The following is a 144,179-nucleotide window of genomic DNA, read 5'->3' on the forward strand; positions in this document are numbered from 1 at the left end:
AGCTAATATATTTGCATCCCCTCCTTGCAGCAGTATAAGTTGTTTTTCGTGTTCACACATTCATTTTCATAGACACTTCAATGATAAACTGGTAAAAATAACCAAAAACAAAATCTTTTAGATCTTTTTAAAGTGTATTTTTTATCCTTTAGAAATTGAATGTGAACAAAAGCCTACAGTTGATAAGTTATATGGATTAGTGTTCTTTAAATAACAAAATAAGAAAAAAGATCTGGTATAATTGGGCTTGCTTAATTCCTCATACATTGAATTCATGGTTTTATCAGGTTATTAGGTGCAAATTCTTACAGTTACATTCTTAATTACATATTCATGACAAATCTCAAAGTGCATATAGCTAAAAAGGAGGCGTTCCCTTTAAAAACAAATACAAAAATACATATAGGATGTAAGAGAAGAACCACATTAGTTCAAGGTCATAATAATCAAACTAGTAACTCCAAAAACTTTCATAGTAGGCATGTATAGTTAATGTCAATTATATGGTCATGCTAAATATTTCATATTAGGGCTGTTGCTACTTATCCATCTCTTCAGAAGCATTAGTTCACTCTTGAGCCCAATATATTTGCAGACTGATTATATTCCTAACAGGATTGTAACTGCCTGTGTGGCCAGAAAATGTCTGCTCACCAACCGGCTATCCCAGTTTCTCATGCTCAGCCTTAACTCCATTTACAGCACCATAACTTACATAAGCACTGCTATTTAAGACTTTGCTGAGATGTTAGAAGGAACTTAAACATGAAAGTATGGCGTGTAAGTGGTCATGAGGATTAAGCACTGGTTGAAACTTCTGCACAAAATGTATGTGCAAAATTGTCTCTCAATCCCAATGTATTTGCACACTGATTACATTCCTAACAACTAAACAATTTTAGACAATTTTGCAAGGAAGTAAACATTAACTGTGGGCATTGTGTAGGAGCACAATAAATGGAGACCAACTTATTATTTATTACATTCATATGGAAACAGTCTCTATTTGGACTTTATTAAGATTTTAATTGTGAGAGTTACTGTAATTACTGACTAATGTCAGCTGGTTTTACCTGCAGATACTAATCTGATTATTATGAAAATGCACTTATGTGGTTCTTCCTATACAGTCTGTATGTATTTTTGTTTTTTAGGGGGATGCCCATTTTTATAGTTATATGCATACATGCATTATGAAGTTCGTTATACATATGTAGGGGAGAGTGTTATTGTAATAAATTTGCACCTAATAAATATCCATTTTTCAGGGTATTAAGTGTAATCAATTATGACCCCCTTTTTTTTATTTTGTTAACTTGATTTTGGGTTGAAGCACCTCCCTGATATTAAAGGGTTCCAGGAATAGCCTGTTTCAAAGCAAACTCCCTCTAGAAAATATAGTTTTCTGTAGATGTAAATCAGAATGTCTAGGCTATTCTAATGATGATCCCCAATGAGTTACATGTACCACATGCACCTAAAGTGTAAAGGTGATATCATAAAAATACTTTCCTTGCATGCAGTGACATATTATCAAGCATGTTGGGAGTTGTAATCCTCAGACATCTTGGGACTCGATATTAAAAATATAAATGTAATATAAAATGGGAGCAAGTAATTATTCACGGTTTAACTCAATCTACATTTTTCTCAGGATAGTAAAACATTTTAAAGATGTACATTTTTTTCTTTGCATTGCAGTTGAAAAAATAAAAAGGTCTCCTGGAAGTATATTTTATGAAGTTGACAGTGAATGAGAGTAAATATTTATGGCTAAACTGTAGAGTTAAAAGCAGTGCGTTTCGCAAATTTTGCTTCAGGTTTGTATTTATACTTGAAATGTCTGCATGTGCTTTGGGTTGAAACACTTCTCGTACAGTTGATTTCCACTTAAAAGCCCTTAAGGTGTGCCAAGCATTTCAAAACACTTTGTATCAGTGAAAACATAGGTGAAAGGACTCAAGTATTTTGTCTGTTTGTTAAATATCAATATCAGTAGTATGATATATCAGATTAATTTTTAAGCCTACATGTTTTGTTCTGAAAAAAAAAATCTAAAAACAACTGGTTCAGAGGAAATGTTAAAGTAAGTTACCAATCAAATTAAAGTGGATTTAGCAACACTGTTCTGTACTATAGAATAGGGCATGGAAATAAATAGAACTATATATATTTTCAAATTAAAACAATAGGCTATAACTGTCTTCAACACAAACCTTATTCATCTTATTCAGTGGCAGCATGAAGTTGAAGTGGCAAGGATGCCAGAATATATATATTATATATATATATATATGTGTGTGTGTTTTACACATATGTGTGTGTGTTTTACTAGCACATTGACATTAATGGCAAAGCCTATAGTTTCCATTTTTAGTTAGTCACAGTATTTGTAGTGTGGCACTTTAGCGTTTCATATTGATTTTTTGTATAGGCTTGCCTGCAGGCTTTAGTCTTGTCTCTCCAATATTTGTGTCCCAATTGTCAGTGCATGATTAATTCTGACTCCATACTCTTCTCATTTGGAGTGAATTCTACATTTCATTTCATGACATTGCCTTATGTTTACATTTATAGTATTGTGCAAGGGTGAGCAGGCATGGGCAACACAGAAAGTGGATCAAATCAGAAAGGTTTGTCAAGAATTCTTCCTGAAGAAAAAGCAGAGATTGAGCGGCATTTTGAGAACATGTGTCGAATGCAAAATGGACCTAAGAAATCAGTGGGTTTAAAAACCTTCCAGGTAGATAATACAAGATTATATATATATATACCAGTTTCTTGGGCATGATGGTAATGTGTGTAATTTGCTCTAGCAGTTAAACACATCACAAGCATTTCTTTTAGTATTTGCACCACAACGTAGTAAGTTAGGTTAAATGATATGTCTATGACATTGGATCTTTTATGCCTATGTAAAACCTGCTTAACTGCTAATTAGTCCCATCTCAAAAGAAGATTTCCACCTGAATGCTTATGACCTGCCATTTCCTTGCAGGTAATTTGTTTAATTTTATGCATAAATACCTTACAACTGTCCCACATTTTGCAGTACCAATCTGCAGTCCTGCAACAGCAGAAAATGTCCCAGTACTGCTGGCTAACTTCCCCAAGACTTGCCACAGTCTCACCTTACGATACTGTGACATCACTCTTAAAAAAAAATTAGAAAAAATTAGAAGTATTCTTTCAGAAAAGCTGTCTGCTCAGAGCTTTTGGGGTGGGTGGTGTGCCGTATAGGCCTGGGCCAGGCTGTGACCCGACAGGCCTAGTGCCAGACATGGGAAGCCCTCTGACTACAAAGTGGGAGTTGTCAACTTTTTGGCTCATGTTTTTTAGGCCCAGCTCCCTTACTTGTCATGTGGCAAACAGTCTGCAGAGTTGTAGTACACTGCTCCAAGCTTCATGTTGCACATGTTCAGTGCACTAGGGGGCCTATTTATTATACTGTGTAAAAAGACGACAAAATTGACTAAGCATCGGCAGGTTTTGCCATGTAAAAAATGGCGAATTTTTTTTTCATTCACCGGAACTTACTTAAAATAACTGTAAAATCTGACATTCAGACAGCGAAATTCGCCATTTATTTTACACAGCTTTTTGCACCATTTTTTCTGCAAATTTCATTTTACACAACATAATAAATAGGCCCCTAGGTTTATAATGTTTTTTGTTTAAGTGGAAGGAGATCATGAGGCATAGCTTAAGCTTTATATGACTACTATACTAGTATGCAGCATCTATATCCACTGAGTTGCTCTTTAACTTCCTTGACAAAATTTCTAGTGATGTAAATATTACTGCGCAACTGTTAGATACAATAATATTTTATATTTTAGCCCTAAAATATCTTATAATTATTGAAAAAGGTGTTTTTCTCATTAAGGATGCCCTCGAGAATTCCTTGCCGTGTACCATCTGCCAGCGAATATTTGATGGAATTCACAGTGTTCGTACAAATAGCAAATCATCTGCAATCAGTGCAGAGATAAGTAAGGAACAATTTGTGGTGTTTTTTGTGGATCTTCTCAGGGGAACAGCTGAAGAAAAAAGCCAGGTCATATGTCACATGATCTCTTGCAACAGTGAACATTTGAAAGGGCATCAGGTCCAGAAGGTATGTTTCCTGGGTTATATCAGCCTTGGACATTTTGAAAGGGAGACTTGACTCTTTATGGAATGCTTTGTTTTGACAAGGGGGCCACAAATCCATGTATATATATATATATAGTAGAAAGAGTGCCGCACACACAGGGACTTGATACAAAAGAAAAAGTGGTTTTATTGAAAAAATTCCAACGTTTCGAGCACAATCTGTGCTCTTCCTCAGGGACAGGGTTTGTCCCTGAGGAAGAGCACAGATTGTGCTCGAAACGTTGGAATTTTTTCAATAAAACCACTTTTTCTTTTGTATCAAGTCCCTGTGTGTGCGGCACTCTTTCTACTATATTTTTGTTTTTTGACCTGCACCAAAGGCATTTGGACTTGTATAGGGTGTGCTCCTCCCTGTATACTATATATATATATATATATATATATATATATATATATATATATATAATATATAAACTTTGTGTTATATTTATATTTGTAGATTGTAAGCTCTTTTGGGCAGGGCCCTCTTCACCTCTTGTATCCATTATTGATTGCTTTATATGTTACTCTGTATGTCCAATGTACGAAACCCACTTATTGTACAGCGCTGCGGAATATGTTGGCGCTTTATAAATAAATGTTAATAATAATATATGGCAGCCCAGAGCGTGTGCTGTGAATTAGCAAAAAAGAAGACTATGAACTACAGGGAAACATCATTGGAAGCATGAGGAAAAGGAAACCAGGATTCACTGTGGTGCCAGTGTGTTAGGCACCCACCAATGAATCCAATCAGCAACTTTTTTGGTGCTCCATTTAAGAAATGAATGCACCAGACCCTGGAAAAAACTAGTGCTGTGCCGTCATTTTACGTTTCTTTCCCAGATATTCTGAATTTTTATACTATAGCCTTTGATATTTAAAACAGAAGTGTTTTTTTTATGCCTGGAAACAAAATATTGATTCTGTTAAGTGTATGATTTATTTCCTTTCTAACTTAGCATTTCTTGTTTACAGTTTTTAGAGGATCTGATTGCTGCTATGATACATGTGCTGAAGCAACACAGCCTTCTGAAGGGATGGAACTTGGAGAGAATGCGGGACTGTACTTTAGGTTCACATGGTCTGGCAATGCAGCTGTTGTCACAATTACAATCTACAGGTAACACTTTACACTTAAACTTGCTTTTTTCCTGTTTACATTCTTTGCACTCCATGCCACAATTTCATTAATTCAGCTAATTTGGCCCCCTAGAATGTCGCATAAAACTGTATGTTCTCGGAGAGACAAAGGGGGCTTGGGGGTGCCAGATGTGGTGAAATATTATCAAGCTATAAAGTTAACTCCATTTACTATATTTCTATATTTATGTTATCAACTGCCTTTCAGTGTGTTTCTCTTGACAGTTTGGCTAATATTGATAGTTTATAATCATTCACTGAATATATAAGACAACTACAAATCTAAATTGATTTCTCTACATTTCCAAGCAGCTCCATTATTGGTTAATTCAGTGTTTACTCTGACTTGCAAAAAAACAGTGTTCTCCCTTTGGAGTAATAGGGGATATTCTAACTAATATAACTATTTTTTATGGTCTCCATAGTACATATACCTGGTCCTTTCTATCTCAAACCTATATATAACTACCATCAATTAATCCATTTTGTAAAATCTATTTACATGTCTTCTGGTACTCCCACTCATTCAATGTGTCTGCATTGCTGCAGTAACCTGCATATGGACAGTAACCCATAGGAACCAGTCAGGGATTAGAATTTTTTTGGCCAGCTGCAGGTAGAGGAGTGAAAGCAAAAATATTATTGGTTGCCCAAGTGCCACTTTTTTCAGTGATTGTAAATGGGCCTCCTTTAGTCTAGCAGGAATAGTAAATTTTTTAGCTATTGTGGATATGGATACATAATTGAGAGATAATTGAATCTCTAAATGTTGTCTATAATGTCTGTGAACAGGAAAAGAGGTTGAGAATCACACTACACTGATGAACCCCAGTATGGGCAAAACCTGTCTTTAGCAAAATCTGATCAGCATACTTTTCTGGCTGTGCTTTAACACCCAATGGGTAAGCATTAGCCTTGAGAGTATTCTATGTAAATTAACCTAGGCCTTTTTTCTACAATTACTTGTTATTTACATAGGAATGAAGAGGGTGTCGCTTCAACCTAAATGTTTTTCTTTTTCTTTTTTGCCAGTCGTAGCATATTTTATCCACATTGTCACAATTGGAGTCATGAACTTTATCTTTGACAAAAACTATAAGTGTTTTATTTATACAGCTACAAGTGTTTTCTCAGTTAAATTGTTTTTGTTTATGTTTTGGTTTTGCAGATGGGCAGAAGTTTGAAAGGCAGGAATTGCTGGATTCTACCTGTTCACGGGGCTCCATTGAGGACTGGTTGTATAAAATCCCAATGATATCTTTGTTTGTTAGGGTTGTGCTAACTTTGGGGTTTTCCATCCTGAAACATCATACAGAACACCAAAAAGACATAAGAACTGTGGTACCAAAATGCACTGGTATGAAGAATGCATCCTTTGTAAGCCTTCTGGATCTTCCAGCTGTTATGCACCTCAACTCTTATCTCCCCTCTGATGTACAACACAAGTGGCGCCTTCTGTTTTCCTCACAAATTCACGGGGAAAGTTTTTCACAGCTCTGTGGGCACATCCTTGATCAAGGGCCTTGCTTATTAATTGTAAAGGACTCAGATGGGTTTGTTTTTGGGGGATTTGCATCACAAAGTTGGAAAGTGAAACCTCAGTTTCAAGGTAAGGGATATTCATCATGCTTCTCATATATAGTTCTGATGGTAAAGGGAAGACATTCACATTTTTGTTTGATGCCAAATTCAACATAGTTTAAAGTTGTTTTTTATATCTTGTTTAATACGTTAATTATTGTAATATCAGTTATCTGTTGGTTATGTAGCCATTTTAAAGTTATTAAGGTAATAAAACAGTACCTTGTACTTGATTCCAACTAAGATATAATTAATCGTTATTGGAGGCAAAACAATCTTATTGAGTTTATTTAACACTGAAATTATTTTTTAGTAGGCCTAGGGTATGGAGATCCAAATTACGGAAAGACCCCCTTATCCAGAAAACTCCAGGTCCCGAGCATTCTGGATAATGGGTGCTATACCTGTGTTAGTAGCTTGGAGTTACATTATAAATGAAAGGCCCATGATTTGGTCTTTGTTGGCCACTATTTTTGAAGAATTGTCTTCTTAACCAAAAATGGTTAAGTTGACACCTTCACAACAGCCATCATGTGTAATTCATTCACTTTTTTCAGGGTGTGAGACTTAATATGTTTACTTTGTGGCCTGTTAAAGGGACACTCTACCCAAACACAATTTATGCTTTTTGAGAAGTAAACATAGTTTCGAGAAACTTTGCAATATACATCAGTTAAAAAATATGCAGCCCTTTCATTATTTTTGGAACAGTTACCTAAGCCTGCTGATCTGGCTGACTACTTTGAGACTCGAAAAAAATGTAGTTGACTGTCCTCATCCTGCCTTCAGCCTGCATCCTCCCAATTCCACAATTCTCTGCACATGTGATGTCAATAAGGAAAGGAACATTGCAGCGCAATGCATTGTGGGTTATGTAGTTTTTGAATGCTGTTTGTAAGCTGTGGAGAAGTTGTTACAATTTGTAACATTAGTGATTTAGTCCCTCCTCCCCTGCCAGGGTTTTTCAAATGATGCTGAAAAAGAAGAGTTGTTTGGCAGTTGGATTTCACCATATTTAAAAGGTTTTTATTTATACTTTTTGAAGGAACAGATTACAGTAATAGGTATATTAGGGGTTTCTGATGTGTGGGGCTCTTAAAAGAATTTTGGTTTGGAAGCTGGAGTTCCCTTTTAATCACTGAATCTAGGTGTTTTTTATTTGAAAAAATAAACATAATTTAAAGGAGAAGGAAAGGTAAAAACTAGGTTAAAAACTAGCTTTATCAGAAAGGTCTATGTAAATAGAGCCATAAGCACAGAAACGCTGCACTGACTTCTCTGAAAAAAGATTTCTGTAATTCCTGTGCCAGAGACACACAGCTTTCTGCTTCCTGCCCTCTCCTGCTCCCCCCTCCCTCAAGAATGCTAAGAACTCACTCCCCCCCTTAGGAATGTGGATCTGAGCCAATCAGCAGGAAGCTGACTCATAGGGGGAGATTTACTAATCCACGAATCCGAATCCCGAAAGGTAAAAATCGGATTGGAAATGTAAATTTTGCGACTTTTTCGTTGACGTCGCGTTTTTTTCTATTTGCCGCGACTTTATCTTATTTTGCGCGACTATTTCGTCGCCGCCGCCGCAATTTTTTCTTATTGTCTTATTGAGCGATTGTAAATGGTGGAAAAACCAATCCGATTTTTTCGCGGCGGCGACGAAAAAGTTGCGGAAAATATACGAAAAAGTTGTGGAACATATGAAAAAGTTGCAACGGCGACGAAAAAGTCGCAAAAATACCGATCTTTACGAAAAAATGCATTCGGACGCCTTCGGACCGTACGTGGATTAGTAAATCTCCCCCATAGTCTTACTAACTGAGCATGTTCACTTGGTCTGGGTGTCGGTGCAGGAGCGAGGCATTATTGGAACTTTCTTTACATAGCTCAGCGTTTTTTTTTCCTTTGAGGCTTCTGATCTTCTGAACGGGAGAAATATGGGGAGACTTAAGGGCACTATTGAGAGAGCTGAAGGTATGCCTGCAGCTTGAGATTAATTCTTTATTAGCCTTTCCTTCTCCTTTAATATATATATTTCATAGTTTTATGTGAAGTAACAATTAGTGATGAGCGAATCTTCAAAAAGCATTTGACAGTTTTTGATGTGCCTGTCATTGTCATGGCATTGGGGTGTCTCTAGTAATCACTTTCCATTTTCTTCTCTTAGTTATAATTTCTTTTATTGTGCTTTTTCTTAACAGGGGATAGCAGTTGCTTCTTGTTCTCCATCTTTCCACGGTTTGATGTCTACACATACACTGGCTACAATGATCACTACATGTACTTAAACCGTGCGCAGCAGTCTCTGCCAAATGGACTGGTGAGTGAATATTTCTATGGCTGCTTGCCAAGAAGATAAGTTGCCCCACATTTGCCCCACTTGTATTTTTGCAATTATATCAAGACATGGGGTTCATTTAGTTGATTAATTAAAAATACATATCTTCTCTTTAATCTTCATGCTTTTTTCCCACAGTTGGGGATGTTTCTTCTTATGCCTTGTCTTTGCACTGAAATGCAAGTGCTACAAGTTGCATGCTAAATTTTAAAATACATATTTGTGGTTGGTGAGGCCTGACATTAATTAGTTTGCACAGGTATGGGACCTGTTATCCAGAATGCTTGGGACCTGGGGTTTTCTGGATAATGGATCTTTTCCTAATGTGGTTTTCCATACCTTAAGTCAGTGATCCCCAACCAGTGGCTCGTGAGCAACATGTTGCTTCCCATCCCCTTGGGTGTTGCTCTCAGTGCCCCCAAACCAGGTAGTTATTTTTGAATTCCTGACTTGGTGGCAAGTTTTGGTTGAATAAAAACAAGATTTACTACAAAATAAAGCCTCCTGTAAGGTGATTAGTGTGAATAGAGGTTACCTAATAGCCAATGTTCGCCCTTATTTGGCACCTCCATGATCTTTTATGATGCTTGTGTTGCTCTCCAAGTCTTTTCACATTTGACTGTGGCTCACGAGTAAGAAAGGTTGGGGACCCCTGGCTTAAGTCTACCAAAAAAATAATTTAAACATTAAACTCAATAGGATTGTTTTGCCACCAATATGGATGTGTGCATCTTAGTTAGAATCAAGTACAAGGTACTGTTTTATTATTAAAGAAAAAAAGGAAAGCATTAAAAAAATTTGAATAATTTGCTTAAAATAGACTGTATGGAAAATGGGCTTTCTGGATAACGGGTTTTCAAATAAGCATCCTATATACCTGTAAAACAGATAATGCCGTAAGGAGCAAAATATTTATTGCATCTAAAAAGCAGTAGCAATATTCTTCTGTTTGAATTGCCTATACCTCTGAGAAGGTATCACTGAAAATATTAATAAAGATATTTATTACAGTTCTTACACAGAGGTATCTCATGCTCACTAAAAATATGTGTAACATTACACAAGTGTGTAACCTGAATGGACAGAAAAGCTATTCTGGGATGAAAGAGCTAGTATTTATATGTATAACAATGGCTCATGGTTGGAAAAACACATAAAACAAAATGAAAGATTGTTTTCATTTTTAAACATAGCAGGTTATGTCCTTTGGAATAGCTGACAGCTTCATGCGGTTATAGTCAATAGGAAGCATAGGTCTAGTGTGTGGGGTGTATTATTTGTGTGAAAATATGGTTTTATTTGATCACCTCAGTCATATCAGGCAAACAGTCCCAAGCGCTGCAACTCTAAAAGCAGTAAAACTACCCTTTGGTAATCTGTTCAGCGAAAGAAAACTGAAGAAGAATGTAGCCTGGGATATTTAATAGGAATTGTAATGATTGTACTTTCACTGTACATCTGTGTTTCAATTGAAGAAGCAATTGATTTACCCAGTGTCAACATATTAATGTTCCTTGGCTTGTGATGGCACAGGGCAATCTCTGCTCTTGTTTGTTTAAAGGCATGGAAAAGCTGCAGCTCATTCACAGTAGGAAATGTCTCTGGCTAATAGCATCCTGATGTATCACTTCAGCACTATCACTTAGCAGGCTTTTAATGGACCTGCACAGTATGTTTATCTGAACATGTCAAGTACCTGTCTAAATGTATTATGTAGTCATTTCAGTATGATTAAATGGAATACTAGACTATATTATAATTGAAATATACCTTGCGGGGCTATAAATAGAGATTAATATGAATTTTTTTAATTATTGTGTATTTATTACATATTGCTATATTAGGTAGAACTTCACTGATACACAGGAGCTTGGGTTTGTAAAGATAATAGAATGGGGGTACAGACTCCTACTTATGATACATCATCTAGAAACCCTTTATCTAGAGAGCTCCGAATTGCAGGAAGGCCATCTCCCATAGAATCTACTATAGTCAAATAATTTTAAAAAATGATTTTCTTTTTTCTGTAATAATACAATAGTACCTTGTACTTGATCCCAACTAAGATGTGATTAATGCTTATTGGTGGCAAAACAATCCTATTGGGTTTATTTAATGTTTAAATGAGTTTTTAGCAGACTTTAGCATGGAGATTAGAGAAAGGCCCCATAGCCATAAAACCCCAGGTACCAAACATTCTGGATAACAGGTCCCATACCTGCACAATGGTTGACTACTTCAGCAGGGGATGAGAGTATTTCATATATAATTTGTTTGAGGTGCAGTATGGTAAACTTTTATTCAGAGTCTTACATAGAAGCCACTTTTAAGATAAGGCCTCCATTTATGGGTCTTGAGTAGGCATATTTTTTCTTGATGTAGAAAATTATATATATAAACATTTAAGCAAAATCTTTTTTATGTTTGTATTAAATTCTAATGTTGTTCCCTTGCAGGGTATGGGAGGACAGCATGAATATTTTGGTCTTTGGATCGATAGTAACTTTGGCACGGGACACAGCAAAGCAAAACCAAGGTGCACAACATACAACAGTCCCCAGCTGTCAGCCAAAGAGGAATTCTCTATAGTTGCCATGGAGGTTTGGGCAGTTGGAGATATACCAGAACATGTATTGGTGAGTCATAGCAATATTAAAATTATACAAATAATTTCTTCCCTATGAGCTGCTATGCTTGGACAGTTATTATCTGCATCTTAGGGACATTCAGGGGTTGGAGGCTGCCAACTGATATCAAATGGAACTGAAGAAATAAAAGTAATTGCAGAATATTCATTCTAATATAGCAGCCAGACAGACCACCAAACTCACAATATCATGCCCAAGCTTGTAACACATATATTCTTGAATGTCTAGAAATATCTAGTGCAATGTCATTTCTAGACACATGCTTGTTTCAAAATAATGATTTCCCTTTGTTGGGTTCACTTCAGAGCTGCAGTAACTGGAAAGCACTATTACATAAAAATACTTCTATATATCTTCAATACAGTATCTAATTTCCCTGCTGTTGTCTGACGTAATGATGTTTTTTTTACTTAAGGCAAAAAATCCAAAGAGCATTTTGGATTCAGATGCTGAGGCCCGGGCTTTGCTAGAAATGACCGGCCGGACCAGACAGAGCGATGGCCTGAGAGAAGTACCAGAAGACGATGAAAGTTAATTCTGCGTGAGACAGCAGTTGTCACACAAGAATCAGTGACCATTTCAGTGCTGGACAACTTCAATTTTCAACATTAAAGTCAGGAACACCCTTATTTAAAAGCTTTATATTTATCTTTATTGGCTCTGGAGAATCATATGTCAAATGTCTGTTTTTAAACTGTTTGGTAACCAACCAACTGGCCCCAGTGATTTTACGTTTGTTTTTCTTTAAGTTAGAACTTGTGGCTAAGGATTGGCATTCGACCATTTCTCTTCTATGGCAATGTGAGGCAGGTGCATTCTCTCTTTCCAGTAGTGTTCATATTTATACACCAATCATGGTGCTTTTTTTGCTTTGGAATGTTTCTCTCTCTCTCTCTCTCTCTCTCTCTCTCTCCTATTGAACTAAAATTAAGAACATGGCTAGAAATGCCATGTCTTATACACTGAACTTTAGCCTAGAGTTTCAGCATCCCTATAATAGTATCAATTAATATCTTCAGATTTCTGCACATGAGTTCACCATCTTGGATTCTGTAAAGCCATCTTTTGAGTGTCAGTGACACAAACACTTAGGGGCATATTCATTATAGCGTGTAAGCCAACATCACCAGTGATGTTACCCATAGCAACCAATCAGCAATTAAATTTAAATGGTCACCTACCATTTCGTTAGAAAACAAAAGCAAAGATCTCTTTGCATCACCTGTCATGTTGCTATGGGCTATGATGTTGGCTTACATACTATAATAAATATGCCCCTTAGTGTGGAAAGCTGTTAAAAAGCTAAGCTTAGTGGAAGTCCCTAATCATCAGCCAGAAAATAATGGTTTGTTCTTTAAAAAAGCTAATTATGATGCAGACTGCACTGGTTTCTGAGCTTCCATGTTCAGAATCTATATTAATTTCAAATTAGCCTTATATAGTAATGGCAGCACAGAGCATATGCAGTGAATCAGCAGAAAAGAAGATGGGGAGCTACTGGGGGAAACTTTGGAGGCACAGACCTTCCCTGCTAAAGGGCTGTGGTTGCCTTGGGCTGGTACAGAAGCTCAAAACATAATGCACAACATTTTTTCCTTTCTTTGTTAAGCTTTAAATGCTGTTGAGCACTATTAAGTAACTCAGGCTTAATGGCTATAAGCACAAACTTTACTCTATGGCCATTATAAATGCTGCATCTTGGGTGTTGTCACATAATATGCAAATGTTTTATAACTGGTGCCAGTCACCACGTCTTATAAAGGGGTTTGATATATAGTTTATATTAAAATGATTTGTTTTAGAGACATTTTTGTTGATAAGCTTAACATGTCTGCCATATCGAGGAGATTCCAGAGTTAATGAATTTCAGTTGATTCAGCAAGTAAACCGTGCAGTGTGTTTTATAAGCTCATGTAACATGTGAATGAGGAATCCCCACAAAAGTGGCTGAGACCATTCCCTGAGTTTCCTTGTTGACTAAGGAAACATTAAATTTCACTAATTATTATTTTATTTTTATTGATTGACAGTATTTTCTTACATTGCCAGAAGAAGTGTTAACACTGAGGTCCTGCTGGCCGCAGGGCCCAATTCAGAGGCATTGTGGGCTGGGTGGCTGCCCTGTTTGACCACATCAATCCTGTCAGATTACACTGTCACGATAGCCAACCAGGAGAATGCACACTGTAAGCTGACCTGGCTCCGGGCCATGCACACGATCCAGCTTGGCAGTGATAGCATTGTCGGTTCTGAAAGGATGTGGCAAGGCCCAATGCTGGCATTTGCACACCCCACTCTTCAGCTCTGCTTTGGTCCTAATCTACAGGGAATATTGATGTGTGGGTCAGGAAAAACTGAACCCACACCCAACCCTAAACCGCAAAATGTTGCTATTGTAGGATCCGCATTGCAACTTTTTTATGCAGCAACGCAGTAAAGTTTAATTGGGCGGCCAATGTAGGACTGGTTTGGGAACTCCTGAAATGATGGAACATAATGTAATTTCAATATACAACATTATAAAAAATTTTTTACAGTTATTTGTAAATGTAGTTGCTGTTGAAAACAGTATTTGGCACTATGAGATTTGAAGTCTTGGCTGGTTTCTGCTACTTTGTTAAGTCAGAACTAGCAGTGCAGAAAAGTATGTTTTCCTATGATGAGTTGTAACAAAATAAACTTTTAAAAACTTTTATTGTGGTGTTTTTTCAGTCACCTGCAATTCTCCCATAAGCCCAGTGGAAAATTCTATGTAGCACTAAAGTCTTATTTACGTGTATATAAATATATAGTGTATTATTATTATTATTGCTAATATAGCTATAATAGGAAATATGTTTGAGAGGTAAATGCACAGTGACATTTTATTGGAGAGTTCCAGACTGCAGAACCAAGGCAATTTGTTCTTCTTGTGGATTTCACATGCCCACCAATAGGTGTAGCTGTTGGCTAGTGACATTTCTTGTATCAGAATTCTATTTTCTGAATTCTGTTATAAGTAGATAATTTTATGGAATTCCCAGACAGCAATGGTTTTAGTTATGTATTATAAGGCTCCTCTGTGAAATAAGGAAAGTACTGTCTCAGGCAGCATTAAAAGCTTTAGTTGAACTTTTCAACCACCTTTGTTGTTTTGGGCCAGTTCTCCTTATTCCTTAGCAGTGGGGCTTGTGTAGTGCTTACAGGATATAAGCTTATAATCAGTACCTGCTCATTACAGTACTTAAGGATCAGGATCAGACTTTTAGGATCTGATGTCCTGCTTACTGTAACCTAATAAAGGAATAGATATGAATGTGCCCCAGCAAGGAAAAACAAAATACAATTTCTGCTTTATATCTGTGCTGGTTATATATATATATCTGGTGCTCGTTTCTCAACAAATTAAAACCATCTTTTTTTCCTGATTGAAACAATAGACAAAAGGCTGCACTTTTTTAGCTACGTGATATTGTAAATAGCAGATGTTTACTGTGGTCTGTAATTCCTCAGGAAATGTATGGAAGCCCTCAATATTCATGGCAATGCAGTTTTTGCTGTTAAAAGGCCTTCCTTGCATTTATTTGTGTAGCATTAGGTGTGAGTAGCCTTTCAAATACAGCATCTCTTTGTGTTTCCAAACTTGCTGAAAGAGTAGCAATGGCTCGTATCTTTTTATGGGCAAGAATTAAGGTGAGAATGTTGTGACTTTGTATATTTGGAAGTTCAGTGGACAATGAGCAGAGACAATGGGGCTCATTTATCAATGCACACAAACCGACGCAATTATGATTATGCGCCATTTTGTGCGCACACGCAAATGCATATGCGTTACACTGTGTTGGTTCATTTATTTTTCCGTAAGTTCTTTTTATGCGCATGTCGCAAATACTGGGCAATAATGTCGCAAGCAACAACGTGTTTTTTGGGGGTTTGGCTAGGGGCGTGTTTTAAGTGCCCGATTTTTGCGAGAGTGCACCCGTTGCACCTATATATGTGCTATTTGCGTGTATATATGGGCAGATTTGCGCAGGCACGGCTGCATTGAAATCTTTACGTCTGTTCATTTGTGGTGTATTTCTGACTGCACGTTCTTCACCATTTGCGCTAGTATATTCGCAGATTTGCGCTACAATAGACTAATTTAGGTATGTCATTAATAAAACCATGTTAATGTTTCTCAGATTTATCATATGTTGATTAGCATTATTATAAAAATATAATTGTTGATTTGTTTACAATGTTTTAATAACATTTACGCTTTTTTAACTTTTTTCTTATCTATAAAGGCAGTTTCCCTTGTTAATGTGATGGAGTCTTTAATATCTTTTTTCCATTTAAACACCAACTGACTAGCTTGTTAAGTTTGCCTCTGCGACTATTACAGAGCTGCGATGCATTGGTAAATGAGCCCCAGTAAGTGCTGGTGGATAAGCCCTTTCCCTAATTACACAGCCATGGAGCATGTTAGATTCATGAATCAGGATTTGTTGCATCTCTCTCAGTGGTTGTACAGTGGATATAAAAAGTCTACACACTCCTGATAAAATGTCAGGTTCCTGTGCTGTACAAAAGTGAGACAAAGATAAATAATTTCAGAACTTTTTTCACCTTTAATGTGACCTATAAACTATTATTTTAGTTTTTTTGGTTTTCTTCCCTCCACCTAAAAAGATTTCAGTTTGTTTTTCAATTGAGTGGTACAGTTTATAGGTCACATTAAAGGTGGAAAAAGTTCTGAAATGATTTATCTTTGTCTCATTTTTGTACAGCACAGGAACCTGACATTTTACCAGGGGCGTGTAGACTTTTTATATCCACTGTATTTGTATATTTGCCCATTAAAGGAGAAGGACTTTTTGGCATTTTAAGGCCAATAGATTTGCCACATTAGTGCCACCTAGAATGTTTATTCTGCAGAAAGCTTTACCATACCTGAGTCAAGAGCCCTAGAATCTCCCTCTGTTTGTTTAAGATAGCAGCTGCCATTTTAGCTTGGTCTCAGTAGCTTCTGTAGCTCTAGCTGTTGGAAGCTCAGGTCACACATTCTGATGGGAGGGGAAGTTTTGATGGAAGGGTGAGTTTTATGAATTCTTATAGGAGGGGGAGCAGGAGAAAGGAGAGCGGAGAGAGCTGCCCAGACTCCAGCCCCGGGAATAAAGGATTTTTCTGAGTGTGGAAGATAGATACCAAAGTACATGTTTACACAAAAGAAGACAAGAAATCCTGTGTTTCTTTCGATAGAGGACTCAGCTTTTCTGTGAGTGCTTATGGCTATATATACATAGACCTTTCTGATAAAGCTTACTTAGTTTTTACCTTTCCTTCTTCTTTAATGATGTAATTCAAATATCTGTTGTTTTTTGATTGATAGAAGATTGTTTTCTGGAACACTTAGGGGTGTATTTATTAACACTGGAAACAAACATCACCGGTGATGATGCCCATAGCAACCAATCAGCAAATAGATTTAAGCGGTCACCTACAACCTCAAAAACAAATGCGAAGATCTGATTGCTATGGGCAATATCACCGGTGATGTTTGTCTCCACTGCTAAGAATTTTTTTTAAAAAAAGTGTATGCATTTCTCACACTTTTTTTTTTTTGTTTGAGCTCAAGGCATTGTAGTACTGGACCTCCAGTTACCCTGTTGGTAGGAGAGCTGGTCTGGGCTACTTCCCCATGATCTGTATGTGAGCAGCTAGTCTGGACACAATCTGTGTTATATATAAAGGCAGTAATACACCACAAAGCAATATGTTGTGCTACTTGCAAGTCTTTCTGCTGAGTTGGAAGAAACGTTAGGGGTTATTTGTCTGCTGTTCAAAGGTGCAAGAGTGCCAATGGGATGAAGAGTGCCTTACTGCTTATCCATGGAGCAGGGAGAATGGCTGTGCTGTGTACCTATTGCTGGATAGTAAAATATCAGGCATCAGAGGGCAGACAATAAGAACAGTTGTTTGCACTTTACACACTGCCTTTGTAATAGTAAATGAGCCGTATTATGTTTGCCCCTCTGGTTGGGATATTGTTGGAGAAAAGGGTTAGGTCGAGTAGGCTTGCGCAGAGGGAGGATGGAAGGTAGTGTACTGGAGACCAGAAATGTACATAATGTAGGCTTGGATCCACAGCACCCTGTTGGAACGTAGTGTTGCTCTAAAGCAGGGCTTTCTTAAAATGGATCTAAATTTAAAAATGTATGTGACTACAAAAATTCTCTGTTCTGCAAAATTAGTTGTGTGCTGGTGTCATCATTTATGTACCTGTGTATAAGCACATTGATTAATGGCAATACTGCCTATTATATAGCATTTGTAAGAATGCAGGGTTTGTAATGGCTAAGTCCTTATGACTTTAACTGTAAGTTTGTTCTACTTGGAGGGGATTGGACACTGATCTCAGAGATTAGGAACAATATCTTTTGTTTCCAGTGGAGCATTACAAAAGCACACATGCATTACATCCTGAGTTCTAGAAACAAATAAACTTCATGCCCTGTACCCTTTCATCTGTGCGTTTCCTTGTGGGCCACGTACATTGTCAAAAGCAAACAGTTTCTGAACCTCCCACCCCCGAGCCCATATAATGGTATAAGTCTCCAAACAATGCTTTTTTTTTTATTTAAAAAATAAATGATTAGTCTTTATTTTCAAATGAATTATAAAGTACAAAAAAAAATGATGAAGATGTGGTAGGTTTGTGTGATGAGTTCTTGCAAGTCTTTCTGTTGCTAATCATGCCAGATAATGGAGGTTTTCTCTTATAAACAGCAGACTGGACTGTACATAAATACTCAGGAAATATCATACGGCGCTGCCAAGTGACATAAAAGGAAATCACATCATGGGTCACAGTGTCATCAATAACTTGTTATACAGGGAAACACCAGTAGCAGAAAGGACTCAAATCTCCTCCTCGAGGACTTTTACTGTTCTTTTCCTGCAGCAGTGCTGTTCGCAGAATTTGATTAGTTCCGATGCTACGAAAACGGAAGAGGCCAAACCGGCTAAAAACAGCAGATCTATCGGAGAGGAGAAACAAAACAAAAACAAATACATTTGCTTTCTGTGAATTAAAGAACCATACTTAGTGATTCAAGGATATATTTATGATGATGGTGCCAAAATCTGCTCATTGATAATAAAATCTGGCCCATGTTTATAAAGGGAAACTGTTCCCTAAAAATGTATTGCTACAGGGGTGCTATTGGTTTACAGTGTCTCTAGCACCTATGTGAAAGATAGGGAACTGTTTCAGCAGTTCTTAAGGTGGCCGATTACACAAGCTTTAAGCTGCCAATGGTCTGAGTCAGCAGCTTATATTGCCAATGTATAGGACCCTCAGGCAGGCCTGTCCAACCGATATCTAGCCAAAAATCAGCCAGATGTTGAACAAGTTGATGCAGTCCTTGACCTGACAGCCTGCATCCCATCAGTGTGATCAAGGTGGGCATAGTGGGAAAAGATTTGCCAGGAAAGGTTGGTCAATGAGTAGATTTTTAAGTGTATGGCCTGCTAAAGTCAGTGCCCTGACTGGGGATTTACAAATGGCCGTGCCGAGTGGCCAAAGACCTGAAGTAGCTAACAAGGAATGGCTTAGGAAGAGTCAATGGCAGTTTACTACAAGTTAGAAGACTCTTTTTATAATCAAGAGACATTCTACATTCACATTAGAAAAATACAAAGGGAAAATAAAAATAATGATTTTTGTACAAAACACTATTCACAAACAATAAATGCAAAAGAGAACCTAGTGCTTCAGTAGCTGTTGCACCCAAGTGAACACTGCAGTCTAAGCCTGACCCACACTGTTTACACAAGGAGGGTGCTACCTAATGAGCTCATGTACTCAATTCCAGCAGCACAACCAAACCTCTCTCATCTACTCTCACACGTCACACAAACTGATCAGTAAGGGCAATGATTCTTTACCACATAAGATAATGACCTCAGGCTCAGGCCTTGTCCCATGACAGTGATTTGAATGTGTGCTAGAAATGTAGATGCTTGAATATAAATACAGGAGAACATGGCGTCGCCTTCATGAATCCATGAATAATGACTACAATATATGCAGAGAGTTACTATTAATCATAGTCTTTGTGTATTCTAGTGTTATCCATTAGGTGTGTTACGCAAAGTGAATGCTGTTGATGGCAGATCTGCTGGGAAAATCTACAGATTTATGAAGAAAGTCTTTACACAGTAGCTGTCACTAAACAAATATTAAGAACTACATTGAGTTGTTAAGCCAAAGGTTAGTAAGTTCTATAACCCTTGCTACCTCTCGGAGTGTTGTGCTCACAATCGGCAGGCAAGGGGCTTCTCTAAGCAGCTGAGTGAGGACCTAAAAATAAAGAGACTTTACTTTTGACATAAAAGGAGGCTATAAAGAGATATCTAAATTTGTTCCGCTTGTAGCTTCCAAAGAAACAGAAATGGATTTGAATTGAGCTAAGAACTGAGAGGCCAGAAAAAATCTCTAATGAAACTACTTGTATACTGTATCAGTGCAAAGTTTGAATGGCATGGGAGTAAGGGTGCACTTGTGGCCCTGTAGTGCTTCTTACACTATATCTGCAAGGAAGAGTCAGCACAAGGAAAGCTCACCTGCAATCTCACTACAAAAGCCAAAGTCTAAAAGATGCAACACATAACCCCCTTTAATGTTGCTCCCAGTGGCCTCAAAGTAGGTGTCCATTTTTAACCTTTTTACTGCCAACGACATACCATGTACGTCGTTGCAGTAAAAGGCTTTATCTGCCAATAACATGTGCCCTACGTTGTTTGGCAGATAAAGGTACTCTCTGCTGAAGCGGCATGTGCTTCTGCAGAGAGTTTTTAGCGATGACAGCCCCCTGGGCAACGAGCCAGGGGGCTGTCATGTCGGCCCTGTGACGCGATCGTCGCAGGGCCGACCCCCAAGCAATAGACACGAAGTTATACATCCTATAACTTTAGGAAAGCATTGCGACTTGATAGTTTGGAGTAGACAGATAATTGTGCCTACTCTGTATTCCCCAGAATCTGTTTTTTCCAGAAATGTGTAATTTTCTGGGATAAAACTTCTTTTAGTGAAATTTTTGGCCTTGAAATCTAAAGTATGCAACTTTCTGAAGCAGTGCTTTGGAAATTTGGTAGTGTACTGCTGGGAGTTATTGACCTATACAAGTGAGAAATCTCCATAAAACTATATATATTTGGTATTGGCACGTTCAGGAGACATGGGACTTTCCAAATCAGTTGTATTTTTGTGCATAAAATAATTTTTGTTTCTGGTATGTGTGTTTATATTATAGAAAATATTTTAGACATTTAGAAGCCTATATCTTGTTACAGAATTGGAATAACACAAAAATTCTTCCATATTTTGAAAGCTGAGATTGTCCTGAAAAAAAACGATATATTGTTTTCCTGGGTAAACTAAAAGTACCCCCCGAGGAAAGGCCCCTAAAGTGAAACAGTGCAAAATATTCAAAAACTGTCTGGCAGTACAAGGTCCACTTTGACCAAAACGGCTGGCAGTGAAAGGGTTAAATTTCTGGCTTGGAGGCAAGTTTTGGAGGTACAGAGTTTTACTCTAAGTAAAGCTTCCTGCAGGGTAGCAAACCACATGGGGCTACCAAATAGCCAATCACAGTCCTTATTTGGCATCCCCAAATAACTTTCTTCTTGCTTGTGTGGCTCACCAACACTTTTTACATCTGAATGTGGCTCACATGTAAAAAAGGGTTAGGGGGATCCCTGACTTAAGGCATTGTAAAGTAACTGCAAACCATGAGCACTTTGTACTCTACCTTTTAAGCGTAAATGATTTGCAGCAGGTGTCTGCACTCTGTTTCATTCAGGAGCATTGTATTCATTGGAGAGAGGAGGCACATAGGCGTTACCTTCATGCCCTCTACCCAACTTGTGCATCATTCAGGCATGCAGGGAGGGTGGACACAGGCTGCAATGGGACCCTGTACTTACCAGTTGCCTATTGCAGATGGTTAGTAAGTACAAAGAGGCAAAAAGTATCCTCACACTCAGAAGTAAATAAATAAAAGAATTATGTATTAAATACAAAAGCACATTACAAACTTATGGTTAGCAAGTACAGGACTGGCCTGCGCCCCACTGACAATGTGCTCTGCACCTCACGCTGGACTATTTTTTTTTCTTTTAGACTTTTTACTAAATGGCTCTTTTAGATAACCCAGATGCCTTTTGAAACCGAATTCTGTAGTCTGATGAAACAAAAATGTTAGTATTTAGTTTGATGTAAAGAGTGATAATCTGAGACAATTTGCAGTCAGTCTTTATTTTTTATTACTTGTATTTTTTTTTAACTGAATTGAATCAGCTTTCCAGTATGGAATGTCAGCAGCTATCCAGTTGCTAGGGTTTAAATTACCATAGCAACCAGGCTGTATTTTGAATGAGTGACAGGCATATGAATAGAAGAGGCCTGACTAAAAACATACATAATACAAAATAGGGATGCACCAAATCCGCTGTTTTAGGATCCAGACGAATCCTGAATCCTTTTCAAAAGATTCGGCTGAACACCGAACTGAACCCAAATCCTAATTTGCATATGCAAGGAAGGGTTAAAGAGAACCGTGCACTTCATGTGTGGAGAAAAATGTTCAGCTTCCTTGTTTGTGTGACACTTTTAAGGATTCTGTTCGGCCAGGCCAGAGGCATGGAGTTGGCCAAATTCGAATCCTGCTGAAAAAGGCAGAATCTTGGCCAAATCCTGAACCAAATCCCTAATATAAAGTAACAATAACAATAAAATTGTAGCTTTGGTGAGCAGATGGGGTCAGTGACCCTCATTAGAGTACTGGAAAGAAGCAAAAGATGAAGGCAAATCATTTAAAAACAATAAATAAAAAAATGAAAACCAGTTGAAAAGTTGCTTAGACTAGGCCATTCTATAATACACTAACATTTTACATAGAGGTGGTCTGCCCCCTGTCAATAATTCCCATAAGAACCTTAGCAACTGGTAAGCTTGGATGGGGATACAACATGCCTCAGGGTTGTACAAATAAAGGGAATAATTCATTCTGATAAGCATCAACAGGAAGATAATGTCTCACTACCATTAAAGAAAGTGACACTGACACTGCCTCAATTGTACAAGGCAATGATCCAAAAACACCTCACAATCAACATTAAACAACTCAAGGAGAGAAAGAATTAGGGTTTTAAATGTCCTTATCTGCCTCCAGACTGGAATATGGTTGAATGTATGTGATTAGATCTCAGACATGCACTCATCCCAATGAATTCCTTGTGTTTCTGTCACTTACCTAGTGCATGTAAATTCTGTGTTAGGAAAACTTTCTGTAAGGGAGGGATATAGATCACAGCCATTTGCCCAAGGATTGATCCCAGTACTGAATACCAGAACATACGGTTCTTGAAAAGGCCAATCTCAAATATGGTTTTGTTCTGGAAGATAACAAGCAAGGTGAGACAAGCTGGGGTGCTGTGGCAATGGTTCTATTTGCCCGTGTGTAAGAGGAGATGTACTCACCAGAGAACGACATGCCAGTGCATTGAACATATCAAAAAAAACAAAACAGGTGAAAGTCATTGTTGTGGTCCTTGGTGTAACCTTTCCATCAGGAATCTGCATGTGAGAAAATGACAATGTAAACACTGAAACTTCACCCAAGCTGTATGGCACCCTCCTAGTGTTATTCTTCTCAGACAATGATGCATGGGGAGTTGACAAGAAATCACTAGTGCTGGCTACAAATCTTCCCAAAAATGCCTTGCCATAGCCTAACATTGGGATTGCCACGAGCAAACCATATTACTCACAGTGATCTGTCTTAATCACGGGAAATTGCCTCCTTTCAAAATTTGCTAGGATCTACCCAGATGGTTTTATGGTGGGAAATAACAAGTCTATGGCAAGGCATTTTTGGGCAGATTTGTAGCCAGCAGGAGTATTTTTCTCTGGCTACAAATCTCCCTGTGTGTCATTGCCCTTAACCTTAAATGCAACATTTTGAAAAAGAAAATGTATTTGTTAACAACTGAAAACTTATTGTGTTGTATATTGATGTTAAGGTTGCTTGTAAACAGGATTGCTACTGGGTCACTTGCTATTCTCTGCACTGCTGGTGCTGACTACATGAAATGTTGGACCACTATCCCTATGTTTAAGGCAGCCTAGGTGTAAGTACTACTCTCCTGTGTTTCCCATACACCCTTCCTGTTGGATCCCTACCCTTTCTTTCCCAATTACTTCAATTAAATAATCAATGTTAAAGGGCATGTCACCACAAAAATAAAATAATTAATAAAACATAATTTGAAGCAACTTTGCAATGTGCATTCATTACATATTTGTAATGGTTTTTAAAGGGCATGTAAACAACCACAAAAACATTTAATCAGTGAACTGCCTCTTTTAAATCTTTAAATAACTTCCACTCTGGTTGTTCAAAGGTTAATAGTAAGGTTGCAGCATCCCCTTAATCACTTAGGATTCCTACTCCTCTTCTAACCCACTTGCCCTCTCTTAGGAATGTGCTTTGGCTGTTGGCTACTGAGCATGTTCAGTTCTCCTCAACTCAGGCTTCTAAACACACTCTCCAGTCTAGCAGCAAGTAAAGAGCTGGCACTCGCTGAGTCCATAGATACTCCGCTCTAGCTTTGCACTCTGCTGGAGAAACATGTTTTTTTCTCCTAACCTCCTGTCCTGGGCTCAGCTTAACCATTACAGTGCTGACTCCAAGCATGACTTTTTATCAAAGTAATTTCTGCCTGTGTAAGACTGCATTCTTCATTGCATGAACTTTACAGTGCACATGTGCTGTTTGCAGATGTCAGGGTTGGACTGGGGGGTGAAGGGCCCACTGGGGCTGCTGCCCCAGAGGCCCTGCACCCCCCAAGGTGCCCCCACCGCACCCCCTAACTCCCCCAATAGGGGCCACTGCCTGACGTCCTCACCTGATCGCGCGTAAGTGAAACACATCAGGGGAGGGACACCTGTGGGTGGGCCCCGGCAGCCCAGACCCGACCCCTGGCAGTGCTCCCCCACCACCAGGGGTCGGGTCTGGGCTGGCAGGGTTTTTTCCCGGTGTCCCGGCGGCCCAGTCTGACCCTGGCAGATGTAAATGTAATGGATCATGTGTCAGAGGCAAAATGGCCACCAGGTGAAAGCTGCTATTTGTTTTAGGAATTTGTGATGGTGCTGGCAAACAAAAGGAATATATGCAGTTCAAATGATGTGTTGTGAGTGTGGGGGGGGGGGGGTGATGGTAGCAAAATGTAGAATTTACATGTTTTTAAGTTATTTGTATATGTAATGTGTAATGTGTATTAAAATCAGTGTTTTTCTGTCTTTTTCTATTTTCTGCCCTGGTGTCTCTGACTTTTGAAACAATGTAACAACACAAGCCAGCATATTGAAAGACCTGTCTTGCTGGAGGAGATTGGCTTTTGTTGTTTAAAAAAGTGAGAACCACAAGTTAAGCAAATGCTGCTTTCAATAGCAATTACGTTTACAAATAACTTTCAAAGCATTAAATTCATATTGGAAAGTTGCTTAGAATTATAGTTTCTTTTATTAGGCAAACATTTTTTGGGGGGTTGACATGTCCTTTAATGTCATTATATGAAAATAAATTTAGTGTATAATGACACAGATATTTTGTATTACTTCATTTCTACCTTGAAAAAGCCAAGACTGCAATTCCCACAATCCTTAGCATGCTTTGTGATTACAAGGCCTGAGAAGATGGATAGTAACAGAAGTATGCAAGGCATTATGGGAACTGGAGTCTTGGTTGGAGGAGAGTCCTGATTACAGTTCATTAAGTGACAGCAATTGTTGCCCTGAGTTTTGCCTGTGCCTGGCATTACAAGAATCAGTTTTTAGTGGCACACCATAGTACCCCAAGTTTTTGTCTAGAAAAAAACAAAATCCAACCTCTTTCCAGAAGACAAACAGGGTGCCACTTATGATGATGGTAGCAGAGAGTAAAATCTTCAGTATCAAAGCTCTGCTGAGGATGGCTTCCTTGGCATTACGGGGTGGCTGTTTGATGGCATCTTTATCTACAGGTTCAACGCCCAAACTGTTCAAATTAGAATTGCAGACATTAATCTAACTCCTCGAAACTTAGCCAGATTGACCCCTAAACTTGAATGACAAGTCACACTGATAATGCCTTATAGTAAAAAACTGAATCTCCACCAGTACAGCTTGTCACGAGCAGCTGAAGGGTTAATTTAACAATTAGATCTTTGCTTTTGTTTTTAAACTTGTAGGTGACTGAAATCTAATTGCTATGGGCAAGATCAAATATATATATATATATATATATATATATATATATATATATATATATAATAAATATGCCCCATACATATACAGGGAAATATTTCTTAACATTGGAGACAAACAGAACCTGAGATGTTGCCCATGGCAACCAGTCGGCATTTTGATTTGAACTGTCACCTACAAGTTAGAAAATAAAAGCAAAGACCTAATTGGTTGCTATGGGTAACATCACCGGTGATGTTTGTCTCCAGTGTTAAAAAATACACCCCCCTGCTGTGCTGGCTTTCCTGTACAATCCAGCTCTCTGGGAAATACAGTGCTTCCTTATACTAATACTCCCCTTTTAGTGCCTCCCCTGCCTGCTGTCATTAAAATTTTCTTGTAAAGTATGAATTAAATTATATAAATCTGTTGCCTTCTTTATGAGGGAGTGATCCACTTGAGTTTTACATTACACCTGTTCTATTTCTACATATAGTAAGCATTCATTGAGCTTATGTGTTGTTTCTCCATTTAGATGGTCATGAAAAGAAAACTGTTGTGTAGTGTGTTTACATTTCTATTCAGTCATATCAGTACCTAGCAGGATGGTTACAATGCAGTCAGAGGTGACTTTCTCCAGTCCAAGTCCACCAGCTTGAAACAAAGCCTATAGCTGGCATTATAAATAGGGTGACATACAAATTAAATGTATGTATGTCAAGAAAATGTACAGCTGACAAGATGGCGGCTATATGGGGGGACTATGGCTGGTGGTTTGGTGAGGGGATCACAGTATTAAAGGACAATGTAATGTAAAACCAGTGAGTGCCTCATTAAATACTCACTGGCCTTTATCTACTTCCGGAGTATCCCTTGTGCAATTAAAGCTGGGTGTGTGCACAGTACAGTAGGCTTGCCAAAACCCCTATACTATGCATAGTGTGCCCAGGGCAGCACATAGAACAACTGGGATAGCGTCAGCGTGGTGCTCTAGAACAATGTACCCTGGACTAGTAAAATGTGATGGAAATCATTCTTGTGGTGTCTAATGTATTCTAATGTAATAATTCCCTTCCAGCAACTAAACTATCTATATGTCCTAAGTTTTACCACTGGCAGAGCAACAAGGCAACACTATTCCCAATACCTACTACAACCAGCATTTCCTTCCCCATTTTGTTAACACCAATGGAAATGGTATATCCCCCATAGAGATTTCTCATTATGCATATTCCCAAAACAAACTGCACTGAACTACAAATGACACAAAGCAAAGTCGAAGATATACTGGTGACTAGCTGCACAAGAGGCTGATGTACATATTCTGAGGGGATACAGTTCCCAGTGAAACAACTGCTTGGAGACAGTTCCAGGTACTTAGATATGATTGTGTAGCCAAATCTCAAATTGACACCAAGGCCTAGCCCACTGCAGTTTAGAGGCTGCTAGACATTATTGCTGCTGTCTTATTACCTCTGTGCTGGGGGCCCATCCATTATTATGTTTATCCAAAGAATCTGCATGGCATTCAGAGGGTTTGGTAAATTCATGACTGTTGATAAAGTGATTAAACTCAAGGCTGAAATGCTCCTGCAATGGAAACAGAATGTTTTAGTTACTTCTGGCAATGATGACTATCTTTCGAAAGGAATTTGGTCTGGTCTTTTGCCCAGTTCTCTACAATATGGGACTTGCAGAACAGATAAGCCTGAGATATCAGGGTGGCAGCATGACCTTGCAGTTATTATAATAAAATCAGCCCTGACCAGCTCTAGTGCCAACACAAACACACAACTCCTGCCCACAAATGGCACTGCCATCACATCATTTCCTATCTGGATATAATACCATTGTTTAACACCAGCTTTAGTTCTGTTATTTTCTGCTAAATTGCAGGGTCAAAGTTCACATTTTTATGTATTTTTAAAGTTTGGTGGATTTGTTGTTTCCTTGCTTTACTTTTCAGACCCAGATCTCTGCAAGCAGTAGTGCAATAACGATTACTGATCTTTTTAGATGAAGGGTAATGACCTTGCTAGGGCCTTATGAGACACATGAGGGGTCATCTACTATAATGCCCAGACAGAAGGGCAAAGAGTATTAAGGGGCACAAAAGAATAAGAAATAACATTATACCTGTTGGCTATTGGCACACATAGTAATTGAATAACTGCAAACATGGTAGCACCTCATATACAAGAATGTAGGTTCCCAAGGTTGAAGTATTTATTTATAACCTTAAGCCATAACCAACCGCAATTATCATCCAAATAATAATCGGTGTCCCTCTAATGGATTACAGCCAAAAAACAAATGTTATGAACTATTTTGACCAACTGTACTAAATGGGTTGGACAGAAGATTTTGGACATTAATTAACACAATTCTAGTACACTAGGAGGACAGATGATGCACAATATGAAAGGTTATGATTGACCCATGTGTAGGCTATTAATATATATTTATTTCTATAAGTGCTTGATAGTGGCAAAGTTGCACAGTTTATATAATTTTGTATAGCTATTTTGTGTTATATGTGGGGAAAGGGAATGGGACTGTCATCTCAATCACAATTAATTTTGATGGGACATTATACTTTGATAAATAGGCTACTTTAAAATAGTTTTTTCTTAAATTTGCTAGGTTATCCTTTATTCAACATCTTTAGAAACTGAAAGGTAGAATAAATGTAATATTAAAATCCTCCTAAGTACCTGTGTGCTAGGAGCCGGGTCGGACTGGGGCTTCTGCCACGGGGGCCCCTGCACCCCCAATCGCCCCCTCCGCACAGTTTCAACCACCCCCCACAGGCCCCCACCCGTCCAACCCCCTCTTAAAGTCAGCGCGTCAGGGGAGGTGTTTTCCTGGTGTCCCGGCAGCCCAGTTTGACCCTGGCTAGGAGGCACCCCATCATCTAAAATGACTACTGCAGGCAAATTAGCTGTGTGACATGAATAACATATTACAAAAAGCATTCTCCAGAATTGCTAGAGCGTTTGTCTATGGCATCTTAAAGCAGCCCCTCTGGCATTTGCCAGAATCCACAAAGTGTTAGTCTGGGCCTGATGCAGAACAGAGTAGAAACAATTTCATCCCCACTTACGTGCTTAGCTGGAATCTGACGAAATTCTTAATATTGTAGAATATACCTTTTCCTTCCTCAATGGCATTCCTATAAAAAAAAGATAGGAAACACAGGCTTATTAGCTTTTGTATAGCTAATTGACATTCTTATTAAGTATGAATACAGGATCAAAAGTAGATATTACAGGGGTAAGTTATGACTGCAAGTGCAGTGGGATAGGTGCAATTTCAAAATCAATTATCATTTTCTACCCACAATAGCTTCAAGCTTTCCCTGCTTCAATTGGAATGGGAGGCAGACAAACAGCGTAACTATATGGGGAAAAAGTGAAATCTTGGTAACTTTAAGAGCTCAGTTTGAGTGTTTTTAACCAGAACATCTTCTCTTTCAGACTACAGAGTGGAGCTGAGCATTGTGCAATAACAATGCAGAGAGTGGGAGTGGGGATAGGGTGGCTGTGCATCAGGTCAGTGATGAGGGAATCGCAAAATACATGGTAAATGGGCATTTTTTGCAAAATGCATTGGGAGGGGGGGGTCAATATTTTTTTCTGTTCAAATTTTTCCTTGGTTTTGCAAAAATGCAAAAGCAGCCCTAAAAGTAACAGTTGCTCATTGCATGTATAAATTCCAGGGCTCTATTTTATCTTTGCACACTTTTTTTTGCACCTTTTTGTATACATGTTTTTCGGGTTATGTTTACAAATATGCTTTTTTTACTCTGATATGCCTGTAATATAGGTAAGCTCATGCTAGAGTTTAGTCTATTTGCCAAACTTGGCAGATGTTTTGGTCACAGAGCATAAAGGAAATCAATTATTTCAGTGTAGAGAATAAGAGAGTATTACATCAGACATTTCACATTTACTTAATGTATGTGGCAAGACATATGGTAGCCCAAACTGTAAAGGATGTGCATGCAAACACTGAAACAGAAACAAACAGAGAGAGTGACATATAATTATCCATGGAGTTATATTTCTAGCCCAGATTATACTCACATAATAGTAGAAAAGTCGTCATCTACCAAAATCATATCAGCGGCTTCTTTACTGACGTCTGTTCCTGTTTTACCCATTGCCACACCAATGTCAGCTGATTTCAGTGCCACTGCATCATTTACTCCATCTCCTGTCATTCCCACAATTGCTCCTGTCTTTTGCAAAGCCTGCATTATGTGGGTTTAATGGACACGTAAAGGGAATATGCGATGAGATAAGGTTTATATATATTAGGGTTTTCAAATCCTCAACTGCACTGGAGAGTTGTTTCTAGTGTTTTTTGAGTATACATAGATATATACAGTGGTGTGAAAAACTATTTGCCCCCTTCCTGATTTCTTATTCTTTTGCATGTTTGTCACACAAAATGTTTCTGATCATCAAACACATTTAACTATTAGTCAAAGATAACACAAGTAAACACAAAATGCAGTTTTTAAATGAGGGTTTTTATTATTTAGGGAGAAAAAAAATCCAAACCTACATGGCCCTATGTGAAAAAGTAATTGCCCCCTGAACCTAATAACTGGTTGGGCCACCCTTAGCAGCAATAACTGCAATCAAGCGTTTGCGATAACTTGCTACGAGTCTTTTACAGCACTCTGGAGGAATTTTGGCCCGCTCATCTTTGCAGAATTGTTGTAATTCAGCTTTATTTGAGGGTTTTCTAGCATGAACTGCCTTTTTAAGGTCATGCCACAACATCTCAATAGGATTCAGGTCAGGACTTTGACTAGGCCACTCCAAAGTCTTCATTTTGTTTTTCTTCAGCCATTCAGAGGTGGATTTGCTGGTGTGTTTTGGGTCATTGTCCTGCTGCAGCACCCAAGATCGCTTCAGCTTGAGTTGACGAACAGATGGCCGGACATTCTCCTTCAGGATTTTTTGGTAGACGGTAGAATTCATGGTTCCATCTATCACAGCAAGCCTTCCAGGTCCTGAAGCAGCAAAACAACCCCAGACCATCACACTACCACCACCATATTTTACTGTTGGTATGATGTTCTTTTTCTGAAATGCTGTGTTACTTTTACGCCAGATGTAACGGGACATGCACCTTCCAAAAAGTTCAACTTTTGTCTCGTCGGTCCACAAGGTATTTTCCCAAAAGTCTTGGCAATCATTGAGATGTTTTTTAGCAAAATTGAGACGAGCCTTAATGTTCTTTTTGCTTAAAAGTGGTTTGCTGCCATGCAGGCCGTTTTTGCCCAGTCTCTTTCTTATGGTGGAGTCGTGAACACTGACCTTAATTGAGGCAAGTGAGGCCTGCAGTTCTTTAGATGTTGTCCTGGGGTCTTTTGTGGCCTCTCGGATGAGTTGTCTCTGCGCTCTTGGGGTAATTTTGGTCGGCCGGCCACTCCTGGGAAGGTTCACCACTGTTCCATGTTTTTGCCATTTGTGGATAATGGCTCTCACTGTGGTTCGCTGGAGTCCCAAAGCTTTAGAAATGGCTTTATAACCTTTACCAGACTAATATATCTCAATTACTTTTGTTCTCATTTGTTCCTCAATTTCTTTGGATCTTGGCATGATGTCTAGCTTTTGAGGTGCTTTTGGTCTACTTCTCTGTGTCAGGTAGCTCCTATTTAAGTGATTTCTTGATTGAAACAGGTGTGGCAGTAATCAGGCCTGGGGGTGACTACAGAAATTGAACTCAGGTGTGATAAACCACAGTTAAGTTATTTTTTAACAAGGGGGGCAATCACTTTTTCACACAGGGCCATGTTGATTTGGAGTTTTTTTTCTCCCTTAATAATGTAAACCTTCATTTAAAAACTGCATTTTGTGTTCAATTATGTTATCTTTGACTAATAGTTAACGGTTTTTGATGAGCAGAAACATTTAAGTGTGACAAACATGCAAAAGAATAAGAAATCAGGAAGGGGGCAAATAGTTTTTCACACCACTGTATGTGCTTGTTATTATGTAGTGCAGAGAATTTTCTCTAGTTCTCAGAGTTAATCTTCTGGAAATTTCAGAGAGCCTTGACTCTCTAAGAACATGGCCACTACTCTGTTAAACAGCTTAAGTTGTAGACCTGTGCCCCAGGTCTTTAAGAAGCTTGCAACACAAAGCAAGGTGCAAAAAACTGGCTCAACTTGCCAACTTTTTTTCCCCACGATGTACCTTGTTCCCATTCCTTGCTCCTAGCTCTAGCATGGTCCTGACAGCAAATTACAGGCTAAAAAAATGTTGTGCCCCATAGTGATTAGGATTTGAATATAGCATAACGTGTTTTATTGCTGTAATTTGACTTGAATGCTGGAAAAATCCTGGTCATCGTTGGATGATTAATGGGAAACTCACCAGCACTACCTGGCCCTTCCAACTATATTCCGCCTGGTTGGATAAGATTGTGTGCCTTTTTCTTCCACACAGTTACACAAATATTGCTAGGCATTTGCTATATACTGCTATAATTATATGTATTTAAATATGTATGGATTTAATAACCCAGTCCATCAGCTTATGGTGACAAAGCTTATTACAGCACTATTAAAAGTGTAACAGTAATACAGGTACCTTGATGATCTTCAGTTTATGCTTTGGGCTTGTCCTATAAAACACAGACACCTGCCGAGCACAACAAAAAGCAACAATTGGTTGGCTGATGATTTGTTCAACACACAAATCTCATATAATAAGTTACTACCTTGGTGACAATGGATGACAGTGTAGACTCATCAATCTGGTCCAGCTCTTCTCCAGAAATGGCTTTGAGATGTCCATTAGATAACCCAATGTTCCTGCCTGTAAAGAATGTGATTCAGTGGGTTGTGGGTCTAACAGTCATCCAGCACTTGTTACTCTTCCTTGTTTAATTGCAAAAATATAATTGCATAGAGAAGCAGCAGTCCCTTGAGGTAAACCTGGTAAAGCATATGCTGTTATGCTTCCCATCAATAGCATTTTTAATGGAACTCAGCATTCTGTATTTCAACTGAGGACATATGATTTTATGCACTACACACTCCAACAGTCCCTTTCTGTGACCCAACCACTTTGCAACTAAACTGTTATTGATCATAGGCATTTTCATGTAACAATCCCCTCACCTATAGAAGAGAAATGTTACAAACTTAATTGCTGGAAAGGTGCCATCTTTATGGTGCTAGTCAATATATTACAAGTAACACAATTTGGATGGCACACCTAATATAAAAAACAACTTTTAATTATACCCTTTAAAATCACTATGTTAAAATCAGGGGTAAGAAAAAAGGTAAAAATATATGACCCAGGTACCTGTCATAAATCTCTTACTGGACTAGAGAATAACAAATAACCAATGGTCATAACTGTTGCTCGTATTGCGATGTTAGTGAATTTTTACTTCCTAGTGGGTTGAGTTAAATTCTGAAACCGAGTTTAAATCATTTGTAACACACACTGCATTGGAGCCTTCTTTACTACTATTAATTGCAGAAGGCTCCAATGCAGTGTGTGTTACAAATTTCCCACATTTCCCAATAATATCTTTATGGTGCTATGCTGAAAGTCCATAAACTCTTACTATTACTCATAATACTGCCAATGTTTTCTGCTGGAGATTCCATGTTTGTTAGCAATAAGTTTGGCTTAAACAGAGAATTCCACTAATTAAAAGTCATGCCTTGATACTTGCCCATATATTACATGTTTCCTATCAAAAAAATCCATTCCTCACCAATTGCTTGGGCTGTCTCCAGGGCATCCCCTGTGATCATCTTGACAGAGACCCCAGATTCCAGGAGTATCTGAACTGCTTCACTGACACCAGCTCTTGGAGGGTCAATTATGCCCACAAGTCCCAAAAAGGTAAGTTTTCCAAGTTCACTCCCAGAGGCCAGTGCAAGAACTACAATTAAAAGATGGAAAAAGGCAAAAGTAACTTCTTTTAGTATTATTCAACTGCAGGAGTCACTTGCTTATCACAAGTTCAGTGTGGAAATTGCAATTTTGGATGCAACCGCCATGTGTTTTACTGTCAATGCTGTAAATTTTCCCATAATTGTACATAATTGCATTCACAAGAGAAATGCTCCTGACTGTGTCTACTGATGAAAACTCAGTCAGTGGTAGCTCTAGGGTTCCCCTGCGCCAATACACTTGTGCAAAATACGGAACATGAGGCAGGATGAAGGCAGCCTTTGGCCCAAGTACCTGTTGCACAACCTCAGCTGTGTATTTTACTTTACATGAACCCTTATATGTTTCAGGTAAAGCCCTTTCTGACACTTGAGAAATTACTTCATCCAAAACACAGCACTGCACAATAAAAAAGCCGTTGAATAATACTGCGAGGAGCTGTTTGATTTATTACCTTTTCATTCAGTTTGCAATCTGGGGGCACCACACGGGCCCCAAGAGGACATAATAGCTTAAAAGACCTAACTGGTAAAATCTCTAGATATATAAATCAAAAGAACATATAACCATATAATCTTAGGGGCTGATTCATCAAAGTACAAGTTCATATCCCAAAATTCGGATTAGATACGATAATTTCTGATGAAATCACGAAAATGCTTACGAAAAAATCGTATTAGTTACGATAATGTCATATTGGCGATCTGAAAGTCACGAAATTTCGTATCTGAACGATCGTAAATGTCGGGAAAACCTTTCCATCCTTCTGTGCATGTTTTTGGAAGCCTTCCATAGGACTCAATGTAACTCTGCAGCTCCAACCTGGCCAAAGGAAAGTCATGATACCAAAGCTTGGATGAATCCGAAACCTTCGTACTCAGCGCAACAAATACGATTTTGTCGCACAAATTTTTGCACTTTTTGACACAAAGTACAAAAAAGTTGTGCAAATTAATGAAAAAGTCACAAAAAATACGCACAGTACGAAAACCTAAAAAAGAATACTATTATTTTTGTATTCGGAAGTGGTTGTACTTTGATAAATGAGCCCCTTAGTGTCAAAAAACTAAAACTGTTTTCACTTTTGGAATGCTCTGTTTGAGCAATGTCAGGGCAATAAGCTGATTGGAAGGAACTTTGCACATATACCTCTTAGTCCTTGCATTCCCATGTTTTTTTCTTCCTGGAGATATAAAGATTTCTGTTGTGGTGTGACTGGTAGTGACCTTCCGCTGCTGTTGTACATGGTACAATGCTGGATGACTTCTTCAAAAGCTCCTTTCATAAAGTATATCTCTTCCTGTTTTTTCAGACACAACAAAAGACATTAATAGAAGGTAAACAAAGAAAGATGGTCCTTGGCACAGCAACCAATTCACTTTTTGGTGAAAAAGTCATGATGGGTAAATGTGGGATACAAAATAGGACATAATAATAACTGCTTTAAAAAAAAAAAAAAAAAACTCCTGTCTGCATTTCCGGGTGATATCCATGCACATTTGCAGATAGCGCAACACCTTGAATCTACTGTATATACCCGAGTATAATCCTAAATTTTCAGCACCCAAAATGTGCTGAAAAAGTCACCCTCAGCTTATACTCGAGTTGAGTGCATGGGTCCCTCCAGACTAGCATCCTCTGTCTTTTGTGTGCAAATTAGGCCAACTGCAACCAGACCCTCAAGTGCCCTGGCCTGCTCCAACTAGCAATACTTATTTCCCCTTACGTGTTCTCTGGGACCGGGTCTGCTGCCAGTTTGCTAATGCGCAATGAGCGTGGGGTAGTACTCATATTGTTTTTACAGAGCTAGTTTACTGTTTTTCTTTGAAATAAATATTGAAAAACTGAGGCCTTAATTAATGTAAATTTATTGGTATTTAGATTATTAAAACTTAGCAGTAGCTGCTGCATTTCTCACCCTAGGCTTATACTCGAATCAATACGTTTTTCCAGTTTTCTTAGGTAAATTAGGTACCTCGGCTTATATTCGGATCAGCTTATACTCGAGTATATATGGTATTTTAGAATAGTGCAGGTTCCCCAATGGCCACTTCCCATCTGTATAGAACAGTCTGGAACAGCACCACTTGTATTCTTGTTTAAAATGCCTTTATTGCACACATCTTAGGGCCTTACAGCAATGTTTCAGGCCATGTGTGGCCTTTTATCAAGCTGGGAAAGGGACTTTTTTATGTTGCATCTTTTACTACATTAAAAATAGTGACAGCCCTCATTTTCGATTTATGTATCAAGTGGGGAATTAAGAAAACATGCCACTCTGTCTACTCTTATAGCGCTATGTTGTTTTAAGTCAATGTTTTACCTTTTCTGTCAATAACCATTAGTCATAATAAACCACCCCTCTTCATAGGAAATTTAAAAAGAATAAGACCATTTTCTGTGAAGAGAATGCTACACTAGATGATACAGCAGATAATAATATTTTTTTGATGAGCATAAATTTTTATGGCTCCCACTCCCTAATAAATTACATATTGACCACCATGAGGGTAGTGAACCATGTAAAGGGGACATGAGAAGTAAATTTTATTATATAGCAATCTATGGAATTTAATAAATAATTCAACATTTTTAAACATATTCCTCTTTTCTCTGTAATAATAAAACAATTTCTTTTACATTATCCCAACCAAGATATAATGAATCCTTATTGGAGGCAAAATCATCCTATTGGGTTTATTTCATGTTTAAATGATTTTAATAGAGTTAAAGTATGGAGACCCAATTTATGAAAAGACCCCTTATTTGGAAAACCCCATGTCCTGAGCATTCTGGATAACAGCTCCAATACCTGTATTTCCATTTTATCTCTAACACAGTAGCCTACAGGCTTTTTGACAGCAGACACTGGGGCTGGCTGTTTATTTATAGTAAGCACTAAGCAAAAGACCCTGGGCGTCACACCACAGACATTGAACCTCACCCAGAAACCTGTTTTATGATATAAAGACATTTTTCTCCCACTATCTGAGTTTGCTCTAGATTATCATACAGGAATATGGGAGTGGAGTTTGTTCTGATAGGTCCCCATGTTACAGGCGGAGTAAGCTTGCTGAAGTTGTGAAGTTTGATTGGTTCAGAGTACCCAAGAAATGAGATTGCATAGGATTTTTCAGTGAAATATCACCTAGGACTTTGAGAGTGCCTAGACATGTAATCTTCCATTGAAGTTGGCTATTTTGATCAAAGGCCCAAGGGATTCTAACTACATGTAAAGACTGCAGCTCTTCAGGAAATCTCTGTTGAACTTCACCACTTCTAAACAAAACTAAGTTTTAAGTGTTATATGTACTAAAGTACATTTAGCATTGCTTTGCATTGCTTAGGATTGTTTGTTGGTAGCTATTTTGATTAGTAAAGTAGTACGTGTTATAAGCCATAGTGTGTGGGTTTTTATTTCCATATTATTGACATATTACTGCAATTTCTGAACCTATTAGTGCCTTAGCACTGCAAATCGCATCAATGAAAAACACATAACATATATACTTCCAACTTATTTGCTTCCAGGTAGAACATAAGAAAACAAAGTATGGTGAGAAATGGTGATCGACAATGATACCTATACTAACATATCATGTCAATACATTCTCTGTAAGCTGAGAAAGGATCAGGTCACTCTGTAGCTTGTATACTATAGCATGATACATGAAAGAAGAGTTGGGAAATGTAACCCACTACTTTGTGTTAACCTCATATTACTTTTTTAGTGTCTGCTAATTTTTTCCCCGTAGCTTATCTACATCATGTGGTTTCTCATAAAAAAGTACTTTAAGAGATCCATATCATGGGCATATTCATGCTTCTAAAAAACAGACTGTTTTCGTTCCAGTCCAGTAAATGCAGAACAAACAGACTGTGTGTACTGTTTAACTTTTGGCTTCCAAGAGTACAGAATGGAAAGTTTACCTTGTTATGCCTTTCGATGCATTTTACTGCCATCCATCTTTGTTCTGAGCTAAAAGGAATTTCTTTTTTTCGAATGTAGTTGTCACTTACATTGCTCAAGCCCATCTGAAATATAGATATAATAGTATATTATAGTGCATAGTAGTGCATGAAAAGGTGACTGAAAATAATGGAATCACTGAGGGGTGCCAAGTTGCCATCTATCCCAGTGGTTTTAGCTGCTTACATGTCTTAGTGCCGTACTGCCATATTTTCCTGTGTCCCAGACATCTCCTGTGCTTGTGTAGTACAGAAATTAACAAAGTATTTATGTACTTCACATGTGCTTGCCCAGTTAGGCACAGGGGACGATGTGGAACTAGAACAATATCACCATGCTTGCACTTTAAGGAAATGTACCTTGGGCCAGTGCATTTTCTACAGGAGTGCCAGCCCAAGGTTGGAATGAAATAATTAAATTACTGCAGGGTGCACACTGTACATCTTTCCTTTCTATGGTCTACAAGGCTTGGCTAGACTATATCTATCATATCTTCACTTACAGCATAGTCTGTCTGTTTATTGTGTCATACAGGGTTATAAAGCTTGCATCACAGATGTGATACCAGTCTATAAAACTTTCCTTTCTCAAAGTCATAAACCCATAAAAAACAGCAGCTATATGAGAGACAATGGTTCTAGTGACAGTATCAACCAAGTCCTACACTAGACCCACGTCAGACATCCCAGGGGCCATATGACTGATATGCATCTGAAATACAGTATATGTACATAAAGCATGTTCCCTTCCTGAGGATTAGGCAACTAAGGATATGTTAAGATACAACACAGAATGTTTATTTTGTGCCTTTGCTGAAATATCAATATATACAGTTTTTACATAAACTGTAAAATACACTGTATTAAAATAGAAACTATATTTGAAGCCTCACCTTCATTCCAAGGACTACCAATGCCCCTTCTGTCGGTTGGCCCATAAGAGTGTTGTTCTGAATAACTGCATTGTTGGCTATACACCCAGCCTAAAATGAATGAAGACAGTATTTACTAATTTACTAAATGATTATTTGTAGGTTACTGTAGAACTTAAAAGATAAGACATAACCACATTATGAACTACAGCTCTTAAACTACAGCAAGAGATGGAAAACTGTTATTAGTGGACTTATGTAAGAACAAAAATAACACATTTTATATACTCTAAACATTTCTTCATCAACGTATCTTTTGTATATCTTAGCAGGCATAATCTGCTAAATGTGATCATGGAAAAAATGAAACAAATGCACATTTTCCTAAGGTAACAATAAGAATTACAGCCAGCAATACAGATTTTCAGCTGGCCTGCTTAAATTTATTTTAATTCTGATTAGAATTGGATTGGGAATCCCATAATATTTTGACCTAACACAATAAGTAATGGTCAGTCACTTGAAAAATAACAACCAAACAGGCCGAATGTATTTATTTTGTACATACAAGGCATTAAGTTGCCCAGGAGCAGCAACCCATAGCAACCAGTCAGTAGGAAGCATTTATTGGTCACCTGTTTTAAAGCAAACATCTTATTATTTGATATGTGTTACTGCTCCTGGGTTCAGGTTGGGAGCAGGTGGGTATACGGTCGGGTGCGGGTCGAGGTTTTCTCAAACCGCACACTACTATTTAAGATGTTTAAAAAAGGGAGTGCCTGAAACTCATTGATAGTTGAAACTATTGCAACATATGCAGTATATGCAGTGTCTCATATTTTATTTTTGCTTACCTCCACAAGTTTTCCTATAGATACACTGGAAAATTCATGAACTTCTTCATTGGATGGTAACAGACTGACATATCCCTTTCCTTCATAGCCAACTCCTGTAACCTAAGGAGCAGTTATGTTTAATTGTTTGAGAGTGATGTTTCATACAAGAGCATATCAGTAGTAATTATGCAGCACAGATATTAATAGAGACATGTTAAAGGAGAAGGAAAGGTAAAAACTAAATAAGCTGTAAGCACTCACAGAAAAGCTGAACTGAGTCTTCTATCAAAAGAAACAGGATTTTTTGTTCTTCTGTGTCAGAAAAATCTTTTATGGCAGGGGTCCCCCAGCTTGCACCACGGACCGGGGGGGGGGGGGTTGTTGCGCGCGCATGGCGTTCATTCGCACGTTCATGCACTCCTTTTATCTGTGTCTCTATGCGCATCTTTATATGCGCAACGCATAATTTTTAACACATGGCGCTTTATTTTGTGCCTTTATATGTGCGCCGATTTGTGTTGCCTGCATTTTTACTGCAAGCAGGAACAGAGTCGGCCCACTTGAAAGCCGCCCACGGCCTGGTACTGGTCCCTGTTTTAGGGCACGGCACAAGTCTCCTCAGTGTGCTCCTCTCTCCCTCTCCTCCTCCCTTTTCCTCCCCCCTCCCATCATCTCACTCCCCCTCCCAACTGTGTTGTGTAATCTGAGCTACCAGCAGCTAGAGCTGCAGCACAGAAGCTACTGAGACCAAGCTAAAATGGTTGCTATCTTAAACAAACAGAGGGAGCTTCTCAGGTATGGTAAAGCTTTCTGCAGAATAAATATAGCGTTCTAGCTTGCTCTATTGTGGCTAATCTATTGGTAGTAAAATGCCAAAATGTCTTTCCTTCTTTAATTTGCCAACAAGTCAAGGTTTTTATTACTATCAACAGACATTATCAGCATTTAGAAGAAAACATATATTGATAATCCACATATTTCTCCAGTAATGTGTCCTTTACCATAAAATTATGTATTAAGTGAACAAATAATTCCACAGTCAATGTCAAGATTTCAGCTCCAGCTCCATATATATATATCAAATAGATGAGAGAGGGTTTTTTCTTTGAACAAATAAATACAGCTGAATCAAACGCCATAGTTCTATCAAGTTTGGAGCAACCAGAAATTAACCATTTTCATATTTGCTTTTAGGAAATTTGCTTTTGAAGGATGTCAGAATGTTACTACCTTTGGAAATAGTGGGAAGAGATTGGGAAGTTAGTCTGTGCGAAAAATAAAGATGGTAAACTGTTAGCAGCCTGTCTGTATTACTGTGATATAACACAGTGTGCAAAGTGCAACTTTTGGCACAATTTGCCATGTTTTTAACTCACAATACAAATAAAGCACAAATGCACTGACAATTTTCAGTGTGGAGAGTAAGGCATTTCCAGCACTTGAGTTGAGCCAAAGTTGAAATTCCAAGCCCAAGATTTTTAGAACTAAGTATGTAAATATTTAAGAAAAAAAATATCATCACATCAAAATTTTATGTGAATTGTCCCTTATAGGACAGAAAGAATGAGGTAGTAGAATAATCGAAAAGGGGAATTTTTTAAAGGCTCCTTTCTGTGTATGACATGCAAAAAATAGAACATTCCACCGAACTGAGAGTAAAAATATGATTTTGCACCTTTGCAAAAAACATAGTCCAAAAGTAATGCAATGTATTGCTCTCTCTCACATTTAGTTTAATGGCTCTATTTTTTAATATTGATATGTACATGAGTGCAAATATGCATTGTAAACCATCCAAATCAAAGTAACACAAGAAAAAAATAAATTTTAGCAAAAAGTAATTACTATGCTCTGATAATACTGAATATAATCTGAAAAAAGGGCTCAAGAAAAAACTAACCAATGGCAGCACTTACCTCGGCATGCAATCCATCTGAAGTTACTAATTTGGTTGCAGTCATCTCATTGGCAGTCAAAGTCCCAGTCTTGTCTGAACAAATGACATTGCAGCAACCTGTCTCCAGAAATGAATACAAGATAAGCTGGGATTAAAGTGACAGTAAACTGATACACATATATGTGAAATGCTTTATGACAGTATTGGAAAAGGTCTCATTGGAGACTAAAAACATGACAAATAATTTACATGAATATTTAAAAAGGCTCGCAGTGCATTCCCTCCTGCTATTATTATACACCTGTTTTCTGTTATATATATATTGTAGCTAGAGAGTACAGCAAAGCATTCCACAGGAAAAACAAACAAAAAAATATAAAGGTAAGCAAACTTATTCTGCTCTCTGTGTTTGGCTGGTCTTGCTAGTGATGTTCATTTTGTCCTTTGGGCTGTTAAATATAAGATGTTTTTTGTTCACTATATTGCTCTTAACAGATCCAGTTTATATCAGTTTGACATTATTAGGCATAAGCTGCAGTTATAAATATGCGTTAGGATAGTTTTGTCCACTTTCTTACTATTAACAGATTTGCCATTTCCTTCTGAGGAAATATTAAGTACATCATTGGCTCTAATATCTGGTATTGACCCTTTTGGAAGACACAACATCAGTGTTTCTTTTAACTGTTTCCTAGTCTCTGTCATTGGCTGGAAGGAATTGTTTTCCACGCCCCCATGCAGAATATTTTAAACTATGTGGTGTTTTGATTTTGTTTGCGCACAGCCTGTTTCAAATTCCCCCCACAGCATCCTCATGGGCTTTCGATCCAGGCCTTGACTTCCATTGCAGAACCCTCTATTTCTATTTATGCAGCCATTCCTTAGTAAATTTACTGGAATGTTTAGGATAAATCACTTTTGGTTGGGCTTCAAACTTTTGACAGATGGTCTTCCTTCAGGTTCTTCTGGTGAAATTCTGTCTTTTTTTGCAAAATGTGTCTTCTGGTTTTATGGCCAAATAACTCTGATGTTGCCTTGTCTGTCTAGAGCACATTGTTCCAGGACTCCTGGTGCTTTTCTAGGTGTTTATGGTAAAGCTTTAGTCTTGTTCTTTCAGGATAGCAAAGGTTTCATCCTGGCACACCTCCCATGTAGATCTAATTTGTGAAGCCTTCTAATGTAAGACTCATGCAGTTTTAAATCAATAAAGACCCCTGTAGGTCTGTGATAAAATTCTGAGGTTCTTACAAATTGCTTTCAGCATCTGGGATTCTGCTTTCAGGCTCAATTTGGTGGAGTGGTCTGGCCAAGTTTGTGTTTGTTTGACATCTTCTCTAATGGCAGATGATCTTCCAGACAGTGATTGATGTTCAGTTGTTTGGCAACCTTTTAAATTCCATTTCCAGACTCATAGGCATCTATAAGCTTCTTTCTAATGGCATCAGAGAGCTCTCCCAATCTATGACATGATGACACTTAAACAACAAAGAGAAACCTAAAATGTCTGAGGGTTAAAAATTCTTCGAGAAAAATGCTCTCTTCATTTGCACCTGATTCTAAGTTTAGGTATTTGAGTCACAAATGTAGTGGTAGGTGTGAGATCTGCATTTATTTAAATTACACAGTGAACTACAGAATGTTAATGGTTCATGGCTTCAGTACTGTTGAAATGAAGATCAAATATGTGTATGCTCAAAAAGTCATTATTTCCCTGGGCACCACAATCACTAAATTTGAAGGTTAAAAAAATGCTTAAGAGTAATGATTGTGCTGACAATATTATTGGTCTGATGTTTGAAACATTTCATTTACATGCAACACTCATACAATCATAATGTTATTAATACTGTATTTAAATGAAATCATTCAAATGAGATAATCTATATTTATTAACTATGATATAAACCCAGTAAATGGTAATAAAACCTTCCTAAGTATTCACACATTCTTTAATGTAAGAGTCTCAATATTGCCCAGTGTCTTCTTGCTCCTAGGTCTTACCTAAGGTCTCCACAATTGGCAGTTTCTTAACAATGACTCTTTTGTTCGCCATTCTCATCACACCCAGAGCCAAGGTGACAGTAACAACAATAGGAAGACCTTCTGGAATAGCAGCAACTGCTAAACTGAGAGGAGAAGGAGAAACAGAAGGCTGGCATGGTTACTAAGTGCAAAGAAATCTTTTTTTAAACCAAAAAGCACATAAATTCAATTCAAGGCTATACAAAATGTACAAGAATGAATTCAGGAACTAAAGTGTATCCTGTATTTCACTAGTTAGAATGACTTCAGCGGGCCTGTAGGATCTAACAAAGCTGTATTTTTTGTACAGATCACTGCATACGATTCTCTTAGAGGGTATATAGGAAATGGTAGACTTTCTATTAAGGCACATACTGTTTTATGTGGATTGAATGTGATATTTTACAGGTTAGTCATGTCTTTTGTACTGTATATTATAGAGAACAGGTGAAAGATATATATCTTTCTGTACTCAATTTTATGAATAAAATATATCTTTCTGTACTCAATTTTATGAATCCTATGAAGTCCTTGAATTATTTTAGACAAAATATACCTTTAATATATATATATATATATATATATATATATACTATACACATTACCCCAGCACTCCATTATAAAGCTTCAAGAAAAAATTAAAAAACAATTTTGCACACACTGAAGGAAAAATGTCTGCATTTTAGTGAAAAGAGACACATTTAGTTACACGGTTTGTACAAAGTATGCATGAGCTGACGCACCCCGTCAAGGCAGTGTCCTTGCGTCAGTCTTAACCTAGCGAAAAAGAGAGTATATTTTCTTTGGTGGGAGAAAGACCATACCTGCTTTTCTCTTTATATGGCATGACCTATTCCAAAGAAACCATTCAGTGATTAAGCTTATAAATACCTTCTTAACTGCAAGACTATCCTTAAAGGGGCGGGGGTTTTTTTGGATAGATTTATATATATATATTTATATATATAGTAAATATTTCTGAGGAAAATGAAGGACTTGTAACCTATATTTCCTATGTTACAGTTAGAAAAATTACTAGCTACATACAATCTTATTAAATATCCTATAGCTACAATAATAAAAAGTTATCCAATTTACACAATGAAAAAGAAAGTATTTTCTTGCATACCTAGCATGATGTCCTGTATAATCTTAGTGATACAAATTTGACGAAAGTTATAAAAAATGTCTAATCTGTCTAATCTAAAAATGAGCAAAATCCAGGATTTGTTTTGGGATTCAGCACAACCAAAGCACTTTTTTCAGGATTCGGATTCAACCTAACCTTTCTGCTTATCCGATCTTGGAGGCCTATTTATCAAAATTTGTGATGTTTTAGAAGTTTTTTTTATACTTCGCATGAACTTGCAATTTTAAAAAACTGAAATGTGTGCTTATTTATTAAAAAATCTGGATATAAAAAACTCAATTGAATAAAATTGTGAGAAAAAACTAGAATACCTTAAATTTTCCAGTTTAAAGCTCAAAAAAACCTTGAAAAACTCAAATTGAAAATATAGTTTCACTTTTGCCTGGAATAGCTTCCACTGAGTTCTACATTGCCTCGATAGATTTTAGTTTTTTAGCTTAATAGATACTAGATTGGAAGTTATAGTTTGAGTTCATGATTTTTAGTACAAAAAACTCAAATTGCAAATCTGCCCCTAGAATTCATGTGACTTTAGAGCACTGGGTGATTACAGCTGGCACTTTTTCTTTTAGATCAGTGCTGTCCAACTGGCAGCCCACGACCCCCCTCTGTGTGGCCCCCCCACCTGTCTGGCTGCTTTGATGGCTTAACTTTGTGTTATCCTTAAATGGTATCAGTAATGAGATTAACTGGCCCCCTGCATGGTTCACACCTCAGACTCAGGCTGTAATCCCTTTGTATTGTTTAAACATATAATCCCCTGTACTGTTCACACCTTTTAATCTCTGCATTGTTCACCCAGGTTGTAATCACCCACATTGTTCACCTGTTGACACCTCAGATTCTGTTTGTACTGCCTGGCCTATGCTGCCTGTGTGTTGCAGCATAGGGTAGGCAGAGTATGGCACACACAGGCAGCATAGGGCAGGGAGGGTATGGCACACATAGGCAGGGTAGGGCAGGCAGAGTATGGCACACACAGGCAGCATAGGGCAGACAGAGTATGGTACACACAGGCAGCATAGGACAGGCAGAGTATGGCACACACAGGCAGCATAGGACAGGCAGAGTATGGCACACACAGGCAGTATAGGGCAGGGAGGGTATGGCACACACAGGCAGGGTAGGGCAGGCAGTATATGGAACACACAGGCAGCATAGGGCAGGCAGAGTAAAAAAGGAACAAAAGAATAAAAAGAACAAACCCAACAACATAAATAAGAAAAAATACTGCTTAATTCCATTCCAGTGAACATGGCCAATTCCTCAATTCTGTTCAATTTTGATTTATGAATTACTGTCCAGCTACTGTGTGTAGCAGAAACCAGATACTAAAATTATTCAACTTATGCACAATATAAATCAGTCATCTGTATATTGTTAACTCCCTGGCAGTAGATTATGGGGTTAATTTGCCATGCTCCTGGGGCAGAAGTAATAAGGGGCAAATGAACTAAAATTGGCAAGTCTGGATTACATAATGAACAGGAACTAGACAAGCAGTAAAACAAAAAAAAAAAGCTGTTCCTTAAATTAAAAATAAACTTTATTGCAGTCTTTTAAAAACATATACAAATACATAATGGTTTAAGGAGAGTGCAAGATGTTTTGTAGCTACACAAAGCCACATTACCAGAAGACACAAAAGCGCATCCCTTTGTACTCATGCTTAGAGCACTTAGTCTTTATAAAGATTGCTGAATGTAGAGAGAGGAAGGCAGTGTGCAGATTGAAAAAAAATTGCCAATGGCCACTGTTTTTTTGCAGTTTGCACAGAGCCTTCCCATAAATAAATGATCACTTAAGTTGTTACTTGGTCATAACCTTTTAACAAAAACTGTACAGAGTATCCCTGGTGCTGAGAAAGATATGATCCTCATCAGTATTACTAATCTTATGAACACAGTGGACACTTGCCTCATACAACTTACCAATGTTGATGATGATTTGCACAAGGTCTAATGGACCTTATCATAGTAATATACACATCATTACTGTAAAACAACTTTAAAAAATTGAATTGCCAACACTGATTTTCTGCAGGCTGTAAACAAACTCCCCTCTGCATTCCTTATCCATCTAACCAGGAGAGTCCAGCTTAATGTGGATAGTACATTCTGAAACAATTTGTTCAGGCAGGATTATATTGTGGCACTCAAGCAACCAAATAATATTTTACATGCAAACAGGAATGCTGCAGAACCAAATTGTAAATTATTTAAAAACATTAAACAATAGAAAAAATAAAGTCTAAGGATCATACTAAAAGCCCTTTTCAAGGTGAACTGACTAACCATGTCACCTTTTTCCTTTAGGGAATGAAAGAAACATTTTAAACTGGTGCTAACAATAGAAAATAGCATACATTTTCCATTGTTCCTTAATAAAATGTTTGGTGACAGAAAAGGCAAGGCAGGTGTAAGTAGAGATGGCAGATGCCTAGGGCACTGAGCTGTGGAAGTATAAGAAGTATCTCTCTTTCAGGTCCATATTCCAACCTTCCACGTCTTAATGTATTTGTAGGCAGAAAGCTGGCGCTCCCCTATGCCTGCAGGTAAGTATAGTTGTCATGGAAACCAGAACACCCAGTCCAGCCTCTTATTAGTTCTGAAATCACTCAATAAGCTGCTTTGGATTTGATGCCCCATTATACTGGTAAAAAATAGCCTTTTGCTTTAATCTTTAAATTGCTTTACGTTAAAATAGGCATACTGAAAATACATGTAGAAAAGTGTTGGCTCACTGAATAAACAAAAAGTTATGAGAGTGCCAGGGGTGTATGATAAATAAAAGGGGACACCACACAAATAATTAAAGAAAAATGAATTCTGAAAAATGGAAGGAAATATATTTCTAAGCAACTTTCCAAAGTACATTAAAAAAAAACTTAACATTTGAAAGTTATTTGTGAATGTTAATGGTTTGGAAACAGTATTTGTCTAGCCATTTTTATTCTCTGCAATAGTCAGTACAGCTGACAGACAGACTGTGGCTTTTTAACATTGCTTATCCTAACTGCTAAAAACAATTTTCTTATTTAGGCCATAAGAAATTATGTGCTCACCAAAAAATTATTGCCTGCTACAGATATCAGCTACTAAACTTTCTGTCTGACACTGGCACTGTATAAGCATAATGCAACTTCATGTGGCACTGCAGTCAGCCTACATCGGAACACATAATAGGGTTCATTTACAATGTCCCAAACATTGTGCAAACTGCAAAAAAAAAAGATGCAGTCAGGAAATTCTTTGCACTTTGCCCACTGTGTGGGGAACTGTGCAAATAGCCACAGGCCTCTGCACTCCATTTCAGAGAGCAGAGATCTGTGGACTGCTCCTAGAATCGAATGCAACTGACTGCAACTGCACTTGCACGTGAAAAGTAAGCCCTACTCTGTAAACAGCCATATGATAAACAAAGACTGGGCCAGAACGGGATCATTTTTCTTAGACTAGTAAATACAACTGAAAGACAGACTGTGGCTTTTTAAAGCTGTAGTTTCTTTGACACCAATGAAGGCTATGGTTGAGATCTTTTGAGGTATGATTGGTTCGTGTTATAAACTGCTCACATTGTTAATGTTATGTAAGGGAGAGAATCTTACCTTACACCAATGGTAAACATGCTTAGAAGGGGTTTTCCCTGGAGCCAGCCAATTAGCATTATTAAACCTACGAAGAAAGACAGACAGTTACGTACTGGTAAAAGAACATCATTTTTGCTGTGGACTGCAAGAGGCTGCTGGTGTTACATTTTACATTTTTTAATGTTTTAATTGTAAACTAATATCTACAGTATATAGCTTGGCTGAGAACCTAGCATTTATAATATCTAACTTTGAGATATATATATATATATATAGTCACACTAGGATAACTAGTGTGACTATATGGCATACAGTGTTACTGTAAAAAAGTCAGTGAGACATAAGTTGGCCATACTCGGTTTGATAAAAAATGACAAACGAGAGGATCTTTAAATGTATGGACAGCTTTACAATATAAATTGTTATGGGATGCTGGAGGTTTCCAATTAGTTATAGCTGGAAATGATGGTGAATATTCCATATGTAGACTGTTGACTGGCATGAACATTTAATTCACTGGTCACTTTAACTCAAAAATAATGACATTTATACTGTAGATCACTCAAGTCTTTGTTGGTGCCAAGTTGGATGTAATGGAAAATACTGGAACTAGTAGTTCAAAAAAAATTTGAGAGAGGCAAGTTTTAAACCACTGGTCTACAAGAATCTTACCTATTATTCCGAATGAGAACAGGGAGAGCTGCTTTCCAAGTCTGTCCATACTTTTCTGCAGTGGGGTTTTTGGAGTCTAAAACACAACAATAGTTTTGCACATGGAGCAAAATAGAGAAAGTGTCAAAGGAATCATTAAGGAAACTAAAGACTATAAAAGACTATAAAAGAATAAGGAAAGACAAACCAGTGAAATTTTGTGGAAAATGAAACAAGAGCATCAGGCTAATGGCTTATTTGGCCTTTCCTCTGCCTTGCAAAATCTACGGCATCAAAACGCAGTGAATAACTGCTGATTAATTCCCACTGTATAAAATATAAATGGAGTTGCCTATATCATTCACTGAATTATCACACAAAAACCTGTATTGTTTCTTTTTATGTAGCTATATGCAAGCTCTCAACAAAACAGACTAAGATTGACCCTGTGTACCATAAGGCTGATGCCACACGTGGCGTTTTTACGCTGCGTATTTTCTCAGCCTAAAAACGCTGCACAAGCCACACAGCCCCTGACTATGGTGTTTTTCAGCCTAGTACTGGTGAAGAAGCAAATCCAGTTTCCATGGTGCTAATAGTGCGAAATAGTAAAAAACGCTGTGTATTTCCGCTAGGTCTGGCAGCTGCCTTTGTGTATACATAGGAATAGCTTGCTGTGCAAATACTGGCGTATTTTGGCAAACGCTTGAAAAATCCGTGGTAAGGCGTTTTCTAGTGTATTTACGCATTGTGTGGTTTGCTTCGAGTCTTTTCAAGTTATTTCTATGGATGATGATATTGTGCGTTTTTCAGCCGCCGAGAGAATTAGAAAATACGCAGCGTAAAAACGACACATGTGGCATCAGCCTAAGGTTTTGCTGGTGTTAGATTTTTCACAAAGGAAAGTAATATTTTTATTTGAAACTAATACCTAAATAGTTTAGTTAAGAACCGCAGAGCAAGGGTAAAAATGTAAATATTTATTACATATATATATTACAGTGACTACTTAAACCATAAAGTAGGTCATCTTCTACAAAAAATTCCTGCCTGCCCTGCTGAAGATGAGCCATATTTAAGCACTTCTGAACAGAGAACAGAATTGAGGACATTTAATGGGAGGCACAATACAAACCTCTTCTGCTTGCATCATCTTGAACACTTCTCCAAACTGAGACTTTTCACCAACTCCAATAACCAGTCCCTGCATTACAAGGAGACAGATATCAATGTATTGAATATTTAAGTACAAAGCACCAAGTATTTCCCATAGGGTTATATTATAGGCATGCATGCAAAATAGAACAAACGGAATCCATTTTTAAGGAGCATAGCACTATTTTTTTTTGTAACTTATAATTTTTATTGAGTTTTGTAAAGAGGGGTGGGGAGAAAAAATAAAAGAGGAAAGCACTATTTTATCCCAACTCGCCAGGTTGCAACAATGGCATGCACATGCTACTGTGAGCGTTTCATGTGCGACAAGGCCAGAATACTGTTAGCCACTTCAAGCAAAGAAAGCCCTGTAAAGAAAACTTGAACTTTTCCGTCATCAAGAAAGAAAGTAGGCAGCATTCGGATCACTGTGCATTCCAGGAGGGCAGATCTGCATAACTGTTGGTACTTTATCAAAATGGTTAATTCATTAAAAAGTTATTACCTTCCCTCTTCCATAACGGACAAGGGTCCCCATGAACACAATGTTGCTGAGTGTTGCAATTCCACTGGCTTCATCTACAGAGCCATGAGTCTTGCTGCACGGCTCAGTCTCCCCAGTAAAGCTTGATTCGTCCACCAATAGATCAGTTGTCTGCCACAAAATATATAATAATTATGATTTGGAGCAATAGGACTGCCTGCCAAGTGATAATTGCAAAACATTAATCATCAAACATTAATGGACTGTTTTTCCCAAAATGTCAATACAATATGTTTCATGAAATAGACCTAACAGGCTGACTCAAAGAGTTGATGACGGAACTGGTATTGTAAGAGTTACATTCAGCTAATGTTATTTAATCATTTCAAACAGCAGTAGGATATGAGAGATCCTGAAAATCATATTCTGCATGAAAGACAGGAGCACATACTTATCTAATATAAGGCAAAAGAAGGATTAGCAAATACCAGTGCTTAACATCTAAGCAAGCATGCATGCAGGAAATAATAAAGGTCTCTTTGATTTTCCTGTAGATAAAATATTAGATAGGCCTCCTCAATGTTTGTGGATATTTAAGTAGGATTTTCTGATCACATCAGATTACAGTGTCACATCATATCAGTACATTTTAATCTAGAGCAATTTATATCACATTTGGCAGCAGTTATTGAGGCATATTTTAGTGTTTATGTGCATGTTATAGTTTTTGCATTGGAACTAGTACCACTACCCTTCATTACCTGATCATGTAGATATCTGTTGCAACCTATTGCAACTTCTACATAGGTCATTTGCAATCATACCAGTAATATATCTTGTTATTCTATATTACTCTGTATTCTATATACTGTAAGTATAAGTGCTAATATATAGAAGCTGAAATGAAGAAACAGAAATTAGTTACTATATTCTGCAACATTAGGAAAGACCTACATGCCAGCAAAAAATATATTGTAGATGTGTTTTGACTTTCCTTTTCCTTTTTCTAGGAGCTCAAAAAGCATGCTGCCCATAGCACACAGTAGGGAGTGAGCATCAGAAGTATGCTGATGTTCAAATTATGAATGTATTTTGAATCTTTCCAAATACAGTATTCCAGTTCAGCTACCTCATTCAGGCAGGCTATCACTCCTTTGCTCCTGTTGTAGCACTAATTACATGTAGACATCATATAGGATAATGGAGGACACCTGACAAGACAGGGCTTTGCTGCAAATTAGTGTTTATTAGTGTGTTCCACTACATGTTTTGGGCAAAGCCCAAGTGAACCAAGCTCTGGCTTTACAGTAGGCAGTATGATTCCAAGATACAGCAAGGGTAGGTGATAGCTAAGACAGAAAAATAGGAATATATTGTGGATTGTTGTTGGCAAAGTTGCTTCAGGGCAGTATTCCATGCCAAACAATCAGAGATTTCTATTCAGTATTATATCTCCAGCAGACTGATCAAAGTGGATTAAGGATTAGTTGTTATGGTAACATCACTAGAGAAATCTGCCCAGTGTTTGTAAAATGGGCCATTTTATTCTTAACCAATAATACATAAAGTACTTTTTACAAAAACGTTTTATTTTATTCTAGAATCAAAAGTCAATTCAACAGTCAATTCCATACATAAGTCAACATTCACTCTTTGACAATTAAACAAAAAAATTTACTGGAGGAAACTGATTAGGAATTTCAAACATGGTAAATTTAAATAAGCCCATAAGACAGTACAGATTTAGTGTTTGTTTTACAGTCTGTACTGTCAATTGTGCCATGACATTAACCAAGACAGAAGTGATGAATTGCTTGACACCATGAGTGCAAAGGCACACAATATGCCATAAATAGCTCCCTAGGTAGCACAGTATATAAATCTCTGACTCTGAGCTGAGATACTTGTTTGGGCACCTAAATTAATGTATCTTTTTTTCTCTCATCAGGCAAGGTATTCAACAAGAACGTGTTGGCTCTTGCCCTTCCTCAACGTTGTTCCTGAACAGATTAAGAAATGAATGCATTAGCTAGGGTGGCACTAACCTAAATGGGTCTGGTTTACACACATCCTTTAGTCCAAAGAAGAACAAAGCAAATATATTATGAACTGTAATTACATAAATTTATTTGGACCGAAAAATAATAATTATTCTTAGATTGCTTAACAATGCCTTGGGCCTAGGAAATACCTGGGCCCAGGAAATATATCAAATTTTTGAAAGTGCTAGCAAGAAAATCTGCAGGTAGCCTATGGACAAACTGTGGCCATACAGGAAGAGATACATGGGGCTAGATGGCCAGTCTTTATGAGAACAAAAGCTTTGTGTTTTAACTGTACTTGATGTATCAAAAGATCAAAAGATCTGTACAGAATGTGCATGCCGAAACAAAGGGAGACGTGTGGCACAAATCAACAATGTTCTAATCACTGTTATAAAATTGGCATCCTTTCATGTTTGTAGTTCTTCCTGTTGGATCAGTTAGAAGCTCCAGTAAAGACAAACTGCACAAAACATGCCTTTATAATGGAGTACACACATTTTCTTCCCATATGTAATCGTTAAGTTTATTTTCTGACTTAACAATAAATAGTTTTATGGCATTTTTCATGTTATCCATATTGCAGTTTGCCACCAGAGCCAAGGTGGAGAGCAGGGCCGCTGCTGGCCAAATGGGTGCCCTAAGAAATTTACTTTTGTGCCCCCTTTCCCAAATATTATGGAAGTGCCTCCAATAGAAAGTGCCCCCATACACATGCCCTAATTGCCCCCATAAACAGTGCCCCCCAAAGACAGTAGCCCCCACACACAGTGCCCCCAATAGAAAGTGCCCCCATACACAGTGCCCCAATTGCCCCCATAAGTGCCCCCAATTGCCCCATAGACAGTACCCCCCATAGACAGTAGCCCCCACACACAGTGCCCCAATTGCCCCCATAAACACTGCCCCCAAGTGCCCCCAATAGAAAGTTCCCCCATACACAGTGCCCCAATTTCCCCCATAAACAGTGCCCCCAATAGAAAATGCCCCCAATAGAAGTGCCCCCATACGCAGTGCCCCAATTGCCCCCATAAACAGTGCCCCCAATAGAAAGTGCCCCAATTGCCCCCATAAACAGTGCCCCCAATAGAAAGTGCCCCAATTGCCCCCATAAACAGTGCCCCCAATAGAAAGTGCCCCCATACACAGTGCCCCAATTGCCCCATAAACAGTGCCCCCAATAGAAAGTGCCCCCATACACAGTGCCCCAATTGCCCCCATAAACAGTGCCCCCAATAGAAAGCGTCCCCATACACAGTGCCCCAATTGTACCCATAAACAGTGCCCCCAATAGAAAGTGCCCCCATACACAGTGCCCCAATTGCCCCCATAAACAGTGCCACCAATAGAAAGTGCCCCCATACACAGTGCCCCAATTGCCCCCATAAACAGTGCCCCCGAGTGCCCCAAATAGAAAGTGCCCCCATACACAGTGCCCCAATTTCCCCCATAAACAGTGCCCCCAATAGAAAGTTCCCCCATACACAGTGCCCCAATTGCCCCCATAAACAGTGCCCCCAATAGAAAGAATTTAGGGTTTTTATTAAATTGGCAATGAAGGGGATTTTTGGATGATGGCAGACTTTATATAATTTTGCATTTTTCAAAACAGAAAAGGCATGCCTACATGGATTGTAAGCTCTATGGGGCAAGGATTTCTTTCCTACTGTGTCTCTTACCATATGTAATTTAATCTCTGTATGCCTATTCTTATTTTAAGATTGTCTTTCCTCTTGTAAAAATTGCACAGCGCTATGTATCCCAGTACTGAATATGGCCTAAAAGAAAATCTTTAGAAAAACAAAGGGAACATTAATGGAAGAATAGGAAACAACAAAGCAAAATAAATAGATAAATAAAAATGGAGTGTTATGACAAGGTGAATATGAAAGTGAAGCTATTGATACAGATGCAACAGAAAGCCCATGCTGGTGGCATTATACAAATGGAGCACATGCAGTTGCACCTGTTTCAGTACGCAGAGCTCCATGATGGAATGCGTATGGCACATGGGCATCTCCTACCAAGTCCTTTCTCGCATTCCCTCTAATTTCATATTTACTTTGGTCACTCCACAGTTAACTATGTGAGCTGTACACAAAATTTGTATGCCTTTGCACAAGTGCACAGCTTAGATTTAGCATTACTTCCTTGCACATTATATAGAAGGTACAAGAAAAATGTAATGTAAATAAATATGTTCTGTTGTTTGGTTTTGAATGTTAAATCACTCCTAACTAAAAAATGGATCAAAGAGACACATAAGCTATGGTTTACAGTGCATGGCAATACTCTAATATTTCTGTGCCACACCAAGTGATGATGTGGACCTACATAGGGGCACATGCTAGTAAATGCTGAAATAAAGCTTTTTCTCTCTCTGACCTTCAACATCTATTTGTGCTTTCTACCTCAGACACTCACCAATGGAGATAAAACCAACTAATTTATCAGCTTCAACTCAAACACTAACACTTTATGAGGCAGGCTGGGCAGCTCATGTGGAGGCCTGTCAAAGTCTGATTCATTGCTACAAATAAATAATCCAAGCTTTGGCACCTACTAAAAAAGATGATTCAGATCAACCTTCTTGGATTGGAAGGGATGCTTTACCAGCTGCAGATTTGTGTTTATGGCAGATGTCTGAGGAGGTGTAATAGAGTTCAAGGGGCATAATACTAGTCACAGATATTACTTCTAAACCCCCAAAGGAATTATTTGTAGTTATTGTCATACTGAGTAAAACAACGTTATTCCCATACCTGACAGTAGTTCAAAGGTTACTATATGTTAAAGAGAAGCAAGTATATAATTTTTTGGCATATTTCACCACTGGAAGCACCGTATAACTGAAGTCTATGGATGATATTCCCCCCACAAGAAAAAAAATGCAGTTGGCAAACATGCTGTAAAATAAGGCTGTATCTACAGTATAATCTCTATACATAAATGTTTATCAAAACTTATTGGTGGGGTTCAGTTTGAGAAGAAAAAACTTTTCTTCTAAGGGCCGCGACAGACGGGGAGATTAGTCACCCGCGACAAATCTCCCTTGCCGTGGGCGACTTATCTCCCCGATATGCCATCCCACTGGCTAAAATGTAAATCACCGGTGGGATGGCATACGCGGTGCGGCGATATGTGGAAAACGCCACGTATGCCATCCCACTGGCGATTTACATTTTAACCGGCGGCCCGCGGCGACTAATCTCCCCCGACTGCCACAGCCCTAAGTCAGGTCCAGTTTTTTCCCACAGCTTTCCTTTCCTCTCCAGTTGCAACTTGCTCCCTTGATCCTATGCCCTCATAATTAATTAAAGGAAGTGTGCTCCTGTCCTTACTTTATCTCTAATTTGCACATTTAATTCCTTCCTAGCATCTAGTACTTTCCCCCCTTTATTCAAAAAGACCTGTGTCAAGCCCCCTGCTAACAACTATTTAATGGTCTCCTGGACTTGCTAGAATCCTCCTGCTCTCCTCCTCCTATTCTTTCTTAAGAGAGGACCCGTTCACCCCTGCTGATTTATATTTAGTAATTTGCTAAATATTTATATGTTTCAGTATTTTAAAAAATGTGCTTTTTCTTTGTTTTTTAATAAAGATATTATTTGGTAAAAAAAAAAAATTGCAGTGCTTTACAAACTAGTAGACCTAATAATCGAAGTTATACTCATTAGTATGTATTATCATCTATTATTTATACAGCACCAACACATTTATGTAGCACTTTGCACACACATCCACGCAGTCAGGTCAACTTTCATCAGGAGCCTTATTGTGAGACGAAACTGGAGTACCCAGAGAAAAAACATAAAATCAAAATTGTCTGGTACAATTTTCTGTGGTTGGCTGTATTTTTGTTGGTGATATGAATACTAATTTCTAGAGAGAAACACTCCTTGCATCCTTTGCTTTGGGGTGCTGATTCTGTAAAAGCACAGTGCCCATACTCTCACTGAGGAACACGTAGTTTCATGAAAAATGAAAGCAGAATTCACAATATCTGAATCTTAAAAACTGCTTTTATCTAAGTACAGGTATGGGATCCCTTATCCGGAGACCCGATATCCAGAAAGCTCCGAATTACGGAAAGCCTGTCTCCCATAGACTCCATTATAAGCAAATAATTCAGATTTTAAAAATTGATTTCCTTTTTCTCTGTAAAAATAAAACAGTTCTTTGTATTTGATCCAAACAAAGATATAATTAATCCTTACTGGATGCAAAATAATCTTATTGAGTTTAATTAATGTTTTATTGATTTTTTAATAGACTTAAGGTATAAAGATCCAAATTACGGAAAAACCCCTTATCCGGAATACCCTTGGTCCCGGGCATTCTGGATAATGGGTCCTATACCTGTATATATATATATATATATATATATATAAATACTATTGTAAAATATAAGGAATGTATGCATGGACAAGGATACAGGCTGAGTACTACATACTGTGCATGATACTATGAGGGACTGTGGTGTTTCAAATGACTTGTGACTCAAGTTATTATAACTCATTCCATCGCTAAGCACTGTTTGTAAGGACATATTTTACAGGTTAATTCTGATAATATATTTTTCTGGTTTCATGCATTGTATGAAGGTGTAATGTCATGTTTAACATACAGTATCTGCCATGCTTAAGTAGCCCAATGACCCGTAGGGAAACGTAGGGAAGCAGGGGCATGACGTAGCAGTAGGACAGACATAGCTACTCCCAGTTTTTTATCTGATAGGTTGTTTCGTATTGGGATATAAATAGCTGGAAAACGTTCCCACTCCTCATCCATTTTAGGCAGCATAGGAAAACGCCCACCGTTGGAGGCAACGAGTGGTGTTGGCGGGGTGATTCAGTTGGGGGAAAACAATGGTTGGGTTAGGAAGGGAGTTTGTTAATTGTTTGGGGATGGCATGCCTGGAACCTCAGGGGTAAGTAAGTGGATTAGGAGGTGAGTTTTGTTGGGTAGGGGGTTCCGGGCTGGAAGGGCAGCTGGCAGCGCCAGTTGCGCTGCGCAGTTATTGGCTTGTTATGGTGTATGTTATGGTTTATGTTTATTCAAAGTTGGTTGTTTGTTATACAAACATTTGTATGGTGTTCATGAGTTGTTTTCTATCTTATTTGTTCTTATGATATATTTTAAATTAAAACTCTAATTGTTATTAATAAATGTTCTGCGGCCATTTTATCCCAAGAATTGGTGTCCGTGTGTTTATTGGGGTTGGTAAGTAAAAACAGGCAAAGGGGTTAAGGTTGGGAGAATGGCGGGTCAAGATCCGACATTGCTCACGTCATGAGCAATTCAAACAATGGGCTAGAATTACACTTGCAGCTCCAGGGTGCCCTCAAACCCAAGCTATCTAAGATTCAAAGGTGCATTTTCTGTACACTGCAGACAAATGTTTAGATCCCAACAGTAACTAGTAAGTCCCCTGTGGTTTGGATAGCCTCTCTGCCTAACAACATGACTGAGGGGTTTCCAATTTCACTTCAAGTTTAAAAAGCAGAAAACAGAATGTTTAGCTGAGCGTATATACCAATAAACCAATTTATGGTCTCAAAAACTAACCTAAACCTTTTATGTAAAACACCTTTATTAAATCACAGGACACACTCCAAAATTGTGAAATGTCAAAAGCATACCTGTTACAACTTTTTAGAACTTTGTCTCACCTTTTCACCTGTTTTTTTAGTCCGGGCATGCTGCATGCTATATCACCAGGTACTAGGTGTCTTGTGAAACACAAAAGATGAAGTGCTCCCAATGAACCAGACATTGCACAGGCATCCCAGTAGCACATAACACAGGTGCACTTTCAGAACTGCATTACAGTGATTTACAAGTTATACAAATTACCTCTATCAGTCTGATGTCAGCAGGAACCCTGTCACCCACAGACAAACACACCACATCTCCTGGAACCAGCTCACGAGCCAGAAGGTGCTGTTGTTTTCCATCACGAATGCTGAAGACAAACAGTCAATATTGAAAAAACATGAACTAGACCTTTATGAGTGACAAAATAGAATCAGTAAGCAAGATCAAGTACCAGAGCATAAAAATAAACAGGAATTTTCCAGCACAGCTTCATTCCTCTAACGGTAAAGATCTGTACTTTTAATCAGTCCTATGCAAATTAGAATTTTACACTATCCGGCATCAGACTGGGGACTCAGAAGCCCACCGGAGGACCTGACCTCAATGGCCCCCTTACTCTACCACTGTTACAACGATGGCACCTGCCTGACGCACACATGCCGACCTCTGTGACTTCTGGTTACAGAGGCAGGGAGCTTGTTTCTGCATTTGCTTGTACTTTTTTTTTTGGTTCTTTGACACCACCTTTGTGACTGTGTGTACATTATTCCCATTCTGTGTGTTTCTGCTAATCCCTGATCCTGCTCTTAATTCATGGTTCCTGCTCACAGTTCTGTACTACAGCTCCTAGTTCTTTGCTTCAGTTCCTTGTCCACTAATGTGGCTATCTGGTTTTTCACCTTAGCCTTTTCATGATTTATCTTTTACTGTTCTTTGCCTTTACTGCACTTTTAATCTTTAAAAACTCCAGCCTCTCTCTCTCGCCCTCATGGGCACTATGGGAACCAGGTGCTATAAAACCATTGTAGACTTTGCACAAAATTGGACCTGAATACTATTCAAATGGCACAAAATGCACAATAGTTGTAACTACACAGTTGCCTGGTAACCAGCCTCCTGTCTTAACCCATCATATGGCAAATCAAATATCCTGCGAGTGCTTCAAACAAAAGAGAGGGTAAATGGAAATTCACAATGTAAAGTGTAATCATATATTAATTTTCACAGAGAAAACAATCATCACATACAAATAAAAAAAAATGATATATAATATACAAAATCCATTATGTGTATGTGTGTGACGCAGCATTGGGAGCTCCGCATGTAGCCCAGCACTGGCAGGGGGAGTTTTCCTTTTTAAAAAAACCTATTGTTTCTCCCAACCTGACTGCAGGCTCAACATAGGGGTGATAGGTGCCCTTTAAGACATAAAAAGGTCTCTCTTCAGAAGTCATTAGAAGACACTGGCGGTCATTTATAAAATTTATGCAGTGCAGAATTATTCACTCGTGTTTATATTTATAAAGCTGGTCAAGCCTGCTGCATTTAATGAGCAAACATAATTGCAAATTTTTTTATTTGCAGTATAAATGTCCTTAAAGCTTTTCAAACATGGCATATTCCCAAATTGCAAATATTAATGTGCACACTCAAAAATATTTACTAAACTGATTTCGCAAAATGCAAATTTATATTCACAAGGAGAAAATTGGCGCTGTATTTGCACATAATAAATGCACACATTTGCAAATTTTTATGCATAATTCACCCTTTACTGCGTTTTGCAAAAAAAAAAAAAAAAAAACACGTGCACAGCAGTACAAAATTTAAGTGTTTAGGGAAAAACATCTGCAAATATTTTTATTAATTTTATAAATGACCCCCGCTATTGGTAATAAGACTTTAAAATTGATCACAGATGCCAAACCTCCTGCCCTGATGCTTTTGCAGAAATATATGGCCAAACACACTCCTGACTTTTGGTTGATGGAGTTAAATATTGTTAACACTTACCAATTGCACTCAGGGGGAACAAGCTTATTTAACTCCTCAAGTGACTTCTCAGAGCGATATTCCTGGAGGTCAAAATAAATTGACTTAGTAAGAAGCACTGTGCAAATCCTGTTTATACCACATACAATGCACAACTAATGTTTACATTTGCTTTACAAACACATTAAAGAGATTCTATCATTTTTGTACTAATGGTGTACTTTTTATTTCTATCAAATAATTCACTCTACAATTTCATACAATAAATGTATTTTTTTAGGTGTGATGTTGGTGTGTAGGCAGCCATCTTAGCGCATTGTGCCAGAGTCTGAGCTTTCCAAAGGAGCCAGTGCTACACATTAGAACTGCTTTCAGATAACCTACCTTCATGCTATGCTATGGATCTGGGAAAACATAGGCCCATCATAATGGAAGGTGTTATCATAGTTACATGACAAAAAAACCAATGCAACACAGAAACCATTATTGTATTCTGTTGGTGGTTCTGTGTGTTGCAAAACAAAACTTGTACCCAATAAAGCCCAAAGTATGTAAAAGGTATTCCACCAGGCTTGGCTGTCAGTAAAAAACCCTTTCCAAATACTTAGATGAAACCTTATTTCTTCTAATCTGAAGGGATGCCATTGTGTTTGCTGGAAACAGTTTTTATAAAGCATTTTCAGTGGAATTGTTCCTTGAAAAGTGATTTATAGTTACACTTGATTATAAGATTCACTAGAAGGTCACTAGACAGCATGCAGCAGTTTATTCATATAATGCATGCACTGTTTCATACACAGACAGGAAAGAAAAAGTGCAGGCAGGTACAAGGTCTTACAGCTCAGATCATCATTTCAAATTCTCATTGACTTTTTGAGCCATTTTTAAAACACAGCATGTCAAAAAACACATATTTAACTATTTTTTTAAAAAAAAATCACCCCTACCCAGCCCTCTCTCCCCCTGCCAGTCCTCCACTCCCTGGCCACTCGTGCCGGGGACATAAGAGAGTGGCTGGGGAGGGGGGATTTCTTAGAGCTATAGAGGGAGACTCCCCTGCAGTATAACCCCCCTCAGGGTCGGACTGGGCCACAGGGACAAAAATACCTGGTGGGGGCCAGTGGACCAGACCCGACCCAATTGCTGCTTCCTCTGGCCTCCCTTGTCCTCCCCTGATGTGTTTCACATACGGGTTCAGGGGAGGACATCGGACAGGGGCCCCTGCGGGGGGGGGTTTAGGGGTGCGCGGCTGGAGGAGGCACCTTGGGGGGTGCGGGGTCCCTGGGGCGGAAGCCCCGGAGGGCCCTGCACCCCCTCCCCCATGTCAGGCCCCCCACTGGATCTACTTCCTTTATAGTTATGCCACTGCTTTAACCAGTGCAGGGTAACAGTAAATGATATTTTAATTAGTTTGATACACTTTTATTTTTTGGTGTAACTGTTCCTTTAAAGTATATGAGGCAGGGAGGGTAAGGGAATAAAAAATAACACAGGTTGTGACTGCAACCTTTTTGACACAACTGCAACTTTATTTGGCAAGATTGCTAATTTTTCCTCACATTTCTATGAGAAAATATGAAAAATAAAATAATCTAGTAAAAATGCCCAGTATTCCAGTGCTTGTACCTGAGTCATTTAATGACCACATACCTGTACAAATGCCACTGTAACCACAATGAGGATTGCCTAAAATAAAGCAAGAAAAGAAAAACAAGTTAACTGCTTAAATAAACAGATCATAGGAACAGTAACAATGTGGACCATAAGACATGTTGGAGTCAGTGAATTCTCTATCTAGATTGTCTGATGGGCAAATTTTTTTTTGCATCTTTTTAAAGAAAAACGGAAGCCCTGCTGAATCCTTTAATACATATTTATTACGACAGATGTGGGAATGCCATGTTAGCTGCTACTCTTTCTGCTGGCTGCTTTCCCTGCCTGTGTATAAGTGCTATCAGTATTCAGCAGTTTGCAGTGTAGCATGGCAGCCAATCAGCAGTTAGGCTGACCTCACCATGAACTGCAACCCATCTTTGCTTGTGTGAAGGCAGAGCTGTGAGTGGCTACTCGCATCCTGTCCCTCTGGCAAGAATTTTTAGGACACACCCACCCCTCGTTTGCATGAGAACAAATCAGGAGCTCCAATAAAAATGCCACTTCTAAAGTTAGCAATACCCTACCCATGTCCCCTTTAAATCGGGCATAATGTGGGAGAATTAATTTTGGTCCTCTCTTTCAAACATAATCTTACTTGCATCCACATTAATCCTGTCAGTACTACTGGTTTATTATTCAGCTTACATAGTAACATAGTAAGTTAGGTTGAAAAATAGACACATGTCCATCAAGTTTAACCTTTTATGCCTATACATACATACATTGCCACACAGTGGGAATAATTCCTTCCTGACTCCAAGATGGCAATCGGACCAGTCTCTGGATCAACTTGTACTAACAGCTATTTCCCATAACCCTGTATTCCCTCACTTGTACTAAGAGCTATCTCCCATACCCCTGTATTCCCTCACTTGTACTAAGAGCTATCTCCCATAACCCTGTATTCCCTCACTTGTACTGAGAGCTATCTCCCATAACCCTGTATTCCCTCACTTGTACTGAAAGCTATCTCCCATAACCCTGTATTCCCTCACTTGTACTGAGAGCTATCTCCCATAAACCTGTATTCCCTCACTTGTACTGAGAGCTATCTCCCATAACCCTGTATTCCCTCACTTGTACTGAGAGCTATCTCCCATAACCCTGTATTCCCTCACTTGTACTAAGAGCTATCTCCCCTACCCCTGTATTCCCTCACTTGTACTGAGAGCTATCTCCCCTACCCCTGTATTCCCTCACTTGTACTGAGAGCTATCTCCCATAAACCTGTATTCCCTCACTTGTACTAAGAGCTATCTCCCATACCCCTGTATTCCCTCACTTGTACTAAGAGCTATCTCCCCTACCCCTGTATTCCCTCACTTGTACTGAGAGCTATCTCCCCTACCCCTGTATTCCCTCACTTGTACTGAGAGCTATCTCCCCTACCCCTGTATTCCCTCACTTGTACTGAGAGCTATCTCCCATAACCCTGTATTCCCTCACTTGTACTAACAGCTATCTCCCATAACTCTGTATTCCCTCTCTTGCTAAAAAGCCATCCAAACCAAAAGGCAAACTGCTTGACATACAATTCTGCTTTCAGCACATTTCAAAGAAAATGAGAGAAAAAGAAAAAAGAGATTTCACTGTGAGAAAAATGTGCTGTTCTTACCACAGTAATGCTCACTGCATCTTCATACTCCTTTGTTATTATGCTCACCAAGGCTGAGCCGAGCAGCAACAAAATGAGAGGATTTGTAAACTTGAAAGCAAAACAAAATGTGAACAACAAATAAATGTACTGTTCAAACAGTCATGATAATTAAATAACTATGCTAGTAGGCTGAATAGACTACAAGTGAATGGGATGTTAATAAGGTTACAAATGAATTAAACAATACAGAGCTTGCTAAGACACAGGCTATAAAAACCTTATATTGCTTGTTCCTTCCAAAGTGAAAATAAAAATGGCTAATGGGAGCTTAACTGATCCTCTGGCCATTACTTAAAATTGTATGATTGAATCCTAGAACTGTTGAGAACTGTGTAGTCAACAGTGAAGTTTTGAGAATTTGCTGCTTACTTGAATAAGGGGTCAAACTGGACCTGTGTGTGTTACTGAATGATACATGCTGCATATATTACAGACCAGCATTTTTACATTGCACTAAAAGGCTGGTTGCTTCTGTTTGATAAATTATGTGCAAAGTACTGGGTATACAGATGAAAGTGGAATTAACCCCTGGCTTGAGGATCTTTTTTACATGATGTAAATTTTACCTAATAAATCACGCAATAATGCACCAAAAATGGTATAATTCACACCCCACCAACACAAGCAAAACAACTTGCATGCAAAAAACAAGTACACATATTGCACGTTTAGTAAATGTGAATGTTTCAGGGCCTGCTACGTAGCAGTTGCAGTTATACTGGGATTCGGGCAAAAACCTTATTAATTAAAACTATGTTAATTTTTTAATTTTGCACGTTGTTCTTGCATAGAAATCACATTTGAAAACAATGTTGCTACAGTTTTGACAGCCTGTTATCACTTTACAACACTGTCTCTAAATCTTTCTCTTGGAACAACATAATTACCTGGGATATAGCACTGTAAATGTAGGGTTATGCCACACATGACGTTTATTAATTTGCACAATTTACTGTACCTCTTGGCCAAATGATAATCAAATACCTTTTCTCTGAAGAGCAGTGCCGGAACCACCCTGCTGCATTTTCGAGAAATTAAGCATGTGTACCAACAGGGATACAGTTATGCCAATGCTTCTTAAAGGACATGTAAACCTTCCACAAAAATGTAATCAGTGAACAGCCTCTTAATAATAATGATGATTAAATACCTGCCATTCTGAGTGTTCTAAGGTTAATAGTAAGGCTACAGCTACAGATCAACTTTGGCTCTTGGCTTACTGAGCATGCTCAGTTCTTCTCAACTCAGGTTACTAAACACACCCTCTAGTCTAAATGTGATGATGCTGACAAAGAGAGGGGATATATGCAGTACAAATGATTAGTGATGAGCGAATCTGATCCGTTTCGCTTTGCAGAAAAATTTGATTTGCGAATCTTTCAAAAGATCTGCGAAACGGCGAAAATGTTGTGCGGCCAAAAAAATTGTCGCCCGCGGCTACTATTTTGACGCGCGACTATTATTTTGTCACATGGCTATTCTTTTGTTGCCCTCGGCTATTATTTTGTTGCACGGCTATTCTTTTGACGCCCATGACTATTCTTTTTTGATGCCAGCGACAATTTTTGGAGGTGCTGGCAAATTTTTCCGCTGCAAATTTTTTCATCCGTTTCGCGAAACAATCTGCCAATGGCGAAACGCGGAAATTCGCCGCGATTCCATGCCTGGCAAAACATTTCACCCATCACTACAAATGATGCAGTTTTGATGAGGTAGATGTGCCCAACCTTAATACATGGTAAAAGATGTAGGGTTTACATGTCTTTTAAAGGTATTTTTGGACATTTTGTCACCCACCCAAGAGGTGATTACATGCAGTTGTCAAAACTCTCACGTTTCCCTGTACAGAAAGAATTGCTTTAGATTTTTATTTCACTTTAATTTCTATTGTTTATTTTAGAACTACCAACCCAGAGATGAAGATTCATAGGCTAAGCATGTGGTACACTGGTGATAGCGGCAAGTTAAAGGTTGAACTTGTTTAATGTTTTACATTTATTTGACTCTTTGTGCTATACAAACACAGAATAATGGATTCCCTAAGACAATTCTCTGAACCCAATGTTTGAATCTAACGCTGTTTTTTTTTCACAGCTACTGATAAAAAACACCATAAATAGTTGGTAGGTTAGTTTCCACCCATAATAGTATCTCTTCTTTTCATAAAAGTAGGCATATCCTTTGTAAATGGGACAAGTAGTTAAATATGATACATCACATATCTGTGTTAAGGGTGCTACCTTTATGGACCTGTGTGCAGAACATTCGATTTGATCCATGTGTGTGAGTCATAGTATGTGGAGAGACACAACAAGATCAAAGCGGTCAATTACATCTGTAAATACAATGAGCAAAGTTAAATTTGAAATGCAATTAAAGGGAAGGGATTCCTGCAGCTCACATCTGGTTTGGCGGTAGTGGTAGTTCCAGGGTTTCCCTGCATCAATAGGTGCAGCAGTGCTTGATTCAAAACATGAAAGCATAAAACACAACTATAAGGAGCACAACTCACTTAAGGTGCAGGAATGCAACTGCATTTGTGGTTGTAAATTAGCCATCAAAAGATTTTAAGGGCATAATGTAAAAAGTTTGAAACAGGTCTATGAATCTACATCAGCCACTGAGAAGGCAGCAGTTACCGATCAAATGACTGAAACCTCTTATTAGTTGGTATGGGTTACTGCTTCTGGGCAAAATTTGCACCTTAAATACATTACTCCATTAGTATTTAGTTGGAAAAAAATGATGGTATATGGTGGCACACAATTTAATTAGCTGCCCTCTTTAAAAAAATGGCTCTTAAAAAACTGAGCCTTAAAATTACCAGAGGCAGCTATTTGCCACCCCTTGTAACCTGCCACACACTGTACTCCGAGGTTCTCACCTTGGCCTATGCCAGGACTGGCCCTGACTGCCAAATTGTCAGGTGCCCAATTAATACACTTTATTAATCATATATATGTGCCACTGTGGATTTACCAACACATTTAATCAGAATCTACATAATTATATTCATATTCTGACCAGATCTTTGTGCAGTCCTACTGACACAGCCAGAATAAATAATTCCATAATAACACAAAAAGCTTTCAGGGATATTTGATTAAATAATATATTTTTATACATTGTGTATCATTTTTTCCTATTTTTTACCCATGCAGGCAGGACCCCATTACCTAATGTATAAGTCTTTATGTATGTCTTTTTTAAAAAACTTTATTTAATGTCTTTTCATGAAACAGTGGGGGGTACAAAAAAGTAGGGCATTGAAGATTAAAAAAAAGTATAGATAGAACATTTAGGGCAATTACACATGGGGAGATTAGTTACCATTTGGGTCCTACGGGAGAAAAGCGCTTTACAAATGTTTGTTGTTGTTGTTGTTGTACCATCAGTTAAATCTCGGCTATTGCGGACATCTAATCTCTCCAAAATGCCTTTCCACCAGCAATAAAGTAATATGTCAGTGAAAAGGCTTACATGACTGTAATCTCTAAAATTAGGTTTTAGGGCTGTGGATGACGGGGAGACTAGTTGCCCGCGACAAATCTCCCTTGTCGCAGGCGACTAATCTCCCCGAAATTCCATCCCACTGGCGAGACACGCCCGCGACAAGGGAGATTTGTTGCGGGCGACTAGTCTCCCCGTCTGCAACAGCCCTTAGGGGGACTCTGAGAAGAAGGAGGGAGTATGTCAGTTGGGCATTTATTATTGCATCATGTCATTGTTCCCAGGTAACAAAAGTAATTTCTTCCATTTTCCTAATTTCCTCAATTAGAATCTTCCCTTGTATGGCCACCTTAAGGTGAAGACACATGAAGTTAATTAGTAGAAGCTACTTGTCATGGCTACTACAAAGCCAGAAAATACCCTGCCATAGACAATAATGAGAATTGCCTAAACCAGTGTTTTTCAACCTTTTTTGGGCAAAGGCACACTTGTTTCATGAAAAAAATCATGAGGCACACCACCATTAGAAAATGTTAAAAAATTTAACTCTGTGCCTATATTGACTATATATAAAGTAATTCTCTTGAATAGGAATCAAATAAACACAAAGAAAGTATTGTCCGGGACATTTTCTCCACAAACCCAGCTGCCTCTCCTCTCTGGTTGCTCCGCCCTCCTGGATCCGATGCCGGATGACATCACAGGCAGTGACGATTTCCGGGCATCATGGAGCCAGGAAGGGGAAGGTGTCCCAGAGGGGACCGGGGGAGTCTTGTCTTCACCTACGGCACACCAGGCAACATCTCGTGGAACAGTGGTTGAAAAACGCTGGCCTAAACCCTTAAAATTGGTTTTGGATGTACTTAAATGAACTTTGAAATTAGAGAGTTTGCCAAATAAATTTAATAACTACATTAAGTTTGGTAAAGAGATGTTGAGTTTGGTAATAAAAAGCATCAGATTATCGGCAAAGGCAGTAAAGGTCCCCATACACGGGCCGACTATAGCTGCCGATATCGGCAGCTAATCGGCCCGTGTATGGGGAGAGCAGAGAGGCCTGGCCGACCAATATCTGGCCTGAAATTGTCCAGATCTCGATCGGCCAGGTTAGAAAATCCGGTCGGATCGGGGACCGCATCGGCTCGTTGATGCGGTCCCCGATCCGACTGCCCCATTGCCGCCCACATAATCCGATCGTTTTTTTTTTTACCTAAATGCTCCCCGATATTGCCCACCCGTAGGTGGGGATATCGGGGGAAGATCCGCTCGCTTGGCGACATCGCCAAGCGAGCGGATTTGCTCGTGTATGGCCACCTTAAGTCTTGTTTGTGGGGATAACTGATATATCTGAATTGTACCTTACCTGCCTCATCCCATTATATATCATCCCTTGAGGTGATAAAGTACTGTTAATAAGGGCCAAACTCAGGTCACCTTCTAAGAAGATCAGACCTTCAGTAAATTAAGCTAACACTTTGAAAGAATTGGGAATAACTGAACTTGACCTTGCTATCATTATAATAGTATTATATCCTATCTGTAATGACACTTCTCTTCCCTTAAAGCATCAGTCACAGGTTTTAGCATTTTTCTTTTAGTAATAATGAACCTTGAGATGTCTTGGAATGATTTTACTGTACTTTCTTCATAGGACAAGTTACTGACACCTTTAGCATTAAGGAGAATTACTTCCTTTGGGATAAAACTATGTGAACAGCATAGTATGTCTCTTGATGTATTATATAGTTACATATAGTTCAAAAAAGTCCATCTAGTTCAAACCTTCAAGAAAACCCAGCACACACAAACCTATACTGACCTATCTATACACTCACATACATAAACCATATATATCAACATTAATACTAACTGTAGATTTTAGTATAACAATAGTCTTGGATACTATGGCAGCATATTGCATTGAATTTAGTATTCTCAGCAAAAATAGAAACAGAACTTTGTATGCCCACTTCCAGGTAATTAATAAACAAGTTAAAAAGCAAAGGACCAACAACTGACCCCTGCGGTACTCCACTAACAACACTGGCCCTATCAGAAAATGTTCCATTTACCACCACTCTCTGTAATCTATCCTTCAGACAGTTTTCTATCCAATTAGAAATATTATGTTCTAGGCCAATATTCCTCAATTTTATGATTAACTGTCTGTGCGGTACTGTATCAAACGCTTTAGTAATGTCCAAGAAGATGACATCAACTGCCATTCCAGCATCAAGGTTCCTGCTCACCTCCTCATAAAAGACGACTAAATTAGTCTGGCAAGATCTGTTACGCATACCACCATGCTGGCACAAACTTATAGTATTGTGATTTGCAATGTATTCAAGTTCCCTATCCCTTATTACCCCTTCCAAAAGTTTTCTTACAGACTAACAGGCCTATAGTTTTCAGGCTGAGAATGGGATCCCTTTTTAAATAATGGCACCACATTAGCAATCCGCCAGTCTCTCGGCACCATGCCAAACCTCAACGAATCCTGAAAAATTAAATGAAGAGGTTTGGCAATCACAGACCTAAGCTCGTTTAATACCCTGGGATGAATACCATCCGGTCCTGGACCTTTGTTTACCTTTTACGTGTTCAAGTTTTTTTTGAATCTCCTCCCAAATAACCCATGCGTCAGTACTTATATTACTAGAACTGGGTCTATTAAAAGGGAAGCCTTGATTAGCTGGTTCCTCAGTTGTGTAGACAGATGAAAACAAGAGCTAAAAATGTTTGTTTTTTTCCTGTTCTTATCATCCAACTGAGCCCCTTGTAATAATAAGGTTCCCACCCCTTATTGCTTAATTTTTTTACTATTTACATATTTAAAAAAATAATTTAGGATTCCTTTTACTCCTAGCTGCAATACCCTGTTCCATCTCTACCATGTATGGTATTCTTCAAAGTGTGGGATCTATTATCCGGAATGCCTGGGACATGGGGTGTTCCAGATAAGGGAACTTTCCTTAATTTGGATCTTCATATCTTAGTCTGCTAAAAACATTTAAACCTTTAATAAACCCAACAGAACTTTTTTGCATGCTTTATTTGCTTCCTTGTACCTGATAAAAGTTTCTGCTGTCCCAGCTAACTAGAATGCTTTAAAAGAACGTTTTTTCTTACCAACCTTGACACTAACACTTTTATTCAGCCATAAAAGTTTTGCTTTGCAATGCCTCTCCTTACTTACAAGGGGAATATACTGATCTGTATACTTGCTAAGTGATGTTTTAAAGATATTCCATTTTCCTTCTGTGTTTAACCCTGTGAAAAGCCTTTCCCAGTTGATACATTGCAGAGATGCCGTTATACTGGCAAAGTCTGCCCATCTAAAATTTTGTGTATTAGCATTGAGAGAGGCTGTGTCAGGCTTTTGGACTCAGTTAGCTCTATCAATAGTAATTCTGTGTAGGATACTATTGAATATCTGTAGTAAAGAAGTATATTTTTCTTTAACTTTAATGGATTCAGGCACCTCCCTAACTTGTATATAGTGATGAGTGAATATGTCCTGTTTGCAAAATGGTGAAAAAATCCCAAAATGTGACGTCTTTGTTGATGTGACTGCCACTTTTTTTTACACAACTGTGACTTTTTTTTTATATAACCAACTATGTGCATGAAAGGACATGCTAGGTCTATTCCAGGACTGATAAATGAAAGAGTGTTTCTGGTAAAATCCAAGTGTCAGGTGAATATGACCTATGTATGAGTAATATGAGTATGATGTGAAACAGGTAACCAAGCTTGCATTCATCACTAGAGTAATAGGCCCCATCTGGAATATCTGTTGGAAAGTTAATATGCACCTAACCTTTAAATAAGGCATTTAAGACCCAACTCCTGCATGCCAATCCCTTCTCGCACATCCCTGGTTAAAAATAGAATAGAAGTCTGAATGTTACAGGGCATGGTTAATGTGAAACCGGTATTATACAAACTCAGTAATTTAATAGGAAGTCACCTGGTTATTCAGATAATAATAAGGAGGAAAGAAATGAATCATTTCTGAAAGAGATCTACTTGTCAAACAGGTTTTAAACTGTTCATGGCAGCTTGTTCTCACCCTTGTTGGCTCTTGATATATTGCACAATACATTCACCTGAGAAGCATAATTCTCAACTGAGTCAGTACAGCAGGGTCTCAATGCTGCATAACACTTGGCCAGAAAATAAGCAAAAATATGAAGTACAACACATTTAACTGCAAATTTATATCATATGTTTTCCAATGTCAGTTTGGCATCCTGCAGCCAATGCTGGCCCCCAGCATTTACAGGGCTGACTTGTTGGGGTGGGTATATGATTACTGGTAAGCCGGAAAAACTTATACAGTTTGATGGAGAAATAAAAGTGTGAAAAACTACTGGCGCAATATTAATGACATTGCTTACATCATAAAATGGAGTTTCAGGACTTCAAGGAGAAGGAAAGTCATTTTGGCATTTTACTGCCAATAGATAGATAGATAGCCACATTAGTGCAAGCTAGAATGCTATTTTTATTTTGCAAAACGGTCCTAGAAGCTTTCTCTGTTAGTTTAAGATAGCAGCTGCCATTTTAGCTTGGTTTCCGTAGCTACCTGCTGCAGCTCTAGCAGCTGGCAACATAGATCACATATTCTAATGGGGTGGGAATTAATTCTTATGGGAGGGGCGAGAGGAGAGAGCTGCGCAGCTGCTCCAGGAATGAAGGATTTTTCTAAGAGAAGAAGTCAGATACCAAAGTGCATGTATACACAAAAGGAGACAAGAAATTTTGTGTTTTCTTTGTTAGAGGACTCATTGCAGCTTTTCTGCGAGTGCTTATGGCTGTATTTACATAGACCTTTCTGATAAAGCTTTCTTAGTTTTTACCTTTCCTTGTTTCAACTAACAAGCACAATTCTGTTCAGACTTTCAGAAACTAGTAAGTATATCAGCAATATGCAGGTACTTCTCATTTTCACAAAACAAGGACAGACAAATTTGGCACCACATCTGCTGTACAACTACAAAAAAGAAGAGATGCCAGCAACATATGTATTATATATAACATCAGTTCTACTAGCAGACTAGCTTCAAATCTTGAAGGATGCTCAGTCGGAGCTGATGTTATCACCGAGAAATGCCAAATAAAATAATGGTTTAAAGGGTAAAGAAACCAGGCTTACTGAGCTTTAACAGTAATGCATGAGAGAGGGAAAATGTTTAGATATTTTTTAATAATAAATGGTAAAAACCTGAAAGCAATTGAGGTGAACTATTTGAAAATGTCTGTTGTTGCTGCCCCTTTAAACATGTCATTCTACTCAACGGGCTGAAAGCAACAAGGTATTCATAATTACACAGTAAGAGATGTATTGTTTATCAAGGGATTGGTTTGTCCAATACAGTAATAACAACATTATGAGAACACATGGCTGAATTTATGTGTGTGTCAAATTCTGAGTGGTGTTTTGTACAATTTCATGTCTTTACATTTGCTGTTATCATCTGCGCATGTGCAGCTCTCTTCTGCCACTTGGGGATTTGCAGATTGGTAATGTAATTCTCTGATGCAGCCAATCTTCATGTGTCCCCTGGGAGCTGATTCATAAGGGCCTTCTGGCTCTGTCAGTATTTGTTCTATTCATTTATATTGGCCATGTTATCAGTGGCTTATTTATTGAAGGTTCTTAACCTAGGCAGACTGCTGTTTTAAAGATTCAAAACAGTAGAAATTGCAAAGAGTTTATTACCTGGCCCAGGTACTTTTTCCATATAGGATCTGTGTTATCCACTTGAAACTCATTCCAGCTGTGCTTTATTCTACGCTGAAGCACGGAGCACTCTGAAAGGCCACTTTCTACATCCACCTAAAGAGGGAGTATAGGTTCTCACAGGGTTATTTTCATGCCAATCTGCTAAAAAATATAACCCCCATATGTAATAAAATTCACTAAGTTTGCCCAGAAGCAGGAACCCATAGCAACCAGGAACCCACATCAGGTAGCATTTACTGGTCAACTGCTTAAAGCAAACTTCTTATTGGTTGCTATGGAGTTCTGGTCATGGGCAAACTTATTGCCTTTTATTACATAACCCCATAAATGCTCAAATACCTTAACAAAATAAAGGCAGACTAAACAGTATAAGGATGCAGAGCGGTAAAGATTAAAAAACATGAAGCAGGACCCTGAATGGGGTTCAAGAGTATAAGCATTAACTATCTGCTGGGAGGTCCAAACAAATTAAACCCCCTACAACTTAATATGACTTTCTTTTCCCTTAAAGTCTCTGGGGTTTCTGTTATTTGCCCACCACATGCAGGCCCGGATTTGTGGCGAATCCACAAAGTCCCGGGCCTAGGGCGGCAAACATTTAGGGTGCCGCCCCACCGCACCGAAGTTCTGCTCCCATACGGAGCAGTGGGGACCTTTCCCCACTGCTCCGTATGAGTTTATATCGGCGCCCACGCAAATGCACATGCGTGCGCTGAGGGGGTTGGGGGTGAATTGCGAATGCGCATGTGTGCACTGGGGGGGGGGGGGTGAGTTGCGGGGGGCGGCTGGGCAGGGCGGCCTCGGGGCGCCCGGATTTGAAATCCGGCGCTGACCACATGCACACTGCATGCTAGCAGGACAAATGGCCTAGCCACATTTGCAAAGCTCTGTTTGTATTCATGTGAATTAGGAAGACACATTTTACAGTGGGGGCTGTGGAAGATGGGACAAGAAATCTTAATATTCCTTAGGACAATTTAAAACAAAGTTTGGTTTGCCTTCATTTCTTTTATATTTAAATTAAATATTTACAGAACAGTTATGGTAAAACAATTAGTGGTACACAGAAAGCACAAAGGCAACAATTCATTCATCTGCAACAGCAGGGACCTCCTTGTATTGCTGTAAAGTTTAAAATACAAAAAAAGCATTTAAATTGGTTCCATATATAATTCAGAATAAGCATCCAGTAGAATATCACTGCAATAGTCAAAATGCTGACCTGTAAATATTTAACCAGCTCATTCGCGTTCAGTCTGCTGGCCTCCTTGGCAGGTAAAGGTAAAACTTCATCCTCGTGTTCAACAGACTTCAGCTCACAATGTTCATCTGCCTGTTAGATCAGAAAAAGAAGAGATATTTAACCCGAGACCACTAACAAATAAAAGACCCAATACTGCAGTTCATGGACAAATATGAATATGTTATATGCTCTATGCCAGTTACAGGCAAACATTCTGGAAAGAACTTTTTTAAACTCACTATAGATCTGATGTTCCTCTGTACCTTACAATAACCACAATGATTAAAGGATCCCCTTATATACTGTATTCATTTTTTTTTGTTTATATCTATGAAGGTATTCTTTACAAAAGGGGATTGTTAAAAACTCCAATTATACTGTTTGCATTACAAAGATTGGTGTATTCATGCCCATTCTGTGACATCACAGGCTTTGTCTCCCCCCACCCCTGTTACTTTAAGACTTTAAGGGGAAAATGTAATAAAAGTGATCTAGAATGTAAGTTCTACAGCGTAGGGACCTCCATCCTCTTGTATCTTTGACTCTTAACTTATTGCAAACTGTACCTTGTATTTATTTGTATTTATTGTTATATAGCTTTATTATATAGCGCTGCATACATAAGTGGTGCTTTATAAATAAAGATATACATACAGACATACATAAAAGTCGGTAATAGAAAAATTATTTGCAATGCGAAAATTTTTGCCTTTGTGCGAACAAATTTGTCTTTGTGCAAATTTAATATGGGCTTTGAGAACACAGAAGCTGTTTAGTGACTACTTCCAACAGTCGAAGAAAGCCTGCGCATTTTATTGATTGCTCAGTATATGTAATAAAACTTCTAAATGAAAATGATACATTTGCTCCAAAAGGTTTGGCCTCCTTCAAGAATGCCTTAAAAGTTTGCAATGCGCAATTAAAATTTGCAATGCAGTAATAGTCCCACAAACTATATTACATTGCGAAATGCAATTTTTTACTTTTTGTTTACTGCCACCAGTCTAAAGCTTAGGGGCTTCAGGGTATTGTACAGTATTTCTTTTTCTCAGCACAAACAACCAGTTTCCTCACATCTCAAGACTTAATACATCTCACAGCCTTGAGTGTTTCACCCATGAATTGCCACCTATTCCTAACTCAAAAGAGGACAGAAATACTTAACTTTACATATTTCAGAGAAAATAACAATATTCCAATATTAACTGAAGGGAATTCTATAAAAAAAAAAAAAAAACACTTGAGAACATGTATGGAGTTTAGGCTAGTTACAAATAATCCCTTGTTCCTCTTTGTGGCGTGACACTTTTAAGATATTCATTACTATATAGCTTTTTAACTCATATGCATTAAAACCAAAGGATGTATCAGATCTCTCATGTCCATCTCATATTTACATCAAACTGTAGATGGTGCATTTCCTTCACAATGAGTTACACCTCACCATAAATGCCATGCTGGCGGGGTCAAGTCGCACCTGCCATGGGAGGGCCACCATAAGGGCAATCCCTTGCACAACTATTTCTTGTGTGCCATTTACTTGTGCTCCAGGGAAGGGATGGAGCACCAAGGGACAAAAGCTGCAGCCAAAGCCTTGCTCAGCACAGTTTGCATTTTGCAACTTAAGAGCTTTGCTATTCGTAGCCCTGTAGAACTTGCCACTATCCTATAATAATGGAGTCCATTTGTCTTTTTCTGCATTATGCTATAAAAGTTGTAAAACTTTTCCCAGGTCAAGCCCTTCCTAACAGTCCAACCATTGGTCAGGGCTCCCCACCAGCTCATGAAATGGGCAGAGATGTAAGAAAATATTAGTGTCAGCCATTCAGTCATAATTCCAAGAATATGTAGGATAGCAAATACAGATTAAACTTAAATCTCTCTTGCAAGCTTGGCTTTTAGGTGTATTTAGGAAAGCAAAGTGCAATTTTCCCTGATTTTCAAACTGTTCTTCACATAGAGGCTCCCTGACATTGTTCCAAGCACCCCAAGAAGGACAAACCAACAGTTTAGCACACTGTACTATTCTGATTGGAGTCGTGTTTACTGAATTTGCATCCAGCATGCAGCAATGCTCCCTGAATATAATACAATATTTTCTATATAGCTTTTAGCTGAAGGTTGCTGGCAATACCTGGATGCAAAGTTCAAACACAGCAGCTTTATCAAAATTCATGAATACTGTGTTGAACAAAATATGATGAGAAAAAATTTGTCTGCTAAAGTATATGACGAAAAAAACACAGGGGCCTGTTTATAAAGAGGTAAAGCAGTACTGATAAGCACTTCACTTGACATTGCTTTTATCAGTCATTATTGCAATCACCTATTTATAAAATACTTTACAGTGAAGTCAGAGGAAAGCAATAACCAAAATTTTGTGGAAAAAAAAGGTAAATGGCATTTAAAATGTGACCAGATTATTGCTGGGTAGCTAAATAGTGTTGACTCCTTTCACTTTACCAAACTGAAGCTTTCTATTAATCCAACATTAAAGTCGTTGCAATTTTTAAATAGGGCACAGTGAGAAAAAAGTCAAAACAGAATATGAATCAATGAAAGAAGTAATTACAATCAAGTTGCCGATTTATGAATTGGTAAAGTTAAAAAAAACTCTACATCTGCAAAAGCAGTTTTTTCAATGTCAAAGCATTATAAAAATGCCCAAAAATGTTATAGGAAATTTATATAGGCAGAGACAACAAGTCCTCTGCGCTCAACCTTCATCATTATATTTAAGACGATTTGTGCATGCTGCAACCACAAAATGCCCTCCCCTTTAAACAAAATATATATTGCAATATACTTAAACTGTTTTAGGGGTTGTGTTTTTAAAGGGGTTCTCCACCTAAAAATAGTTTTTGACATAATGAAATAAAATTAAATGTAATTTTAAAAAACTTTCCAATATACATTAAACACTTTCATTAGATATAAAGTTATAAAGTTTAGTTTAGTACAGCTATCCATGTCTTTCTGTATGAAACAGGTTGGTATTCCTTTATGTCTATTAATCAGCTGTCTTCTGCTACATTATTTTAAGAATAAAAACCAGAAGTGCCGATGCAGGTGTGGAAACCCATTATCCTGAAAGCACTGAATTACGGGAAGACCATCTCCCATACAGCCCATTTTAAGGAAATCATTTTAAAAATGATTTCCTATTTCTCTAAAATAGTAAAACAATACCAGTACTAGATCCTTAGGACAGGAGCACATACAGTGGATCGTCCACTTTTCTTTGCTCGCATTTTGCACACAGGCAGAGGAAGGCAGTTGATCAGGACTGAGTGCCTCTGATCTACCTAAGCTGTTTGAATTCATATTGGCACAACAACTCTACTGGGTTTATCTAATGTTTACATTTTTATTAAGGCAGTCTTACAGGAGAAGGAAAGGCTAAGACACTTGGGGGTGCCAAAACGTTAGGCACGTCTAACTGGCCTGGAAAGTCATTGGAAGGAGGAAAGAGTTATATGTACCATATGTACTCCAAGTGCTCCATTGCCTGTTTGTTTATATGCAACGGTGACATCGGCTGTGAATAAAAGTTATTTGCATGAGGAAAGTCTGCCTGTTCCTTCCTAACCAGAGTTGGTCTATCAAGTAAAGGTAAGGGCACTGTCCCTTTAAGGAATTATTACCCACGACCTCCCTACAAGCTGCCACTGTTTAGCAGTCACTATTTATTGGGCCTGTGGTGGGGATGTTTGGGCTTTTGAATACTTGAAATGTCAGAACCTATTTTTATATAAAAAGGAAAGAAATACAAAAGTGGAATGTCAGAAATAGCTTCACCAACAGGGACATTCTAGTTAATTTAAATCTTATCTAGTTCCTGATACATTTCTAACACCTATAATTTAATAATCATTTCTGTAATTCTTGTTAACTTCAATAGCACTGTATATTTAATATGTAAATTGATGAGCAATTATACAGAATACTATCCGCCAATACTATCTTGTAGTTATTCCGAAAAAATGGCCATATCACATGGCTATATTAAACTTTCTCAGAAAATGAGGATCCTCGGTGGCCAGTCAAAAAGGGCGAGAGTAAATGGGACACAGCCCTCAGATTTAAAGGGCAAATCAAGCAACAATATCCAAATGTATCCCAAACCCTGCAAAGTGCCACCATGCGCGTTTTGTACCCTACCAGTTTCAATGATGGGTGGGGCAATTTTGTGCTTAAAAATGTGCTTTGGTACCCATGGGGTCACAACTGCCTATGACCGGTAAGGTATGAAATGCGTAAGGGGGCACTTTGTGGGGTTTGTATGTTTTTAATATGGATTTTTGAATAAAAATGTAACTTTTCTTTTGATTTTTTGTGTTGAGTTTGGGATACATTTAGATATTGTTGCATATCACATAGTTAATTAACATACACACCTGCCCATAGCAATGCTGCTTCCACTGTACACACAGAGCCAGTGTCATGTGGAAAAATTATAAGACTGTCAAACATGAATGTCTGTCACTAGGTAGAGACTAGACGACAGAACAGAACCTGTCATATATCTGAGTCAACTCAGCACAAAGGGAAAAATTAAATTTGTACATGAATGGTAAAGCCAAGGAGATTATTGTCGTTATTTGACTTCAAGTAACATGTTTTCATGCTATACTGAGTATGATACTGGTGTACAATGAGCTGCTGAAATATGTGAGGATTAGCAGTTGTGTGCTTGTATATTTATGTATACAACATTGTCCATGCATTCTCAGGATGTCAGTAATGTAGTTCACTATGTACTGATGAGAATGACAAATTATAGCTAAAAAGATGTTATGGGTTAGTGTATAAACTGCAAACATTGTGTCAGTTCCTTTCTAAATATTTAAACCATGTGAATTAAATGCTTATCTCGTTTTAAGCAATGTGAGGCAGACTACAAATGGCAAATGTGCAAATCCTTTAGCAATGTCTCTGCTAATTGCAAATAATTTAAAAGGAAATGGATTACCGATCTAGGTGGAGGCAAAAGGAAGAATTAAAGGAGAGTAGCATGTTCACATATTATGAGCCTTTGTTCTCTGAAATACAGTTTCAGAAAATGCAACAACTGGTTAAGATAAAATTAGAAGGGCAATGGCACATGGTAAGATTTGTTACCTGCAGTTAAATCTGTGCCTAGCTGTTTGCTAATACTGCGATCTGTGAAGGGAGACAATTTTCCAAGAATAAGTTTTACTTGAGGCAACAGCAAGATATTTTTGGGAGATCTGCGGTAGTGCAGATTACAAATTTGACCATGTCATATTTCCCTAAGAGTCACAAAGTTTGCATATGGACAATCAGACATAACATACAATTACACAGTTGCTTTCAAGCAGGTAACTAATAAATGTTGCCAGGTGATTGGCTGCTAATTTTTAGAAGAATGGTGCAAACGTTGTTAAGACATCTAACAATAAAATATAAAACACAAGATAAAAATAGAAGATCAAATAAAACACATGCCCAACTGTTGACATGACATCCCCATGGCTAAAATTATCTTCAAAGCCACCCTAACACTAACCAAGTATACATCTACAGGTATACATAATATTTTGTTTGGGCTCTTTAGTTCATGAGCCACAAAAAAGGAGTTCCCAGTTTTACTACATTTTGAGTTTGACAAGTATCCACAAAAGGCCACAGCCTGTAGAGTGCACAAATCATTTCTACATCCTGGATTGCTTCATACCAGTTCATTGCTGCCAAAAGCCTTTCTCATTGTCTCACTCTCGAAGAGGCAAATCCCTTTCTCATTTTACTGAACTATTCATCCTTTTCTATTTACTCTTCCATTAAATTACTTTTCCTGGAGATGCTGGATTACAGGCCCTGAATTCATGTGTGCATCCTATGTACTTTATGAAATATCAAGTAACAGGTTTTTCCAGAAGCTAAATTGGACTCATTTGTATAAAGCACACATAACCCTGAGAAAATCCTTTATGAGAAGGATTTTTTTTTCAAGTGGGAAGTACCATCTACAAATATTTATTGTATGTTTTATGTATGTGTAACACTGGATGTTACAACATAACTGATTGGCAGAAAAAGTGCATTCGTCATTCATGATTTAAAGGTTGGTTTTGTTTTCTCTTGACTTTTGTTACTATTTTTTATTAAAGGAGACCTTTTATATAAAGTTCATTTTCAGTTATAATATTCATCCTCCCTCAAACTGTGAAATGATGCAAAAAAAGATGTTTTGAAAGCATTTTACCTCCTAAAACTGTCATTATATGAGAGCTGCATAGACAACCTCTCAAGTCTGAAGCCAGAGTAAAATGAAAGATGGGAGTGTCCTCCAGTCTCCCACAGGAAGTGGTCACAGCACTGCCTGACAGGCTTTACTCAACAGTAGCAGGGAAAAACCCCTCCCAGTTTCCTCCTTCTGTGTCTCTCTCTGCCGGAGGGGGGGGGGGGGGAGAGGAGCGAGTAGAGCAGGAACAGACTGCCTGTGACATTGCAAAGCCCCACCCACCCTATGCATATTCACTACACTTTAAGTAGCTGTTAGGAATTTCAACCTGCTGCCATTCTCACAGTACTCACATTCTCACTAACAGCAGGGTCACTAGGGGACTGCATTTTTAGGTTTTAAAAAGTGGGTGGAGCGAACAACAGCCAATCAGACTCCTTTATGAATTTTTTTGGTTTAAATTTAAAATGCTACCTTTCTCACACTATTTATGTCTGGGTTGCCAAACTTTGCACAGTCAGTCACTGGCTGACTACGTATTCAGGGTTAGAACAAGTGGGCGGAGCTACCAACAGCCAATCCATTTCAACCCATTAAATTTCATTGGTTTATATTTAAATTGATTATTATTTAAGTATTCATTCCAGAGTTGTTAACCTTTCCAGAGTTAGTCACTGGGTATTTGCCATTCAAAGTTAGAAAAAGTGGGCAAAGCCACCAACAGCCAATCACATTTCACCTATTTACTTTCAATGGTGAAGTGTAAAATGCTATCAGTCTCACAATTTTTATGCCTGAGTCACCAAACTTTGCAAAGTTTGTCACTGGGTAACTTCAAAAATAGGAAAAGTGGGATGGGCCAATCAGATTTCATCCAATGAATTTTATTTGTTTAAATTTAAAATGCTGCCATTCTCACACTATTTATGCCAGGCTGCCCACTGTTTGTCACTGGGTGACTTCGACTCAAGGTTAGAAAAAGGGGGTGGAACCACCAATCACCAATCACAATTTACCTATTGACTTTTATTGGTTTAAATTTAAACTGCTGCCGTTCTTTAACTATTAATCCTAGGGTCCCTAAACTTTGCAGAGTTAGTCACTGGGTAACTGCAGTTCCAGGTTAGAAAAAGTGGGTGGAACCACCAACCGTTAATCAGATGTCACTCATTGACTTTCAGTGGGGAAATTTAAATTGCTGCCATTCAGACACTATTAAAACCAGGGTCCCTAAACTTTGCAGAGTGGTTTTACTATATAACGGTGGTCCAAGTTGGCAGAGCAAACAACCAATCAGATTTCATTCAGTGATTTCACGTTTTTCAACCCAACATGAAGTTTGTTCTCAAACTTTCCTTTCTAGTTACAGATTGTACTTACTCTTGGTACAATTGCCAAACAAAATCCCTACTCATTTCTTCTGGCTTTCCTAAAACATCCGAGGTTACAACCAAAACAGGAGGATAAGGTTGCAAAAGAGCAAAACAGGTATGGGACCCATTATCTAGAATGGTTGGGACCTGGGGCTTTCTGGATAAGGGTTCTTTCCCTAAATTGGATCTACCTTATGTAAAAATCATTTAAACATCGAATAACCCCATTAGGATTGTTTTGCCTCCAATAAGGATTAATTATATCTTAGTTAGGACCAAGTACAAGGTTCTGTTTTATTATTACAGAGAAAAAGAAAATAATTTTAATAAAATGTTTAATTATTTGATTAAAATGGAATCTACGGGACATGACCTTTCCCTAATTCAGGGCTTTTTGGATAATGGGTTTCCAGATAATGGATCCCATACCTGTATTAACATTTGCTGCCTTTATGACCCTTTTTTTCAGAACAAGGATTTCTTAAAGAAGCGGATGTGTTTTTTGTTTAAGAAAGACCTTAACACTATTATTTGAATGACTATGTATCCCATTATGAAATATAACAACAAAACTAAATCAAATCAGTCATGAAACAAATGTCATACAACATACAATTTATAGTCGATTCTTCTAATCCATTCACTGCCAAATAACATCTCAAAACAGCAACACTGGCCTTCTGGGTGCTGTATCAACAAAGCATTTACATTACATTAACATTTATTTATAAAACGCCAACATATTCCACAGCGCTGTACAATAAGTGGGTTACATACATGGACATACAGAGTAACATATAAAGCAATCAATAACCGATACAAGAAGTGAAGAGAGCCCTGCCCAAAAGAGCTTACAATCTACAAGGAGAAAGGGTTGAGACACAAGGTGATTTCATTTAATCATTATTAGAAAATCAAAAGTACTCTTGCATTCTCTACATGGCTAAAAAAACAATAATTAACCAAATACTAATTTGCCGGTGTCAAAAATTTCACTCTTTAAAGCCTAAGCAGTTTGTGACACGTCATATTCTATTCATCTATTTAGCTTCCATCACCCCACCCCACAAAGCAAACCTTTACTTCTGAAAAGTCATTAAAAGGGCCAGGCCCAATGAATCAGCCCTACTTATAGTAAATTGTAGACAAATTGTCCTGGCAAGGTTACACAGGGTAATATACCCTGAATGTAATATATTAATGTATATATCAATGGCATTTAATACTGTTTTTTTTTTTAATTAATGTTATAAACACATTGATGGCATTAAAAATTACAGAAACACATCCATGAATCTATATCCAGTTTTTTTTAAAAAAAAATCTTTCTAATTCAAAAATGGCATCTTGGTTGCTAAAAAAAACATAGTTTTTTTTCTACTGTATTTTCTAGTACAGCCAAGTTAGGGAAGAAATAACAAAACATTAGTATTCTGATGTTAATAAAATAATTTCACAGCTTATTTCTTAGTCTATAATGTCCACTATTATTGGCTGACATGACTACATTGCATATTCTAGAAGTAAGCTTATCCTTGTTATTATAAGTACTTACCATTATATACTATACCCTAGTATATTATTAAACTTTACATTACACTTAAAATACACTCTTCCTGCAACTCCACTGAGCTTATATAATAGCATTTGCAAAGCCTGTTCCAAGTTTAGTATCCCAGAGCAGATGTTTCCTGTAAACAGATGATTTTTGGTTGATACCAGACTTGGCTGAAACTCTGCTTTTCAAGGGATATTTTTTTAAATGTTATTCATATTTCACCCACAAATGCAATATTACTCAAGTACAATGATTAGATTTATTAAAAAAAAGATTATATCCATTTTGACACTCACATCCAGACCACCCAGTCCCTTTTTTTTGTATCAGTATCAGTGATATATGAATCTCATTGCCTTAAGGTACACATATAAACAACGAATTTATACACAACCCTGGATTTGGTGCATCCCTAGTACAGGTATCGGACCCCCTTATCCGGAAACCCGTTATCCAGAAAGCTCCGAATTATGGAATGCCTGTCTCCCATAGACTCCATTTTAATCAAATAATTCAGAATTTTAAAACTGATTTCCTTTTTCTATGTAGAAATAAAACAGAACCTTGTAATTGATTCCAACTAAGATATAATTAATCCTTATTGGATGCAAAACAATTCTATTGGGTTTAATTAATGTTTTATTGATTTTTTAGTAGACTTAAGGTATTCAGATCCAAATTACGGAAAGACCCCTTATCCGGAATACCCTTGGTCCCAAGCATTCTGGATAATGGGTCCTATACCTGTACATGTATGCCACTCTATATCCCACTGCTGCATGTAGATGAGTACATTTTATTGAACTGCTGCAAAGAAAATATTGCCTAAACATAAATGAGATAATAATAAATATTATGTTTGGGGCTCATTTATTAAATAGGCTACATCTGCATTTATGTCACCACTATCACATAAATGCTTATTAGTGCACATAAAAATGAAGTAAAACCTATGCTTGTACATACAGTGGGGGTGCTTGAGCACAAAAGTAGGCCACTGCTTTCAGTCTTGTCTTTGACAACTTATTTAAACCAGTTTTTTAAATTCTAGTTATATCACAGTGATTTTTTTTACAGCTACAGTGGGAAGCTTTCACAAAAGTACTTTCACACATAAGGTGATGTTGATCCAAAAGCATTATTAATTACAACCCTTCAATGGGTTTTAAAGTTGTTTGTAAATGTAATTGCTACTGAAAGCAGTGTATGTCTTGTTGTTTGCTGTACATTCTTTTCTCTGTTGCATCAGACTCCTGAAACAATGTAGCAAAAGCAAGCTGATTAACAGATCTTAAAGAGAACTAACTTCTGCAACAGCTTTCAATAGTGAATTATACTGTATTTACTAATATTTTAAACACTACTAAAATGAATGTATATAGGATTAGAATCTTTTAGAAAGTAAGCTCTTTACCCCTTGTATCAGTTATTGGTTGTTTGGTATGTTTTCTTGTATATTTAATGAATACACTTTTGCACAGCACTGTAGAATCTGTTGGAGTTTTATAAATTTGTTTTTATAATAATTAAATGGCAATTTTGTTCATTATGCAAAGACGTGGTGGATATCCCTTTTTAAATGATTACTTTTTGGTAAAGCACTTTAATATATTTTGCATTTGAGTCTGCATAATCTATAGCTGACGCCATGTGTCAATCCCTTTTGCAATCTGCTATCTGTTTCTGCTTCTCACCCTGAAAACCTGCCTGTTCTTGAACAGGAAATTTGTTGGGAAAATATGAAATTCTAGGCAGAATCAGTGTGGTAATATGTGTGGTCAAGAAACACACATAGAAACCAGTGATAACCTTAGTTACACTGCAGCTCCCCTCCACCCACTAGTGAGACCATAGTTTGTACTGTTGCTGATGAACTCCACTGTACATCTTCAGGGTAACTATGTAAAGAAAACTTATTTGAGTAAATTATATCTATTAAGCATATTAAAGTATGTGTTCACATACACAAATGCTATGTGGCTGTAAGCTCTACGGGGCAGGGACCTCCTTCCTACTGTGTCTCATACCACATGGCACTTACTCCCTGTGTATTTATACATATTTTTTTGTATTTATTATAACACTTGTCTTCCCTGTGTGTAATTTTGTATATTGTAAGATTGTAGCGCTTTATAAAGTTATACATACATACATATGTAGGCCCAGTCGTGCTTGCTGTGGCTATAGGATAACACCTCACTGATTCTGAGATAATGTAAAATAGAAGTCTGAGAGCAGATATTATATGTTAGAATTAGTTATTAGAAGCTGTTTAAGAAAGCACATATTCATCACCTGGGGGTGAACAGGCATTGAATATCATAGATACAGTAAGAGAGTGAAACTATGGCAGTGATCCCCAACCAGTGGCTCAGGGGCAACATGTTGCTCCCCAACCCCTTGGATGTTGCTCTCAGTGCCCCCAAACCAGATAGTTATTTTTGAATTCCTGACTTGGTGGCAAGTTTTGGTTGAATAAAAACAATATTTACTACCAAATAAAGCCCCTTGTAAGCTGATAGGGTGCATAGAGGCTGCCTAATAGCCAATCTTAGCCCTTATTTGGCTTCTCAATGAACTTTTATGGTGCTTGTGTTGCTCTCCAAGTTTTTTTACATTTGACTGTGGCTCACGAGTAAGAAAGGTTGGGGACCCCTGAACTATGGCCTGGTTTCAGTACAATGCACAAATTCTTAACCTGTTGCACTGATATGTAGACACCTCACCAAAATCACACACCTTTCCTGAAAAGACAAGTGTTTAAAAGTGATGGTAGATGAATAGACAGATAGACAGATAGATAGATAGATAGATAGATAGATAGATAGATAGATAGATGATAGATAGATAGATAGATAGATAGATGATAGATAGATAGATAGATAGATAGATAGATAGATAGATAGATAGATAGATGGGTTCTAACCAAACAGAAGTTGAAATATTTGTGCCCAGATTTCTAAGATGTAAAAGGTGCTTCTACAGAATCTTCGAATGCATGAGTGCTTTTAATTAATCCAGTTCTACTTTAACGGGTTCACTGATTCCACAGAACAGTAACTAGAAATACAGGCTACTATTGTTACTTCTGATAAACCTCTTGCTGAATAGGTGAATTTGCTTGGCTCTATGTTCAAATAAAGGAAACAGGGCTATATTATGTAGGCCTGTGCTCATGAAATGGTTTAACCAGGCACCCTAGACACAACTCAAAACATAATTTGCTGTAACCACCTACTACAACTCTATTTAGACATTTTAGGACTGACTAAATTAGGCCCGTAACTCCCTGTTTTATCAGTACATTAAAGGGAAATTAAGCTCTGATTCCTTGCAGAAATTCAAAATGTGCTGCATAAGTGCTAGCAAGTATATATATGAGGTGCCCAGTGTTAGACATCATTATCATTGAAATTTGCCAAAGCCCCAATTACACACTCCTGGGTGTTCCACTGCACAGATACTTGGTCTAGTATGCTGATGGATAAAAATGACTATGTGCGCCTGCCCATCATATATGATTTGGCAAGTGGCTATGGTACTATGGTTACTGTGCTGTCTTTATTTTATTTGTGTATCATAACTGTAGTATATAGAATATGAACAAGCAGGAAGAGGATGTTTTGGCTTTGTACAATATTTCTGAAAAAGTTGTCTCTATTTAATAATTTTTAAAGAAAACTTTATCATTTATTTTACTTGCTTTGTTTTTCTGGTTATTTTAGAATAGGTTTTCTCTATTTACTCTGTTTGGACATTTCATAACTAAGCTAAGTGTTAGACAGGCAGGTTCCCTAATCAGGGTGTGGATTCAATCCATACGTCACTGTAAGCCTAGGAGATATCGCTTGTCTTTGTTTTTGTCTGATCTGTGTGAGAGAAAAAATATTAAAACAGTAAGAAAGAGCAAAAATGAAAAAAAATGCAGATAGGGTTCAAAGATAGATAGATAGATTGATAGATAGATAGATAGATGATAGGTAGATAGATAGATAGATAGATAGAGTTCAAAGTTGATTGATAAATGGGTCTGGAGAGACTGGAGGGGCCAAGCTGGCAGGGAAAAAGGTAGTGGCGGGATTGTCAGCAAGCCTGATTTCTGTCTAATAAAGTAACAACCCATCCTCCTTTCCTTTTGGGGGACATTCTAAGCTTGTGGTTAGTTAGTTAGATAAATAAACTATTGTATATGAGAAGCTTATCAATAAATTGGTCTCTGGTATTTGGTAACTTGTAATTAATATTGGCAAGGCATGGCTCCCGAATAGAAGGGAGGAGGTGACATTTTGGGAGTTGTGAATTAGCAAACTACACATCCACCTTGACTAGATGCTCCTGTATGCATTTTTGTAGAGTACTTTATAATGTAATAGATACAATACCTGATTGTAACCTGACAAACAGTACACCATTATTATTTAACTGTTCTCCTAAGTGTGGGGATTCTCAGAAGATCTCTTCTTGGACTGCTTTTATTGTACCTGTACACACCATGCACAACTTGGTTTTCAAAGTGCAAAGAAAAGGGACAATGGTGGCTTTTTTCTGCACTTTAAACACTGTGCTGTGTGTGGTAAATAACCCCTATTGTGTACAGGTGGCATAACAGCATTCTTACCACAGGTCACTGTGCTCCATTTTGGATTGCAGTTTGCCCTTTGGATAAAGTGCTGCCAGTGTTAGGGGATGCACACAGGTGTCACTCCACCCACCCTTGTGCATCATAGCAGGTGGTAAAGGCAGGGATCTGCAGAGATCAGCAATCCCCAGGATGCAAGTGCTCAGTAAGCCTGGGGATTGAAAAATTACCTCTACTGTCATTGGGAGATCTATAAACGCCTGAACTAACTTCAGAAATTTAGACTCAGATCTATAAATACCTTCTAGCTATTTCCTTCTGGATACCACTGCCATCATAAACTAAACCTACCAAATCTGAACTGATACACCTAAACCTAAGGGGGGCATTCACAGGCAGAATTAAGCTGCTGATTCAAGTCCTTCATATTGATTCAATAGTTTATCTGTATGGGGCCCCCAATCGTTATCTGGCCAAAAAATCGTCCAGGTCTCTATTGGGCATGTTTGCTATTCCTGTCAGATCGGGGACCACATCGGCTCATTGATGCATTGACCTATCGTTGGCATTTGATTGTTTGCCACTAGGGTCAAATGATTGAATTAGACCCGATATTGGCCACCTTAGGTGGGCATATCGAAAGAAGATCCAATCATTTGGCGACCTTGTATGGCCACCTTTGGTCCTACTCTGCACTCTTACTAACAATGACATGCTAATTAACCCTGTTAACTCAGCATGTTATCTAGGGATAATGTTCGACTGTTAAGATCATGTTAACACCACAGTCAAAACCTGTAATTTTCCCAACTCAATTTTGTCAAAATCTGTCCCTTTCTCTTGCAAGCAACAGGTTAAACACTCACCCATGGTCTTATCCTACCCTGTATAGACTACTGAAACTTGCTACTAACTGGCTTCTCTAAGGGCTGTGACACAGGGGAAGATTAGTTGCGCGCGACAAATCTCCCTTGTGGCGGGCGACCAATCTCCCGAAATGCCATCCGACCGGTGGGATGGCATACGCGGCGCCGCGATTTGCCGGAGTCGCAGAACTTTCCTCTCAAGGCAACTTCCACAACTTTGGCAAATTGCAGTGCCACGTATGCCATCCCACCAGCGATTTACATTCTAGCCGATGGGATGGCATTTCGCCTGCGACAAGGGAGATTTGTCGCACGGCGACTAATCTCCCCATGTGTCACAGCCCTAAACCTCTAATATTTGTGGGATGCCAGTAAATATGACCTCTGAGGCTCACTGATGAAAATTATGGTACTCTGGCAGGAAAGTCTGGCCTTGTTAACACTTCTTCCCACTTCATTCTGGTGCTAGCATTCTCCTCTCACCTAAGAAAGAACAAGCCCCACCACTTTTGAAATCTCTAACATGGCTTCCCATTAAAGGGGACCTGCCACCCTAAGAAATAATTCCAAAAGTATTTCTGTTAAGTTAGTTGAGTAAAATAAACTTCATTTACATTATATAAATAATATAAATCTTGCTTCCTTCAGTCTTGTTTATGTGCCAGAATTGGGGACCTGGTGCCCATGCCCTTGCCCATGCACTGGCTACACAATTAGATGGTGAAGAAGGAAGGGGAAACTGAGGAGTGCAGTGAGATCTAGGTAGTGCTAAATGGAAAGTTGACGTTATTGTCTGCCCCACCTTTATGCCTAAGGCATAGAAGCGAGCCAGGCAATTGATAACTGACAGCTGGGATTTTCCCAAAAAAAGACATTTGGGTTTCATGTTTCATTTAAAAAGGACTTTTATTATGCAGTGTTTTATGTCTGGATGACAGGCCCCCTATAAGCAAAATCAGAATCCTCCTCATGCCTTTTATGTTTCTGCAGTTCAGTAGATACTACGTTACTACGTAACAAGTTACCCACCCGCTTAGATTTTGAGCTCTGTGCGAGAGGGAACTCCTTCCTTTTGCCTCTTAACACTTAGTACTTAATCTTAAATGTAAATATATTTTGTATTTATTTTTATTTTAGCATGTCTTGATCTCATTTATTGTTTTGTTGTGTAGTGTTGTGTATACAATTAATGCTATATAATATTAAAGTATTTAAAACTACAACTATCCCGCATATTTACAAGACCAGTGGAATTATTTGTAATGTTGAAAATTGCAAAAATGATGCAGTGGTGCATGTATGCACCTAAAGATAACGACGTTCCTTCAATGAATAGCATTTTCTCCTAGAACAAAAATGCTGACTTTATTCTGTAAAATAGTTAGTTAAACTGCAGTTCATCAAGAAAAGCTATCATTCTATTCAGAGTTGAAAGGCCCTTTGTTTTGCTTCCAGTTGCAAAAAAAAATCCTTTCAACTCATTTTTGACAATTTCAGGGAATTCAATTTAAAACAAAAATGATGATGGAATCAGGAACTGATATTTTTTTTTTTTGCTTGATAATAAGAATTATGAGAATAGAAAGCCGTAGCGCATTTTAACTTCCAGCGGGACAGGTAGTCCACTGTCAACCATTAAACCCGCAATAATATTTGAACAAAGAAACATCCAGGAATAACAGCTTTCAACTTGAACACACAGCAACTGCAGTCCAGTGCTAGAAAATAAACAGAGAATGCTCACAATGGACATATTGAATGAAATGTTATTTTATATCAGGGATTTGCTCTTCTCACCACAATCATATACAGGTATCTTCATGGCTAATGTATGTGTCCAAAAATGCAGTTTGCACACTGCACTGTGCTGCTGGATACAGCAATGGAGCACTACAAAGCACCAACATACTATGTGACCCTAGGTAATATACTGAGGCTAATTTAGCATGAACAAATGTACAATAAAGGTAACATGCCATTCATGTGCATTAACTCACAAGCTTCAGTAAATGCTGTCCAATGGTCTGGAAATAAATAATGCACAGATATATCACAGCAATGTAGTAGGTGATTCACTTACTACTTGTGGCAATGTGGCATGCAATCCTTGTATACTTCATGCTACTGTAAAAACTCTCTATGTTATTGCTAAAAAATTGGGCTTTGCAGCAAGGATGGGCCATGAAACATGATCTCCTAGATCAGGGGAGTTAAACTCAATCACATAAAGGGGCAGAAATCTAAAACACAGACTAAGTCGCTGACCAAATTTTTTATTAAGATACTGTATGGTCAGGTACAGTCACAATGCAGTCAGGTGATTGGTGCTGCAGAGTCACCAGGTGCCACATAAACCAGACAGAGGAGCTGTATTTGGCCCATGACCTTGTGTTTGACACGTGTCCTAGATATTACAGGTATGGGTCCTGTTATCGAGAATGCACAGTACCTGGAGTTTTCCAGATAATGGGTCTTGCCATAAAGTGGATATCCATACTTTAAGTCTACTAGTAAATGCTGTCCAATGGTCTGGAAATAAATAATGTTCAGATATAGCACAGCAATGTAGTAGGTGATTCACTTACTACTTGTGGCAATGTGGCATGCAGTCCTTGTACACTTCATGCTACTGTAAAAACTTTCTATGTTATTGCTAAAAAATAAGGCTTTGCAGCAAGGATGGGCCATGAAACATGATCTCCTAGATCAGGGGAGTTAAACTCAATCACATAATGGAACCCAATAAACACCTCGCCTCCAGGATATTCCAGTGTTACAGGTTCAGGGCAAGAAAAAAAGAAGGACCTCCCTGGATGTGAGCTCACCAGACTTTCAGCGGCCAGGAGGAGCAGGAGCCGACAGCATCCCTCCCTCCCTAATAGGTTGGAATCAATAGTCGCAGTGTGGGGGGTGGGGTCGACTTTGAGCCCCAGAGGAAATTAAAAAAGGTGCAGTTGGTAAAGTGAGTGGGTAACTGGGTAGGCCTGGGGTCCCCAGAGAGATGGATAATCCAGAATAGGACTTGGATAGTAGACAGGACACAGGCTCCGGGCCTGGGCCTGGGGGTCAGACCTCTTTGGAGGATATAAGTTATTTGACTGCTGTTTAATGTATATGTATATGTATATAATTGCTGATTTATATTAAATAATTTGCAATAAACAACTGCGGCCTTCTCACCCCAATAAAGTTGCCCGTCGTTTTATTGTGGTAACAGGGGGAGGGTAAAGGGGCACAACAGGCATTAGTCAGGGGGCTGAAATCTAAAACACAGGCTAAGTTGCTGGCCAAATTTTTTATTAAAATACTGTATGGTCAGGTACAGTCACAGTGCAGTCAGGTGATTGGTGCTGCACAGTCACCAGGGGCCACATAAAACAGCCAGAAGAGCTATATTCGGCCCACGGGCCTTGTGTTTCACACGTGTCCTAGATATTATAGGTATAGGTTCTGTTTTCCAGAATGAGCAGTACCTGGAGTTTTCCAGATAACGGGTCTTGCCATAAAGTGGATATCCATATTTTAAGTCTACTTAGAAATCATTTAAACATTGAATAAATCCAAAAGGATTCATTTTACATTTTATCTATTAATCTATTTTAGCTGTGATCAAGTACATGGTACAGAGAATATCCTGAAAAATATAAGGCAATGGAGCAGCCCCACATTCAATATATCTCAGACTGAGATTGAGATTGAGATTATCTTCCAAAGCATGCCTAAACCAAATGCACCAATTAAGCCTCTTTCTGTATATGTCAGTGCCTGTGTTTAGCAGTGCTACATAGTGGAGGTGCAGGAGGTAGGTGGCACATGGATATCCTTGGTGAATCACTAGGAACTTGCAAGTCAGGGAGCGCTAGGTGATACAAGTAGGAAGTTAGTACTTTCCACCTGCTTATGGCAACATTAAGTACAGTGCCCCCTAGTGCCTGACAGCACTGTAGCCTATGCCACATACTGGGTTTTTCACATTTTAGTGCATGGGGCTTGGGTTGTGAATTTGTGTGTTCTGTCATTCCTTAACTTGTGCCTAGCCATTGTAAATATACCCTTGAAACTATACAGTACATAAATAATAGGTCATGTATTTTGCAGCACTTAGGTTATGTGCATTCCATTCCTTTAGTGCTTCAGTGAAGAAAAGAAATCAGTCAAAGATTGGATTACTTTTGTGGAGTTTTAGTTTCCTTAAAAAAACTGTTATTTATTACTGACAGCACAGCACCTGCACAGCATATTTAGAGAGATCTTAGTTCAGCACTAAGATTCATTTGAATCTTTGAAATTAGGTCACCCAAATCTAAGACATGTTTTACCGGGATGTTCCCGCAAGCCATATTTATTTTCAGTGTCATCATACAGAGCCCAAAATATTGGCAACAACACATGCTGCCATGTTTACCAGTTTGCCCAGGCACCTTCACTACTACATTTATAAGTATGATCCCAAGGTGGTTTGGAGGAACTCGGCGTATAATGCTACTGGGGATATGTAATAAAAGGTACTAAGTTTGCCCATGAGCAGTAACTACTAGCCACCAATCAGCAGGTAGCAATTACTAGTCACCTGATTGAAAGCATCTTATTGGTTGCTATGGGTCACTGCATCTGGGCAAACTTAGTGCCTTTTATTACATATGAGGGTAAAGGTCATGTATTTACTGATATACTCAGATACTAAATCATAAAGGTTTTATTCTTTAATTTTATCTGTGATGTATTATTCAGATGCATTTTAAAATCTTACATATCCCATGAAATACAGTCAGCATAAAATATAAAAAAGGATAAAACAACTCTTTATTTAAATTACTATTTAATTTGTTTTATTAATTCACACGCAAATGTTGCTAAATGATTATTGATAGTGCTTTTGGTTGTTCCAATCAGTGGGTGAGGGAGAGCTATATAAAACATATGTCTACCAAGTGCCACAGATGTTGCATGGACACTGTGCAACAAACTCCTTTGATAAATATAATATTCACATTGTATAACAAACTGCACCCATGAACTACTCAGTATGTCTTCATTATCAGTTGCCATCTAACCTGCCACACTTGCCAGTTAAATATGAATTAGTAAAATTCTTCTGCATTCTCACTGACAATGTAAAAAGCCACCAATGTGGCTCGACTATTTTCACTACCCTTTAGGAATGTACTTAATCCAAGATTTAATTTAGGGTTTGGCCGAACCCAAGTGTTGGCTGAACTGAATCTGAACTCCTGAATTAATATGACTCTACAGCTGATTGCAACAATGTTGAGTTCTTATAGGGGTGATTCACCCTTAACACCCTTATGCTAGGGTCTTTTTTTCCCTAGCAACCAAATAGCTGCTAAAATACCAATGTGGCTTAACAAAGGCTAAATAACTGAAAACCAAAAATATGAAGACCAGTTGCAAATTTAAAGTAGGACAACCCCATTACTTCATGCTAATTTTTAGAATCACAAATTTGAATATTGGTTCGGTGTCTGGCACATTTTTTGTGGGGGATTTAGTAGTAGTTTGAAGAGAAATGGCACGCACTCCTTGGTCCACTAAAACTTGTCTTTATTGTAGAGATCTTTAAAACAAAAAGGTCCCGACGCGTTTCGTATACAAAAGATACGTAGTCATAGGCACAAATTTCAAATGAACACAAACAGCTATTTAAAATGCAAAAGGCGAAATTCCAATCAACGCACATGCTAATAATTAACCCCTTATAAATGTTTTCATGATCTCCTAAAAACATTGGGTTTACAAATATGAAGTGAGATACAACAATTTCAAACTGGAATGCATCTATTGCTACTTTTTAAACAAAATGTATGCAAATATCATAAATAAATACAATGTTGCAAAATTTATACAATTAACATTATCCATAAAAAACTTGTTTTTTTGTTTTTTTTGGGGGGAATGTAGCCAAACTGAGCCTAACAGCACCACCTATTGGTCAGACACAGCACATTACATCAAATTTTAAATTCAACCCTTCAGCTGCCGAGTGTCTAAATGAAATATCCAATATGCTTCCCTGTGAAGGAGCCTGGATGTTATGTCACCTCCCCTGTTAGATGGAAATAATCTCTCAACTCCCTGTATTTTTAAACATGCCATATCTCCACCATTGCGTTCCTTAAAATGCCTTGATACCACTGTACTTGTACTCTCAGAGACGATCTGATTGATATGCTCTCGCATTCTACATTTTAATTTTCTTGTGGTACAGCCCACATACTGCACTTCACACTTAAGACATGTTAATACATAAACCACAAAACGTGAATTACAGTTTATAGGATTTAGTAGTAGGCCAGTTCCAAAAATGATGGATTAGATGCATATTTATTAAATATATACACTGTAAGATGTCTATAGATGTTTATTATATACCATAAATGTAAATAGACTGTGACATGCCACTGGCTTGCTAACCATTTCCATATACTGTATAACAGGGAACTGAAGACAGACTCGCACATAGGGAGATGATAAAAACAAGGATTGTATTTGCACACAAGTATTGGTTTGCACAAAAAAATCTTTTTAGTCCACAAAAATATTTGTATAACCTGCACATGGGAAAAGGAAAAAAGGGCTAGGATGGGAGGAAAACTGATAGATTGAATGGAAAAAAGAAGTGCTGAAAAAAAATATGATTCATGATCATATAAGACAAAAAGGCCAAAATAAATACATATAAGTGGTCATTAAAAGTGTACTCCCATACATTACTGTGTCACTACTTTCCATTCCTATTTACACTGTCAGAGTCAGCAGCAGTCTGTTTCCCATTCCCAAATAGGCAACATAAAGCGTCAGAAGTTTTCTTTCCATTCCCATGCAAACTATAAGGTGTAGGAAGTCTATTTCCCATCCTCTTACACTGAAAGGTGTGTAACCAGTCTAGTCCACAATGCAAGACCTCACCAGTTTTCTAATTCCAATACAGGCTGTTAATGTGCCAATAAATCCTTTTCCCATACACACTGCAAGATAAAGAATTTCTATTTCTATTTTCCCATATAAACTACAAGGCGTCACCTATATACATCTTATTTTAACAAAAAAAGTGAAATGGTGAAAGGTGTGACTCCTTTGCACCACTTTCCCAGATGACTCAGTATCACCTACAAATCTACAATTAACTGTGTGTTACACAACTCCCAAACAATACGTTATCCAAAAAAAGTGCAAAATGCACCAGCGTCGCTATATACCACATTTTTCTCTGAAGTAAATATAATATACAGTAATATGATATTAATAGCATATGTTGGTGTTATCAATGTGCCAACTCTTTATCTTGCTAGCACAACTCTACCAATCAAACCCTATGCACGTCATTGTATTAAGGAAAGTGTAGTACTTGCCAGTCTGCCAGGGAGCTGCCTGGGTTCAGTCTATGCCAGGCCAGCATTTGCCTGGCAGTACCCAGCCCAAGTATCGTCAGAGCGCTTCCAGTGGTACCCACAAAACACAGGCAGGGTTTCACAGCTCACAGCCAGCACCCACAAATAAACAAGTCACATGGGCAGCCCCGCTTCCTGCTGGCATATCACCTCATGTGCCCCCCGTGCCCACACACTTACCTCTGCCTTGAGCTCGCTGCTTCCCAGAAGGTGATATTTGTGGGGCAACCTACGCATATGGGACAACAATTTGGAGAAGCGCTTCCCCCCCATACCTCCCGGTAGCAGTGTGACCTGCAGCTGCGGCTCCGGCGGTACAGCTGAGGGGGTGTCCGGGGAGGTGGGAGCTGCTAAGAGCTCCTGCGTATTCGGGCTCCCCGGACTATACCTGGGACAGGTGAGAGAGGCCCCGCCCCCCTCTGGCAGGTGCCTGCCCATCCCACATTCCGTGCACTGGGTACAGGAGGATGCTGGGGGTGGGGAAGTAAAGCTCTGCATCACTGAGTTGTCAGTGTAAAGGTGCAACGGGCTGCACCGGGGCCTGGGAGGGGTGCGGGGGTAAATCGGTGCTGCTGCCCAAGGAGGAGGATGAAAGCTATGGTCCTGTGTGCTGGATGCTCTGCGCAGGCGCACCCACCAGAGACTTACTGAGGCTGCGGCGGAGAGAGCAGATAAGGGGGTGGGAAACGAGGGGGAGGCGACAGCTGCACAGCATCTTCTCTGTGAGAGAAATGAGACACTGAACCACAGAGCATCTTAACGGAGAAAAAGAAGGGAGGCCTTTTTATTTCTAGGTCCCTAAAAAGTGTAATACTGCATAGTAAGCTGAAGGCAGCATTATAGGTCCTATATGCACAGGGCCAAACATAAATAGGTCAGTAATGGCCAGCTGAACGAGAGACATGCATAGAATTACATGAAATTGGAAGAGCATGGTGTATACAAAAATACCAGTAATGGCCAGCTCTGAGAAAGAGACTTGCCTAGAATTACATGAAATAGGAAGAGCATAGTGAAGGGAGGGAGGGAAGCACAGAGCAGTGTGTGCTGAGTGTGGGAACAAAGGGATCTATAGAAAGTGCACTCTAACTAGAAATTATCTGAGAGAGCAAAGGGATGGGGCAGCATAGAGTTTCGCTGATTCAGAAAGTAGGCAGGAGTTGCAAAACATTTTTGTGACCTTTCCTTTATTGAGTTGTTGCACAGAAAGTAATCAGGTGAAACCCATAAACCCAATATTTTTTTTTATGGGCCATCCACATTTTTGTGAACCAACACTGGTTTTAAAAGTCCATTGTTTCTCAGAGAGAGGGGCATCATGGAACATTTTATATAAGCAAAGAGACACGGCACTACAGAGCATCATATAATGGGGCCCAATGACCCAGAGCGCAGTGTAGGGAAGCAGGGCATGACAGGGTTAAGGAGAGCAGCCCGCCCCCCTCCCTCTGTATGGGTTCCTGGTGGCTGGCCACTGAACGCACTGTTTTTTCCCAGGCTTAGCAAGAGGAGGGAAGCTCAGGACAGCCTGTCTTCCAGTCAGTTCTAGGCAGCAATAGGATCAGCAGCTCGCAGCGTGGGGCCATGGCTGCGAGCTTGGAGGCAGCAAGGTAGCAGGGACCTATATGGATCCAGGACCAGCTCAAGGACCTCTTTCCAGGCGAGGAGACTGGGAGGCAGCTCAGACCCACGAGGAGGACCCGCCCACCGGATCGCCTAAGCCCAAGGACTGAGAGGGAACCAGCTGGCAGGACCAGACGGTGCAGCAGGACGCCACAGGAGAGGAGCGGGCCGCACCGGGAGAAGCACGGGGAAGCAGCCTGGGGAGCCAGGTGGTGCAACACTAAGAAAGAGCAGGCGAGTACTCTGTGCACAAGGGGGTGGGGCCAACCGGCAGGAGAGAGGGGGCAGGGGCCCAGACACGGGAGCTGCAGTGGGATCCCCCAGCCTGGCAGAGGCACGGAGGACCGGGCGGGAAGGGGGGGGGGAGGTAGGAGCACACAGCAGGCTGGAGTAGGAGGAACTACCACGGCCCCAGTAGGAGTGGGGTCAGGAGCCACTACAGGATACAGGGAGGCAGCGATCCAGGAAGGGGGGGGGAAACAGGCCATGGGGGAAACACGGCAGCCTCATCTAGCAGAACCACAGACAGAGGCACAAGGCCTGCCAGCTGCCAGGACACTGGGAGGCAAGAGAGGGTTGCAGCGGCCGCATGCAGGGCCATAGTACCGGCTAGTGGCCAGAGGGAGGAAAAGGAGGGAACCACGGCCCAGGGTGGCCCCTGAGGGCACTTCCGGGACCCCCGGTTTGGGTTCAGCCAACAGCCAGGCAATGGGCAGGGAGCGCAGGGGAAGCAGGCAGAGGGACAGTGAGTCCAGGCCCAGAGAGTCCAGGAGGGGCTCCCGGAGGAGCCAATCAGGCAGCAGGCACCCCTGGAGGGGTAGAAGATGGGGGTCAAGGGGCAGGAGTCGAGTCAGTCTGGCACCCGGGAGAGCTGGAGGAGCGGCACTGCTTCGGGAACAGCCAGGCATAGGGGAGACAGGGGAAGAGCCAGTGGAAGTCCCACCAGGAGGAGGGATACGTCCTGGAGAAGGGAGCACTCCTGTTCTTGTATGTCACGCAGGTGCAGTTCGGGCGGCTCAGGCCCGGGGCCGGTCGGGAGCCAGGTACACTACGTCAGAGGGACGGCGGACCACCAGGAGCTGTTCGACAAGCAGGGAAAGGAGGGAGCAGCAATGCACGGCCAGAGATGGGTCGGGACGGGAGACACATCGGAGCGCCTCGCCAGTGTAATTACGGCCCCAGGGGCTTCTACAGCCGGGGGACCAGGAGGTGAGCTGCAAGGGGACACAGCGCAGGGGTCAGCCCAGGTGGATACGGCTGGACTGCTGGCAGGGCTGAAACAGTTTCTGGCAGGTTGGGAGGGTCAAGGGCATGGCGCAGCAACAGGGCCGTCAATGAGGTGGGACCAGATGGACATCATCCTCTGGCTCAAACTCATGATGGCACAAAAGGCAAACCCCTTTCAGAGGGGGGCCCAGGGGCCCCAACAGGGCGGCACTTCCTTTTTAAATTAGGAGGGATGGAGGACCTGACAAAGGATTTCCTCATAAGGCAGGCACTTCGGGGCCTCAGGAAGGGGAGGGTGTCACGGGACTCAAGGTGTCCCATTTCCTTTAAGTTACTGCGGAAACTGCAGATGGCGCTGCCCCAATGTTGTAGATCTGAGTTTGAGGTGCACCTATTTCAGGCAGTCTTTGTATTAGCATTCTTTGGGGCTAAGCAGCAGCAAAAAGGTGCCGGGGGGTCTAAGGGCAGAGGATGTAAGGGTATTGGAGTCCGAGGTACAAGTGCAGCTTTGAAGGTTGAAGGTCAGGAACAGACGTGTGGGGTAAAGGTGTGGACATTGTCTTGCATCGATTGGATGGCGGCGCGGTATGTCCAGTGGGCTGCATGGGGAGATACTTAGGGATACGGCCAGAGTTAGGGGAGTGTTTGTTTATCCATGGGGATGGGAGCCCATTAACTCACTTTCAGTTTATTTGGGTACTGCGGATGGGTTTACAGACGGTAGGGGCGCAGCCGGATGACTTTGGCACTCACTCATTCCGTATTGGTGCAGTGACTGAAGCATCACGGTTGGGGTTGGGTGATGACACGGTGATGAGAATCGATAGGTGGGAGTCCAGACGGTTTAAGAGCTACGTACGGCTAGCACTGCTGGTCTGATGTGTGGTACAGTTATGGATTTAAAAAAAAAAAAGGGGTTGGTTGGTACAAGGGGAATACCGTGTACCATATGTGATGGTTATTTGTGTTTACATTTGGTTTCCTTGAACAGGTGGCAGGATCACGGTGTGGCTGATCGGTCATTCATCTATCGGGCCAGAAGGAGAGCCGCAGTTAAAAAACCTGGATTGCAGCTGGGCTTTCCCGAAGGCAAGGTGGGAGTGCATTGGTTTGGTGTTTGGGGCATGCGGTGGCCAGGGGTCTGGTCCACCCTGCTTCAAAAGGCAAAGGCCGGGAGGCGCCTGGACATATTGGTAATACGTGATATAGGGTTAGTTCCTCAGAGAGAGTTGGTAACAGCAATGAAAAATGATTTGGATAAGATAAGGCGTATGTTTCTGGACATAGTGATCGTATGGTCAGAGATGGTGTCGTTGTTAGTATGGAGGCATACCAGGGATGGGCAGAAAATGGAGAGAAACAGGGGCAAGGTGAACAAATTGCTAGCTGCTTTCGTGAGAAAGTTTGACGGGGTGGTAGTGAGGCATAAGGTCCTGGAGGGGAAATTACCCGGTTACTATTGGAAGGACGGGGTCCATTTGTTGGAGGTAGGGACTGACTTGTTTAACTTGGCACTGGGTGAGGGAATCGAGAGGGCCCTAGGGCGGCTGGTTGGCGAGTCGTGGCGTGCTTGAGGAGTCAAGCAGCCATGCCTGTGGCGGAGGGTACATTACTCCGTGCCCCCAGGGGGAAGTTTAAGGGGGGTACTTGCCAAGAAGAGTGTAGCCCGGTTGGCCTGCAGCCCTGATCGGAAAGCAATTAGCCTCGGTTTAGGTCGGGGGAAAAGGAGGCAGGAACCAGGCGTTACATTTGGGCGCAGGGCCAGTCCCTGGGAGGCGAGTAAGGATTGTCGGTTTGAAAAGGTTACTGTAAATGTTTGTTATACAAACGGTTTTGTACAATAATGTTACAAATGTTAACTGATGTTAAGTTTTATTGTTAATAAATAAATAACTGCGGCCTTCTCTTCCCAGCTACAGTGTCCAAGTGTGTTGTTTGGGTAAATGGGAGAGTCAGAAGAGTGAAAAAATCAGTTAGAGTGCACTTGTTAGAATAACAAATAAATTAAAGGAGGGGAGTGCTACAGGTCATTATGATGGGAGAAGGGAGGCACTATATTAAAGTGATACTGACATGAAAAATCTCTACACTAGCGATGCGGCCCCCCCCGGACCCCCTCTGGTGCTGTAATGGTAAGCACAGGGGGGCGAGGGGGGTAGCATTGGATGGGCTGCCTTGGGCGGCTCAGGGGCCTAAAACACCCCTGGTTAAAGCTTCTAATGCTAATGGACTCTTGCTGCACAAATATGGCAGCCCCGTCATAGAGGAACGTGGGGGATCTTATAGGTAATGTAAAAGCACTAGACAACAAAATTACAGGCAAAATTATAACTCGCATGCAAAGACAATGTTATGACATTTTTTAAAAAGTTTAATTTGAGGTGTCAGTATCTCTTTAATAAAAAAGACAGCACTATACAAGAAGAAAGAAAGGAGGAAAGATTTAGCACGGCATAATATAGGAAGAAACAAAAAAAAAAGAACAGTGCTATAGGAAAGAAAGGAAGCAGCAACAATTATTTAGAACTTATGCACAAGTGATGAATAAATTATGGCATTAACTTTAGCACAAATATTTCTCTGTCAGTTGTGATTACACTGCCATAGGAACACAATATTTAATAGTTAAAACAAGACCTATATTGCCTGGCTAACAGCTTGTTGGGCTGGTGAAACTGCATGAGTGTTTTAAGAACTACAAGTATTGTTGTGTGTTGCTAAGTGCAACAGTGTGACACTAAACAAAACTGCAAAAACCAGAATAGCTGATCATTTTCTTGTTGTGTGGACAATAAATAAAGAAGCAAGATACAATCTACAACTGCACCTTTAATAACTTCTAAGCACTGCAGCGTTGGTGTTGACCTAAATGTGTGGTGTTGCAAAATACTCAGTATAATGCAGGTGGTTCGTTTACCCCATTTATTATAACCAGCAGTTCACCATTAGTGTTTCAGGGTGACTAACCCTACTGAGGAAGCAAGGTTGAACTGGGCTGGGGGGCACTGCGAAAATACCAGTTGGGATCCAGCATTTATGGGCCCCGTGGCCTCCACTGAACCAAACCCACACCCTCCTCCTGGCAAATGTGGGCATCTGCGCTCCTCCTCTCCATTAAGTGTGCACAATGTGTGTGGGGGAGGGGGTTGGTGCACCTCTTACCTTATCCCTTGGACACCACCCCAGGGTAGTTTCCTCCTCCTTTTTCTTCTGCCTTCTTGCCACTTGCGCAGTAGAGTAAAAGCAGAACTTTAATTAAAAAAACGTCTTTTTCACTCTACCGCACATGCATCAGCCCCGGGATCGCTAAGAAAGGAGCAAGAGTGTCGCTCATTCTAAGCTACACCAGGCTAGGCAACAGGAGCACCAACCTGGGGTATAAGGTAAGCAATTACAATCACTGGGGATGCCTAACATTTTGGCACCCCCCAGTGATTTTACCTTTCCTTCTCCTGTAAAATAAACAAGGTATTCCCATGATAGTGTGTTGAAGATTTCAAATGATCTAATATTTGCCGTCCTTAATACTGTTTGATTTCGTTTTCATACAGTTTAAATGTATTAATATTGCATGGGTTTTAGGGAACAAACAGAAGGGCAGCAACAGGAGGTGCCTGCTCCATTCATGCCTTCTGGGATCAGGCAGCCTTGTTGATTCTGGGGGGCTATAGCTTCTCTCTATGAGCTATCGAGGATGTACCGTCTGAGCCGCGCCACCATCTTCCAGATCTGTGGTCTCATTAGGCGGGACCTGGAACTCATGATGGTGCGGTTCTTGAGCAGTGCCAGTTTCCAACAGGTCTCCGTGAGCCTCATTGGCATGAGCAAGCCCACTTGCTGTTTTCACTTTTATTCTACTTTCTCCCTGTAGTCCCTATGTACCTGTGGGTTTTTTTTAACCTGCAGCTGAGTGCTGACCAGCCATGGTACACTTAATGAGAGAGGAGGAATGGGAAAGGAAACAGGGATTTTATGTGTTTTTATTAAAAACTTCACAAAAGAGAATTAACAGAACTCAGACCGACATGCCGGCAAATAATTACACGTTATAACCAAAATTCATCCCCCAGTCCACTGGCCAAATGTCCCAATGAAGATCCTGACATATGGACAAAAGCAGTCTCAGTCCTGGGAAGAGTCTATGATTTTGCCGTGGATTTCCGGAAGAGGACGATTGAAAATCAAAACTATTTACATCCTGTTGCTCCCGGTGGTCTGAAGGAGCAAAATCCAACATAGTGAGCTTTGCAGGTCCAGAAAGCTCCAAGTCCCATGTAAGAACACAGTCTAATAACAATGTTACAACTCCTAGAAAACCTGGGAGAAACATATTGTTACCTGAACTATGGCCCCATGGGGATCCCAGTTGAGAGCACAAATAACCAGTAAGCCAGGCAGCAGCTAACAGGATAAGGGCGGCTAATGTGTGCCCTGGTATCATGGCACTGGGACGCGCAGCTTGGCCAACTCACTAACCTTTGGGCACTGGGACGCGCAGCTTGGCCAACTCACTAACCATTGCCCTCACCATGCTGTCTACAGAGGTGTTAGGGTGCCCAATGGTCTGCTTGCACCGGAACTGCCACAGGAAATACTTAAAGACTGACACAATGATGTAGGTGTGGTCAGCACTGTAGGCGGCGTTATCTAGCGTTCCATAGGCCAGGTGAGCGTATCCGGCCAGTTTCAGAGAAGGAAACTGTAACTCTGTTGCTAGGGAACACCTGACCGCTGTTGACACTGGGCAGTGAACCAAAAAATGGCATTGAGTTTCCTCAACAGCACATCCCCAGGGGCACACCCTGTCCTGCCGAGAGAGGTACTGGTAATTACCTCGCACCTTCAGTTTCCCATGCAGAGACAGCCACTGAACATCGTACAGTTTGGGAGGTAACGATTTGCTGTTCAAGTGACGAAGTGACCGCTCTGTGGTGTCACCTATGCAGTCACTGAACACAGGGGCAGCAACAAAATAACCCTGAACAATCTCACTATACAGGGCTTTTCGGGGGACCGTATCGAGCTGTTGCTTGGACAAGGTCCACTTCCTGACCCATACTAAAGCAGTGATGACATATTCAGGAATGTTGCAATTGTTCCATTTTACTTGGGTCAATCTTTCTCCCTTATACCACTTGGTCAGGTTTGGCTGAGACCAATATGAAAGGATCCAAGGCAAAAGGAAACAGGGACGGTGGTAGGGGCAGCATGACTGGAGATGGATTAAGGGGGATAGGAGCTTTAGCATATCAAGTAAGACCAGAAGGTTGGAGGGGAAGAGGGAGTAAAACCGAATATGTATGTATGGAGTGAGTAAAAAAAGAATAAGACTAGAGAATGATATAGGGTGGGAGGGGCAGAGAGAGGTAAAGGGAGATTGATGGGTAGCCCAAGACAGAGGCAACATTTTTTCTTGCACAACAAAGAGGTTAGAGCAAATGCACTTATATGTTAAAAGTGCTTTCCAGTTGTTGGAGGAAAGGGTGCCACTAGATGTTATTGTAGAGTATGAGGAGAGTTCAGCAGTGGTTGATGAGGATTTTGGAAACAATGCGATTTGTTGTTTGCTTATTCCCATTAGATAATGTAGTGGAATGTGTCATGAAACAATGTATTTGTTTCCTGCCAAAGAGAAATTGAATGAAGAGGTATTGGTCATTTGGAGTTTGGGCAGGGACACAGGTTTTGTAGACCCACAGACAGGGCTGGACCCGCTTCCTTGTCCCCTTGCCCTAGCCTATTGTACAGCACTTGGGGGGGGGGGGGGTTTGAGGCCAGAAGAAGGCCCAGGGAGTGACCCACTCGGGAAACACAATTGAGACAGTGCCTGAAATTCTGGTAGAATACCAACCAGGTGGCAACTCTACTGTGGGGCAGCACAGGGGGCGTGGGCAAGGACTGGTGGTAAAAAAATTCAAAATGCATTCAAAATGATGGAGGGACAACAATATCTATGGTAGCACAAAAAAATTAATGTCTAGCAGTTGAGTGGCATGTGAGGGAACACTTACTAGTAAGACTGTTAGTCTCCTGCCACATGAGACAGATTCTCGGCCTGTGGATAAACACAGGCCAAGAATCCACCCTGGCTGCCTGCACCCAGCACCAGCCGGGTGCAAACACACAGTAGATTTCAGCGTGTAACTGCATACTACTAGCTAGCTAGTTCAGAGAAGAATAAACTATGGGACTCTATGGAAATTCCTGTATTTTGGAGTTTTCTGATCAATGGGTTTCTAGATAATATATCTCATACTCTTTTTATTTATTCTTTAAAGCTACATGTCTAAATGCTTTTACCTTGGTAAACAAACTGTAAATACCGTTAGCTGTCTCTTGTTTGCATGCCGAGCTCCCTAGCAACAATCATAATTGTTGGGTAATTACTGCAGGCAGAGGGTCCCCCTGCTGGTCTTTTTTTTAGATGCATCTAGGCAGAATATTCAAACAGCAGAGCACTTTTTGCAAATTGCAGAGACAGAGGAAGAGCAGGCAGACAATAGAAGCTAGAAAATAAAAGGAATCATCTGATTAGGTCACCCATGCTTCTACCCTTTTGTATAGGAAAAGGATGGTGCACAAAATATCTGAGATCCTCTTACCCAGCATTTGAGGATGAAAGCATTGGGATGGAATGTGGTGACCAATGGGACTCTCTGTACCTAGTTTATACACTGACATTCCAAAAGTAGAAAATGTAGAATTTCTGTACACTGCCAAACCAATTGAAAAAAATTGGGATAATGCATATACAAGCAGACAAATGGACTAAAGCTGTTATTGAAAGGATAAATGTATTCATAAATAACACATCAGTGCCATGATAGCACCCATAGTGCAGCTTTTTGCTTGCAAATAATATTTTGAAACAAAAATTGCTTTTTGTGATGATGGTATTCAATAAATCTTTTTGTCTAGTGATAGTGATGAGGTATGGATTTGCTGATTTGACTTGCTTATCAATGTTATGCAGGTATTGGATCCTTTATCCGGAAACCCATTATCCAGAAAGTTCTGAATTACTGAAAGGCCATCTCCCATAGACTCCATTTTAAGCAAATGATCCTAATATTTAAAAAATGATTTTGACTTTTTCTTTGTAGTAATAAAACAGAACCTTGTACTTGATCCCAACTAAGGTATAATGAATCCATATTGGAGGCAAAACAATCCTTTTGGGTTTATTCAGTATTTGAATGATTTTTAGCAGACAAATTGTGGGGATCCAAATAACGGAAAGATTCCATATCTGGAAAACCCCAGTGTCATGTTGGGGCAGCATAGAAAGGGTTAAGGAATCCACATTTGAGGGAAACCCTTCACAGTAGGGGGTAATTCTCAAATACCCCCTAAAAGACACTGAAGACTGTCTGGCTTGGGAGGTGTGAAGAGCCATACAGGGCCAAATGAATCAACAAGATAACTAAATTATCATACCTGTGCTACAGTGGGGTGGTCTATCTCAAGGAAGATTCTTAGCTAATATTTCTTTGGACCCATAAATATCTTTTACTAAAGATAAAAATTATGGTGCCCAGCCATCAGCTTGTAGCTAGAGCTCCCCAAAGACTCCAAACACTCCCGTGTTATGATGATCCATCTTGGGATTATCCAATATTCAGGTAAAACCAGAATAATATGTGTTAGGCCTGGTTTGTTTGGTGTCTATGAAAAGTAAATTCCATTTCCCACATAATGCTCATGTTTCCATAATATTGTTGTAGACCCATAAGTATTTCAACAATCACAACATCAGGGCATTCCCCAACCTCACTGCCCTCACCATTAAAACACACGTACGCTGCGTCAAATGAAAGTTCCTTTGCTCTAATCTAAAAAGGTGACCTCTGGTGTGCTGATCATTTTTATGGGAAAAAAGAAAATCCCTTATCTGTCTATAATACCCTCTAATGTACTTGTACAGAGTAATCATGTCCCCTCGCAAGTGCCTTTAATTCTGAGAAAACAACCCCAACCTCGACAGTCTAACCTCATAGTTTAAATCTTCCATCCCCTTTACCAGTTTAGCTGCACATCTCTGCACTCTCTCCAGCTCAAGGACTGAAGCATACTCAAGGTGAGTCTTTACCGGGGACCCAAAAAAAGGGAAAATTATGTTCTCATCCCTTGAGTCAATGCCCTTTATTATACAAGACAGCACTTTATTTGCTTTAGTAGCCAGAGAATGACTCTGCCTTGTTATCTACAAAAATCCCCATATCCTTCTCAATTAAGGATATTCCCAACACACTACTATTTAGGCTAATGTCCCACGGAGAGATTAGTCGCTGTGATTTTTAAAAAGCAAGTTTGAGCGAAAAGTCGCTTGTCTTTTCCTAAGAAGCGATTATTACAGATTTCCACAACAGAATGATTCTATTTCCCACAAATCCAGGTCTCATATTCCCCGCCCACTATTAGAAATTACATTCAGTGCAATGGGAAAATTGCAGCGACTTCCCGCTCAGTGGGTTTTCAGTGATTCCAATAGTTTGGAATGACAATGCATTCTTTGTAAAATCTCTCGAAAAAGGGTCTCATAGCGATTCCGAGTGATAAGCGATTTGAAGTAGTATCGTCGGTTTATATTATTTCTACCAAAATGCATACCTTTACACTTGTCAACATTGAACCTCATTTTCCATTTTGCTGCCTAGTGTTTCAATTTTGTCAAATCACTCTGCAAAATCACTCTGCAAAATGGCAGCATTTTTCTACACAATTTAGTATCGTCAGCAAAACTAGAAACAGTACTCTCTATGCCAACCTCCAGGTCATTAATAAACAAGTTAAAAAGCAAAGGACCAAGGACTGACCCCCGTGGTACTCCACTAACAATACTGTTAGCGGATATTCCATTTACTACCAATATCCCTCAATTTTATTATTAATTTTTTTGTGCAGTACTGTATCAAATGCTATAGCAAAGTCCAAGTAGATGACATCCACTGCCATCTCAGCATCGAGGTTCCTGCTCACCTCCTCATAAAAGGCAATTAAATTAGTCTGGCATGCTCTTCGGCACAAACTCACAGTATGTGTAATGTATTCACGTATCCTATCCCTTATTAGACCTTTAAAAAACGTTTCTACCATTGATGTCAGACTAACAGGCCTATAGTTTTCTGGCTGAGAACAGGCACCACATTAGCAATTCACTAGTCCTCCAGCATCATGCCAGACCTTAATGAATCCTAAAAAATTAAGTGGAGAGGTTTGGCAATCACAGAGCTAGGCTTGTTTAGTACCCTGGGATGAAACAATTTAGTCCTGGATCTTTGTTTACCTTTACATGTTCAAGTCTCTTTTTCATTTCCTCCTCAGTGACCCATGCATCAGTTCTATTGAAAAGGAAACCTTCATTAGCTGGCTCCTCAGTTGTGTAGACAGATGAAAAATAATAGTTCAGAATTTCTACTTTTTCATCAACCAACTAACCCCCCCCCCCCCGAGATAATAAGGGTCCCACCCCTTCTTGCTTATTTTTTTAACTATTTACATATTTAAAAAATAAGTTAGGATTCCTTTTACTCCTTGCTGCAATACCCCTTTCCATCTCTATTTTAGCTTGCCTGATAGTTACATAGTTACATGGGGCTGAAAAAAGACCATCAAGTTCAACCCATCCAAGTAAACCCAGCACACACAACCTATACTTACCAATCTATACACTCACATACACTCACAGCTACTGTTGCAAATGGAGGAGGCTTCGCAACTGGGTCATTTTGTTATTTTGGGGGAGAAAAAGCTAGTAGGTTTGTAACTATGCTAAATGACAACTTTTTATTTCAGGCGGTTCAAGAACCTACTAGGAATGACTCTATTTTGGACCTGATAATATCTAAGAACACTGAACTCATCTCTAACATTTGTGTGGGTGGCACAGGGGGGCACAGGGGGACAATCGTACCTGGCTCAGGCGTTTTTAACTTTAAAGGGGGCCCGGCCATGCTAGAGTTTCCTTAGCTCGGGCCCCCTTTAATCAAGTCCGGGCCCTATGCTTATCTGGCGTGCTCCCTATCTATCTGACGTGCTCCGCTATGTCCCGCGGCTCCCCGCTACTTCTGTGTGTTTATAAGGTTGAGCCCGAGTGTACTGACGTCACACGCATGCAACTTAATAAAAGCACAGAAGTAGTGGGGAGCCGCGGCACATAGCGGAGGACACCACCGGAGTGGAAGGAAGCAGGAGGCCGCTGGGGGGAGGGAAGGGGGGAGCTGAAGGATGCTTGGGGGCCCTGAAGGATGCTTGGGGGGGCCCTGGGGGAAGCAGGAGGATGCTTGGGGGGGCCCTGGGGGAGAGCTGGAGGATGGTTGGGGGGAGCCCTGGAGGAAACAGCAGGATGCTGGGGGGGGGCAGGAGGATGCTTGGGGGGAGCCAGAGGATGCTGGGTTTGCCCTGGGGGAAGCAGGAGGATGCTGGGGGGGGCTGGAGGAAGCATATAGGTGAACAAGGGACCTGGGCCAGATGGAATACACCCTCGGGTACTGAGAGAGCTAGCGTCAGATTTACAGTGGTCTTTGTTTCTGATATTCTCAGACTCGCTTTCATCAGGTATGGTACCTAGGGATTTGAAGAAGACGAATGTCATTCCTATTTTTAAAAGGGAGTAAGATCTCAGCCTGGCAATTATAGGCCTGTAAGTTTGACATCCGTGGTGGCTTGTTAAGGGATCACATACAAAATTATGTACTGGAGAATGGCATTATGAGCAGTAATCAGCATGGCTTTATGAAGGATGGGTCATGTCAGACTAATTTAACTGCTTTTTATGATGAGGTAAGTAAGAAGCTGGACAGTGGGGATGCAGTAGATTTAATCTATTTGGATTTTGCCAAAGCATTTGATACCGTTCCCCACAAACAACTGCTTTCTAAACTAAGGTCTATTGGTCTTAGTGAAGTTGTTTGCACATGGATAGAAAACTGGCTTCAGGATCGGGTACAGAGCGTTGTTGTTAATGGTACATTCTCTACTTGGAGTAAGGTTCTCAGTGGGGTCCCTCAGGGTTCTGTACTGGGTCCACTTTTGTTTAACTTGTTTATAAATGACTTAGGGGAGGGTATTATAAGCAATGTATCAGTGTTTGCAGATGACACAAAACTCTGCAGACCAGTCAATTCTATCCAGGATGTGGCATCCTTGCCGCAGGATCTTGACCAACTGGCAATCTGGGTGGCTAAGTGGCAGATGAGATTTAATGTGGATAAATGTAAGGTCATGCACCTGGGATGTAAAAATATGCAAGCCACTTATACCCTTAATGGGACTGCACTAGGCAAATCCATAATGGAGAAGGACCTTGGAGTCCTTGTAGATAATAAACTTGGCTGTAGCAAGCAATGCCAGGCAGCAGCTGCAAGGGCAAACAAGGTTTTGAGCTGTATTAAACGGGGTATAGATTCACGGGAGGAGGGGGTTATTCTTCCCCTTTACAGAGCGCTGGTAAGGCCCCATCTAGAATATGCTGTTCATTTTTGGTCTCCAGTGCTTAAATGGTACATTACTGAATTAGAGAGGGTCCAGAGAAGGGCAACTAAGCTGGTTAAGGGTATGGAAAGTCTCCGTTATGAAGAAAGACTGGCCAAGTTCGGTCTATAATAACCTCTCTAATGCTTTATTTACCAGTAGGTCCTTCCAACGGACACCAGGGCACCCACTCCGTTTAGAAGAAGGGAGGTTCCGTTTAAATATTCGGAAAGGATTTTTTACTGTGAGAGCTGTAAAGTTGTGGAATTCCCTCCCCGAATCAGTTGTGCTGGCTGATACATTATATAGCTTTAAGAAGGGGTTGGATGGCCACTTAGCAAGTGAGGGAATACAGGGTTATGGTCCGATGATCATGGAGCCAGGAAGGAATTTTTTCCCCTCTGCGGCAAATTAGAGAGGCTTCAGATGGGGTTTTTTGCCTTCCTCTGGATCAACTAGAAGTTAGGCAGGTTATATATAGGCATTATGGTTGAAAGTGATGGACGTATGTCTTTTTTCAACCTAACTTACTATGTTACTATGTAGAGCTAAGGTGAAAATTAGTCTGTTTCCATTGTAACAATGGCAGCTCCTTATCTGATAAACTATATGCCCCCCCTCACTCCTCCCCCACAAGCCTTTGCTAGTTCCACTGCCCCCTCTACACTAGCTTTCCCATAAAACTCTAGCTCATCCACCCCCCCTTGTCTAGTTTAAACACTCCTCCAGCTTCTTAACCATTCTCTCCTCTAGCACAGCAGACCCCCTTCCATTGAGGTGCAATCCGTCCCGGCTGTATAGATTGGACCCCAAAGAAAAGTCAGCCCAGTGCTCTAGGAACCCAAACCCTTCCTTCCTACACCAAGACTTTAGCCATGCATTTAGGCCCCTAAGCTCCCGCTGTCTCCCTAAATCTGCACGTGGCACCAGCAAAATTTCTGAAAAAATGACATCGAAGGACCTTTCCTTAATCTTAGAGCCTAGATCCCTGAACTCACTCTTTAAGGTCCTCCACCTACCGTTCATTTTGTCGTTAGTACTGATATGTACCAAGACAGCCGGGTCATGCCCAGCCACTCCCAATAATTTGTCAACCCGATCAACCACATGCCGTACCCTGGCACCAGGAAGACAGCAAACTGTTTGGTTGAAGCAATCCCTCGACAGATTACCCTGTCCACTTTCCTAATGATCGAATCCCCTATAACCACCATCTGTTTAGGCCTAGCTCTGCTCTCCTTCCCACCACTACTAGACAAACTGTTAGAGAGATCAGCCTCATCTAGAAACGCCAGTCCAGAGTTCACACTCCCATCTTCTTCACACAATCTGGCAAATCTGTTGGGATGCGCAAACCCTGGTGCAGCCTCCCTCTTCCTTTTCCCCACACTAGATTATCTAACTGTCACCTAGTTTACTGCCTTATCATCCCAAACTATCTGACCCCACTAGCTCCTGCTCAGTAAGCAAGAGACGTCTCTCAAGATTGTCGATTGAACACAGTGTTGCAACTTGTTCCTCTAGGGCTCTAACGTGAGCCTCTAAAGTGGCAATTTGCTCACAACCACAACAGAGGTATGCACTTTTGACTGTTGTTCCACAACTGCATACATGTGGCAGGCTGTGCACTGTGTCAGACCTTCAATGTTGCTGCCACTCATTTTCCCAGTTACAGAAACAGTTAAACAAATATAGGTGAAAAGAGATAGCTCTTAGTACAAGTTGATCCAGGGACTGGTCCGATGATCATGGAGTCAGGAAGGAATTGTTTCCCCTCTGCAGCAAATTAGAGAGGCTTCAGATGGGGTTTTTTGCCTTCCTCTGGATCAACTAGAAGTTAGGCAGGTTATATATAGGCATTATGGTTGAACGTGATGGACGTATGTCTTTTTTCAACCTAACTTACTATGTTACTATGTAGAGCTAAGGTGAAAATACATGCATACATGTGGCAGGCTGTGCACTGTCAGACCTTCAATGTTGCTGCCACTCATTTTCCCAGTTACAGAAACAGTTAAACAAAAATAGGTGAAAAGACTTGATATCAGATAAGGAGCTTCCATTGTTACAAGGGAAACAGACTAATTTTCACCTTAGCTATAACTGTCCTTTAGCTAATATAAGCTGTAGAGGAAGAAGTAGTAATCTCCGCTGCATGCTGGCTAATGCACGTAGCTTGTCGGGAAAAATAGGGGAGCTGCAGGCTATTGCATGTATTGAAAATTATGACTTAATTGGTATCACTGAGACCTGGTGGGATGAAAAATGCGACTGGGCAGTGAATTTAAATGGGTATACGCTTTTTAGGAGGGACAGAGGGATTAAAAAGGGTGGAGGGGTTTGTCTTTATGTAAAGTCAGATTTAAAGCCATGTAATAAAGACATTACCAATGAAAACGTTGAATCTCTTTGGGTAGAAATTTCAGTAGGGCTGAAGGTCACAAAGAAAATGATCATTGGTGTATGCTATAAACCACCCCGTATAGATGAGGGGGATGAGGCCCAGCTACTTTTGCAAATGGAGGAGGCTTCAAAATTGGGTCAAGTTGTTATTATGGGGGACTTTAATTATCCGGACATTGACTGGAGTAATGGGGTGGCTAAGTCAGAAAAAGCTAGTAGGTTTGTAAATATGCTAAATGACAACTTTTTATTTCAGGTGGTTCAAGAACCTACTCGGAATGAGTCTATTTTGGACCTGGTAATATCTAATAATACTGAACTTATCTCTAACATTTGTGTGGGTGAGCATTTGGGGAACAGTGATCACAACATGGTCTCCTTTGAGATAATGCTACAGAGACAGCTCTATAAGGGAGTAACTAAAACGCTCAATTTTAGACGTGCAGACTTTGCCAGTTTAAGGGCATCTCTGCAATGTGTCAACTGGGAAAGGCTTTTCATGGGGTTAGACACAGAAGGAAAATGGAACATCTTTAAAACATTGCTTTGCAGGTATACACAACAGTATATTCCCCTTGTAAGCAAGGAGAGGCATCGCAAAGCAAAACCCTTATGGCTGAATAAAAGAGTTAAGGTCGAGGTTGGTAATAAAAAACGTGCTTTTAAAGCATTCAAGTTAGCTGGGACAGCGGAAACTTTCATCAGGTACAAGGAAGCAAATAAAGCATGCAAAAAAGCTATCAGGCAAGCTAAAATAGAGATGGAAAGGGATATTGCAGCTAGGAGTAAAAAGAATCCAAAATTATTTTTTAATTATGTGAATAGTAAAAAAATGAAGCAAGAAGGGGTGGGAACTTTATTATCACGGGGAGGTACGTTGGTTGATGAGAACGGGGAAAAAGCTGAAATTTTGAACTCTTATTTTTCATCTGTCTATACATCTGAGGAGCCAGATAATGAAGGCTTCCCTTTTAATATACCCAGTGCTAGTAATTTAGCTACTGGCGCATGGGTCACTCAGGAGGAAATTCAAAAGAGACTTGAACATGTAAAGGTAAACAAAGGTCCAGGACCGGATGGGATTCATCCCAGGGTATTAAATGAGCTGAGCGCTGTGATTGCCAAGCCTCTTCACATAATTTTTCAGGATTCGTTGAGGTTTGGCATGGTGCCGAGAGACTGGCGGATTGCTAATGTGGTGCCGTTATTTAAAAAGGGATCTCGTTCTCAGCCTGAAAACTATAGGCCTGTTAGTCTGACATCAGTAGTAGGAAAGCTTCTGGAAGGGGTAATAAGGGATAGGATAGTTGAATACATTGCAGTTCACAATACTATTAGTTTGTGCCAGCATGGTTTTATGCGTAACAGATCTTGCCAGACTAATTTAGTTGCCTTTTATGAGAAGGTGAGCAGGAACCTTGATGCTGGAATGGCAGTTGATGTCATCTACTTAGATTTTGCTAAAGCGTTTGATACAGTACCGCACAGAAGGTTAATGATCAAATTGAGGAATATTGGCCTAGAACATAATATTTGTAATTGGATAGAAAACTGGCTGAAGGATAGAGTACAAAGAGTGGTGGTAAATGGAACATTTTCTAATTGGGCCAGTGTGGTTAGTGGAGTACCGCAGGGGTCAGTCCTTGGTCCTTTGCTTTTTAACTTGTTTATTAATGACCTGGAGGTGGGCATAGAGAGTACTGTTTCTATTTTTGCTGATGACACTAAATTGTGCAAAACTATAAGTTCCATGCAGGATGCTGCCGCTTTGCAGAGCGATTTGACAAAATTGGAAAACTGGGCAGCAAACTGGAAAATGAGGTTCAATGTTGACAAGTGCAAAGTTATGCACTTTGGTAGGAATAATATAAACGCAAACTATCTACTGAATGGTAGTGTGTTGGGGGCATCCTTAATGGAGAAGGATCTAGGGGTTTTTGTAGATCACAAGTTGTCTAATTCCAGGCAGTGTCATTCTGTGGCTACTACAGCAAATAAAGTGCTGTCTTGTATAAAAAAGGGCATTGACTCAAGGGATGAGAACATATTTTTGCCGCTTTATAGGTCCCTGGTAAGGCCTCACCTTGAGTATGCAGTGCAGTTTTGGGCTCCAGTCCTTAAGAAGGATATTAATGAGCTGGAGAGAGTGCAGAGACGTGCAACTAAACTGGTAAAGGGGATGGAAGATTTAAGCTATGAGGTTAGACTGTCGAGGTTGGGGTTGTTTTCTCTGGAAAAGAGGCGCTTGCGAGGGGACATGATTACTCTGTACAAGTACATTAGAGGGGATTATAGGCAGTTGGGGGATGTTCTTTTTTCCCATAAAAACAATCAGCGCACCAGAGGTCACCCCTATAGATTAGAGGAACAGAGCTTCCATTTGAAGCAGCGTAGGTGGTTTTTCACGGTGAGGGCAGTGAGGCTGTGGAATGCCCTTCCTAGTGATGTGGTAATGGCAGACTCTGTTAATGCCTTTAAGAGGGGCCTGGATGAGTTTTTGAACAAGCAGAATATCCAAGGCTATTGTGATACTAATATCTACAGTTAGTATTACTGGTTGTATATATATAGTTTATGTATGTGAGTGTATAGATTGGTTAGTATAGGTTGTGTGCTGGGTTTACTCGGATGGGTTGAACTTGATGGACAATGGTCTTTTTTCAACCCTATGTAACTATGTAACTATGTAACTATGAAATAAATACAAACTTTGTACCTTGTTTTTAACTCCCTTAGTTTGTAACTCCTGTGTTTATAACTCCACTTACAGAGCCCCACTAACTCCTGTGTTTATAACTCCACTTACAGAGCCCACTTACAGAGCACCAACCACCAGAGCAAGCGCCACTGGAGTGCCAGTAGGTCTATTTATACAGTCTGTTCAGGTGAACTAATCAAACCCCACCCACCTCAAACTGAGGGTAATTACAAAGGAATGTAATTTCTGGCAAACCTGCTGTAAGCCTTATAGTTCGACCAAAATTTGTAAATAATCACCAAAAACTCTAAATACTTTAAAAAAAAATTAAACCCAACAGTTAAAAAACACAAAATACTTATCCCTTTTTTGTTGAAGTGAGAAGCAAGTTGATTCAACCAGCCACCAGCCAGTTAGTAAGCTTTTTTGCATGCTTTATTTTCTTCTTTGTACCTGATAAAAGTTTCAGCTGTCCCAGCTATGGTAGGTAGGAACCTATAAGATTAAATCTATGGTTGCCACCTCTGGTTTTAAACCAGACAGACTGCCACAAATCCGGGCCTGGTACTGATTTGCTGCAGTTGGAAGGTTACAGGCCTAATTGAATTACCTGCTGGTTTGGGAATTCCCATCCTGGCTAAAAACTCTTGGTATCTGCAACCTATGCCCCTAAGTGAAATGTTCTCTCTATCAGCCCAGGGGTCATTAGACAAGTTCCTGTTCATGAGTTATAAAATAGGTCGGAGCACTTGGCCCAATTTGAGGTATTCATATTTTTTTTGCGCATTTCGTTGTCTGTGTTTTTTTTCTGGTTGTTTTTTTTAATAGACAAGAAAACATTTGTGCTTTTTTAAATTGAGAGTTTCGTTGTGGTAGAAGAAAACCCTATGGCTAACACCACATGGAGAGGTTAGTCACTTGCGATAAATTTCTGCTGCCATGGGAGACTAATCTCTCCGAAATGCCTTTCCATCGGCAACAAAGTGAATCAGTAGTGGAAAGGCCTACGTGTTGCTTCATTTTTCTGAAGACGCGCAAAGTTTCCTCCTGCAGGCAAATTCGTGCAATTTTGGAAAATAAAGCAACAAGTATGCCTTTCCACCAGTGATTGACTTTCTTGCCAGTGGAAAGGCATTTCAGAAAGACTAGTCACCTGTGGTAGCAGAGATTTATCGTGGGCAACCAATCTCTCCGTGGCCATTAGCCTAAAATGACATAAACATAGGCATATATTCAATAAGGCTAGGGAAGACTCAGGGGCAGATTTATTATGCTGTGTAAAAAACGGCTACAACATTCAGCACACATTGCAAGGCTTCACCATGTAAAAAACAGTATGAAATTGGCATCATTTTTTACATGTTTTTTCATCTGCCGGAACTTACGTGAAATAACTGAGTAAAATCTGCCATTTGGATGACAACGTCTCCATTTATTTTGCACAGTCTTTTAAACCATTTTTTTGGTGAATTTCATTTTCCACAGCAAAATAAACAGGCCCCTCATTCTTAAAAAAAAAAAAACTCACTCAAACTCACTTCAAACTTTTATAAATAGGCTCCTAAGTCTCCCAGTAAAGAAAAGTGCACTAAAGGATCCAAGCCCTAAGTGGAAGTTGGATAACAGGGACCTCATGAACAAGGGAGAGCGCCTGTAAAAATACTCTTCTGAAGTGTAAGCTTGACAGTGCTGGTCTCTAGTAAGAATTGATAGAGTGGAGGTAGTTCTCCTGGCAAAACTTGGCTTAAAGTAAGCAGGCACTTAGTGGGCATCAGGCTAGTATCAGGCTAGTATTGATTGTCACTAAAACTTGTCTGCTGCCATGAGAAGTTAAGTCGAGTTGAGAAGCCCCCAGCAAGGTACCAAGGGCAGCAAAATAAATTCAGATAGAGCTGTGTATATCCCAATGCAACCTTGTAGTAAGTGAGTACACATACATTTCTGTTTAATAAACATGCAGTTGATGCTTAGAAAGTGCTGCATCCACTTTCCTAATCTTCTTGCCTAAATCAGCAACAGCTGCATCTCTGCCCTGAAACTGCCCCCCCTCCACCCGGTCCACTCTTACCCCTTTGGAGTTGTAAATGGTCCAGGGGGGGGCCGCATTGCTAGAGCAGAAAGTGCATTTGCAGTCTCTGCACTTGCAGAGCTGAATTTCTGTTTTAAAAAATTAAAGTTTCTCTCTTAAAGTTACTAGAGGCAGCATTTTTGCCGCCCTTGGTAACTGGCTGCTTATTGCCGCCTGAGGCCACATAGCAGGAGCTATCCTGATCAGCAATACCAACCCTTCCTCCACACAACGCTGCGAGGGCCCAGCTGAGAAAGATATAGTCATAATGTAACTGTATTCTAATCCAAAGTAGCCAAGAAAGTTTTGGGCCAAGAAAGGGTTACATGTATGTACATGCTACAATAACCAAGTCAGAATGCTAATAATACTTAACATATCGATAACGCCATGCAATCAGATATTTTATATTACTACAGACCCCTGATTAGGTTTACAATGATTGTTTAGATCAAAACACAACTTAAAAAAAAAAATGATTGTTTAACAAATTACCATGCAGATTTTGTACCACAGGCATAGCAATATTTTGGCTTATGATATCCATGATGGAAGAAATGTGCCCATATTATATATTAGTTAATCTTTTGCTGTAATAGAAAGCTTAACATACCATACTTGAAATGAACAATTCCACAGACAAGGCTAGGTTTCATTTCTAAAATCCCATTATAATACATTTTAAAATTTAATGAGAGAAGTCAATTACTGTTGGAGCTAATACATATGACGTTGATTATGTATTCAGCCAACAGTATTCAGCTGTGAGTATAATTTAAAACCCATTAACACTGCATGCAAGCGTATACTTTATAATACACAAAATAAACAAATGCTCGAAATGCTTTTGAAAGATTGATTTTTATGAGTTGAGCAATTTCATGCCTGAGAAACAGCAGATCAAAAGACAATGCATGTAAATAGAAAACAAACACGATCATCCCCTTTCTTCCTTTGAAAATTCTTTTGTATTCAAATACAAGTTCTAATCACAAGCTGTTCTACTGCTGACTATCACCCCTGATATTTAGAGGCTCTTTGGGGACGATGGGGACAAGTGCATAGGTTCACCTTATATAGTGAATCTTCAAAAATAGCAATTGCTTCTTAGTTGTCATGATTTATAGGGACAATGTACTTTGCCACTGCATCCCCAATGTAAGGCATCCAAAATCTAATTACAGATGCAAGAGAATTCTCCAGTGAGAGTCATAGTTACTATTACTATGTCAGTTATCTTGTTACCAAACAATTCAAAGGAGTAACATTCAATGAGTGCATTCAATGAAGATTGTATGAAACCAGTGAGTCCAGTGCTACCAGATCAGGCAGGGTTTTCATTGGAGGATCCTTCTACTGTATATAAGATGGGTTGCTTAAAGAATGAAGTAAATTTATACTTACCGTAATTTACATTTCCCTTAGTCCCTGCGGCAGCAACCATGAGATATTTCGTTCCCCTGTCAGGTAGGACAAGCAGATAGAGAGTTAATAACAAAAAACCCCACCTATAAGTAGGAGTTCCCTTCCATCCTCTGATAGTGTATTTAAAAAGTAACACAGACAATAATGCTTCAAACACTTTAATGGGAGGGTAATTCTTGCTGCCGCAGGGACTAAGGGAAATGTAAATTACGGTAAGTATAAATTTACTTCTTCCCTTACGTCCCCTTGCGGCAGCAACCATGAGAGCTACCGAGTAGTCTTAGGGTGGGTCCAGGTTACACCGCCCTCTGGATTATGCTGCTGCCAAAGGAAGCTTCCTGAGAGGCTAAGATGTCCACCCTATAATGCTGAACAAAAGTATTAGGATTACTCCAGGTGGCTGCCCGGCAAATGCTGTCTATCGACACTCCAGCCATCTCTGCCCAGGAGGTTGAAACTTTCCTCGTGGAATGAGCTCTTATCTTGAATGGTGGAATGAGATCATCTTTAATATACGCCATCTGAATAGTCTCCCGGATCCACCGGGCAATGGAGGGCTTGGACGCTTTAAGCCCCTTTTGTTTTCCTGCAAAACTGAGAAATAGATTCTCCTCTCTCCTGAACGGCTTTGTTTGTTCAAGGTAAACCTTTAGAATTCTACCCACATCCAGTAGAAGGAGCTGACTATCTTGAGCTTTAGATCCTTGGTTCACATAAGGCAGCACAATCTCCTGATTAATATTACCAGTTGTAGATACCTTAGGTATAAAATTAGGCAAAGTTCTTAATACCACTCGATCTGGCAAAAAGGAGATGTATGGCTCCTTGGATGAGAGGGCTTGAAGTTCACTAATACGTCGAGCAGACGTGATGGCCACTAAAAAGAGAGCTTTGAAGGAGAGACACTTTAAAGAACAATCCTGAAGAGGCTCATAAGGTGATTCACAAAGTTTCTTTAAAACTAAAGAGAGATCCCATGTTGGACAAGGGTAGAGCACCCTAGGACGGATCTTGGATATGGCTTTCAGAAATCTCTTAACCAAGGGTAACGAAGAGAGTGGCCTATCCAAAAGGGCAGAAAGGGCAGAATCTGTACCTTGATAGTATTAACGGCCAGCCCCTTGGAAAACCCTTCTTGAAGGAATTTTAGTATAGATTTGATTGGTGGCTGTCTATGGTTAACTTGATGATTGCAACACCAGCTCTTGAATATTCTCCAATTTCTAGAGTAGATTCTATTAGTGGATTGCTTCCTAGAATGGATGAGGATATCAACTACCTCAGGTGATAAGTCTTGCTCCGTTAAAATGGACCTATCAGTCTCCAAGCTGTAAGTTGAAGCTTCGCAAGATCTTGACAACACAGAGACCCCTGGGTCAATAGAGCAGGAAACTGGGGAAGAATCCAAAATCTCCGTCTGGACATTCTCATCAATGGTGCAAACCAACTTCTCTTGGGCCAGAAGGGAGCTATTAGGATGGCATTTGCTTGATTCATCCTTATCTTCTGAATCACTCTGGGAATCATCGGAACTGGCGGAAATATATACACCAGGGGAAAGTCCCACCTGAAGGACATGGCATCCAAGTAATCTGGGTGATCCAGCTTGTTGAGAGAGCAGAAAATCTCCACCTTGCGGTTCTTCCTGGTTGCCATCAAATCTATTACTGGTATTCCCCACAGACTGGAGATCTTTTGAAACATCCTGGGGTCTAGTGACCATTCCCCTGGCATTGACAACCCCCTGCTCAGACAATCTGCCAACATGTTGTCCTCTCCTCTTATATGGACTGCCATCAGTTGGATTACATTGACTTCTGCCCATGACAGGATCCTGTGGACCTCTTGACTCAGGACAGGCACTCTGGTACCCCCTTGTTTGTTGATATAAGCAACTGTCGTCGAGTTGTCTGACATAATCTTCAGATGGGTTCCTTTTAGGAGATGTTGAAAGGACTGGATTGCCTTGAAGACTGCTCTCAGCTCTCTGAAATTTGAGGACATTGAACTTTCCATGGGATTCCAGGATCCCTGAGCTGTCATGCCGTACAAGTGAGCACCCCATCCTTTCTGGGAAGCATCTGTGGTAAGGACAGTCCATTCCACCTGCTGGAACATCGACCCCCTGGATATTTTGTTCTCCTGAAGCCACCATCGTAGCTGAAGTCTTGTCTCCCTGCTGACAATAATTCTCTCCTCCAGTGAGGATAACCGACGATCCCATTTCCCTAAGATCTCTGTCTGTAGGGGCCTCATATGAAGCCTTGCCCACGGCACTGCCGCTATGGAAGAAGTCATCAGACCCAAGACACTCATTGCTGAACGGAGAGAAGACTGCGGAAGCTCTATAATGTTGCGTATAGCATTCATCAACCTGCATATCCTCTCCTCTGGCAAGTATATCCTCATCTCTGCTGAATTGATGAGGAACCCCAGAAATTGAATTTCTTTTGACGGAATAAGGGTCGACTTTTCCCAATTGATAATCCAGCCCAGTGTCTGGAGTAAGTCTATAGCCTGAGTTAGATGTTTCTGCAGAAGTGTGGCTGATACTGCTGAAATTAGCCAATCGTCTAGGTATGGGATCACCGAAATCCCATCCCTCCTCAGGACTGCAACTACCGAGACTACCAACTTGGTAAAAACTCGAGGGGCTGTTGTTATCCCGAATGGTAAGACTCTGAACTGCAGGTGGAGAAGAGAGCCTCTGATTACCACTGCTATGCGTAGAAACTTCCTGTGGGGTGGAAACAGCGGCACATGTAGGTAAGCATCCTTGAGATCCAAAGAAACCATGTGGTCTCCTCGATCTATAACATTCATCACTGATCTGATCGTCTCCATTCTGAAGGACTTTTTCCGAATGTACTGATTGACGAACCGTAAGTCTATTATGGTTCTGAAGGAACCATTCGGTTTGGGCACCAAAAAAACCTTTGAGTATGTGCCCTGAAAGACCTCTGCCGGAGGAACCCTCTCGAGCACCCTGGAAGAAATAAATCCCTCGATAGCCTCCTCGAGGGCTAACTGCTTTGCAGACTGAGCCAAGGGAGTGCGAAGAAACCTCTGAGGTGGAAGCTGCTGGAACTCTATCCGATAGCCATCTTTTATAAGCTGGAGAACCCAGCTGTCCGTTATAGTTTCTTCCCACTCTGGTAGAAAAAAATGTAGTCTTCCTCCTACTGGAAGAAAGCTTCTGGCGTCAGAAGAGCGACTTCTTTTTTTGGAAGGAGGGCTTATCACCTCCCTTGTTGAACGAAGTATTCTTCCTGAAGGGACGAAAGGAGTCCTTATCTGACCTCCTTCTATCCTTCCTAAAGGGCGATTCACGTTTAGGAGACCTTCTGGCTCTGAAAAAGGAGTTTCTACTCTTTTTAACATTCTCCTGAGGCAAACGTTTACTCTTGGCCCCCGACAAAGACTCTAGCAACTTGTCCAATTCGGAACCGAATAGATGACCTGGTTCGAAAGCCATGGTACAAAGGCTATTCTTAGAAGCAACATCAGCTGTCCAGGTTCTTAGCCATAAGGCCCTCCTAGCAGCAGTGGATAAGGCCATCGCTTTAGCTGACAACTTGATTCCTTCTAATGTGGCATCACATAGGAAGTCTACAGCCAAATTGATCCTAGCAAGGGAATCGGACAAATCCTCTCTTGGAACTTTGTTGGCTATATCTTCACCAAGTTGTTTGAGCCAAAATCTCGTAGAGCGCGCAACACCTGATGCTGCAAGAGCTGGCTTACAAGAAGCGACTGCTGTAGTATAAGAGCGTCTAACAACACACTCCACTTTACGATCCATAGGATCCTTCAGCCCGGATCCGTCTTCTACAGGAATTAAAGTTTTTTTAGAAAGTCTAGCAATTGCTATGTCTACCTTGGGAGGCGTCTCCCAGGCTTGTGATTCTTCCTCTTGCACTGGAAACAAGAGCTTGTGTCTCTTAGTTATAGTAGGAGCTTTCTCCGGATCTTTCCACTCCCTTTTCATAAGATCCTTCATGATAGGATGAATCGGAAAAGTCTTAGCTTTCTTTATAGTCTGAGAAGATGTGTCTGTTTCTGTTCCTTCCAAAGAGTCCATAGTAAATCTGACACGCCTAATCAGCTTTGCAGTATTCTCTGGAGAAAATAAAGCTAGAGTCTCTTCCTCCTCCGAAGAAGAATCTTCCTCTGACTGCTCAGGTGAGATTGTAACTGTCTCAATAGGTGATTGAGATGGGTCAGCAGATTTACCGGAGCTACTCCGTGATTTAGACATCATTTCTTTCACTGTGGTCTTAATAAACTCCTTAATCCACAGAGATGAGTCTGCATCTGAACCCTGTTTCTGTGCCACAAAAGTCAGACAGTCTTTGCATAATCTCTTCTCATATCCATCCGGTAACATGTCATCACATGCTCTACACTGTAGGTGCTTGGATTTCTTATGTCTCTTAAGCGCAGGAACATCCTGAACAGGAGGGGTGGACATCTGGAAAAAAACCAATAAGTAATTGAGTGTAAGTCCATTAACACACACAGTTACTACAGACCCCACCATCCTCTACACTACCTTACAGCCTACTCAGAAGGCTGCAGCCTAGGCAGGGGAGGCAACTCTGTCAGATCGCTGCGTCTCTTAGCGCTGTCTGAATCCAGGCACCGCGCCAAACAAACTAGGGGTTTAAATCCCCTCTCCTCGCCGCTTCCGTCTGTATCGGCGCACGTGTGACGTCATCCGGAGGCGCGACCGAATCCGCGCATGCTCTGAGCAGCGCTTCCCCCTGCGGCCGCCATCTTAGTAATGGGCAACCCTCGGCTGCGTTCCTTTACAGTGGCGCCGCTTCCACCTAAGGACACAGGCGTCCTTTGGATATTCTGCCCCTTGGACAGTTAATCCAGCGGTCCTCAAGTCCCCTCGGGACCTGGTACTTCAGACCTAAAAAGAAAAGAAAGAGGAATTAGAAAGATTCCGCTTGACCTACCTCATAGGACAGAAAAAACACTATCAGAGGATGGAAGGGAACTCCTACTTATAGGTGGGGTTTTTTGTTATTAACTCTCTATCTGCTTGTCCTGACAGGGGAACGAAATATCTCATGGTTGCTGCCGCAAGGGGACGTAAGGGAAACACGCATTTTGGAATGAATCTGCAAGTGTGGCTAATGCTAGACTTGTGGGAAAAAAGTCTTCATTTTGGAGAAAAAAAACTTTTTTTTTGATTTGTGCTTTTTCAGGTACATTTAGCATTCTGCTCTGTATTCATGAATGAGCCTTACTGAGTGTGGTATGGACATGAAATATAACTCACAAGGTCGGGCTTTATAAGGAAATTCATCTGTAAGCCCACATGAATACAGAAGAATATATAATATAAAGGGCATATGTAAATTTAATGCTCTATCTCATCTGTTGCACCTGAGGAAGTCACTTGATGATGAAACACATTGGGCCTCATTGATTGATACGCTTATTGTACTGCAACAATTGTAAGTGCAAATTTTATGTATTAAACCATTTACTTTTGATTTTTCACTATGGGAGTGCTCTGTTTTCATGTGTTTTTAGATATCGGTAGATTGATTTGCTACGCGAGGTGGTTGCACCCATTCTGACTACGGCCCTGGAAAGCTGTATATATTTTCTGTGAACTCTCATTACACTACGTTTATTCGGAGTGTGTATTGGTTCAAGAACACTGAGTCTCTATTTTTACCTTTTGCTAATTATATTTGCTTTTTGGCTTTTATATATTTTTTGCTCTTTACGTAGCACCCCCTTTTTTTTACTTTTAATATGCATATGTAAAATCTGTCAGATATACAGCATACTAAAGGTCCCCATACACGGGCCGATTCTAGCTGCCGATCTTGGTCCCCGGACCGACTTTGCGTGTACCCGTCGATATAATTTGATTGTTTGGCCCCAGGGCCAACCGCTCGAATTAGCCTGGATTCTCCCGATATCGCCCACCCGTAGGTATCGGGAGAACATCTGCTCGCTTGGTGACATCGCAAATCGAGCGGATCTGAAGGTGTATGGGCACCTTAAAGCTGCCCATACATGGTAAGATTCGCTCATTTGGCAAGGTGGGCGATATCGAAACAATCTGATCATTTGACCCTAGGCCCTCATTACAATGATGGGAATAGATGCAGTCAGAGCAAGGACTCCATCAATGAACCAATGTGGTCCCCGATCTGATGGAAAAATGAAACCAACCCTGCCCGATTGACACCTGGTCAATTTTAGGCCAGATATTGATCAGGTAGTCTTGTCATTTGTGTTTCATCTGTTTGTTCTGCAGAACATTTATGCAGATCTCCAGATATATGTGCTACAAAATGGTATATGTTAAGAGGAAAATGACTAAGGGCTTATTGTAGTAGTTTACAAACCTGCTGTTAACCCTGTGTGTGTTTTTGACTTTACACAGAATCAAAGAGCGATCAGGTAGCGGACTGTTCCTATCGATAGGGAATGCCAACAAATCAGCAAATCACCAACTTATTCCCAGAACTGCCAAGGGGAAATTAACATCACTGAATAACTCTTTTGGAAACAAGTTTCTTCAGTGAGTGCCAACAGTTAGCAAGAAGGCTTATCTACATACACAGGGCTGTTCTGTCTGCCAGGTTGACTGGGAACTTGCAGTGATAGAAGAACACAAACATAATATGTGCCATTGTGTAAATTAACTCTTGTGTGTTGATCCTTTGGAAAAGTGCCTCCCTTGTCTAGACTGGGCTCATAGAATAAATAAAACTGTAATTTAATATTTATATAGATTGTACTTGTTTCATTTGAGTCTAGAGGTTCTCTTCTACAAACTTTAAACCACAAGGACCTACATTGGTACACATATAGACCTATTTAGACCCCTGTATTACTATTATTTTATATTATAGTGATTTTAATTCTTGCTAAAGTATAACAGCCAAATGTTTGGTGTGACAATATGGCTTTTGAGCTCACAGGTTTTGTTGCAGGCTAAAAAACACCTAAACACATGTACCGCATGTCACAAAGTAAATACTGTAAGTAGGATCATTGCAGTTCACTCCTTGCCTCCTACATTACATGATGTACTTTGTGGTACCATGCCAGAGAGGAAGTGCCATAATAATACAGTAATAGTAATACAAATGATAGTCAATATCAAACATGTAAAAGTTTATTTGGTGCACAAAATGATCATATATGTATCCAAAAATTCATACCATACCAAAAGGACAGAGGTCAGTGCTCCACTGGCCCTGAGCTCCCCCCTTCAAATGAGTTTTACGCCATTAGAGGAGGTGTGATATCCCAAGGGTGTATCATAAAAACCAGTATCAGCATATCATTCTAAAATACCACAAGGAGAACGGACGGCGAGGAAAGTTGCTGGATAAAGATGCCAAGCAAACACGAAATACTGTGGATTACAGGTCGCAAAATACTAGGGGTATAAATACATCATTGCAGCTAGCAGTCTGGGTACAAGAATTCATGCAATGACTTATGGGTAGGGAAACTGCATAACCAGCAGAACTGCATTACATTGATTGTACAAAGGAAAAACAAAAAAAAACAAAGAAAACTGAATAACTTGTCAGAAATCTGTTTTTTTACAATGTCCTCTCATACTTAAAAGGGAGACTGAATGCACAAAAAAATCTATAATAGAACACTTTATGGGTTTAAAAAAAAAAAAAAAAAAAAAAAATATATATATATATATATATATATATATACAGAGCATATAAAGAATTATAAGATGCCATTTTTAACATGAACATTTTATTTTTTAGAAAAATTTCTTCTGTACTTGTACAATTTCTTTGGTCAGTGTAACATGAAAGCATTGTTAAGGTTAACATTTGTTAAACCTGAAAGTTTCATGCACTTTGTAGACAGTATAAAACAATAACTTCATAAGTGCCAGAGTAACCCTACTTATTATTTTGGTTTCTTTTTAATGTTAATTTATTCAAATAAGGTCACATTATTTCTAGAAAATTGAAATGCTATATAACACATTTCCTGTCGCTTAACACTTAATACACTGATTATTATTGTCCATAAACAAAACACCTTTCCACAAGGTGCACAATCCCACTAGCTACATTTATTTTGTTTAGCAATGCATTTAAATGATAACAAACAAATATGAGGTACAGACTTTAAAGTCAACTGCTTAGTCACGAAACTCCGCAGCACTCCAGAGATAGCCACTAATTCCATGCCTCCAAGCATAGTGGTCAGTGGGCGGCTCCTTAAATTGTAGATCTTTAAGAGAATTTTAAAAAAACAGTTCTGTTTGCACTGAAAGCTACTGTATTTATTTTAATCCTATAAAATGAAAATATAAAAGCTATATTATCTTCTGTAATGTAGCTCAGGTCCTGTGCCTAGCATCCTGTACCTAGCAGAGACAGAGGAGAAAGAGGATTCATCATGCGATGTTTTAGTTAGAAATTGGCTTTGAGTAATGTGAAATGTGATAGCTTTTGAAGGACATTACTGAAATTGAAGAAATTAGGCATGCCCAGAATCATTATCTTTTTTGTATTTGGCCACATACAAATCCTCTGGAAAAGATTCTAATAACAAACCAGATCTAAACCTTGATTTGCATATTTAAATTTGAGTAAAATAAAAAAACTGAATCAATGTTGAACAAAAAATTGTCATGTTCACAAGTCCAAAGCAGTAAAGGCACATAACTTTAAGGGGGGCACTTACTTTTTATGATTTATTAAAACGTTGTGAAAACAACAAAAACCACTGATACAAAACTGTGCCATCTAAAAGCTGTCAAGATCACATAGAAGTCAATGGGATTTGTCCTAAGCAAATTGTAGCAATCTTTATTTAATTTGTACTTTTACAGGTTTTTGGGGGTTTTTGCCTACAAGTCCACAAAGATTTCCTTCCTTTTTTCTTTAATAAATGACTAGATATTTGTGATTTCAGTGGAAATGAGTTTAGTCAAAGTTTCAAAAGTATCTAAAGCCACGAAAATCAGAATGTTAATAAAGCTACCCCTAAGGGTTCAGATTTGCAACACTGTAAAAAGTTCTGGAGCTAGGTGTATACCTACAAAGCTTTCTAACCAGCCACCCTTCATATATTAAAGCAATTTACACACTGTTTGGTACCACATATGCCTTAAAACATGTTTCCTAGTTAAACAATAAATTAAAAGAGAACTGTTATAAAATGTTTAGAAAAACTGAATATGAGTTTATGGAAATATTGTCTGCTTCTGAAATTACCAAGTCACTTTTCACTATGCCCTGTCAGCAAACTGTGTCTCTTCATAACTGCCTCTGACACAAAGCTGCATGTAGAGAGACAGACTGCTGAGAAGGGATCTTAAAGAATAACTTAAATATTTCAGAAGTCAGACAGGTAGCTGAATGTTTGAAGGGAAACCACAATATTATTCACAATTAGGTGCATTACTTTTGAGCGCAACATGTATGATATATATTTTCCCTATAATGCAAGCCTGCAGTGCTGAATTGAGATGCATTAGCTTTAAGAAAAAAGCCCGGTTTTGTTGTTTTTAGTTGTCCCTTAAGATAAAAGTATAACTGGGAAGCAAGTGCTTTATAACAGAACTGTCAGTTCCAATGAGGCCTTTCACAGATCGGTAGGCAGTAAGCTGTGGGAAAAAAAACACAATATTTTCATTCTGGTTGAGAGGGAAGATGCTGATAATCATGTGCCTCTCCACTAGCCCAGAAGGCTACAAAAATGCAGTGTCACCTTTCATGGCAATGTAATGGATTGCAGCTCCAGATATGCATTTGCTGGAGAGATGGCTCCTTGAGAGTTCTTTGTTATTATCTACATATCCAATAGATGCTGCTCATAGCCAAATACACCAGTATTGGATGAGTAGGGTCTTTGTTGAAGTCACATACTTTGCTCTCATCAGCCTTTTGGGGATATCTTTTTGGAAACAGATGATTCTATAAAAGAAAAAAAATAAAATGAAAATAAATTGCCAGCTAATAGAATCCATATCAGTACTACTTATCTATTATCATATAACATAGTACAGATCCCTTGCACTGCTGTGTAATCTGCTAATGGGCTTATTTATCAATTTTCGACTTTGTGAACTTTGAACTTTTTCTAATTCAAATAAACCCGCATTTCGAATGCTTGCTTATTAATTAATAAGGAAAACTTGTTCAAATAAAAAACCTCAAATTTGTGAGTTAACAATCTCGAATTTTTTCTTTAATAAATGTCAGACATTTTAGTTTTTGAATCAAAATTCGAATTGTGCGAATTGTAGAGATAAAAACTGTAATTGAAAAAAAAATAAATTGATAAATCACCCTTTTTCCTTTTAGATTGTTATGCCTATGGAGCAGGGCCCTCTTTCATCTTGAATTGGTTATGTGTATTCAATATATACCCATGTGTTATTATTATTAATAATGTACAATACTAAGAAAGGGCACAGTCTGAGCGGTCAGATTGGCAGACGCTTGATTTTGTGGTAAATGGATGATAGATTAAAGCTTAGTCCTTTGAAAACTTTCAGGTACATGATATTTGCATTTGAATGTACCCTAAGGAATACTGACTTCTGATTGGACACATAAGATGGGGCCCCAAGATTAATTGCTGCACGGGCCCCAAGTTTTTTTTAAGTACCTATTGGGTGAAAGGGTGATTCCTTAGAAGATTCCTTAGAAACACACAACCTTTCTTCTGTAAAATTTAAGAAAGTGAATATCCTGTAAAATATATCTTTATAAATAGTGCTTATTGATGTAACCAGTTTTTTGTCACATGACTCACTAAAATTTGCATATTATAAAAAACAAGAGAAATTTAGCCAACAAGCTGCTCAATCATGATTGGTCTATGTATGGCCATTCTTTAGGAAAAGATATATTAATTTTATTACTTCTTCAAGCAGTTAACGTTACACAGTTTTCTTCATATACCTATACAAGTTGGGTAGAAGACTTTTCACACTGCATGCAGTCAGCTGAAAACAGCTACTGTTTTAGCAGGGGCACTTGGACATATATTACATTTGCCTTTTTGCACTTGCCCCAGAATTTTTTCTATAAGGAACAATTTATATATTGGTCTTAGTTACAGAAAACAATAGGCATTTTCACTCAGAATAGCTAAACATTGTAGAAATAATACCTAAAAGTAATATCTTTTATCCTAAGTGCTTCTGCGGTTCTTTGTCGAATCCAACAACAACATTGTTGTAATTACCATCTGCAATACAAAAATGGCACATATTATATTATAGAGCTTAGTAATGCACACAACTTCATTATGTGGAAATAATCCAATTAAATCTTTTTATTTTTTACTTTAGCATTTTCACTGGGACCTTCAAAATCAGTGTCAAGAACTGGGTTATGAATGGCAAAGCTCTCTTTCCTTATGTTACAGAAGTAACAGCTATGCTCTAATTCTCACACCCACTTTGTAAGCTTGTGGCACAGAATGTTTGGAGCTTTAATAAGATTGTATGAGCTGCATCTGGCACATGTACGCTTTAGATTATATATTCCAATTTAAGAGGAGCCATAATTTCAAAGGATTTTTCAAAGGATCTGGTAGCCTTCCTCTGGAAATATCTGAGGACCCTATACAACCATACTTACTAACCCTCTGTAGATTTGTTCACAAACTGCATCACATGTATCTGATGTTATTCTTTCTCACCATTTCTAGTAAAACCATTACATCACTGAAAAGGTTAATAGTTGTATTTCATACCGCAACTAGCACCATAATAAAAAAGCAACAGATTCTGTAGGGATTTCTTTTTCACACTTGCCAAGATATCAATTATATTTATTATTTATCATTTTCCTGCTAACTAGTGTTGTGCTTTTTGTACATTAAAAATAGAAGGAAAGGCTACATCACTGGGGGGTGCCAAAATGTTAGGCACCCCCCATTACTTTAATTGCTTACCTGAAACCCTCCCCCAGTGCTCCTGTTAGGAGAAAACTGCACCGGCCAGGGTGTATGCGGGTGATCGTTCCTTCTTTGATCTTCGTGCATGCGCAGCAGAATTAAAGGCCGACAAAAAAAACCCGTCTTTTTCGCTCATCTGTGCATTTGTCGGCCCCGGGTAAGAAGACAGAAGGAAGTGGAACGCTCACTTGCATATAACCCAGGCCAGTGCAGTGTCAGGGGTATTAGGTAAGCTATTACAATTAGTAGGGGGTGCCTAACATTTGGCACCCCCAGTGATTTAGCCTTTCCTTCTCCTTTAACCCCCATATGTAATAAAAGTCACTAATTTTGCCCAGGAGCAAGTAACTCAGTAACCAAAGAGAAGTCTGCTTTTAAACAGGTGACCAGTAAATACTACCTGCTGATTGGTTGCTATGGATTACTGCTACTGCTCCTGACTTTAATTACATAACCTCCTAAGGGGTTCTTTTTATCACATTTTAATGTCTCTTTTTTTACCTGCCAAAATTAACCATATGTAAGTTACACATTAGTCATGTTTAAAAATGGCACCTAGGAGAGAAAACTACATAAAATGAACTGAACTGGGCAGGTTATTACTATAATGGTTAACCTAACACCAGATGAAATATCTAGTGAATTTGGCATAATTTCTCAATGTATTATGCACACACAAGCTGTTCTAGAATTATTCCCAAATTAAAGAAAACCCAGACAAAAAGAACCTTGGCGATCTGTGATATTTTGGTCTAATTAATTTAACTGCATGGAATCAGTGGTTTAACTACAGAGAATGATCCAGATTCCTGAGTGGCTGATAAACCTAGCTCACGGGACAATCAGGAAGGCAAATAATCAAATAACTTACCGATATTTTCTTTGTAATATTTATGTCTCAAATGTCTCCCATCTGCAAAAGATACATACACAATGATTCATATTATGCCAGATATATTCTGCAGTACATATGTGTAATGCCTGGTCTGGACAAAGAACCAGTTAACCCAAAGACTTACAGTTCACTGTTAAAGAAACTCTCTGGATCTGACATATTAGCTGATTTTTAGCTTGCAATATTTAAGGGTAAGGCCCCAGCGGGAGATTGTGTTTTACTTGTGGAACTTTTTTTCTGAAACAGTAGTGGTGTCAGATTGGTGCCACTAGAATTGTTACAAATAAGTAAGGTCTGTAAATAACTGAATCACCAATATGCTATGCTCACAGCAATTATATTCAGTGGAAAAAACAGACTTTTTTTTGTGACTTCTGTTCTAGGAAAACACATATCTACAAAACTTGGACTGTTTTAAGAAAAGCCTGACCTACAATCATCAAATGACTATGTGAACATAAATCATTTTTTCTGTCCCAAATATTATGTAGACTAAAACAAAACATATATGTTAAAAATTAAAGGTAACAAAACAGCCTATTTTTATTTACACTGACCTGCGTTACCTCTTTGCTTGATACATTGACCTCGATTGGGGATTCCCTCTGCTGGGTTGCCTGGGTTGATTATATGACATTCATATCCTGTTGGGCAATGTAAGGGCTCATCTCCGTCTTCAGTGGTACTGCATGCTTCAGCTGTAGCACAAACAAAAACCCACGCATTTCACAGTATCATCTGAGCATGCAGCTGTTACAGTTATTTTATCCTTTGCTATGGTTGATTTATATTTCCTGCTGTTACTCTAATGTTACCACAGATAGACATTTTCTACACTACTAACCCATAAATAAAGTTATGCTGAAAAAAATGTAGCATTAACAAAAATGGTTCTTAGTACATCTCTTTACACAAATAGACTTTTATGTTAAAGGCCTTACATTTTTTAAGGGGCAATAGGTGACTGAGTTGTTTAGGGTAATTTACCTTCCATTTGAAATGGATGTCAAACACCCCATTCATTTTTATATGTGAACTGTAAACATAACAAAAACACCATAGATTATAATGTATGCAATTTTTAGGGGTAAAGGCCTTCAGTGATGTGGTACAGAGACATTTTTACATGTTTTGTCCTCACTGAAAAAAGCAGAGGCAAAATGCTAGACATTGCTTAAACAAGAGATGGGAATATGAATAGTTAAGGGGTCTGCATGAAAAATAAATAATAGAAAATTACAATAATAATTAAATTGTAGCCTCGCAGAGCAATACTTTTTGGTTGCCGGGGTCAATGACCCTGACTGAAAAGCTGGGAAGAGGCAGAAGAGAAAGTCAAATTATTCAAGAACTATAAAAAAATTAATTAGGAAGACCAATTGCAAAGTTGATAGGAATAGGCCATTCTATAACATACTAAAAGTTAACTTAAAAGTGAACCTCCCCTTTAGATGTGTTTAAGTTAGTTTTATAGAGAGAGAGGCAGTGGGCAAAAAAACTATTTAATTTCAACTAGTGATTCAGCCTTTAGAACTGTATAGTACCTGTGTATAGTTCCTGCGTATAGTACCTGTGTATAGTACTTGTGTATAGTACCTGTGTATAGTACCTGTGTATAGTACCTGTGTATAGTACCTGTGGGTGTGGGATGAAATCTGCTGCAAAAGTCGAGTTGGTTCTCAGGTAAAGTTACAGCTGCAGATTTTTCTTTTCAGTCTTCATTTCTGCACTGTCTTCAGTTTGCAAAATCTCCGATCCCTGTGTGCATCTGTGCTTTGATCAATTTTACAATTTGGTCAATTTTACAGTCTGTCAAGAAAGCTGTGCTCTGATTGGAGAATCCACAAGAAGAAAGATCCAGTCAGAGCACAGCAGAACTGGAGCTTGCAGGAACAGAAGAGTTGCAGGACAGTGCAGAAACGGAGTGAGGTTTTTTTTGTTTTGTTTTTTTCAAGGTGCCAAGCAGGTTTGGGGAGGCTTAGCCTCCCCTAGCCTTATTGAAAATCCGCCTATGCCAGGGGTGCTCCTGGTGTGAAACTTGCCTCAGGCACAGTGGCGTACCTAGACCATACCGTGTCCCCCCTCGCAAATAATCTTTGGAGGGGCCCAGCTCGTACTGCAAGCTCTACGCAACTGCCCCTACCATTTCCAATCTCCTTGCTAGCAACCCCCCTCTCCTTCCATTTGCTCTCATGGTAGGAGAGTGGTGGGGAGGGGTGTTACATTACTGCTCAGGTGGCAGTGCCATGCAAGTTACCAGGGGTAGAAAAAGTCTGCTACTGAATTTCCAGTGGTGGTCGGGGGGTAATAGAATTCCTTTATAACACCATCCATTTGCTTTGGTAGTAGGAAGGTTAATACTGACCAGTAGGGATTCTACAAGGAATAATGCACAAGCCAAAATGTGTTTAAATGTCTTGAGCAGGTTAATAATAGTCTAGGTTGAGCACTTAGGACTCGGTAAAACCTACACAGTTACACTGTCCACCAAGCTTAATATTTTACTCAGTAAATCCTATCTAACTTGTAACTGATGGTAGGTGGAAATCCCATCTGAAGCTGTCTCTAGCTTGTCCCAGGAAGATGCTTGGATACTTTAAAGCAAACATCAGCATAAATGCACAATTCCCACATATTGTAGGATAAAATGTACTTTCCGCACCTTGCAATACTTCCTCTGGTCCATCAAGAAGCCAGCCATTCCCACCAAGCCAACGAGGCTTTGGTTGCACCAACCAATCGAGAACTATTGGGAACAAACAAATTGCATTACATATCGTGAGAAAGAGTTTGCATTTCACCTGCATAAATGATGGGTAAGAAAACCAAATTTTAGTCTGTCTGAGAATGTTTAAGGAAAATAAATGTAAAAAATGCAAAAATGTAGCTATGGATGAACCACTATGAGTTAATTTAAAGATTATGGGCAGGTATACAGTTTGCTTTCCAAATTCTGTAAAAACAAAGACTGTTGGCTATTCACTGCAGAGGAAGGTAAAGTGTATTTCTAATAATTCTTTGTTGGGCTGTGCAGTTATTCATAGCATAAAATGTACAGTACCAAGTGACATATGTTTCACATACAAATAGCCCAACCCTTGTCACTTGGCTTCACCAGGTTCAAAGTATAGGGCCCTGTACAGATAAATAACTGATTTGGTGGGCATCAAAATCAACTCCAGGAATACCCCTCTGGTAATGACCATACACTTAGCAGTCAGTAGGCATATATATATATATATTTCAGTCTTTGCAGTGTTCTGCACTCAAATGCCATAAACTTTGCGGAGTGCATGGCCAAATGTAATTATTTAGCTTTATTGCGAACATAAAAATAAGTTTATTGCGAACATAAAAAAATCCGAGGTTTCGGTCCTCAATAGGACCTTTTTTCACAAGAAATCCCGGTGTTGCTGGTCTTTTTTTGTACTATTGGAGCTCTTTACCAAGCACCCGAGGTATGATATATATATTTATATGAAATTGCTACATACAAACAAGATGTATTTTAATAGAAACGTGAACATGAACATGAGGTTTATCAATAGAATAATCTAATACATACTGTATTAAAATAACAGATAATGGACCAGATTCAATTTTATGAGAAAAGCATATCTCATAATTCAATTCCAAATGTTCCCATAGAGCCAGATGCAATTCAACGAGAAAAACCTATTTTGCCGTTTATCACATAAAAAATCTATTGATGTCTATGGGGAAAAATAGAACTGAATTAGAAGAAATGATCTTCTCAAATTGAACCATAAAATTGAATCATTATACTGTACCTTGTTGCACTGTGTACATGTGCACCACATTTTAAAAGAAGCATGATGAAGAAATAATGCAAATGATACTAACAAAACTCTATTCTGTAGGTCCCTGTGACCAGCTAAAGAACTACTTCTGATGACCAGCTAAAGACCCCAATATACCTTTTGGCCATCGCTGTACTGTAACATACATATGTTGCAGTACATGCTGTTTTGAAATGCAGAGCTAGTACCACTTGTACGGGGCTGGCACATTTAATGTGGGAGTTAATATTACTATAATAATCTTTGTTTAGGCACAGGAATATTGGCCAAAATGACTGATCTACAAATACAGCAATGCTTAAACACAAAAGAGCTGTCCTAAAACAAATAGACACTCTTAAATTCAGCACTGTATAGCATTCTGCCAGCTATGTCAGTTTATTTGTTGATATTATGTAAAACGAAACCTCTGAACTCGCCTTGGGCATACAGGGAACTGATCCTTATTCAGCCAAAAAGAACACCCAGCCTAATGGTGGTTGCTGGAACAAATGTATTCACATACAATTAGATTAACTCATATTTTTTTATTTGCCAGTATGAAATAAAAGTTGGGTTTCCGGGCTAATATCACTAAAAGTAACTTCCCACAGTGATTTAACACTAATATTTTTGAATGTTAATGCTTGGGCACGTAGCTATATGGATCTATCTGGCAACACCTACTACTCACTGGAAATATACTGGAAATATACACTGGAAAAATATAGCCTGGCCTATATAGCCTGGCCTATAACTCTATATAAAGAATGTTAGCTGCTTGTGGGTAAGCCAGGGAACATCCAGTTGCAATAAACCTATTTGCAATAATAGGGCTTGTTTGCAAGTCTTCTTTCTCCAACTTCCACATGGCTAAATATACTGCTTTGCTGAGCCTACTGAGACTACTGATATTGTGCTCCAGTGCGCTTATGTAGTCTTCATAAATCCAACTTAGATTGCACCACTGCAATTGAATACTCTCAAAGGATAATTATCAGCTCATAAAAATTCTGCCAAGTCCTCATGAGCTCATAACAATCATTTCACACAGTATGGTGGCTTAGTTTTAGGGAAAGTTAATGTTCCTTTTAAAAGCTATCAGAGTTTTCACACATTTAGTTATGGGAATAGTTACATAATTTGCCGGTTACTTCTGGTTTTCCCTAAACTAGCCTCTCATTAGAATTTTTGAACACAAAGCACTGGGCCACATCAGAAGTTCAGGTTTTTAGCTTGATGCCCTTTTGCAAGGTTTGTGGTGTTATTTGAAATAAGAACTTTATTGAAGTTAAAGTACTGCTTTTGTATTTTATATAGGCTTGTAGTGGCAACTGTGGTTTCTAAGCACCAAAGTTCTTAAATATTAGGAATTACTATTGTAATTCCAATATACTTTGATTACCGTTATATCGTGGTGGTTAAGTGCCAGACATGCAACGTACCAGTCTTTATTGTAGGAACAGGCCTAGGAAAACCAGCTGGTAACTAATACTCTGTGTTCTATGTATTTCTAGGATTTGTACTTAAGTTTTGCATTGTCTTGCATTGACTTTTGTTTAAAACGTCCGTAAGGAGTGGGTCATTAATATTAGTGCTATTTTGAACTGTGATTTCTACGATTAATGTCAAAACTTTATTTTCATGTGGTCCATAATATTACTTGTGTGTATACTACAAAACGTGTCATTTGGCTTGCATAGAAAGCAGTTTGCATTGTGCTGCTGTACCCATACCTGGTGGAGGTTGGACAGACTCTAAGCATGAATATATGCATCCATTATAGCAGCAGCGCTTATGCCTCTCACATTCAGAGTCAGAGCGGCAGCTGGGCACCTCACAGGCACGTTCTGGAAGGCTCTGGGGTGGAGGAGGGCACCGATCATTCTTCTGGTAGTTTGTGTTATGGGGGAGCAGTGGGTACTCATAGTCCTTGACAAGTAAAGATACAACAAAGAAAAAAGCAGAAAGCTTAAACACTCTACATTAGAGCGGATATATTAGTAGCCAACCACACAGCTATATTGAACTACTGTTCATATTTTGTGATACTGTCCTGAGTAAATAAACTATAGTGGTACAATGAGAGGTACTGCAGCCAGCCAAGGGTAATGAACACAAGAAGATACAAAAGTAAGGTTGCATCAAGATTGAAAGTTGTAAAATATACATCAACCTGAGAATTAAAACAAATTTTGAAGCATTTCTCAAAATCCCAAACATAATGATTATATAATAATAATAATAATGATACATATTTATAAAGTGCCAACATATTCCAAATTGCTGCAGATCAAGCCAGATATTAGTATTGTATTTTGTGACAATGCTGCATTCATTTTAATAAACTGGTTCTTACACTGTATTAAAAATTGAACTGTGTAGCTCTGTGCTTGTTTGGCACTTTCTTTCTCTTTCCACATCCTCAATTATCACGTTTAATAATACTCCAGTAATGTCATAAGGTTTCTATTTCATAACTGTGCTAGTCTGCACTCATTTATATTAACTAATTGAAATCAGTGCTGATTTTCTTTCTCATTAAAGAGGAACCAAACAGATTTGCTCATTTAATGAGGCTTCTGCATTTTGGTTTGTATAAATGAAGTACATATCATATCAATACCACAGGCACATGTACATTTGCAAGTGCAGGGAGCTCCGACAATGCAGCATTTTTCCCAGAATTCCAGTCATTGAAGTTTCAAGGGGAAGATGTGCTTGGTGCAATTAAGCTGCTCCAACCGATTCAACAAAAATATTGCAACTGCAAACATATTTTCCATGGTGTAATTTCCGGTGTTTGCAGTGCGAGTGATGCCTGTTCCGGATTCTTCAGGAGCAAATGTGCTGCACCAATGGATGACTGGCATGGGGGGCTGACGGAGACGTCACAGGGCTAGTGACATTGGGGGTGGAGTCGGTGACATCAGGGGCAGGGTAGGTGGCATCAGGGATAGGCCAATTGGCACTTCAGTATAATAGAGTCTTGCATGGTTTTCCAGATTACGAAAAGCAGTATGCGCTTCAAAAACTGCCAGGTGGAAAGCCTAGCTGCATCAGTTGTTCCTGGGTGTGAAGGGAACCGTGAAGCTACCACCTGGTTTTGAGGTGGCAGTAGCTCTAAAAATGCACCACAATCACCAAAAATGCAATATAATCACTGAAATAACATACAAAAGGTATTGCACAGTGTGGTTAGCAAATACGCTATTCGCAATGGCAGAAAATTTTTTTTTGCAGGCAATAAACCCAAAATGCAATAAAAGAAAAAACAGCCACAAAATAATGTAAGTATGTATATGTGTGTGTACATTTGGCAAATTGTGCATTGTGTGCATGTATGTGCTTGTGCAAATATGTGTGAGAGCTGTGAATGTGTAAATTTCTTTGATCCCCCAAAATTGTATGTGTGTTTGTGTACAAACTGGGGTGTGTACTAAGCTGGAGTAGCAGGCTGCAAGAACTATCTAGAGAAGGAGGAAGGTCCAGGGGATGAAGAGGAAGGCGTCTGCAGCAGAGGATCCAGTGAGTGGGTGGAGCTGGGGGGGGTCCACAAAGTGCAGGCAACAGCAGGCATGTAGCGCAATTGAGCTGCCTAGGGGCCCCTGGGCAACTGCGATCAAAATCAAGGTCATATACCAATTTGTCCTGATTACACACACAGTTATAACTAACTCATGGTTATATCAAACAGGGATGGCTCACGATTACAGGTTTCTGGCTGGCTTTTTGCTTAGTCTACATGTGCCACAGGTATACTACTGTATGGAATGTGGCTTCTCCCACTGCCATCAGGCTTACCCTATACATCCTCTGGCTGGCCCTCACAGCCCTCCTTTTACCTTTAAAGGAGAAGGAAAGGCTAAGTCACTTGGGGTTGCCAAAATGTTAGGCGCCCCCAAGTGACTTTAATCACTTACCTTGTACCCCGGGCTGGTGCCCCTTCTTTATAGGGTTCATAGTAGCTTAGTGGTTAGTATTTCTGCCTTGCAGTGAATTAGCCCTGTTGGGTACTAGCTGCAAAGTGTTTGTATGTTCTCTTGATATTTGCATGGGTTTGTTTCCTTACGGTACTTCTAGTTGTTGAATTGTTATATGTTCAATAAATAAATATAAATAAATATGTTAATGGTTACAGTGACAGACCAACAAATGGTCAAGATAAATGGTAGCCAAATCAACTTTCTATATGAATATAATTTTTGAATCGAAGTTCTTCAGGCTTGTTAGGCTCTAGCCTTCATTTTTATTATGGGGGGACCCCATAATTTGAATCAGTGTACCTTACGTCTGCTAAAATCATTTAAACATTAAACAAACCATCAATATGGATGCATGCAGCTTAGTTAGGATCAAGTACAAGGTACTGTATTATTATTACAAAGAAAAAGGAAGTAATCTTTAAAGATTTAAATCTACAATGAAGTCTACCGGTAATAGCCTTCCCATAATTCTGCACTCTTTGTTCTCTACCAATTGAATACACTATAATAAAAAAATGTATTTGTGTGAACAGCAATTTAAAGTTTACACGGCAATACCCCAGACTAAAGAGCACATGGGTCTTTTTACATTGGGGAGGCATAAAAAATCATCACCCCTTTCTAATAATAAAAACCACATGTTTCACCATTTATATCAGCTAATTTCAGTTCTCTGGGCTACACAGGCAACACTGGCCATCTGGAATTTTTGTACCGGCGGAACTGCAGTTTCCAATAACAAACATTTCTCACTGCACTAACTGCAAGTACAGATATGGCTAGTACAAAAGTTTCATCCATTGTTCACAAACAAATAAATAAGGTTGAGGAGACTGCCTCATACAGACGAAAGCAAACAAAAGGAATTCTGGGAATGAATTCCAAACTCTTAAAAAAATCCCATTTACATGGGTTTATCCTATAGGCTACAGCTTACCCACTGGGTTTGAAGCTGAAGCCAGGACAATAGCTGATCAGATTCCCAACTACAGACCGGTTTCGCCTTATGCTATGTATGTATGCTTGTTTGTGTGTGAGTGTGTATTCATGTATTTAAATGTACATAATTGAATGTACATATTTGTACTTTTATATATAGTGATATTTATTTTTCCTTTTTTTCCCAGTGGACTTTGTAAAATCACAGTTTCTCTGTGTGGATTTATGGTTATCTAAGTGCTAAGAATAGAAAACCCATCCCATCATGTGCCGTTTCTGCAATGCATTCCCTGATTCAAATAGTCATGTTGTGAGATTTCATTATCCTTGGACATAAGAAGGTTTTGCAAAAGCAGGATGTTTTGACATGCATCTCTCTACAATGTGATTCTGACAATGACCTTTTTCCAAAGGTAATTGGGCATGGTTAAGATAATAGTAAGAGTTTTTTATGGCTTTACTTGTCCTTTAAATTCCAGCTAACCATGTTAAACACTTTTTGTTGGTATAAAAGATCTGAAATGGTCACCTAATGCATTGATGATATATTACAAGGTGAGCAAACCTCATCTAGCCAGGGACATTCTGGAGGGCAACAATGAGCCTGAACCTAACTGCTTTTGATGGTGTCATGAAATGTTGCTGTGAGATCTGTCTTCTTTCAAGTGCAGCTGCTCAGTAATGTTTCCATCTCTGCAATATTAATACTGCTTGAGTACACTGTACCAAAAAAACCAGATTCTGTGTGCTGTGCACTTTAAAGTGGCACATTACCTTAATTAGTATTATGTGTACTGCAAAGAGTGGGAATCTCAGACTAAATAGAGGCAAAGTTGGATATCACTTCATTGCACATGCTCAAAAGTGTAGTTGTTTGAAGGCGAGTTAAAGAATACTGGCTGCTTCATTACTTGCAATGCTTCCCTGTCAGTAAACACTTACAAGGCAAGAAGGTCTACTTATTACTGTATCTTACATACTAACAAAGCTGGTGTTAGTTGTTTCTGTAACATGTTAGGTACCGAACCATTATTAAAGCATTACTAACACAGATATGTGGGAAGAATTATAGTCTTGTTATCAAGTCCCTGCATCTTTGCCAGCTTGATGCTCCTAAAATATCCATCCGTACTTTGTCCTTATCCGATCCCATAAAATTCTAGACAGCTGTAAATGTTATAAACTCAAAATAGCCCCTGATGTAATGGAGTTACTGGGTTTCATCCACTCAGCAGCCCAATATCTTTTTGTAGTAAACACAGGACATAGACTCAGGCTCAAGGCTAATTTATTTCATCCTAAGTCACATCTCTAGAACAGACATTTTGTAGGCAAGACTAGCTCCACAATAAAATGTGAAAAAGGCACTGCGTCCCAGCAGTAATAAAAAGCTAACATTCTAAATAAATCTAGGTGTATAAGCCTTATTGCAGTAGCTCTGCCTTTTTGACCTACTGACCATTGCTAGTTGGGTGCTTGCTAAAATAAATACCTCCTATGTCTTTGTAACATGCCCTGTGTAGAGTGCATTTTAAAATATATAAGTGCCTATATAGCTTCCACAAGTTACTTTACTTAGAGTTAGAACTGTGGATACCACATAATCCCCTAACTTGTTCTAAACAGTATCTTCAAATCATGAACAGGAGAGGCAGTTACTTATATGTTTTGACACTCACCCATGGCTACATTGGAGGATAAACCCGTTTCATATTGCACACTTCTCAGTGTGGTTCCATGTCTTCATTAACAATCACTTTTCTTTATTCTTAAGTCATTTTGAATTATTAAAAGGGCACCTATAATAAATATATATTATTTGTAGCCCCTCAGATTTAATAAGCCTCAAATACATGCTGTATTTTTTTCATTGTTGCTGCCTGCTTTCATGAATACAGTTCCATAGGGCAGTCTGAAAACAATTAACACTAAGGGGCTGATTTACTAATCCACAAACGGTCCGAAGGCGTCCAAATGCGTTTTTTTCGTAATGATCGGTATTTTGCGATTTTTTCAGAAATTGACGCGACTTTTTCGTAGCCATTACAATGGTTCGCAAAATGCCGCGACTTTTCCGTAGCGTTACGACTTACGCGAATTGTCGCGACTTTTTCGTAGCCTTCGCGCCGAGTACGAAAGTTTCAGATTCATTCAAGCTTCAGTATTGTGACTTTTCTTGGGCCAAGTTGTAGCTGCAGAGTGCCATTGAGTCCTATGGGAGGCTTCCAAAATCATGCTAAGTCTGAAAGTGTTGCCCGCAGTTTACGAGCGCTCAATACGAAAAAGTTGTGACAAGATACGAGCAAATCGTAACGGCTACGAAAAAGTCGCGTCAATTCGCGCAAATTGTAATGGTTACGAAAAAGTCACAACAATTTACGAAAAAATGTAACGGCGACGAAAAAATCTCAAAAAATACGAAAAAGTCGCAAAATGTTCGTTTTCCAAACAGAATTTTTCCCATTCGGTTCGGATTCGTGGGTTAGTAAATCAGCCCCTAACAGTAACACTAACATGAAAACTGGACTACATGTCAAAACCAGGCAAGTACCTTCCTTTTATAGTTAGGGAATGTAGAAAACATATTTAAAGTCCCAATGGCTTTGCATACTAAGAGATGGCTTTAAAAGCAACCTCTAAGCTAAGCTATGCTCTGAACAGGCCATACACTGGCATTACACAAGCCAGCAAAGCACATTAGCTACAGGCAAAATAGGCAGATTGTATGAAGGACCAGGCACATGTGGAGGTCAATTTTGTATTGGTCCATAAGTTTCTTTCGGATGACCGAAACAGATATTCCATCAGTCAACCAGGATCACAGGGTTATCTGTCTAACCGTAGCCCCAACTTGCCATACATGCCAAATGGTCAAAAACTGCCCAAATGCTCCACTAAATTAGGGTATGTATAGCTAAGTTTACACTTTCTGTAACTGCCCTTCGACTGTACATTCCACCATTAGAGGTAACATAGTAACAGGTGCAAAGTTTCCAGCTCCAGGTCAGTATCCCATAGCAAATGTATCCTTGGATTGGCAGCTGTAAGATCAAACTTGATGCATGAATGCTTTATATTACCCCAATACTGTATTTTTTAGGATAGCAATAAACACACTCTCTTTAGCATTAACTGTTTACACGGAGTAAACTGACTCCGAGTGGATTCTTTAAACCACTCCTGTTGTTCAAAGGTTAATAGTAAGGCTGCAGCATCCCCCTGATCACTTCAAATTCCTTCTCCTACTGTAACACACTTGGTCCCCTACCTTTGCAATTGACTTTGGCTAACTGAGTAGGTTTACTGCTTTCTGTTCTGAATCAGGAGCTGTTACACCTATTTACATCATGAAGCTACAGCCACCTGTTGACCAGGTGGTAGCTCCAGCAAGCACACTTGCGCACACATCACTCGCACGGGTGCACGGCCAATTACACCCTTTTTTAAAAATTTTATGAAAATGTGTTAGGCGCAGTGCAATTGCATCAAGAGAATCGCCCATTTGCATACTCAATGATGCTGGAATTCTGGGGGAAAAAATGCAATTGCACTTTGCACATTGTGTCTAGGTACAGTTAGTGAATGCACCCTTTATGTCTTTTACATATGGGGGTATTTGCTGTATATTAATACAGAGCACTTCCATTACTCAGCATTAGGATGTGTGCAGCAAAGGAAATA

General features: G+C 39.4%; 4 protein-coding genes across 6 annotated transcripts in view; 2 read left to right on the plus strand and 2 right to left on the minus strand.

The window, feature by feature from the left end:
• meak7 (MTOR associated protein, eak-7 homolog) overlaps positions 1–14,531 on the plus strand; it is a 15,021-nt gene extending 490 nt beyond the window's left edge. Inside the window, exons 2-9 of one of the 2 annotated variants that reach the window (XM_018093518.2) lie at positions 1,702–1,820; positions 2,578–2,743; positions 3,887–4,117; positions 5,113–5,257; positions 6,446–6,886; positions 9,054–9,172; positions 11,647–11,826; positions 12,254–14,531. In XM_018093518.2, coding sequence (XP_017949007.2) covers positions 2,600–2,743; positions 3,887–4,117; positions 5,113–5,257; positions 6,446–6,886; positions 9,054–9,172; positions 11,647–11,826; positions 12,254–12,373 — 1,380 coding nt within the window. In that variant the 5' untranslated portion in view covers positions 1,702–1,820; positions 2,578–2,599 and the 3' untranslated portion in view covers positions 12,374–14,531. The remainder of the gene's footprint in view (positions 1–1,701; positions 1,821–2,577; positions 2,744–3,886; positions 4,118–5,112; positions 5,258–6,445; positions 6,887–9,053; positions 9,173–11,646; positions 11,827–12,253) is intronic. The other variant, XM_002934946.5, reaches the window with a different exon arrangement.
• Positions 14,532–18,427: 3,896 nt separating this feature from the next.
• Positions 18,428–96,621, minus strand: atp2c2 (ATPase, Ca++ transporting, type 2C, member 2). Its single transcript, NM_001079056.1, is given in 27 exon segments — positions 18,428–18,839; positions 23,118–23,259; positions 23,345–23,440; positions 25,754–25,901; positions 27,563–27,679; positions 29,193–29,261; positions 30,175–30,341; positions 32,698–32,748; positions 32,828–32,925; positions 33,842–34,012; positions 35,173–35,323; positions 37,954–38,058; positions 38,886–38,975; positions 39,719–39,820; positions 41,617–41,714; positions 43,599–43,723; positions 48,377–48,443; positions 49,031–49,106; positions 50,145–50,213; positions 50,670–50,819; positions 58,547–58,655; positions 60,302–60,363; positions 61,931–61,966; positions 63,552–63,641; positions 72,769–72,885; positions 74,015–74,125; positions 96,206–96,621. Coding segments are annotated over 27 exon segments (3,054 nt in total). The 5' UTR covers positions 96,524–96,621; the 3' UTR covers positions 18,428–18,720.
• A 466-nt stretch (positions 96,622–97,087) lies between these two features.
• On the plus strand, positions 97,088–100,782 carry LOC101732441. Its single transcript, XM_004913595.4, has 2 exons — positions 97,088–98,857; positions 99,867–100,782. Exons 1-2 carry the CDS (start codon positions 98,775–98,777, stop codon positions 100,447–100,449), a joined length of 666 nt encoding a protein of 221 aa, XP_004913652.2. The 5' UTR covers positions 97,088–98,774; the 3' UTR covers positions 100,450–100,782.
• A 27,040-nt stretch (positions 100,783–127,822) lies between these two features.
• The window catches only part of wfdc1 (WAP four-disulfide core domain 1), a 19,832-nt gene continuing 3,475 nt past the window's right edge, over positions 127,823–144,179 (minus strand). The window contains exons 2-7 of one of the 2 annotated variants that reach the window (XM_004913596.3): positions 137,310–137,505; positions 134,436–134,519; positions 132,340–132,471; positions 131,750–131,791; positions 130,087–130,164; positions 127,823–128,882 (exon numbers count right to left, since the gene is read on the minus strand). In XM_004913596.3, coding sequence (XP_004913653.1) covers positions 130,103–130,164; positions 131,750–131,791; positions 132,340–132,471; positions 134,436–134,519; positions 137,310–137,505 — 516 coding nt within the window. In that variant the 3' untranslated portion in view covers positions 127,823–128,882; positions 130,087–130,102. Of the gene's footprint in view, positions 128,883–130,086; positions 130,165–131,749; positions 131,792–132,330; positions 132,472–134,435; positions 134,520–137,309; positions 137,506–144,179 lie in introns of both variants that reach the window. The other variant, XM_002934952.4, reaches the window with a different exon arrangement.

This window comes from Xenopus tropicalis, chromosome 4 (assembly GCF_000004195.4).
Source record: "Xenopus tropicalis strain Nigerian chromosome 4, UCB_Xtro_10.0, whole genome shotgun sequence".
Taxonomy (NCBI): domain Eukaryota; kingdom Metazoa; phylum Chordata; class Amphibia; order Anura; family Pipidae; genus Xenopus; species Xenopus tropicalis.

What these genes read in the sequence shown, in the direction of transcription:
- LOC101732441 (XM_004913595.4), top strand. Translation starts at nt 98,775, where the DNA reads ATGGGTCGGGACGGGAGACACATCGGAGCGCCTCGCCAGTGTAATTAC. An exon ending in TACAGCCGGGGGACCAGGAG is followed by an intron (nt 98,858 to 99,866) that starts GTGAGCTGCAAG and finishes TTCCTTGAACAG; the next exon opens with GTGGCAGGATCACGGTGTGG.